The sequence below is a fragment of the Somniosus microcephalus genome, unplaced genomic scaffold (assembly GCF_052327205.1).
Source record: "Somniosus microcephalus isolate GS21.2 unplaced genomic scaffold, FLI_Smic_1.0 scaffold10, whole genome shotgun sequence".
Taxonomy (NCBI): domain Eukaryota; kingdom Metazoa; phylum Chordata; class Chondrichthyes; order Squaliformes; family Somniosidae; genus Somniosus; species Somniosus microcephalus.
Genome location: NW_028225197.1, coordinates 1,479,881 through 1,624,059, shown reverse-complemented (window position 1 = coordinate 1,624,059; position 144,179 = coordinate 1,479,881). Strand labels below are relative to the sequence as shown.

Sequence of the window (144,179 nt, the reverse complement as noted above, 5' to 3'; positions counted from 1 at the left end):
CGTCAACAATACAACGATGATCGAAGGGAATAGAACTAAGACCATGGCAATAGACATTAAGAGAGGCATCAAGCAAGGCGACCCACTCTCACCAATTCTATTCAACATAGCTTTGGACCCACTGATATGCTCCTTGGAGAAGGCCAACTCAGGGGTCTCTTTGCCCCTGGGGGACAGAAGAGTCAACTGTTCTGCTTTGGCCTTCGCAGATGACATTGCCCTTCTGAGTGACTCACATGTTGGGATGGAGCGAAACCTGAAAATACTCCAGGTCTTTTGTGACCATACAGGTCTAACGATTAACATCAACAAGACCAAAGGCTTCCACTTCACGTCGAAAGGGAAGACCTTCCTATACAACCATGGCAAAGCCTGGAGCCTCAGGGACACGCCAATTGCATACATCCCCCCAGGAGAAACCGAGAAATACCTGGGTGCCCGGATCGACCCATGGGCAGGCGTGACAGAAGGAGATTGGGAAGAGAAGCTCAAAACCTGGGTTGAAGGACTCAGGGTAGCGGCTCTTCGACCCATGCAAAGGGTAGAGATACTAAAAACACATGTCATCCCAAGGTTATATTTCCACCTGATCCTTTCCGAAGTGTCGCAGAACACACTTGTAAAACTGGACCACATAATCCGCAACTCCACAAAAGAGTTCCTACACCTCCCACCTCACACCACGGATGGCATCCTGTACTGCAGTAACAGGAATGGCGGGCTCGGTATGCCCAAACTTGAAGTGCAAATCCCATCCGCAATTATTCGAAAACGCAAAGCACTGGACATGTCCGAAGACGTGGTGATAAAGGCATCCTTCCAATACCGGGGCGAGAATAACAGCGAAAAGATCAGAGGATGGCGGCAGCTAAAAATCCTCAAGGAAATCAAGGATTTCCTAAAGAGCAACCCGGTGGAAGGAAACCTTACGGACGGCTTCAGGATGGACATGCCAATATTGGGAAACCGAGCCCCGGGCAGAATAAAACCAGTGAATCGGTATGCAGCATGGAGGGAGTGGGAATTCAAAAAGTGGAGTGAACTGAAAAGTCAAGGTGCCGGTATCACATATTACAAAAATGACAAGATCTCCAGCACCTGGATCAAGCCGACAGTTCAAATCAAATCGGCTCGCCTGATCAATAACCTCCTGTTACGATGCAATTTGTACCCCACACGGTCGACCCTGACAAGAGGTAGACCGAACGCATTAAAAACATGTCGGAGATGCGAGGCTCCAGTAGAAACCCTAGCGCACATTTCTGGCTGGTGCCCATTTGTTAAGAACATGAGAATAAAACGCCACAATAAGATTGCTGACCAACTACGCCTTTATGCTACCAAATACGGGTGGACATCATACCAAGAGCCAAGACTGATATCATCAGATGGCTCATTATGGAAGCCTGATCTCGTATTTAAGAAAGACGGGAAGGTTGCAGTGGTTGGTGTCACCGTACGGTACGAAAACAACGATAAGGCGTTAGAAAAGGCGTGGGTAGAGAAACAAAAGAAATATAAACATCTGGAGGTGGAAATAAAGGAATTGACGGGAGGCCTCGTGCCCACATTCTTTGGCTTTGTAATGGGAGCAAGAGGAAAGTGGCTGGAGCTCAATAATAATCTGATGGACTTCCTCGATATCAAAAGATACAAATCCTTCTCGCAACAAATTTCGAGACTAACGATATCCCTGTCGCTTGAGCTCCTGCAAATATTCAGCGACAGGTGAATCAGACAGTAAGAACAAAGAGCCTAGCTAAGAGCTAGTGACGAGATACCTACCCCGGGCGCCAGGGTAGAGTGTTCCGACCTGTGGTGAAGTGATGGACACAGGGTGAATATGGTGGCGGAAAAAAAAAAAAAAAAAAAAAAAAAAATCCCACACGGGTGGTTCAGTTAAGTGTGCATGGTTATAGTTGGTGACGGTAGACAACAACACATCAAATGATGATTTAAAGTAGATAACCAATGGTACTCGGAACACGATGCAAAAAGTACCAAAAGCAAATATGCTTATCACACGGTGTCCAGTTCACGTTTCCCTCCGCTTGGAACAACACGCTTGGTAACTAGGAAGAGCAGGCCCTAATACAGTTGTGATTCAAATGACCCCAGTCATTCCCCTACCTCTTAATAACACCAGTCTCGAGCCTGCTCTGTCATTCAATGCGATCGTGGCTGATCATCCAAGTTCAGTACCCGGTCCCTGCTTTCTCCCCATACCCCTTGATCTCTTTAGCCTTAAGAAATATATCCAACTCCTTCTTGAATATATTTAATGAATTGGCCTCAACTGTCTTCTGTGGTAGAGAATTCCACAGGTTCACCACTCTCTGGGTGAAGAAATTCCTCCTCATCTCTGTCCTAAATGGCTTACCCCTTATCCTTAGACTGTGACCCCTGGTTCTGGACTCCCCGACCATCAGGAACATCCTCCCTGCATCTAGTGTGTCCAGCCCTGCCAGAATTTTATAAGTTTCAATCAGATTCCCTCTCATTCTTCTAAACTCCAGCAAGTACAAGCCCAATCGACCCAATCTCTCCTCATACGTCATTCCTGCCATCCCAGGTATCAGCCTGGTGAATCTTGGCTGGACTCCTTCCATGGCAAGAACATCCTTCCTCAGATAAGGCGACCAAAACTACACACAATACTCAAGATGTGGTCTCACCAAGGCCCTGCACAACTGCAGCAAGACATCCTTGTTCCTGTACTCAAACCCTCTCGCTATGAAGGCCAACATACCATTTGCCTTCTTAACAGCCTGCTGCAGCTGCATGCTTACCTTCAGCGACTGGTGCACAAGGACACCCAGGTCTCGTTGCACTTCCCCTTCTCCCAATCTATTGCCATTCAGATAATAATCTGCCTTCCTGTTTTTGACACCAAAGTGAATAACCTCGCATTTATCCACATTATATTGCAGCTGCCATGCTTCTGCCCAATCATCCAACCTGTCCAAATCATCCTGTAGTTTCTCGGCATCCTCCTCACAGCACACACGCCCACCCAGCTTTGTGTCCTCTGCAAATTTGGAGATATTACATCTAGTTCCCTTGTCTAGATCATCATGAATATATATTGTGAATAGCTGGGGTCCAAGGACTGATCCCTGCGGTACCCCACTAATCACTGCCTGCCACTCGGAAAAAGACCCGTTTATTCCAACTCTTTGCTTTCTATCTGCCAACCAGTTCTCTATCCAAGTCAATACCTTGCCCCCCAATCCCATGTGCCTTAACTTTACACGCTAATCTCTTATGTGGGACCTTATCGAAAGCCTTCTGAAAGTCCAAATACACCACATCCACTGGTTCGCCCTTATCTATTTTACCAGTTACATCCTCAAAAAATTCCAGTAGATTAGTCAAGCACGATTTACCTTTTGTAAATCCATGTTGACTTTGTCCGATCCTGTCACTGTTTTCCAAGTGCTCTGCTATTACATCTTTTATAATGGACTCTAGCATTTCCCCACTACCGATGTCAGGCTTACCGGTCTGTAATTCCCCGTTTTCTCTCTACCACGTTTTTTGAATAATGGGGTAACATTAGCTACCCTCCAATCCACGGGTACTGTTCCAGATTCCATCGAAAACCCAGCAGCTTCTCCTCCATCTCCACTCCAGCTCAAACTGCTGCAACAAAAAGATCTACACAGGCGGCCAGGGACCGACTTCCGTCACCTGCAATAAAACTCTGCCTGACAGCCGCTGACTAATGGCGGCCGCAGCACCCACAATTCCCCGCGCCCCAGAAACCGCTCTATCCAACGCGCTGATTTACCTGCTGAGAGTGCACATGCTCCCCGGGGCCGCGGGCCATTCTGGGAGCCTGGCTCCTGTCCTTTGTCCCGAGTCTGACTCGGTGGAGCCAGCTGAAGAAACCGGGAAGCGGCGGCTCGGATGGGGGAGGCGCTGCACCCTGGGTTTCCTGGTGCCGGGGCCCTGGCCGCACGTCCGCCGGGCCCGGCCGCTCTGATTCTGATTGAGGTTTTTGATGAGGTAAGAGAGAGGGTTGATGAGGGCAATGCGGTTAACGAGGTATTCGACAGCGTGTAAAGTTAAGGCCCATGGGATTGGGGGCAAGGTATTGACTTGGATAGAGAACTGGTTGGCAGACAGAAAGCCAAGAGTTGGAATAAACGGGTCTTTTTCCGAGCGGCAGGCAATGACTAGTGTGTTACCGCAGGGATCAGTCCTTGGACCCCAGCTATTCACAATATATATTAATGATCTGGACGAGGGAACTGGATGTAATATCTCCAAGTTTGCAGACGACACAAAGCTGGGTGGGCGTGTGTGCTGTGAGGAGAATGCCGAGAAACTCCAGTATGATTTGGACAGGTTGGGTGATTGGGCAGAAGCATGGCAGATGCAATATAATGTGGATAAATGCGAGGTTATCCACTTTGGTGTCAAAAACAGGAAGGCAGATTATTATCTGAATGGCAATAGATTGGGAGATGGGGAAGTGCAACGAAACCTGGGTGTCCTTGTGCACCAGTCGCTGAAGGTAAGCATGCAGGTGCAGCAGGCGGTTCAGAAGGCAAATGGTATGTTGGCCTTCGTAGCGAGAGGGTTTGAGTACAGGAATAAGGATGTCTTGCTGCAGTTGTACAGGGCCTTGGTGAGACCACATCTTGAGTAGTGTGTGCAGTTTTGGTCGCCTTATCTGAGGAAGGATGTTCTTGCCATGAAAGGAGTGCAGCGAAGATTCACCAGGCTGATACCTGGGATGGCAGGAATGATGTATGAGGAGAGATTGGGTCGATTTGGCTTGTACTTGCTGGAGTTTAGAAGAATGAGAGGGGATCTCATTGAAACTTATAAAATTCTGACAGGACTGGACAGACTAGATGCAGGAAGGATGTTCCCGATGGTCGGGGAGTCCAGAACCAGGGGTCACAGTCTTAGGATAAGGGGTAAGCCATTTAGGACAGAGATGAGGAGGAATTTCTTCACCCAGAGTGTGGTGAACCTGTGGAATTCTCTACCACAGAAGGCAGTGGAGGCCAATTCATTAAATATATTCAAGAAGGAGTTGGATATATTTCTTAAGGTTAAAGGGATCAAGGGATATGGAGAGAAGGCAGGGACAGGGTACTGACTTTGGATGATCAGCGATGATCGCATTAAATGGTGGAGCAGGCTCGAGGGGCCGAATGCTCCTATCTTCTATGTTTCTATGTTCAGCCTCAGACAAATGTTAGGGAGAGGGATGGAGTCAGTGGCTGGGGAACGGAGTTTGTGGGGTGTCTGTCCCTTTAACTACAATTCATAGAATTATAGAAATTTACAGCACAGGAGGAGGCCATTCGGCCCATCTTGTCCGTGCCGGCCGACAAAGAGCTCTCCTCCCTAATCCCACTTTCCAGCACTTGGTCCGTAGTCTTGTAGGTTACGGCACTTCAAGTGCATATCCAAGTACTTTTTAAATGTGATGAGGGTTTCTGCCTCTGCCACCCTTTCAGGCAGTGAGTTCCAGACCCCCACCACCCTCTGGGTGAAAACATTTCTCCTCAAATCCCCTCTAAACCTCCAACCAATTACTTTAAATCTGTGCCCCCTGGTTATTGATCTGTCTGCTGAGGGAAATAGGTCCTCCCTATCCACTCTCTCTCTGCCCCTCAATGTTATACACCTCAATCAGGTCTCCCCTCAGCCTCCTCTGTTCCAAAGAAAACAACCCCAGCCTCTCCAATCTTTCCTTGTAGATAAAATTCCCCAGCCCAGGCAACATCCTCGTAAATCTCCCATCTCGAGCAGTCACATCTTTTCTGCAATGGGGTGACCAGAACTGCACACAGCACTCTAGCGGTGGACTAACTGGTGTTTGTACAGTTCAAGCATAACCTCCCTGCTCTTACACGATACAGAAAGAGAGAGGCACTGACGTATGAGGAGAGATTGGGTCGATTGGCCTTATACTCGCTGGAGTTCAGAAGAATGAGAGGGGATCTCATTGAAACTTATAAAATTCTAACAGGACTAGACAGACTAGATGCAGGAAGGATGTTCCCGATGACCGGGGAGTCCAGAACCAGGGGTCACAGTTTAAAGATAAGGGGTAAGCCATTTAGGACTGAGATGAGGAGGAATTTCTTCACCCAGAGAGTGGTGAAACTGTGGAATTCTCTACCACAGAAGGCAGTAGAGGCCAATTCATTAAATATATTCAAGAAGGAGTTGGATATATTTCTTAAGGCTAAAGGGATATGGGGAGAAGGCAGGGACAGGTTACTGAATTTGGATGATCAGCCATGATCGCATTGAATGGCGGAGCAGGCTCGAGGGGCCGAATGGCCTACTCCTGCTCCTATCTTCTATGTTTCTATGTTTCCCTCACTGATCGTGGCTCTTCACCAACACCGACTTTACAAAGAAAGCCCCGTGCGGCAGCCTGGAGCTCAGGGGCCCAGCGCGCAGGCACGGGGGAGGATGATTGACAGGGGCCCAGGGTGTGTGCTGAGCATGCGCGGTGCGGGCCGGGCGCCTGTGGAGCAGGGGAGGGCGGGGCCATGGGGCGCTGCGTGGTGTCAGCCACAACTCAGCGCGGCGGCCAGAGCACTTTCTGCAGCGCGGGGGCTTGTGGGGATTGCCGCCGCCATTACTGTTGATACTTTCAACCAACCTGTGCAGCAGCTGGGGCCTGAAAATCAGCTTCACTGCCCCTGGGCTGGGAAAGGGGGACATGAGACAACATTCTCCCTCTTACCCCTTTCTACACTCCTTTTACAGGGTTTTAGAAATGGAGCATTTACAGACAGGAAGCTCAGACCAAACATCACGTCAGGATCTGACAGAGTCGCTCAATTCATCAGGACCTGAATATCATCGGCCTTTGCACATGGAAGGAGAGAGCAGCGATCGCAGTGCAGACAAACCGCACATGTGTTCCATGTGTGGACTCGGATTCAGCCGATCGCCTGACCTGGCGAGACACGTGCACCGTCACACCGGGGAGAAACCGGGTAAAGGTGGGGACAGCGGGAAGGGATTCAGTTCCCCGTCTACATCAGAAGTTCATCCGCACAGTCACCCTGGGGACAGTCCGTTCACCTGCTCCGTGTGTGGGAAGGGATTCACTTGCACATCCCACCTGCTGAGACACCAGCGAGTTCACACTGATGAGAGACGGTTTCAATGTTCTGAGTGTGGGAAGAGCTTCAAATTCTCCAGGGATCTGAAGGAACACCAGCTTGTCCACACTGATGAAAGACCGTTTACATGTTCCAACTGTGGGAAGAGTTTTAAAAGCTCCAGGGTTCTGACCAGACACCAGCTTGTCCACACCGGGGAGAGGCCATTTCCCTGCTCTGTGTGTGGGAAGGGATTCACTGATTCATCTACCCTGCTGACACACCAGCTTGTTCACACTGATGAGAGAGCCTTTAAATGTTCTGACTGTGGGAAGAGCTTTAAATGCCCCAGGGATCTGAAGGAACACCAGCTTGTCCACACTGATGAAAGACCGTTTACATGTTCCAACTGTGGGAAGAGTTTTAAAAGCTCCAGGGTTCTGACCAAACACCAGCTTGTCCACACCGGGGAGAGGCCATTTCCCTGCTCTGTGTGTGGGAAGGGATTCATTGATTCATCTAACTTGCTGATACACCAGCTTGTTCACACTGATGAGAGAGTGTTTACATGTTCTGACTGTGGGAAGAGCTTTAAAAGATCCAGGGCTCTGACCACACACCAGCTTGTTCACACTGGGGAGAGGCCATTTCCCTGCTCTGTGTGTGGGAAGAGCTTTAAACGTGCCAATGACCTGCTGGCACACCAGCTTGTTCACACTGATGAGAGAGTGTTTACATGTTCTGACTGTGGGAAGAGCTTTAAACGCGCCAATGACCTGCTGAGACACCAGCGAGTTCACACTGTTCTGTAGCGCAGGGCCCTGTAGACAGCTGGGGTGACATGAACGTGTAATGGATGAATGTTTTATAAATTCTTGTACTATTGTTTAATCTTTCAATCTGTTGTGCTGATGATTCCCTTGATTTGACTGTTAATGTTATTTTTGTTTTTCTCCTTATCACAGGCAATTGCCTATTAAAAGTCAACCATCTCAACCAATAAAACCTGTAACATAACAAAAAAATGTTTAAAGGAAACTTAAATGAAATTAAAATTCTATTTTCGGTGGTGATGATGCACGCCAGTCCCTCGGTGCCCACCGGTCACGGGAGGCCTCGAGCGCACCGGTGGACAGTTCATGTTATTACATTGAATGTACAGCACAGAAACAGGCCATTCGGCCCAACTGGTCCATGCCGGGGTTTATGCTCCACGCGAGCCTCCTCCAACATATCCTCCTATGTTTATCTGGCTTCTCCTTAAATACATCTATGTCGTTCACCTCAACTACTCCCTGTGGTAGTGAGTTCCACATTCTCATCACTCTCTGGGTAAAGAAGTTTCTCCTGAATTCCCTCCTGGATTTATTAGTGACTTTTATATTTATGGCCCCATAAATATGATGAGATTCTGTTAAGCTGACCAGTATCTTGTTGTACTTTGTCTTTTTCTGATGAATGAAACGTTACTGAGCCCCTGTACCCATGTTATGGGATGAAGTGCCAAACAGGTAAAGGCACAACGTCTGGGTGTGAATCTAATAATAACCTCACGGACCGTATAGGTGTGATAACCAGACGGGCTTGTGGTTATAGTCTGGTCACAGATGGACTAAATTCCCTGAATTAGCAGGAGTTCAGGAGGCGGTCAACAGACGGGCCCAAACAATCCCATTTCCTGAGCAGTAACCAAGCTTGTGTATAAGAACAGGCCACTTAAGCCGTTGTCAGTTGGAACAGACTCGAGAAGATCGCGTGTGAATCCACTGTACTTCTATTCTCCAGATTGAGGGAATTATCACCCGATCTGTGTTATGCAGCACTCTTAATAAAGTCTGGAGAGACAATTTGTGTTCTTTTGAGCTTGATTATCTGGTATCCGAAACCCTGGGACTCCGGATCATTGAGTCAACCTCAGTGTGTGGAAAGGGATTCCCTGGTGTATCCCACCCGCTGACACACCAGCGTGTCCACATTGTGACTGCGGGGGGTCGATTCCACTGTTTCCGATGCCTTTAATCACATCCAGGGCTGAACCATGTTAATTCAGGCAATTGGGGCTTGTTAATGTTAAGAGCCCCCAATAACTAGGCTGGATTTAAAGATTATTCCCTGTTCTCCCAGGGCTAGTGAGCAGAGAGAAGCTGATGTTATAGAATCATAGGACCTGAATATCATCGACATATGTAAGCGGAAAGCAGCAATCAGAATGCGGGCAAACTGCACACGTGTCTTGTGTGTGGACGTGGATTCAACCGAAGGTGCAGCCTGGGGAGGCACAAGTGTAACCAAAGCAAGGAGAGTCTGTGCAAATGTCGGGAATGCGGGAAGGGATTCAGTTGCCTTTTGGAGCTGGAGACTCATCAACGCAGTCACTCCGTGAAATGGCCGTTCACCTGCTCCGTGTGTGGGAAGGGATTCACTCATTCAGGCTCCCTGCGGGCACACCAGCGAGTTCACACCGGGGAGAGGCAGTTCACCTGCTCCGTGTGTGGGAAGGGATTCAATCATTCATTCCATCTGCAGACACACCAGCAAGTTCACACCGGGGCGAGGCTGTTCACCTTCTCCGAGTGCGGGAAGGGATTCACTCAACAATCCGCCCTGCTGAGACACCGGCGAGTTGACACCGGGGATAAGCCATTCGCCTGCTCTCACTGTGAGAAGAGGTTTAACCAGTCTTGCAACCTATTGATACACGAGAGTATTCACACCAATGAGAGACCTTTTCAGTGCTCTGACTGCGAGAAGGGCTTCAGAAGATCCAGTGACCTGATACTGCACCAGCAAGTTCACACCGGGGAGAGGCCGTTCACCTGCTTCGTGTGTGGGAAGGGATTCACTCTCTCCTCTGCCCTGCTGATACACCAGCTGGGTTACACTGACGAGAAGCCATTCTCCTGCTCTGAGTGCGGGAAAAGATTCACTCGTCTCGCCTATCTGCGGGAACACCAGCTGGTTCACACTGACGAGAGGCCGTTTAAATGTTCCGACTGCGACAAGAGTTTCAAATGCTCCAAGGACCTGAAGAAGCATCGACGCATCCACACCGGGGAGAGGCCATTCAGCTGCTCTCACTGTGGGAAGAGGTTTACGCACTCATCCAGTCTTCGGAACCACCAGTTCACCCCCACTGGGAAGAGGCCGTTCCCCTGCTCAGTGTGTGAAAAGGGATTCACCAGTTCATCTCACCTGCTGAGACACCAGCGAGTTCACACCTGAGCGCACTGGTTCCATTCTGCTGTTAATCACATGAAGGACTACTCTGTGTTAATAATGGCAATTACAGGGTCGGGGAGCGGTGGGACCATTTGAAGATGCTGATAATAACCCCAGTAACTCGGCTGGAGTTTAAGAGGGGTCAGCCTCGGCTCAGTGGGTGACACTCTCACCTCTAGAGTCAGAAGGTCATGGGTTTGAGTCCCACTCTGGAGACTTGAGCACATAATCTAGGCTGACACTCCAGGGCAGTACTGAGGGAGAGCTGCTCTATATATTGTGAATAGCTGGGGTCCTAGCACTGATCCCTGCAGTACCCCACTAGTCACTGCCTGCCATTCGGAAAAAGACCCGTTTATTCCAACTCTTTGCTTCCTGTCTGCCAGCCAGTTCTCTATCCAAGACAGCACCTTACCCCCAATCCCGAGGGCTTTTACATTGCACGCTAATCTCTTATGCGGGACCTTATCGAAAGCCTTCTGAAAGTCCAAATACACCACATCCACTGGTTCTCCCTTATCTATTCTACCAGTTACATCCTCAAAAAATTCCAGCAGATTAGTCAAGCATGATTTACCTTTTGTAAATCCATGTTGACTTTGTCCGATCCTGTCACTGTTTTCCAAGTGCTCTGCTATTACATCTTTTATAATGGACTCTAGCATTTTCCCCACTACCGGTGTCAGACTTACTGGTCTATAATTCCCCATTTTCTCTCTACCACCCTTTTTAAATAGTGGGGTAACATTAGCTACCCTCCGATCCATGGGAACTGTTCCAGAGTCTATCGAATTTTGGAAGATGATCAGCAATGCATCTACTATTTCTCGGGCCACTTCCTTAAGTACCCTAGGATGTAGATTATCAGGCCCTGGGGATTTATCAGCCTTCGATGCCATCAATTTCCCTAACACCATTTCCCTACAAATACTGATTTCATTCAATTCCTCCCTCTCATTAGACCCTATGTTCCCCAACACCTCTGGGAGGTTATTTGTGTTGTCCTTTTTAAGACAGAACCAAAGTATGTATTTAATTGTTCTCCCATTTCTTTGTTCCCCATATTAAATTCCCCTGATTCTGACTGCAAGGGACCTATGCTTTACTTCACCAATCTTTTTCTCTTCACATATCTATAGAAGCTTTTACAGTCAGTTTTTATGTTCCCTGCAAGCTTACTCTCAATCTATTTTCCTCCTCTTAATTAATCCCTTTGTTGTCCTTTGCTGAATCCTAAACTGCTCCCAATCCTCAGGTTTGCTGCTTTTTCTGGCTTAATTATATGTCCTCTCATTGGATCTTATGCTATCCCTAATTTCCCTTGTTAGCCATGGTTGAGTCACCTTTTTTGTTTTATTTTTATCCCAAACAGGGATGAACAAATTCTGTAGATCATCCATGCGATCTTTAAATGTTTGTCATTGCCTATCCACCATCAACCCTTTAAGTAACATTCCACAATACATCCTGGCCAACTCATGCCTCATACCATCATAGTTTCCTTTATTTAAATTCAGGACCCTAGTCTCTGAGTCAACTACTTCACTCTCCATTTTAATGAAGAATTCGATCATATTATGATCGCTCCTCCCCAGGGGGCCTCGTACAACAAGATTGCTAATTAATCCTTTCTCATTACATAATACCCAATCTAAGGTGGCCTGATCTCTAGTTTGTTCCTCGACATACTAGTCCAGGAAACCATCCCGTATACACTCTAGGAATTCCTCCTCCACAGTACTGTTACTAATTTGGTTAGCCCAAACTATATGTAGATTAAAGTCACCCATGATAACTGCTGTGCCCTTATTGCACGCATCTCTAATTTCCCGTTTAATACCATCCCCAACCTCAGCATTACTGTTTGGGGGTCTGTATACAACTCCCACTAACGTTTTCTGCCCCTTGGTATTTCTCAGCTCTGCCCATACAGGTTCCACATCATCAGAGCTAATCTCCTCTTTAACCAGCAACGCCTTCCTGATTATTGAATACCCCTGGATGTTGAATTCCCAGACTTGGTCATCCTGGAGCCATGTCTCCGTAATCCCAATTATATCATAACCGTTTACATCTATTTGTGCAGCTAATTCATCCACCTTATTACGAATGCTCCTCCCATTAAGACACAAAGCCTTCAGGCTTGATTTTTTAACACTCTTAGTCCTTTTAGAATTATTATTTACTGTGGCCCTGTTTGATTTACACCCTTGATTTCTCTGACTTCCACTTTTGCTTTTCTCCTTCCTGTCTTTTGCTTCTATCCTTGCTTCCCTTTCCTCTGTCTCCCTGCACAGGTTCCCAACCCCTACCTCTTTCACCAAGCTTTTGGTCACCTGTCCTAATATCTCTTATATGAGTCAGTGTTAAATTTGGTCTGATGGTGCTCCTGTGAACTGATTGGGACGTTTTTACTATGTTACATTGGATTACATAGGACATACGGCACAGAAACAGGCCATTCGGCCCAACCAGTCCAAGCTCCACTCGAGCCTCCTCCCGTCATTCCTCATCTAAATCTATCAGCATAACCCTCTATTCCATTCTCCCTCATATGCTTGTCCAGCCTCCCCTTAAATTCAATAACAAAATACTGTGGATGCTGGAAATCTGAAATAACATCAGAACTGATCAAGGGTCCCAGACCTGAAACGTTAACTCTGTTTCTCTCTCCACGGATGCTGCCTGGCCTGCTGAGTATTTCCAGCATTTTCTGTTGTAATCCCCTTAAATGCATCGATACTATTCGCTTCAACCACTCCCTGTGGCAGCGAGTTCCACATTCTCACCACTCTCTGGGTAAAGAAGTTCCTTCTGAATTCCCTATTGGATTTCTTGGTGACTATCTTCTATCGATGGCCTCTAGTTATACTCTTCCCCACAAGTGGGAACATTCTCTCACTATCCACCTCTATTAGGTCACCCCTCGGCCTTCTATTTTCAAGAGGAAAGAGATCCAGCCTGTTCATCCTTTCCTGATATGTATACCCTCGCATTTCTGGTATCATCCTTGTAAATATTCTCTGCACCCTCTCCAGTGCCTCTATATCCTTGTTATAATATGGCGACCAGAACTGTACGCAGTACTCTAAGTGTGGTCTAACCAAGGTTTGATACAGGTTTAGCATAACTTCCCTACTTTTCAATTCTATCCCTCTAGAAATAAACCCTAGTGTTTGGTTTGCTTTTTTTATGGCCTTGCTAACTGTTGTGTATTTTGAATGTGGATTGGAATTGTCCCACATGGGATACCGTAGTGGTGATTTGCAATGCACTATGGGAAATGTAGTGCATTGAGTGAAGAAGCACATTTTAAATAAAATGGCGGTTAACTAAACTCTCCACCCCGGAGTCCTTCTTAATTGTTATATAGATAAGGGTATAAAACGCCTTGAGACACAACAAAACTGGCGACGAGGACGACGGACTTGTGCATCACTTTGCACTGGAATCGGCGATGTTTAAAGTAAGAAGTTCCTGTCTTTTCTTAATGGTGCGCCCGCAGTTTAGTGCTGATGCAATCGCCTCGTAAAGGTGGCGGTTCGTGTGTTACACAAATAAGAAGGGGGAGAGTAACGATACAGTGAAACGAAGTGGAGGAAAAGGACTGTAAAATATTTTTTTTTTTTAAATGGCTGTGCGTTTGGACCATTTGATGAAACCGTGGAGCAATGGAGTGCTTATACAGAGTGTTTTGGATTTTTCGTGACTGCAAATGGCATTAAAGATGACGTGAAAGTGGCAACGTTCCTTAGTGTGATCGGAGCAAAAACATTTGGCTTGTTACGGAGTTTGATGCACCCGGATAAACCCGGCGCTAAGACATATGATCAGATTGTGGAAGTTTTGGAAACACATTTCGCACCCAAGCTGCTGCTGATTGCCGAGAGGTTCAGGTTTCACAAACGAAACCAAGGGGAGGGTGAGTCCATAGCCGAATATGTTGCAGTGCTAAAGAAGCTAACTGAGCATTGTGAGTTTGGTGAAACTCTGAATGACACTGTCCGTGATAGGTTTGTGTGTGGATTAAGATGTGAAGCAACACAGAAGCACTTGCTCACGACTGACAAACTGACGCTTAAATCAGCAGTGGAGTTCACTGTGTCTATGGAGTTAGCAGCTAAAGATGCACAGCTGTTGGGGGCTGCAACAAGAGTGCACAGGGTAGCAGCTACACCGGATAAGCATGCAAGGGGCGCCAGAGAGTGTTACAGATGTGGAAGGTCAGGTCATCAGCCATCTGACTGCTGGTGTAAAGACCTGACCTGTCGGAAATGTGAAAAGGACACATTGAACGTGTGTGTAAAGGGCAAAGCAAACAATCCTACACAGAGACACACAAAAACAAACAAGGAAACACATCCAACTGGCATTCTAAAAAGAGAAACCTACACATGGTGAAACAAGAACAGGAAGACAGTGACACAGACTCTGATGGGGAGCTGAATCTCCATGTGTTAACGGTGAATGGAGGCTCATCAGGCTATGGAGTCACTCCACTACTAGAGGGAATACCAGTCAAAATGGAGCTGGATACGGGGGCCGCTGTCTCCTTGATTTCAGAGAAGCTATTCAAAGAAAAACTGAACCACCTATCACTGACGCTTGAAGACCTACACTGGGGAAACAGTCCCAATGCTGGGTAAGCCGGAGGTCAAGGTGGAGCTTAATGGACAAACTGTGATGCTGCCAGTTTACGTGGTCAAGGATGACTACCCATCCCTGCTGGGCAGGCCATGGTTGCAGAAAATTCATCTGGATTGGAAAAAAGTGAATACGGTGTCAGTCGAAGAGGCGGGGCTAGCGGCAGTGTTGATAAAGCATGCGGCTGTCTTTGACGGAGAATTGGGGAGTATGAAGGGGATTACGGTCAAACTCAAGGCGAAGCCGGACAGCCAGCCACGATTCCTGAAGGCCAGGAACGTTCCCTACGCCCTCAGACCAAACGTGGAGGCTGACCTGGAGCGTCTGGTCAAGATAGGGGTCCTGGTGCCGGTTTTGCACAGTGAGTGGGCCACGCCCGTGGTACCAGTGATGAAGAGTGATGGCACGGTTCGCTTATGTGGAGGTTTCAAAGTAACAGTGAATCCTGAGCTCTCAGCTGAACAGTACCCCCTCCCCATCATTGAAGATCTTTCGCGGTTCTAGCAGGCGGTCAGAAGTTTAGCAAGATTGATCTATGCCAAGCCTACTTGCAGATGCATGTAGAAGAGGACTCACAGAAGTACCTCATCATCACCACCCACAAGGGCCTCTACAGGTACTGCCGCCTACCCTTTGGTATAACGTCAGCACCAGCATTGTTTCAGCGGGCTATGGACCAGATCTTAAGCGGCATTCCAGGGGTACAATGTTATCTTGACGATATCCTTGTCACAGGAAAGGATGACAACGAGCATCTGCAGAACCTGACGAAGACACTGGGAAGACATGAAGAGTATGGCTTACGCGTTCGCAAGGAAAAATGCAAATTTTTCCAGCCATCAGTGGAGTACCTAGGCCATGACATCGATGCGGACGGCCTACACACAGCACCGTCGAAAGTGAAAGCCATTGCCGATGCTCCTGCACCTACAAATGTCGGCCAGCTGCGGTCATTCTTAGGTCTCCTGAACTATTACGGAAAGTTTATTCCACAGCTGGCATCACTGTTGAAGCCATTACATGAGTTGCTGTGTCAGGGCAAGGCCTGGGCGTGGACAAAGGAGTGCGAAGCTGCATTCAAGAAAGCCAAAGCAGCTTTGACTGACCCCAGAGTGTTGACGCACTTTGACCCGTCGTTGCAGATTCAGCTGGCCTGTGACGCGTCGCCTTATGGCATCGGCGCACTCGTGTCCCACATCTTTCCCTCAGGTGAAGAGAAGCCGATTGCATTCGCGTCAAGGTCCCTGAGCAAGGCGGAGGTGAAATACCCGCAGATCGAAAAAGAGGCTTTGGGCATCATCTTTGGAATCAAAAAGTTCCATCACTACTTGTTCGGAATGAAATTCAGCTTGCTGATGGATCATCCCCTGACATCGATCTTTGGTCCACACACAGGAATACCCTCCCTGGCAGCGTGCAGGATGCAGCGCTGGGCGCTGATGTTAAGCGCTCACAATTACAACATCAAATACCGGAGGTCAGCAGCACATGGCAATGTGGACGGATTTCAAGACTTCCGCTGCCTGTGCCCTCTGAAGGCTGTGAGCAGAAGATTTTCTACTTTGGCATGGTGAGCAATGCCCCTGTCATGGCCCGGCAGGTCAAGAAAGAGACCAGAGTGGACCCTACACTATCCAAGGTACTGGATCGGGTGATACGAGGAGACAGATCACGGGTGTCAGACGCACCACCTAAGCTCCTACCTTACCTGTCAAGAGGGAAGGAGTTCTCTGTCACGTCAGAATGCCTCCTTTGGGGCATGTGGGTGATCATACCACCAAAGCTGCGGAAACATGTCCTCAACGAGCTGCACTCAGGACATTGTGGTATTGTCCAGGTGAAGGAGCTGGCACGAAGCTACTTCTGGTGGTCCGGTTTGGATCATGAAATTGAAGTTGAAGCGAAATCATGCCCATCATGCGAGACAACCAGGGATACGCCAAGAGCAGCGCCACTGCATCCATGGGAATGGCCGGCGACACCATGGCAACGGATCCATTTGGACTTCGCGGGACCAGTGGAAGGAGTGATGTTCCTGGTCACGGTGGACTCCCATTCCAAATGGCCGGAGGTTGCAGTAATGTCCACTACCACTACGGAGAAAACCTTCGAGACTCAGAGAGATGTTCGGGCAATTTGGTCTGCCGGAGCAGATCGTAACCGACAACGGAACACAGTTCACATCCCAGGAGATGGAGGAGTTCCTCAAGAGCAATGGAATCCAGCACATGTTCTCCGCGCCTTATCATCCATCCACGAATGGATTGGCGAAGAGATTTGTCAGAACGCTGAAATGCGCGTTGAAAGCTGCAAGAAGTGATGCTCCTCTAAAGCAGCGCCTGAATGCTTTCTTGCTGAAATACCGAAACACACCTCATGCTACGACTGGAGCATCTCCTGCTTACCTACTCATGGGAAGGCAGCTACGGACACACCTTGACCTGCTGAGGCCAACGTCCACAGAAGCAGTGGTGCACGCCAATCAGCAGGATCAAGTCAGCAGACGAGCTCAGAGGTCCAAAGAACGACAATTTGTGGTGTTGGGGGGCAAAGTCCTCGCGCATAACTACACCACCCCGGAGTGGTGGGTCCCAGAGACGACCGAACATGGAGACGGCATGTAGACCAGTTACTGCCAAGACAGTCGCCACAGGTAACCCAAGAAACAGAGGATCAAGGACCAGCTGGGGGCTCCAGCAGGGACTGGTCGTCCGACCCTGAGATGGTGGCACCATCCACTCTTGTGCCATCGAGGGAGGAAGCCATGCCTGCAGGGTCATGGGAGAGCCAGCCAGAGCCTGCTCCTGAGACTAGGCGTTACCCCCAAAGAGAAAGGCAGCCTCCAGAGTGCCTTAGTTACAGTTAGTGCTAACCTGTGTGTATGGGGCAGAATAATCCCCAGGGTTAGCGGAATGTAGAGGCAGTCTACCCTCTCTTCCAAAGTTATAGTCATTTTCAGTTACTCTGTTTTGTGGACATTCTATTTTAAGGGGAGGAAATATGTTGTGTATTTTGAATGTGTATTAGAATTGTCTCACATGGGATACCGTAGTGGTGATTTGCAATGCACTATGGGAAATGTAGTGCATAGAGTGAAGAAGCACATTGTAAATAAAATGGCCGTTAACTAAACTCTCCACCCCGGAGTCCTTCTTAATTGTTATATAGATAAGGGTATAAAACCCCTTGAGACACAACACTTGGGCTGATAAGTGGCAGGTAACATTCGCACCACACAAGTGCCAGGCAATGACTAACACCGACAAGCAAGCGTCTAACCACCGCCCCTTGACATACAACGGCATTACCATCGCTGAATCCCCCACCATCAACTTCCTGGGGGTCACCATTGACCAGGAACTTAACTGGACCAGCCACATAAATACTGTGGCAACAAGAGCAGGTCACAGGCTAGGTATTCTGCAGCGAGTGTCTCACCTCCTGACTCCCCAAAGCCTTTCCACCATCTACAAGGCACAAGTCAGGAGTGTGATGGAATACTCTCCACTTTTCTGGATGAGTGCAGCTCCAACAACACTCAAGAAGCTTGACACCACCCAAGACAAAGCAGCCCACTTGATTGGCACCCCATCCACCACCTTAAACATTCACTCCCTCCACCACCGGTGTACCATGGCTGCAGTGTGTACCATCTACAAGATGCACTGCAGCAACTCACCAAGGCTTCTTCGGCAGCACCTCCCAAACCGACAACCTCTTCTACCTGGATGAACAAGGACAGCAGGTGCATGGGAACACCTGATAGAATACATATATATATCCCTGAAGGCAGCAGGACAGGCAGAAAAGGTGGTTAAAAAGGCTTATGGGATACTTGCCTTCATTAGCCGAGGCATAGAATATAAGAGCAGGGAGGTTATGATGGAGGTGTACAAAACGCTAGTTAGGCCACAGCTGGAGTACTGTGTGCAGTTCTGGTCGCCACACTATAGGAAGTATGTGATTGCATTGGAGAGGGTGCAGAGGAGATTCACCAGGATGTTACCTGGGCTGGAGTGCTTCAGCTATGAAGAGAGACTGGACAGGCTGGGGTTGTTTTCCTTAGAGCAGAGAAGGCTGAGGGGGGACCTGATTGAGGTGTACAAAATTATGAGGGGCATAGATAGGGTAGCTAGAAAGGAACTTTTCCCCTTAGTAAAGGGGTCAATAACCAAGGTAAGGGGCAGGAGGTTTAGAGGGGATTTGAGGAAGAACTTTTTCACCCAGCGGGTGGTTGGAATCTGGAACTCACTGCCTGAAAGGGTGGTAGAGGCAGGAACCCTCACAACATTCAAGAAGCATTTGGATGAGCACTTGAACCGCCATTGCATACAAGGCTACGGACCCAGTGCTGGAAAATGGGATTAGAATAGACAGGGCTTGATGGCCAGTGCAGACACGATGGGCCGAAGGGCCTCTTTCTGTGCTGTATAACACACTGGCCTAGAAATTGGGTTGGGGCGCCAAAGTGGCGCAAAAGTCGGCGGAGCGCAGGATTTAGCGCAGCGATCGGAGTGATACCGATCGCCAGCTATTCAGTTTTATTGCCACTCGAGGGACACAGGGCGAGGCTCGAGGCGCTCCGCGTCCCTCTTAGGGCGCTGAAACTGATTATCGCAGCGCAACATGCCGCAGCGCCACATGCTGCGGCACGGCACGCTGCGGTACTGCAGGCCTCCCTCCCACTGTTAAGGGGGAGGTGCCTGCAACAGCGCGATCCCCGCTCGCGAGTGCCGGCAAATGAGCCCGGCACCAAGGAGAAGTGTCGGGCTCTCGGGAAACAGCCGGCAATGCCGCGGGGGGGGGGGGGGTTAGGAGGCCGGGGACAGAGGTGCTGGCAGGCAGCCGCCAAAAAAGCGGCCGCCCCGCACCTCCACCTTAACTTGCGCCGCTGCCGGCACAGTAAGGCCCCGTGAACTGGGCGCGGGTAGTGAGCGGCGCAACTGCGGCGTTCGCTACCAAATATCACGAACGGGGCATGAATGGGGCGCTGCGCACACCGATGACATCATCGGTGGTGGCGCAGCGCAAATGCCTAATGCCCCCATTAGCGCCCCTACTGAATGTCGCCGGAGGCGCAGCCAGTGGCGCTACTCACCCAATTTCTCCCCCACTGACTCTATGACCACCAACTCCAAGTCAAACACCATTCTAACTTGGAAGTATATTGCCATTCCTTCATCGGCGCTGGGTCAAAGTCCTGGAACTCCCTCCCTGACAGCACTGTGGGAGTACCTTCACCACACGGACAGCAGTGGTTCAAGGCGGCGGCTCACCACCACCTTCTCAAGGGCAATTAGGCATGGGCAATAAATGCTGGCCTTGCCAGCGACGCCCACATCCCATGAACGAATAAAAAAAAACTTCATCCCATAACACACGTACAAGGGCTCAGTAATGTTTATCAGAAAAAGACAAAGTACAACAACATACTGGTCAGCTTAACAGAATCTCATCATATTTATGAGGCCACAAACTTAAAATAGTCACTAATAAATCGAGTAATGAATTCAGGAGAAGTGTCTTTACCCAGAGAATGGTGAGAATGGGGAACTCGCTACCACAGGGAGTAGTTGAGGTGAACAGCACAGATGCATTTATGAGGAAGCCACATGAGGGAGAAAGGAATGGGAGGATATGTTGATCGGGTTAATTGAAGTAGGGTGGGTGTGGGGCATAAACACCAGCATGGACCAGTTGGGCCGAATGGCCTGTTTCTGTGCTGTACATTCTATGTAACACCATCAACAGTCAATCGAAGGGAATCATCAGCACAACAGTCTTAAAGATTAAACAGCAGTACAAGAATTTATAAAACATTCATCCATTCCATGCTCATATCACCCCAGCTGTCGACAGGGCCCTGTGCTACAGAACAGTGTGAACTCGCTGGTGTGTGAGCAGGTAGGAAGACCGAGTGAATCCCTTCCCACACACGGAGCAGGTGAATGGCCTCTCCCCGGTGTGAACTCGCTGGTGTCTCTTCAGCTCCCCGGAGCTTTTAAAGCTCTTACCACAGTCAGAACATTTAAATAGTCTCTCATCAGTGTGAACTCGCTGGTGTGTCAGCAGGTTGGATGACTGAGTGAATCCCTTCCCACACATGGAGCAGGTGAACGGCCTCTCCCCAGTGTGAACTCGCTGGTGTTCGTTCAGATTCCTGGAGCTTTTAAAGCTCTTCCCACAGACAGAACATTTAAATGGTCTCTCATTGGTGTGAACTTCCTGGTGTCCCTTCAGATCCCTAGAGGTTTTAAAGCCTTTCCCACAGTCAGAACATTTAAAAGGTCTCTCATCAGTGTGATATCGCTGGTGTGTCCGTAGGTGGGATGACTGAGTGAATCCCTTCCCACACACAGAGCAGGTGAACGCCCTCTCCCCAGTGTGAACTCGCTGGTGTCCCTTCAGATCCCCAGCGGTTTTAAAGCTCTTCCCACAGTCAGAACATTTAAATGGTCTCTCATCGGAGTGAACTCGCTGGTGTCTCACCAGGCTTGATGGCTGAGTGAATCCCTTCCCACACACAGAGCAGGTGAACGGTCTCTTTCCTGCTGTCTCCAGCTGGTGTCCCTTCAGCTCCTGGGACCTTTGAAAGCTTTTCCCACAGTTAGAATGTTTTACCGGCCTCTCCTCAGTGTGAACTCGCTGGTGTGCCAGCAGGTTAGAGGACCGAGTGAATCCCTTCCCACACACGGAGCAGGTGAACGGCTTCTCCCCAGTGTGAACTTGCTGGTGTCTCTCATCGGTGTGGACAAGCTGGTGTCTCAGCAGCACGGATGGTGCAATGAATCCCTTCCCACACACGGAGTGGGTTAAAGGTCTCTCCCTAGTGTGATCTTGCTGGTGTGCCATCGGAGCGGATGACTGAGTGAATCCCTTCCCACACACGGGGCCAGTAAACGGGCTCTCCTCAGTGTGTAGCCACTGGTGTCACTTCAGGTACTTGTAGATTTTGAAGCTCTTCCCACACTCAGAACATTTAAAAGGTCTCTCATTAGTGTGAACTCTCTGGCATGTCAGCAGATTGGAGGAGCGATTGATTCAGGTCCTGATGAATCGAGCGACTCTGTCTGTTCTTGACGTGATGTTCGGTCTGAGCTTCCTGTCTGTAAATGCTCCACTTCTAAAACCCTGTAAAAGGAGTGTAGAAAGGGGTAAGAGGGAGAATGTTGCCTCATGTCCCCCTTTCCCAGCCCAGGGGCAGTGAAGCTGATTTTCAGGCCCCAGCTGCTGCTCAGGTTACATACGAACATACGAATTAGGAGCAGGAGTAGGCCACTCGGCCCCTCGAGCCTGCTCCGCCATTCAATAAGATCATGGCTGATCTGATTACTCCACATTCCCACCTACCCCGATAACCTTTCACCCCTTTGCTTATCAAGAATCTATCTACCTCTGCCTTAAAAATATTCAAAGACTCTGCTTCCACCGCCCTCTGAGGAAGAGAGTTCCAAAGAAGTCCATCAGGACCCGGGGACTTGTCAGCTCGCAGGTCCAACAATTTGCTCAGTACCACTTCCCTGGTGATTGTAATTTTCTTCAGTTCCTCCCTCCCTTCCATTTCCTGATTTACAGCTATTTCTGGGATGTTACTTGAATCCTCTATAGTGAAGACCGATGCAAAATACCTGTTCAATTCAACTGCCATCTCCTTATTTTCCATTATTAATTCCCCAGACTCACTTTCTATAGGACCAACGCTCACTTTGTTAACTCTTTTCTTTTTTAAATATCTATAGAAACTCTTACTATCTGTGTTTATATTTCTAGCTAGCTTTCTCTGGTACTCTCATTTTTCTCTCCTTATTAATCTTTTAGTCATTCTTTGCTGTTTTTTATATTCTGTCCAATCTTCTGACCTGCCAGCCATCTTTGCACAATTATATGCTTTTTCTTTAAGTCTGATACTATCTTTAACTTTTTTAGTTAACCACGGATGGTGGGTCCTCCCCTTGGAATTTTTCTTCCTTGTTGGAATGTATCTATTCTGTGTATTCTGAAATATCCCCTTAAATGTCTGCCACTGCGACTCTATTGACCTCTCCCTTAACCTAATCTGCCAGTTCACTTTAGCTCGCTCTGCTTTCATGCCCTCATAATTGCCCTTATTTAAGTTTAAAATACTAGTCTTGGACCCACTCGTCTCTCCCTCAAACTGAATGTAAAATTCAATCATATTATGATCGCTGCTACCTAGGGGCGCCTTCACTATGAGGTCATTAATTAATCCTATCTCACTGCACAATACCAGGTCTAGTATAGCCTGCTCTCTGGTTGGCTCCAGAACGTGCTGTTCTAAGAAACTATCCCGAAAACATTCTATGAACTCCTCATCTAGGCTACCTTTGCCCATCTGATTTTTCCCGTCTATATGTAGATTAAAATCCCCCATGATTATAGCCATACCTTTCTGACAAGCTCCCATTATTTCTTCCTTTATACTCCATCCTACCGTGTGGTTACTGTCAGGGGGCCTGTACACCACTCCCACAAGCGACTTCTTGCCTTCATCATTTCTCATCTCTACCCAAACCGCTTCTACATCCTGGTTTCCTGAACTTAAGTCATCCCTCTCTATTGTGCTAATACCATCATTAATTATCAGAGCCACCCCTCCACCTTTTCCTAGCTTCCTGTCCTTCCTAAATGTCATGTACCCTTCAATATTCAGGTCCCAATCTACGTCATCCTGTAGCCATGTTTCTGTAATGGCCATCGGATCGTACTTATTTATTTCTATTTGCGCTATCAGTTCATCTGTTTTATTTCGAATGTTACGTGCATTCAGATGCAGCGCCTTTAGTTTTGTCCTTTTATTATTTTTCTAACCTTGAGCCTTATCTGTTGATTTACTCTTAGATTTGTACTCTCTATCCCTTCCTGTCACGGTCTATTTATCATTTCCCATATTAATACCGTTCTCTATTGCTTTGTCTCCACTCTTTGATTTACCACATCTCAACAAATTTGATCCCTTGCCCCCGCTAGTTAGTTTAAAGCCCTCTCTACCGCCCTATTTATATGACTCCGCAGAACACTAGTCCCAGCACGGTTCAGGTGAAGACCGTCCCAACAGTACAGATCCCATTTTCCCCAGTACTGGTGCCAGTGCCCAGGAATCGAAACCCATTTCTCCCACACCAGTCTTTGAGCCACGCATTCATCTCTCTAATTTTATTTACCCCATGCCAATTTGCTCGTGGTTCAGGTAAGAATGCAGACATTATTATCCTTGAGGTTCTACTTTTTAATTTAGCCCCTAGCTGCTCATACTCTCAGCAGAACCTCTTTCCTAGTTCTACCTATGTCGTTGGACCGTGGCGACTGGCTCCTCCCCCTCTCACTGCAAGTTCCTCTCCAGCCCGGAAGAGATGTCTCGGACCCTGGCACCGGGCAGGCAACACAGCAGTCTGGACTCTAACTGGTTGAAAGGATCAACAGTAATGGCGGCTGCAATCCCCACAAGCCACCGCGCTCCAGAAAGCGCGCTGGCCGCCGCGCTGAGTTGTGACTGACCCCGCGCATGCGCCCCATGGCCCCGCCCTCTCCTGCTCCACAGGCGCCCGGCACGCACCGCGCATGCTCAGCACACACCCTGGGCCCCTGTCAATCATCCTCCCCCGCGCCTGTGCGCTGGGCCCGAGCTCCAGGCTGCCGCGCGGGGCTTTCTTTGTAAAGTCGGCGTTGGTGAAGAGCCGCAATCAGTGAGGGAAAGTGAGTTTTCCCCCAGATCTGATTGAGATCAGAGGAGGGGAGAGAATAAAGGGGAATCCAAACCTGAGAGTCCGTGGGCTCCGCAGGCACCGAATGGAGCGAATTCACTTGGGCAGAGCCGGAGAGCACCTCAGGGGCACGTGACCACGGGCAGCATTGATGTGTCCGCCGACCAATAGGGAGAGAGATCACTGGAGCAGTGGGCGGGTGGCTGGTGAGGCGCACTTGGATGTCTTGCTGTCATAAAAGGAGCAGGCGTCATGACATCATGCACAACTTGGTTTTCTGTGTGGTCGAGATCAATGATTTGGGCTTGAATGTACAGGGTATGATTAAGAAGTTTGCAGATGATGCAAAAGTTGGCTGTGTGGTTGATAATGAAGAAGAAAGCTGCAGACTGCAGGAAGATATCAATGGACTGGTCAGGTGGGCAGAACAGTGGCAAATGGAATTCAATCTGGAGAAGTGCGAGGTAATGCATTTGGGGAGGGCTAACAAGGCAAGGAAATACACTATAAATGGTAGGACACTGAGAAGTGCAGAGGATCAGAGGGACCTTGGAGTGCATGTCCACAGATCCCTGAAGGTAGCAGGACAGGTAGATAAGGAGATTAAGACAGCACACGGGATACTTACCTTTATTAGCCGAGGCATAGAATATAAGAGCAGGGAGGTTATGCTTGAACTGTATAAAACACTAGTTAGGCCACAGCTAGAATACTGCGTGCAGTTCTGGTCACCACATTACAGGAAGGATGTGATTGCACTAGAGGGGGTGCAGAGGAGATTTACGAGGATGTTGCCTGGGCTGGGGAATTTTAGCTATGAGGAAAGATTGGATAGGCTGGGGTTGTTTTCTTTGGAACAGAGGAGGCTGAGGGGAGACTTAATTGAGGTGTATAAAATTATGTGGGGCCTAGATAGAGTGGATAGGAAGGACCTATTTCCCTTAGCAGAAGGGTCAATAACCAGAGGGCACAGATTTAAAGTAATTGGTCTGAAGTTTAGAGGGGATTTGAGGAGAATGTTTTCACCCAGAGGGTGGTGGGGGTCTGGAACTCACTGCCTGAAAGGGTGGTAGAGGCAGAAACTCTCATCACATTTAAAAAGTACTTGGATATGTACTTGAAGTGCCGTAACCTACAAGGCTACGGACCAAGTGCTGGAAAGTGGGATTAGGGTGGATAGCTCTTTGTCGGCCGGCACGGACAAGATGGGCCGAATGGCCTCCTTCAGTGCTGTAAATGTCTATGATTCTATCAGTGAGGGAGTCTGGGGGTTAAGGTTGACTGACATTCGGTGCTGACCCTTGACCTCCCTTTCCCCCACTCCCCAGGATAGGTTGCACATTCCAGCTGCACACTGTGGGTGCTCAGCTGATTCTGGCCTGGGATGCAGTTGGGGAGACTGCAGTTAGCCTCAGTGCCCTGGGCTCCTGCTACTGATCACTGTCCAGTCACCCCGGCAGCAAAGGCCGAGTCTGCAAAGGGGGCTTGATTTTGTCTGTGATGCCCCCAAGGTTGAATAGGCTGCCAACAATCCCTGCACACACTCACACATTGGTCACTCGGAGGGGCACTGGAAGGCAACCAGTGACTGTGGGACTGTATCCCAGCGGATACCCACCCTTCACAATAGAGCGAGGGAAACTTGAATGACAGTTTAAAAACCTAAAAAGGGCCAGGGGAGTTCACCCTATGTCCTGGGACCAATATTTATCGCTCACCCAACATCACCAATACAGATTATCTGGTTATTATTGTTAAGTCTGTGTGTTATAGTGAGAATTACTACACAGACCACAAGAGTAAATTTTAACAGGTCTTTACTAGTCGAAGGTCAGGGCGGAACTGCCCAATAAATCATTACACAGCACTTATATACCGGTGTGGTCACCACCGGTATTACAGTATACAGCAGCCAAGATAAAGTAGTGCAACTCTTAAAGTAGTTCTCTTAAAGGTGGAACGGTTACATACACCACAATCCTCCCTTTTTAGCTTAACAGTATATATTCCCCATTAACATAGATACATAGATACATAGAAGATAGGAGCAGGAGTAGGCCATTCGGCCCTTCGTGCCTGCTCCGCCATTCGATGAGATCATGGCTGATCCTTTAATTCAGTATCCCGTCCCCGCCTTCTCTCCGTAACCCTTAACCCCTTTTGCCCGTAGAAATATATCTAATTCCCTCTTAAATATATTTAATGAGCTGGCGTACACTGCCCTCTGTGGCAATGAGTTCCACAGGTTCACCACTCTCTGAGTGAAGAAATTCCCCCTCATCTCTGTCCTAAATGGTTTAGCCCTTATCCTTAAATTATGTCCTCTAGTTCTGTTCTCACCCGCCAAGGGAAACATTCCTTCTGCATCCAGTCTGTCTAGACCTGTCAGAATTTTATACACTTCTATGAGGTCCCCTCTCAATCTTCTAAACTCCAGTGTGTACATCCCTAAACTACATAGTCTCTCCTCATAGGTCATTCCCGCCATTCCTGGTATCAGCCTGGTGAATCGCCGCTGCACCCCCTCCATGGCAAGAACATCCTTCCTCAGATGAGGCGACCAAAACTGTACACAGTACTCGAGGTGTGGTCTCACCAGTGCCCTGTACAGCTGCAGCAAGGTATCCCTGTTCCTGTATTCTAACCCTTTTGCTATGAAGGCCAGCATACCGTTTGCCTTCTTGACCGCCTGTTGCACCTGCATGCTCGCCTTCAGTGACTGGTGTACAAGAACACCCAGGTCTCTCTGTACTTCCCCCTCTCCCAATCTATTGCCATTTAAATAATAATTTGCCCTCCCGTTCCTGCACCCAAGGTGGATATCTTCGCACTTGTCCACATTATAGTGCATCTGCCATTTATCCGCCCAATCGCCCAGTCTGTCCAAATCGCTCTGGAGCTTCCTGGTCTCTTCCTCTGAGCCCACCCCCCCTCCTAGTTTAGTGTCGTCTGCAAATTTGGAAATGCTGCATCCGACTCCCTGATCCAGGTCATTAATGTAAATTGTGAACAGCTGGGGGCCCAGGACAGATCCCTGTGGTACCCCACTTGTTACTGCCTGCCATTCAGAAAATGAGCCGTTTATTCCAACTCTCTGTTTTCTATCTGACAGCCAGTTCCCTATCCACGCCAAAACTTTCCCCTTTATCCCATGAGCCTCAATTTTCCATGCTAATCTTTTATGTGGGACCTTATCGAAGGCCTTTTGGAAGTCCAGGTACACCACATCTACTGGCTCTCCCCCATCTATTCTACCAGTTACTCCCTCAAAAAATTCCAATAGATTAGTCAAGCACGATTTACCCTTTGTAAATCCATGTTGACTCTGTCCTATCCTGTCCCCATTTGCTAAGTGCTCCGCTATTTCATCCTTAATGATGGACTCCAGCATTTTGCCCACAACTGATGTAAGGCTTACAGGTCTGTAATTACCTGCTTTTTCCCTACCCCCCTTTTTGAATAGTGGGGTAACGTTAGCTACCCTCCAATCCATCGGCACTGTTCCCGAGTCTAATGAATTCTGAAAAATCATCCTTAGTGCATCCGCTATCTCTAGGGCCACCTCCTTCAGTACCCTAGGATGCATGTTATCAGGCCCTGGGGATTTGTCCACCTTCAATCCCTTTAGCTTCCTTAACACCATATCCTTAGAGATATTGATTTGCGTCAGTTCCTCCTTTGCCAATGTCCCTATTTTTCCCGATATCCCAGGGAGGTTTTTTGTGTCTTCCTTCGTAAAGACTGACCCAAAGTATGCATTTAGTTGATCTGCCATTTCCTTATTTCCCATTATATATTCCCCCGTATCTGACTGCAATGGACCAACTTTGGTTTTCACCAGTCTTTTCCTTTTGATATACTTATAAAAGCTTTTGGAGTTAGTTTTTATATTTTCCGCCAGCTTGTTTTCGTAAGCTATTTTGCCCCTCTTGATTATGCCCTTTGCCCTCCTTTGCTCTATCTTAAACTGTTCCCAATCTTCCGCTCTGGCGCTTTTTTTGGCTATTTTATACGCCCTATCTTTGGATTTTATGCTGTCTCTAATTTCCCCTGTTATCCACGGTTGAGTCACCTTTTTAGATTTCCTTTTATGCCAGATTGGTATAAACAATTTTTGCAATTTTGTCATTCTATCTTTAAATGTTTGCCATTGTTTATCTACCTCCAGTCCTCCCAGGAACGTTGTCCAATCAGACCTACTCAGTTCCCGTCTCATGGCATCATAATTCCCCTTGTTTAAATTCAGGACCTTAGTCTCTGAGTCAATTTCTTCGCTCTCCATTTCGAGTGAGAAATCGATCATGTTATGATCGCTCTGACCCAAGGGTCCCCGTACAACAAGATTACTGATTAGTCCCTTCTCATTGCACAGTACCCAGTCCAATATAGCCTGTTCCCGAGTTGGTTCCTCGACATATTGATCCAGATAACCATCCCTCAAACACTCAAGGAATTCCTCCTCCTCATTATTTTTACTGATTAGGCTAGTCCAATCTATATGTAAGTTAAAGTCACCTATGATGACAGCTGTGCTCTTATTGCACGCTTCTCTAATTTCCCTCGTGATGCCCTCCCTAACCTCTATTTTACTATTTGGAGGCCTATATACCACTCCTATTAATGTTTTTCGCCCCTCGCTATTTCTTAGCTCCACCCATATAGATTCTGTATTAACTGAGTTAATATCCTTCCTTTCAATTGCATTTATCCCCTCTTTTACTAGCAATGCTACCCCTCCTCCCTTTCTTTTTTGTCGATCCTTCCTAAATACTGAATACCCCTGTATGTTAAGCTCCCAGCCCTGCTCACCCTGCAACCATGTTTCCGTAATCCCAATTAGGTCATAATTATTAACCTCTATTTCCACAGCTAATTCATCTACCTTGTTCCTGATGCTTCTCGCATTAAGGTATAAAACCCTCAGGCTTTTTTTATGCTCACATTTTTTATGAATTAGTTTGGCCCTTTGTTTTTTGTTCCTCACCCTTTTATCATTTATTTCTGTCTGCCTTTCACTTTCCTCTATTTCACTACATAGGTTTCTAGCCCCCTGCCATACTAGTTTAAATGCTCCCGAACTGCTTTATCAAAAATTACCCCGAGAACATCAGTTCCATCTCTGCACAGGTGTAGACCGTCCCTTTTGTATAGGTCACACCTACCACAAAACTGGTTCCAATGCCTCAAAAATTTAAAACCCTCCCTCTTACACCACTGCTCAAGCCACGTATTTAGCCTAACTATCCTGTTCTCTGTACTCTTACTAGCACGTGGCACTGGTAGTAATCCAGAGATTACTACCTTCGAGGTCCTACTTTTTAGCTTGGCTCCTAACTCCCGAAATTCTACTTGTAGGACCTCTTCCCTTTTTTTAGCTACGTCGTTGGTACCAACATGTATCACGACAACTGGCTGTTCCCCCTCCCCCTCCAGAATGTTCTGCACCCGCGCCGAGACATCCTTGACCCTTGCACCAGGGAGGCAACATACCATCCTGGAGTCTCGGTCGCGACCACAGAAACCCCTATCTATTCCCCTTACAATCGAATCCCCTATTACTATAGCCCTGCCACTCTTTTTCCCTCCCTTCTTTGCAACAGAGCCAGTCATGGTGCCATGAGCCTGGCTGCTGGTGCCTTCCCCCGATGTGTCACCCCCCCCGACAACAGTACCTAAGGCGGTGAACCTGTTGCTAAGGGAGACAACCCCAGGGGATTTCTGCACTACCTTCCTGCCCTTGCTCTGCCTTTTGGTCACCCATGTACTGTCTACGCTGGCCTTAACCTGCGGTGTGACCAACTCACTAAATGTGCTATCCACACCCCTCTCAGAATCGTGGATGCTCCAAAGTGAGTCCATCTGCAGCTCAAGGGCCGTCATGCGGTCCCACATGAGCTGCAGCTGGACACACTTCCTGCACACATAGTCGTCAGGGACACAGGAAGCGTCCCTGATTTCCCACATGTTACAGGAGGAGCATGACACAGGTCCGAGCTCTACTGCCATGACTTAACCCTTATATTACTTTTAATTTTCTAGTTTTAGTTTATTTATCGACTTTTGTTTTCCCGAAGCTTACTTAGACCAATGTATACTGTACTCCTCTTATTCCTTTTTAAACTAACCAAATCCCACTAGTTTTGGTTTTACTTCCTAGGAAGGTTTGAGGAAAGTACTTACCAGTTAGTCTTACCTCCCTGGTCTTTCGCTGACTTCCCGGTCTTGTGTCCCCTTGGTCCTACGCCGACTTCCCGCTCCTCCCGGTTCCTGCCCTGCTGAAAAGAAACTGAGACCAAAAAATTTGTGACCTCTGTTTTTAGACAGCTGCTAAAAGACTACTAGGTTAGAGGAGGGGGGCGGTGGGGGTTCCTACTCTGTAGGAACTCGGGTTTAAGCCACCACCCTCCTTAAATACCTTTCACCTGGGTGCTTCCCACCAGGTCCGCTTCTGAAAAAAAGCTCAAGAGCTGGACTTCCGCCTCAGCTGTTTTTTAAATGGCCCCGAGTCTCGCCGACTGCTGCCTCTCCGCTGCTGCTCTCTCCCGACTGGTCTCGGGCCTCGCTGGTCGCCGGGTTTCCTGCCGAGCTCCTCCTCGCTGCTCCCGCTGGTCCCGACTGGTCTCGGGCCTCGCCTCTCTCCGGTTTTTATACCGGTCTCACACTGCTCCCGACTGGTCTCGGGCCTCGCTGGTCGCCGGGTTTCCTGCCGAGCTCCTCCTCGCTGCTCCCGCTGGTCCCGACTGGGACATATAATAACATATGTACACAACTTCATGTAAAAACAGTTCACAGATTCAGTCTCTCTGGAGGCTTCCTGACTCGGTCCGGATAATGCCTCGGTGGTGTAGTAGTTTTCGGTGATGTAGTAGGTTCTTTTGGCAAGGTCGATTCGGCTTGAATGCCAGTGTCGGGTTCATCTGATTCCAGTATCACCGGATCGGAGGTAGATACTATGGGTATCTCTGCTTCATCATTAGGCGTATAGAGTTGTGGAGTAGGTTGTCCCTTTTCGGATGACTCTATGATCTGGTCAACATGGCGCCTTATTATGCTTTCACCAATGTCCACGGTATACATCAGCGGTCCTAGTCGTGTGCAAATAGTTCCAGGCTGCCATTTCTCGGTACGGTAGTCCCGGGCCAAAACTTGTTGACCTATCTGGAAGGTTCTAGTTGGCCTTTCATTCATGCCTTGAAATTGCCGGTTCTCTACGTCCCTTCTGATGTTTGGCTTGATCAAATCCAGCCGGCATCTTAGTCTTCTGTTGAAAAACATCATGGCGGGAGTTTGGTTTGCAACCATATGTGTTGCATTCCTGTACGCCAACAAGAAGTTATCTACCTTATGTTGTAGATTTATGTCTTCATTACCCATGGCCTTTATGGCCTTCTTGAAGGTCTGGACAAACCTTTCAGCTAATCCATTGGTGGCGGGATGGTATGGGGCGGACGTGTAGTGCTTAACCCCATTGTTTTTTAAGAACTTCCTGAATTCTTCGGACACAAATTGCGGTCCATTATCAGAACAGATCTGTTCCGGCAGCCCATTCCTGGCAAATATGGTCCTTAATACTGTGATGGTTTTTTCCGTGGTGGTGGAGGACATCTTTATTACCTCCGGCCACTTGGAGTGTGCATCCACCGCGATTAAGAACATTGAGTCCATAAATGGACCAGCAAAGTCGATATGTACCCTTTGCCATGGAGATGAGGGCCACTCCCATGGATGTAGAGGGGCTTGTGGTGGGGCGTTTTGGACCTTCTGACATCCTAGACAGCGCTTGGTCATTTCTTCGATGTCTCCATCGATACCTGGCCACCACACAAACGCTCTGGCTAAGTTCTTCATTTTCACTCCACCCAGATGCCCCTCGTGAAGCTCCTTTAGCACTTTATGCTGGAGTTTGGGTGGAATCACCACTCTGGATCCACACATCAAAGTTCCTCGGCACACTGACAGCTGTTCTCTTCTTTGCGAGAATGCTGGCAACAGTGGTTCGCCATGTGCTGGCCATCCCTTCACCGTTAAATCGTAGACTCGTGAGAGAGTCGGGTCATTTCTCGTTTCCTTTTCGATGGTAGAATTTGTTACTGGTAGACATTCCACTATGGTTGAGTGGAACATCTCCACTGGGTCCACTGTAGGCGCCTCTTCTACCGTTGGCAACGGTAGGCGCGATAAACCGTCAGCATTCCCATGCTGTTTTGATCCTTTGTATTCTATGTCATATTGGTGTGCCCCGAGGAAAAGGGACCACCTCTGTAGCCTTTGCGCTGTCATAATGGAAACGCCCTTTTTAGGGTTGAATATGGATACCAACGGCTGGTGGTCTGTCAGCAGTGTAAACTTCTTGCCCTGCAGGTAATGATTAAACTTCTTTACTCCCCACACAAGGCTGAGAGCCCCCCTATCAATCTGAGCATAGTTGCGCTCAGCGGAGGTCAATGATCTGGATGCAAATGCGACTGGCCTTTCCGAGCCATTTGGCAACTTGTGTGAGAGTACTGCTCCAATACCATAAGGAGAAGCATCACAAGCTAAACGAATAGGTAGCGTTGGGTTGAAGTGAGCCAACACTTCCGGAGGTGATCAATGCCTTGCTTTTGCGAAAGGCCTTCTTACAGTCCTCGCTCCACTTCCATGGTACTTCTTTCTGCAAAAGAGCATTCAGCGGGTGCAGCACCGTGGATAGATTTGGCAGAAACTTATGGTAATAGTTAATCAACCCTAGGAACGACCTCAACTGGGATACATTTTCCGGAGCGGGAGCCTTCACAACAGCTTCGATCTTGTCAGGTGACTTGTGCAGCCCCTCCTGGTCAATGACATGACCACAGTACGAGATCCGTTTCTGAAAGAACTCACATTTCTGGCGATTAACTCGAAGGCCATATTCCTTCAACCTGGTGAGCACCAGTTTCAAATTTGCAAGGTGTTCCTCATCGTCATCTCCTGTAATCAGGATATCGTCCAAGTAACATTGAGTGCTTGGAATTCCCTGTAATACCTGCTCCATGGCCCTCTGCCAAATTGCCGGAGCCGAAGCCACTCCAAAGACCAGTCTTTTATATCGATACAAGCCTCTGTGCGTGTTGATTGTGAGATACTGGCGCGACTCTTCCTCAACTTCCATCTGTAAGTACGCTTGCGCCAGGTCTATCTTGGTGAAGTGTTTCCCGCCAGACAATGAAGCAAAGATATCCTCAATCCGCGGAAGCGGATATTGCACCGTGTGAAGCACCGGATTAACTGTGATCTTGAAGTCTCCACAGATGCGGACCTTCCCCGGTTCCCCTGGCTTGTTACTCGATGAACGCTTCATGACGGGAACAATGGGCGTGGCCCACTCACTCCAGTCCACCTTAGACAGTACTCCTGAACGTTCAAGCCCTTCCAGCTCAGCTTCCACAGCAGGTCGTATCGCATAAGGTACCGGTCTGGCTTTGAAAAATTTTGGGTTTGCATGTTCTGCAATCTTGATTTTTGCCTTAATTCCTCTCAGTGTTCCCAGTCCCTGTTGGAACACCTCTTTAGCCTCATCCAATATTCTGGACAATCGTTCAGGTTTGACATCTTTTTTTCCGGAATCTACCGTTATTGCTTTTAGGGAGTGCCAGTCCATATTTATTTTCCTGATCCACTCCCGTCCCAGAAGTGGTGGACCTCCCTCAGGTAGTACATATAAGTCCATTCCTTGGTGTTCTTTGCCCTTGTGTATCACCTTGACTTTTATCTTTCCGATGGGGTATACTTTTTGCCCCGTGTATGTCTGCAATACTATCTCCGTATCCCGTAGGGGAATATGTGTGAATAACCTTTTGTAATCTTGCTTATTCATGACCGTCAACGCCGATCCGGTGTCCAATTCCATCTTCACTTGGACTCCTGCTATCTGCAGTGTGACCCAGATAGTTTGTCAGTCAGCTTCCTTACTCACATTGTGAATTCTCAGACTACCCAGTTCCTTGCTGTTGGAGTCTGAATCCGGATTCTGTTCATCCGAACTCTTCTCAGCCACCTTATGTACCTTTCTGCACTTTTCCTGCGGTGACTTTTTGTTGCTGGTCTTCTTTCCTGACCGGCATACTTTAGCTATGTGACCAAGCTTGCCACATTTTCTACATTCCTGGTTTTTAAACCAGCATTGGTTCTGATCGTGTGTTGTCTTTCCACAACGATAACATTTCGTTGTACCCAAAGCCATTTGATCTACGCTGAGTACCGCTGCCTTCAGCTGCATTTCCGCAGTGCCTCTCGCTGCGGCTTCGTGCGATGCTGCAATAGTGACAGCCTTATCAAGTGTAAGATCATTCTCTTCAAGCAGCCGCTTTTGTGTTCCTTCTTTCGACAATCCACACACGAATTTGTCTCTCAGTGCCTCTGTCAGACTTTCCCCAAACTGACAGTATTTCGCTAGCTTACGCAGTTCAATTAAATACTCTGCATTGCTTTCCTCTTTCAGTTGCGTTCTCGCATAAAATTTAAATCGTTCCGCTAACATCAGCGGTGTGGGGTTCAAATGATTTTTCAGGACAGCAACAATATTAGCGAAAGTCTGATCCGCCGGTTTAGCTGGTGATAGAAGATGCTTCAATAGCCCGTATGTCTTCGCACCCATTGAGTTTAGTAAGGTTAGTGCTTTATCTTCATCTGATATTTTATTTGCCTTACAATATATCTCTATGCGTTCTACATACGTGGCCCAATCTTCAACATCGGGATCGAAATCGTTGATGTTACCACGCTTAGGCATCCTCGCAATCTTCTTGAGAAACAAAAAGAAATTTTTCTTTCATTTTTTTTTTCAAAATGGCGGTTTCCCGCGCTTGTCTTCTTCCCCCGCCTACGAAAATGGCGGCTTCCCGCGTTTGCCTTTCTCCCCCGCTGGCTGTAATGGCGATTGCCGTATTGCTGCGTTCGCCCTCCCCAGCGGTTTTCAAATCGTGCCTCCCAGCCCCTCTTGCAGTCCGGTCCTTTCCCCCGGCTGCGGCTGAGTTCTCCGCGGTTTTTTAAAAAAATTCTCCCGCGCCTTACGCTAACCCGGTCGCTGCGCCTCGCGGCCTCGGTAGCTGCCCGGCCTTTTTCACCGGTCGCGGCCGAGCTCTCTCTCGACGCTGTTGCGTCTCCCAGCCCGCTTGCAGCCCGGTCTTTCACACCGGCTGCGTTTGCATTCACCGCGGCTCCCGTGCCTTACGCTGCCCCAGTCTCAGCGCCTCTGGCCCCGACTTCTGTCCGGCTCTTTTCCCCGGCCGTGGTCGAGTTCTCCGCCCTTATATCCTCCGTTTTTCCCTCCCCTACTTCACAGCCAACAAGACTTGCTGCTCGTCGCTGATCGGCTTACCCACCACCGTGATAGAAGGGATGATCACTGCCTGTTGCTGATGGAAGGCTTCGTGTCAGGATTCTTCCTTTGCTCTTCAGACCTGCGTCTTTTCTCAGCAGGATGATGAGGGCGGATGCCTCCTCTCAACGCCCGTCAACTGCCTTGGATGTATCTCTGCCGCAGGGTAAGATCGTACTCGTCGCCACTGTTAAGTCTGTGTGTTATATTGAGAATTACTACACAGACCACAAGAGTAAACTTTAACAGGTCTTTACTAGTCGAAGGTGAGGGCGGAACTGCCCAACAAATCATTACACAGCACTTATATACCGGTGTGGTCACCACCGGTATTACAGTATACAGCAGCCAAGATAAAGTAGTGCAACTCTTAAAATAGTTCTCTTAAAGGTGGAACGGTTACATACATCACAATTATCACATTGCTATCTGTGCGAGCTTGGTGTGAGTGAATTCCACAGGTTCACCACTCTCTGGGTGAAGAAATTCCTCCTCATCTCTGTCCTAAATGGCTTACCCCTTATCTTTAGACTGTGACCCCTGGTTCTTGACTCCCCCATCATCGGGAACATCCTTCCTGCATCTAGTCTGTCTAGTCCTGTTAGAATTTTATAAGTTTCAATGAGATCCCCTCTCATTCTTCTAAACTCCAGCGAGTATAAGCCCAATCGACCCAATCTCTCCTCATACGTCATTCCTGCCATCCCAGGTATCAGTCTGGTGAATCTTCGCTGCACTCCCTCCATGGCAAAACATCCTTCCTCAGAAAAGGTGACCAAAACTGCACACAATACTCAAGATGTGGTCTCCAAGGCCCTGTACAACTGCAGCAAGACATCCTTGTTCCTGTACTCGAACCCTCTCGCTACGAAGGCCAACATACCATTTGCCTTCTTCACCGCCTGCTGCACCTGCATGCTTACCTTCAGCGACTGGTGCACAAGGATGCCCAGGTCTCGTTGCAATTCCCCTTCTCCCAATCTATTGCCATTCAGATAATAATCTGCCTTCCTGTTTTTGACACCAAAGTTGATAACCTCGCATTTATCCACGTTATATTGCATCTGCCAGGTTTCTGCCCAATAACCCAACCTGTCCAAATCATACTGGAGTTTCTCGTAATCCTCCTCACAGCACACACGCCCACCCAGCTTTGTGTCGTCTGCAAACTTGGAGATATTACATCTAGTTCCCTCGTCCAGATCATTAAAATATATTGTGATAGCTGGGGTCCAAGGACCGATCCCTGCGGTACCCCACTAGTCACTGCCTGCCACTCGGAAAAAGAGCCATTTATTCCAACTCTTCGCTTCCTGTCTGCCAACCAGTTCTCTATCCAAGTCAATACCTTGCTCCCAATCCCATTTGCCTTAACTTTACACGCTAATCTCTTATGCGGGACCTTATCGAAAGCCTTTTGAAAATCCAAATACACCACATCCACTGCCCCTCCGACAGTGCGGCACTCCCTCAGTACTGCCCCTCCGACAGTGCATCGCTCCCTCAGTACTGCCCCTCCGACAGTGCGGCACTCCCTCAGTACTGCCCCTCCGACAGTGCGGTGCTCCCTCAGTACTGCCCCTCCGACAGTGCGGAGCTCCCTCAGTACTGACCCTCCGACAGTGCAGCGCTCCCTCAGTACTGCCCCTCCGACAGTGCGGCGCTCCCTCAGTACGGCGCTCCCTCAGTACTGCCCCTCCAACAGTGCGGCGCTCCCTCAGCACCGCACTGGAGTGTCAGCCTCGCTTTATATGCTCAAGTCCCTGGAGCGGGATTTGAACCCACAACCTTCTGACTCTGCTATCCACTGAGCCACAGCTGACTCCAGTCTTTTACACAGTTTCATCATAACTTCCTTGCTTTTTGCACTCTACGCCTCTTCTAAAGCAGGGGAGTTATGATGAATTGTTAAACAGTTTTTTGCAGAGTGACCAAGGCTGTGTGTAGGAAACAACTGTGCATTTGAAAGAATCACAGAATCTACAGTGCAGATGGGAGGCCATTTCGGCCCATCGAGCCTGCACTGACACATATCCCACCCTATCCCCGTAACCCCACGTATTTAATCCCCTAACACAAAGGGTCAATTTATCATAGCCAAATCAACCTAACCTGCACATCTTTGGACTGTGGGAGGAAACCGGAGCACCCGGAGGAAACCCACGCAGGCACAGGGAGAATGTGCAAACTCCACACAGGCAGTCGCCCGAGGCCAGATTTGAACCCGGGTCCCTGGCGCTGTGAGGCAACAGTGCTAACCACTATGCCACCGTGCCCCCCTTGTATTGTGAAGCTTGTGCCCCTTTGCCAGGCCCGCTGCCTGCGGCCCCTCTCCCAGATTCCAGCCCCAGCTCTGTGCTGACTGAACTGCTCTCACCTGGGGCCAGCGCATCACAATCGGCCCCAGCGCACCGGAACTGGAGGAGGCCCCGCCCCCTAGCCGCGCCGCCATTGGTTGGAGGACCAGGCCCGCCCTCGTCCTATTGGTCAGAGCTCCCGTCAGTCACAGGCCGGTGCCGGGCTTCCATCCACCTGAATGGGCCTCTTCCTCTGATGACATCACAATCGGGCTCCAGCCTACCAGCGCCGGGGAGGGAAGGTCCCGCCCCCTAGCCGCGCCGCCATTGGTTGGAGGACCAGGCCGCCCAGCTCAGCCCTCTTCCTATGGGTCAGAGCTCCCGTCAATCAGAATAACATTGCTCCGGCTCACTCCACCACCCCGCGCGGTTCAATCCGCTCCGTTCGGCGTCCGCGGAGGTGCCGCCCGCCTGACTCTCAGGTTTGGTTTTTCTCGTATTTTACTTTATAATCTCGCTCTCCGCTCCCCCTCCCTCACCTCACCTCGATTTAAATCGATCCCCCAACACTTGACTTTACCCCTGCCGCTGATTCCGCCTCTTCCCCGGGCCCAGCCTTCAGTCTGTTACCCGGAGGCCCCGCGCAGGCGCACTGGCAGCCTCGTGTTGCACCTGCCCGCGCTGTGATTGGTGCAGGGGAAGGCAAGTGGGCGTGTCCGGCCCCCGTGCCCACGTGGGGGAGACAAAGGCTGGCTGGAGCGCATGCGCAGCCCGCCTCGCACCGTTGGGAAGCTTTTGAAATATTTTTTATTTCCGAAACAAATTGAAAACACTCATTAATTCCCCCAACCTCCTCCCCTCTAAAGTGCGATTATTATTATTTTTGTTTTTCCTCATTTGTGTGGGGTGTCTTTTTTTTACCTTGCGGTTGCGTGCGCCGATCCAACCGACCCATGGGCGTTGCGTGCTGGCGTCAGCGCGTAATCGGTGGGGGGTGTGATTGACGCGAGGCGCCCGCCAATCAGGAGCGCGGAAAACGCTGGGAGGACCGGGCGGGCTGACGGTCCTCCAACCAATGGCGGCGCGGGAGGGAGGGGGGCGGGACCTCGGTGGGCTGCTGGCCGCTTTCCTGCTTTCATTGTCTGCAGGAGCTGTTAAAGGGAAGGGGGGGAGGAGGGGGTGGAAAAAACCCAGCTTGTGAGTGTTTATTCCTTTGCATTACCTTTATTGCAAGGCTATTCATCAACTGCATTCATTTAAAAATAAGTGAACCTTTTCTCTTTTTGACTTTTATCCAGAACAAAGAGCCCTGGTGCTGTGAACATTTTGGTGGGCAGTCACTTTTAAAGGGACAAAGACCAGCATTCTTCCTCCTCTCTCTCTCTTGTGAGTATTTGTGGTGGGTGAGGGGGTGGGGTGAGTCAAAGGGGACTGCGGCCCCTTTTCAACAAAAACAATTTCTTGGCCATTTAAAGGGGAATGGGTGCCCCCCCAGGTATTTAAAGGGGCAGTGCCTCTCTCTGTGTCATGTACGAGCAGGGAGGTTCTGCTTGAACTGTACAAAACAACAGTTACGCCACCGGCTAGAGTGCTGCGTGCAGTTCTGGTCGCCCCATATTGCAGGAAAGATGTGACTGCTCGACACAGGAGATTTACGAGGATGTTGCCAGGACTAGAGAATTTCAGCTACAAGGAAAGATTGAATACATAGAAACATAGAAGATAATCTACATCCTAGGGTACTTAAGGAAGTGGCCCTAGAAATAGTAGATGCATTGCTGGTCATCTTCCAAAATTCGATAGACTCTGGAACAGTACCCATGGATTGGTGGGTAGCTAATGTTACCCCACTATTCAAAAAAGGTGGTACAGAGAAAACGGGGAATTATAGACCGGTAAGCCTGACATCGGTAGTGGGGAAAATGCTAGAGTCCATTATAAAAGATGTAATAGCAGAGCACTTGGAAAACAGTGACAGGATCGGACAAAGTCAACATGGATTTACAAAAGGTAAATCGTACTTGACTAATCCACTGGAATGTTTTGAGGATGTAACTAGTAAAATAGATAAGGGAGAACCAGTGGATGTGGTGTATTTGGACTTTCAAAAGGCTTTCGATAAGGTCCCGCATAAGAGATTAGCGTGTAAAGTTAAGGCACATGGGATTGGTGGCAAGGTACTGACTTGGATAGAGAACTGGTTGGCAGACAGAAAGCAAAGAGTTGGACTAAACGGCTCTTTTTCCGAGTGGCAGGCAGTGACTAGTGGGGTACCGCAGGGATCAGTCCTTGGACCCCAGCTATTCACAATATATATTAATGATCTGGACGAGGGAACTAGATGTAATATCTCCAAATTTGCAGACGACACAAAGCTGGGTGGGCGTGTGTGCAGTGAGGAGGATGCTGAGAAACTCCAGTATGATTTGGACAGGTTGGGTGATTGGGCAGAAGCATGGCAGATGCAATATAACGTGGATAAATGCGAGGTTATCCACTTTGGTGCCAAACAGGAAGGCAGATTATTATCTGAACGTAGGAAAACGTCCCAAGGCGCTGCACAGGAGTATTGTCAGACGTTGAAAAATGTGACCCCGAGCCACAGAAGGAGAAATTAGGGCAGATGGCCAAAAGCTGGGTCACAGAGGTGGGTTTTGATCAGCCATGATCTCATTGAATGGCGGAGCAGGCTCGAGGGGCCGAATGGCCGACTCCTGCTTCTATTTTCTGTGCAAGAGAGGCGGAGAGGTTCAGGGAGGGAATTCCAGAGCTTAGGGCCGAGGCAACAGAAGACACGGCCACTGATGGTGCAGCGATTATAATCAGGGATGCTCAAGAGGGCAGAATTGGAGGAACGCAGGTGTCTCGGGGGGGGCGGGGGGAGGAGGTTGTTTTCTTTGGAACCGAGGAGGCTGAGGGGAGACTTGATTGAGGTGTATAAAATTCTGAGGGGCCGAGATAGGAAGGACCTATTTCCCTTGGCAGAGTGGTCCACAGCCAGGGGGCGTAGATTTAAAGTAATTGGTCAGAAGTTTAGAGGGGAGTTGAGGAGAAGTGTTTTCACCCAGAGGGTGGTGGGGGTCTGGAACTCACTGCCTGACAGGGTGGTAGAGGCAGAAACTCTCATCACATTTTAAAAGTACTTGGATATGCACTTGAAGTGCCGTAACCTACAAGGCCACAGACCAAGTGCTGGAAAGTGGGATTAGTATGGATAGCTTAATCGGCCGGCACGGACAAGATGGGCTGAATGGCCTCCTTCTGTGCCATAATTTTGCTGTGATTCTATCACAGGGGGCGGGTGGTTGTGAGGCTGAAGGGAATAACTAAGATTGGGAGGGGCGAGGCCATGGAGGGATTTGAAAACAAGGATGAGAATTTTGAAATCGAAACATTGCTTAACCAGGAGCCAATGTGGGTCAGCCAGCACAGGGGAGATGGGTGAACGGGACTTGGCGTTGAGTTATGACACGGGTAGTTTTGGATCACCTCAAGTTTACATAGGGTAGAATGTGGGAGGCCAGCCAGGAGTGCGTTGGAATAGTCGAGTCTAGAGATAACAAAGGGCTGGGGGAGGGTTTCAGCAGCGGATGAGCTGAGGCAAGGGCGGAGACGGGCGATGTTACGGAGGTGGAAGTAGGCGGTCTTAGTTATGCTGCGGATATGTGTTCGGAAGCTCATTTCAGGGTCAAATGTGACAGCAAGGTTGCAAATAGTCTGGTTCAGCCTCAGAGAGATGTTAGGGAGAGGGATGGAGTCAGTGGCTAGGGAACAGTGTTTGTGGCAGGGACCAAAAACAATTGCTTCAGTCTTCCCAATATTTAATTGGAGAAAATTTCTGCTCACCCAGAACTGGATTAGAGATCGTGGAGGGGTCGAGAGAAGTGATGGTGAGGTCGACCTTTGTGTCGTCAGCGTACATGTGGAAACTGATGCTGTGTTTTCAGAAGTCGCCAAGGGGCAGCATTTAGATGAGAAATAGGAGGGGCCCAAGGATAGATCCTTGGGGGACACCAGAGGTAACGATGCGGGAGCGGGAAGAGAAGCCATTGCAGGTGATTCTGTGGCTACGATTAGATAGATAAGAATGGAACCAGGCGAGTGCAGTCCCACCCAGCTGGACGACGGTGGAGAGACATTGGAGAAGGATGGAGTGGTCAACCGTGTCAAAGACTGCAGACAAGTCATGAAGGACGAGGAGAGATAGTTTACCTTAGTCACAGTCACAAAGGATGTCATTTGATGAGACTTGATTTGACTTCAGGGCCAAGTCAGTGAGATTGGGCTGTTTCTGGCCCGCTGGTTATTGTGGGCATGGCTGGACACCAGTGGGACCGGCTCTGCCCTGTTTGTTCTTTGAGGCAAAATTAGCCAAAAGAAATTCCTGCTTTGCCCCTTACCCTTTCTACACTCCTTTTACAGGGTTTTAGAAGTGGAGCATTTACAGACAGAAAGCTCAAACCAAACATCACCTCAAATTCTGACAGAGTTACGTGATTCATCAGGACCTGATTCAGTCGCTCCTTGAATCTGCTGGCACCCCCGTGAGTTCACACTGATGAGAGACCTTTTAAATGTTCTGAAAGAGCTTCAAAATCTACAAATACCTGAAGCGACACCAGTGGCTACACACTGGGGGAAACCCGGGCCCCGTGTGTGGGAAGGGATTCACTCAGCCATCCGCTCCGATGATACAACAGCAAGTTCACACTAGGGAGAGACCTTTAACCCGCTCCATGTGTGGCAGGGATTAATTGCACCCTCCGTGCTGCTGAGACACCAGCTTGTCCACACCGATGAGACCGTTGACCTGCTCCGTGTTTTTGAAGCGATTCTCTCATTCTGCCACCCTCCTGAGGCACCAGCTTGTTCATATTAAATGTTCTGACTGTGGGAAGAGATTTAAAAGGTCCCAGGAGCTGAAGAGACACCAGCTGGAGAGAGCAGGAGAGATTCTGTTCACCTGCTCCGTGTGTGGGAAGAGATTCACTCGGTCTTCGAATCTGCTGGCACACCAGCGAGTCCACACTGGGGAGAGGTCGGTGAAACATTCCGACTGTGGGACAAGCTTTCAAATGTCCCAGGAGCTGAAGGAACACCAGCTGGAGAGAGCAGGAAAGAGACCGTTCACCTGCTCCGTGTGTGGGAAGGGATTCATTCAGTCAGTCCACCTGCTGACACACCAGCAAGTTCACACTGATGAGAGACCATTTAAATGTTCTGACTGTGGGAAGAGCTTTAAAAGCTCCAGGGAGCTGAAGCAACACCAGCGAGTTCACACTGATGAGAGACCATTTACATGTTCTGTTTGTGGGAAGAGCTTTAAAACCTTTGGGGAGCTGAAGAGACACCAGCGAGTTCGCTCCGATCAGAGACCATTTACATGTTCTGTTTGTGGGAAGAGCTTTAAAACCTCTTGGGGGCTGACGGAACACCAGCGAGTTCACACTGATGAGAGACCATTTACATGTTCTGTCTGTGGGATGAGCTTTAAAAGCGCTGGGGATCTGAGCGGACACCAGCGAGTTCACACTGGGGAGAGACCGTTCACCTGCTCCGTGTGTGGGAAGGGGTTCATTCGGTCAGCCCACCTGCTGACACACCAGAAAGTTCACACTGATGAGAGACCATTTAAATGTTCTGACTGTGGGAAGAGCTTTAAAAGCTCCAGGGAGCTGAAGAGACACCAGCTGGAGAGAGAAGGAAAGAGGCCGTTTACCTGCTCTGTGTGTGGCAAAGGATTCACTCGGTCATCCCACCTACTGACACACCAGCGAGTTCACATTGATGAGAGACCATTTAAATGTTCTGACTGTGGGAAGAGCTTTAAAACCTCTGGGGAGCTGAAGCAACACCAGCGAGTTCACACTGATGAGAGACCATTTACATGTTCTGTTTGTGGGACGAGCTTTAAAACCTTTGGGGATCTGAAGAGACACCAGCGAGTTCACTCCGATCAGAGACCATTTACATGTTCTGTCTGTGGGATGAGCTTTACAAGCTCCAGGAATCTGAACGGACACCAGCGAGTTCACACTGGGGAGAGACCGTTCACCTGCTCCGTCTGTGGGAAGGGATTCACTCGGTCATCCCACCTACTGAGACACCAGCGAGTTCACACTGTTCTGTAGCCGCAGGGCCCTGTAGACAGCTGGGGTTACATGAACATGGAACGGATGAATGTTTTATGAATTCTTGTACTATTGTTTAATCTTTAAGACTGTTGTGCTGATGATTCCCTTCGATTCACTGTTCATGGTGTTACATAGAATGTACAGCACAGAAACAGGCCATTCGGCCCAACTGGTCCATGCCAGTGTTTATGCCCCACACCCACCCTACTTCAATTAACCCGATCAACACATCCTCCCATTCCTTTCTCCCTCATGTGGTTTCCTGATAAATCCATCTGTGCTGTTCACCTCAACTACTCCTTGTGATAGCGAGTTCCCCATTCTCACCATTCTCTGGGTAAAGAAGTTTCTCCTGAATTCCCTCCTGGATTTGTTAGTGACTTTTATATTTATAGCCCCATAAATATGATGAGATTCTGTTAAGCTGACCAGTATGTTGTTGTACTTTGTCTTTTTCTGATGAATGAAACATTACTGAGCCCCTGTACCCGTGTTACGGGATGAAGTGCCAGACAAGTGAAGGCACAACATCTGGGTATGAATCTGATAATAACCTCACGGACCGTGTAGGTGTGATAACCAGATGGGCTTGTGGTTATAGTCTGGTCACAGATGGACTAAATTCCCTGAATTAGCAGAAGTTCAGGAGGTGGTCAACAGACGGGTCCAAACAATCCCATTTCCTGAGCGGTAACCAAGCTTGTGTATAAGAACAGGCCACTTAAGCCATTGTCAGTTGGAACAGACTCGAGAAGATCGCGCGTGAATCCACTGTACTTCTATTCTCCAGATTGAGGGAATTATCACCCGATCTGTGTTATGCAGCGCTCTTAATAAAGTCTGGAGAGACGGTTTGTGTTCTTGTGAGCTTGATTATCTGGTATCCGAAACCCTGGGACTCCCAATCATTGGAGTCAACCTCAGTGTGTGGAAAGGGATTCCCTGGTGTATCCCACCCGCTGACACACCAGAGTGTCCACAGTGTGACTGCGGTGGGTCGATTCCACTGTTTCCGATGCCTTTAATCACATCCAGGACTGAACCGTGTTAATTCAGGCAACTGGGGCTTGTTAATGTTAAGAGCTCCCAATAACTGGGCTGGATTTAAAGATTATTCCCTGTTCTCTCCGTACTAGTGAGCAGAGAGAAGCTGATGTTATAGAATCATAGAGCACAGTAGGATGCCTTTCGGCCCATGGTGCTGGCTCTCTGAAAGAGCGATGCAATTAGTCCCACTGCCCTGCTCTTTCCCCACAGCCCTGCAAACTTCTGCTTTTAGTATATATCCAATTCCCTTTTGACAGTTACTATTGAATCTGCTTCCACCTCCCATTCAGGCAGTGCATTCCAGATCATCACAATTTGCTGTGTAAAAAAAGTCTCCTCATTTCCTCTCTCGATTCTTTTGCCAATGATCTGAAATCTGTGTCCTCTCATTACTGACCCTCCTGCCAGTGACAACAGCTTCTCCTTGTTTGCTCGATCAAAGCCCCTCCTAATTTTGAGCACCTCGATCACAGCTCCACTTAACCGTCTCTGCTCCAAGTTGTATTGCCAGTGTTTTGTGAATTGTTGCTGTGATCAAGGTGCTGGATGTCTGTGCCTGGGGAATGGGACATTCTATCCTCATGAGCACCGAGTGTCAGCATCCAGCAATCTCTGGTCAGGGACTGTCTTTTTAAACTGCCTCACCTCAGCTTTTTGACTCCCTGATTTCATTATTAAACATTCCAGAGTTTTTGCAGAGTGACCAAGGCTGAACAGATAAACGTGAGGTATTACATTTTGGTAGGAAGAATGGGGAGGTCACTTATCACTGGGAGGGTGCGAGTCTAGGTGGGGTAGAGGAACAAAGGGATCTCGGAGTACAAATACACAAATCACTAAAAGTTGCGACACAGGTTAGCAAGGCCATAAAAAAAGCAAACCAAGCACTAGGGTTTATTTCTAGAGGGATAGAATTGAAAAGTAGTGAAGTTATGCTAAACTTGTATCGAACCTTGGTTAGACCACACTTAGAGTACTGCGTACAGTTCTGGTCACCATATTATAAAAAGGATATAGAGGCACTGGAGAGGGTGCAGAGAAGATTTACAAGGATGATACCAGAAATGCGAGGGTATACATATCAGGAAAGGATGAACAGGCTGGGTCTCTTTTCTCTTGAAAAAAGAAGGCTGAGGGGTGACCTAATCTGTACATGTAAGGGAACATGTAGGTGAGGTTTTAAATGAATATTTTGCAATTGTATTCACTATGGAGAAGGACGATGTAGGCATAGAAATCAGGCAGGGGGATTGTGTATATGCTTGAACAAATTAGTATTGAGAGGGAGGAGGTACGAGTGGTTTTAGTGGGCTTAAAAGTGGATAAATCCCCAGGCCCAGACAATACGCATCCCAGGCTGCTGTGTGAGGCAAGGGAGGAGATTGCAGGGGCTCTGACACAAATTTTCAGAACCTCTCTGGCCACAGGGGATGTGCCAAAGGACTGTAGGACAGTTAACGTAATACCATTATTCAAGAAGAGCAGTAGGGATAAACCAGGGAATTACAGGTCAGTGAGCTTAACATCAGTGGTAGGGAAATTATTGGAAAAGATTCTGAGGGACAGAATTAGTCTCCACTTGGAGAGGCAAGGATTAATCAAGGATAGTCAGCGAGGCTTTGTCAGGGGGAGATCATGTCTAACCAATTTGATTGAATTTTTCGAGGGGGTGACTAGGTGTGTGGATGAGGGTAGTGCAGTTGATGTGGTCTACATGGACTTCAGTAAAGCTTTTGACAAAGTCCCGCATGGGAGACTGTTCAAGAAGGTAAGAGCCTATGGGATCCAGGGCAATTTGGCACATTGGATCCAAAATTGGCTTAGCGGCAGGAGGCAGGGGGTGATGGGAGGCAGAGAGACAGAGAAAAGGGAAACAAGGATAGAAGCAAAACACAGGAAGGAGAAAAGCAAAAGTGGCAGTCAGAGTAATCAAGGGTTTAAATCAAACACGGCCACAGTACCAATAATTCTAAAAGGTCTAAGAGTGTTAAAAAAACAAGCCTGAAGGCTTTGGGTCTTAATGTGAGGAGCATTCGTAATAAGGTGGATGAATTACCTGTGCAAATAGATGTAAACGGATATGATATGATTGGAATTACGGAAACATGGCTCCAGGGTGACCAGGGCTGGGAACTCAACATCCAGGGGTATTCAATATTCAGGAAAGACAGGCAAAAAGGAAAAGTAGGTGGGGTAGCGTTGCTGGTTAAAGAGGAGATTAACACAATTGTAAGGAAGGATATTAGCTCTGATGATGTAGAATCTGTATGGGTAGAGCTGAGAAATACCAAGAGACAGAAAATGTTAGTGGGAGTTGTATACAGACCCCCAAACAGTAATGTGGAGGATGGGGATGGCATTAAACGGGAAATTAGAGATGCGTGCAATAAGGGCACAGCAGTTATCATGGGTGACTTTAATCTACATATAGATTGGGCTAACCAAATTAGTAACAATACTGTGGAGGAGGAATTCCTGGAGTGTATACGGGATGGTTTCCTGGACCAATATGTCGAGGAACCAACTAGAGATCAGGCCATTTAGACTGGGTATTATGTAATGAGAAAGGATTAATTAGCAATCTTGTTGTGCGAGGCCCCTTGGGGCAGAGCGATCATAATATGATAGAATTCTTCATTAAAATGGAGGGTGAAGTATTTGACTCAGAGACTAGGGTCCTGAATTTAAATAAAGGAAACTATGATGGTATGAAGCACGAGTTGGGTAGGATTGATTGGGGAATGTTACTCAAAGGGTTGACGGTGGATAGGCAATGGCAAACATTTAAAGATCGCATGGATGAACTACAGAATTTGTTCATTCCTGTTTGGCATGAAAATAAAACAAATAAGGTGAATCAACCGTGGCTAACAAGGGAAATTAGGGATAGCATAAGATCCAAGGAGAGGACATATAAATGGGCCAGAAAAAGCAGTAAACCTGAGGATTGGGAGCAGTTTGGGATTCAACAAAGGAGGACAAAGGGATTAATTAAGAGGGGGAAAATAGAGTATGACAGTAAACTTGCAGGGAACATAAAAACTGACTGTAAAAGCTTCTATAGATATGTGAAGAGAAAAAGATTGGTGAAGTCAAGCATAGGTCCCTTGCAGTCAGAATCAGGAGAATTTATAATGGGGAACAATGAAATGGTGGACCAATTAAATACATACTTTGGTTCTGTCTTCACAAAGGAGGACACAAATAACCTCCCAGAGATGTCGGGGAACATAGGGCCTAATGAGAGGGAGGAACTGAAAGAAACCAGTATTTGTAGGGAAATGGTGATCAGGATATTGACAGGATTGAAGGCCGATAAATCCCCAGGCCCTGATAATCTACATACTAGGGTACTTAAGGAAGTGGCCCCAGAAATAGTAGATGCATTGCTGGTCATCTTCCAAAATTCGATAGACTCTGGATTCGAGGGTAGCTAATGTTACCCCACTATTCAAAAAAGGTGGGAGAGATAAAATGGGGAATTACAGACCGGTAAGCCTGACATCGGTAGTGGGGAAAATGCTAGTGTCCATTATAAAAGATGTAATAGCAAAGTACTTGGGAAACAGTGACAGGATCAGACAAAGTCAACATGGATTTACAAAAGGTAAATCGTGCTTGACTAATCTACTGGAATTTTTTGAGGAGGTAACTGGTAAAATAAATAAGGGAGAACCAGTGGATGTGGTGTATTTGGACTTTCAGAAGGCTTTCGATAAAGTCCCGCATAAGAGATTAGCGCATGGGATTGGGGGCAAGGTACTGACTTGGATAGAGAACTGGTTGGCAGACAGGAAGCAAAGAGTTGGAATAAACGGGTCTTTTTCCAAGTGGCAGGCGGTGACTAGTGGGGTAATGCAAGGATTGGTCCTAGGACCCCAGCTATTCACAATATATATTAATGATCCAGACAAGGGAACTAGATATAATATCTCCAAGTTTGCAGACGACACAAAGCTGGGTGGGCGTGTGTGCTCTGAGGAGGATGCTGAGAAACTCCAGTATGATTTGGACATGGGTGATTGGGCAGATGCATGTCAGATGCAGTATAATGTGGATAAATGCGAGGTTATCCACTTTGGTGGCAAAAACAGGAAGGCAGATTATTATCTGAACGGCAATAGATTGGGAGAAGGGGAAGTGCAATGAGACCTGGGTGTCCATGTGCACCAGTCGCTGAAGGTAAGCATGCAGGTACAGCAGGCGGTTAAGAAGGCAAATGGTATGTTGGCCTTCGTAGCAAGAGGGTTCGAGTACAGGAACAAGGATGTCTTGCTGCAGTTGTACAGGGCATTGGTGAGACCACATCTTGAGTATTGTGTGCAGTTTTGGTCGCCTTATCTGAGGAAGGATTTTCTTGCCATGGAGCGAGTGCAGCGAAGATTCACCAGGCTGACACCTGGGATGGCATGAATGATATATGAGGAGAGATTGGGTTGATTGGGCTTATACTTGCTGGAGTTTAGAAGAATGAGAGGGGATCTCATTGAAACTTATGAAATTCTAACAGGACTAGACAGACTAGATGCAGGAAGGATGTTTCCGATGGCAGGGGAGTCCAGAACCAGGGATCACAGTCTAAGGATAAGGGGTAAGCCATTTAGGACTGGGATGAGGAGCAATTTCTTCACCCAGAGAGTGGTGAACCTGTGGAATTCTCTACCACAGAAGGCAGTAGAGGCCAATTCATTAAATATATTCAAGAAGGAGTTGGATAGAGCCTTGTGTCCAATGAGGGGAATAAAGGCCCACAGCCTCCCCTGGCCCCGGGCCCTGAACAAGGGACTGGAGAAACTCGCTGCCCTGCGGATCAGACAATCAGCCGGCGCAAGTCCCGCCCCTCAGGCTCCCTGATTGGTTGGAGCACCTGCCGCCGGCTCGCTCCTCCAGCCCCACCCCGCTCGCTCCCTATTGGTCGGAAGCTCCCGTCAATCAGGCCCTGGGCCCGGATCACGTGTCCCTCACCGACTTTACCAAGAAAACCCCAGGCGGTCACCGGGCAGAGCTGCTGGTCTGCGAGAGCGGGGTCAGGAGATTAATAAACTGCGGGTAGGCCACGCCGCAGTTTTATAAAGTTGGAGAATGACCTCAGGCCCGAATGAGATCCCGCGGCCCGGTCTATTTTCCACCGGACGGCAGCTGTGAGGCTTTTTATCAGTGACATGCCCAGTTTACGCGTGGCCATCTTGGTGGAGGAAAGAAGACCGGTTCCACCTGCAGCACGGCACATGCACGGCCATCTTGGTACAGGAACAAAGGGTGGGCGGGGTTTCAGGGTCCCAGTGACCAGGAGAGACAATCATTGACTCATTGATTTTATTCTCACACTGCACACAGCGGGTGTAGAACTGAACCCAACCAGAGTAAAGGGAGGGGGGAAAACTGGGAGTGGAGGAAAGAAATGTTGGAGATGGTGCGATGGGTTTGGATTTCAGCACAGGGAGGAGGGAGAGTGTGTGGGACGGGGATTTACAGCTTTGGGGGAACAAGAGAGGAAAGAATGTTCCACAGAAACTAGAATTGTCTGTTCTGAATTTCTATCCTGTATTTACAGTGATGACTTTTGTAAACTCCTTTTACAGGGTGTGAGAAGGGCAGGATTTACAGATGGGAAACTCAAACCAAACATCACATCAAGATCTGACAGAGTCACTCCATTCATCAGGACCTGAATATCATTGACCTTTTGTGGTAAACCACTTTTATCGTTCACTATCGTTACACTATGGTTATCACTGTTTATATCGTTACACTATGGTTATCACTGTTTACACTGTTGTATCACTACACAAGGTCACCTCTTGCCACGCTGTTATACCTGGGCTGACCACAGCTGACTCCGCCCATGGCTCCGCCTGCTTGCCCAGGTATAAAGGTGGTCGACTGGCTGGTATTCCTCCTTGTTGGATCCGATCACCCACGAGGGTGGGCTCTGTTATTTAGCCAATAAAAACCTATAGTTACTAACTTAACTCATCGCTTTTCATGAACTGAATTGATAGGTATATCACCTTTGAATATGGAAGGACAAATGTTTGTCCTGTCTGTGGGAAAAGATTTCAAACATCAGTGTGACTGGAAAACACACACCCGAGTGAGAGTGTTCCAGTGCACTGACTGTGGAAAGAGGTTTAACCAGTTACACAGCCTGAAAAATCATCGCACCATTCACAGCGGGGAGAAACCGTACACGTGTTCTGTGTGTGGACGAGGCTTCAACTGATCGTCCAACCTGGAGAAACGCAAGGACACCCGCACCACGGAGAAATGGTGGAAATGTGGGGACTGTGGGAAGAGATTCAATTATCCATCCAAGCTGGAAACTCATCAGCGCACTCACACCAGGGAGAGGCCGTTCACCTGGTCCGTGTGTGGGAAGGGATTTGCAGAGTTATCCAAGCTCCAGACACACCAGCGAGTTCACACTGGGGAGAGGCCGTTCACCTGGTCCGTGTGTGGGAAGGGATTCGCAGAGTTATCCAAGCTCCAGATACACCAGCGAGTTCACACTGGGGAGAGACCGTTCACCTGCTCCGTGTGTGGGAAGGGATTCGCAGAGTTATCCAAGCTCCAGATACACCAGCGAGTTCACACTGGGGAGAGCCGTTCACGCGTATTGAATGTGGGAAGGGATTCACTCAGTTATCCAGCCTCCATAGACACCAGCGAGTTCACACTGGGGAGAAACCGTTCTCCTGCTCCGTGTGTGGGAAGGGATTCGCAGAGTTATCCAAGCTCCAGATACACCAGTGAGTTCACACTGGGGAGAGCCGTTCACGTGTATTGAATGTGGGAAGGGATTCACTCAGTTATCCAGCCTCCATAGACACCAGCGAGTTCACACTGGGGAGAAACCGTTCTCCTGCTCCGTGTGTGGGAAGGGATTTGCAGAGTCATCCAAGCTCCAGATACACCAGTGAGTTCACACTGGGGAGAGGCCACTCACCTGCTCCGTGTGTGGGATGGGATTCACTCATTCCTCAACTCTGCTCGAACACCAGTGAGTTCACACTGGAGAGAGGCCGTTTAAATGTTCTGACTGTGGGAAGAGGTTTAAAAGCACTGGAAATTTGACGACACACCAGCGTACACACACTGGGGAGAAGCTGTTCACCTGCTCCGTGTGTGGGAAGGGATTCACTCTGTCATCCCACTTGGTGAGACACCAGCGAGTTCACACTGATGAGAAACCATGTAAGTGTTCTGACTGTGGTAAGAGCTTTAAATCGCTGAAGGACCTGAAGAGACACCAGCGAGTTCACACTGTTCTGTAGCTGGGGCGACATGAACGTGGAATGGATGAATGTTTTATAAATTCTTGGACTGCTGTTTAATCTTTAAGACTGTTGTGCTGATGATTCCCTTCGATTGACTGTTCATGGTGTTACATAGAATGCAGCACAGAAACAGGCCATTCGGCCCAACTGGTCCATGCCAGTGTTTATGCCCCACACCCACCCTACTTCAATTAACCCGATCAACATCTCCTCCCATTCCTTTCTCCCTCATGTGGCTTCCCCATAAATGCATCTATGCTGTTCACCTCAACTACTCCCTGTGGTAGCGAGTTCCCCATTCTCACCATTCTCTGGGTAAAGACATTTCTCCTGAATTCCCTACTTAATCTATCAGAGACTATTTTATATTGATGGCCCCATAAATATGATGAGATTCTGTTAAGCTGACGTGTATGATGTTGTACTTTGTCTTTGACCCCTACGTAAACCTGAGGTCATCCAAAACTCGGCTGCCCATGTCCTAACTCGCACCAAGTCCCGTTCACCCATCACCCCTGTGCTCGCTGACCTACATTGGCTCCCTGTTAAGCAGCACCTTGATTTCAAAATTCTCATCCTTGTTTTCAAATCCCTCCATGGCCTCGCCCCTCCCTTTCTCTGTAATCTCCTCCAGCCCCACAACCCCCCGAGATATCTGTGCTCTTCCAATTCTGGCCTCTTGTGCATCCCTGATTTTAATCGCTCCACCACTGGTGGCCGTGCCTTCTGTTGCCTCAACCCTAAGCTCTGGAATTCCCTGCCTAAACCTGCCCAGCTCGCTACCTCTCTTTCATAAGAACATAAGAAATAGGAGCAGGAGTGGGCCATACGGCCCCTCGAGCCTGCTCCGCCATTCAATAAGATCATGGCTGATCATCGACCTCAACTCCACTTTCCCGCCCGATCTCCATATCCCTTGATTCCCCTAGAGTCCAAGGATCTATCGATCTCAGCCTTGAATATACTCAACGACTCAACTTTCCTCCTTTAAGACGCTCCTTAAAACCTACCTCTTTGACCAAGCTTTTGGTCACCTGCCCTAATTTATCCTTATGTGGATCGGTGTCAAATTTTGTCTTAAAATACTCCTGTGCAGCGCTTTGGGATGTTTTACTTCATTAAAGGCGCTATATAAATACAAGTTGTTGTTATTTTGATGAATGAAACATTACTGAGCCCCTGTACCCGTGTTATGGGATGAAGTGCCAGACAAGTGAAGGCACAACATCTGGGTGTGAATCTAATAATAACCTCACGGACCGTATAGGTGTGATAACCAGACGGGCTTATGGTTATAGTCTGGTCACAGATGGACTAAATTCCTTGAATTAGCAGGAGTTCAGGAGGCGGTCAACAGACGGGTCCAAACAATCCCATTTCCTGAGCGGTAACCAAGCTTGTGTATAAGAACAGGCCACTTAAGCCGTTGTCAGTTGGAACAGACTCGAGAAGATCGCGCGTGAATCCACTGTACTTCTATTCTCCAGATTGAGGGAATTATCACCCGATCTGTGTTATGCAGCGCTCTTAATAAAGTCTGGAGAGACAATTTGTGTCCTTGTGAGCTTGATTATCTGGTATCCAAAACCCTGGGACTCCCGATCATTAGAGTCAACCTCAGTGTGTGGAAAGGGATTGCCTGGTGTATCCCACCCGCTGACACACCAGAGTGTCCACATTGTGACTGCGGTGGTTTGATTCCACTGTTTCCGATGCCTTTAATCACATCCAGGACTGAACCATTTTAATTCAGGCAACTGGGGCTTGTTAATGTTAAGAGCCCCCAATAACTGGGCTGGATTTAAAGATTATTCCCTGTTCTCTCAGTACTGGTGAGCAGAGAGAAGCTGATGTTATAGAATCATAGAGCACAGTAGGATGCCTTTCGGCCCATCGTGCTGGTGCCGGCTCTCTGAAAGAGCGATGCAATTAGTCCCACTGCCCTGCTCTTTCCCCACAGCCCTGCAAATTTCTGCTTTTAGTATATATCCAATTCCCTTTTGAAAGTTACTATTGAATCTGCTTCCACCTCCCATTCAGGCAGTGCATTCCAGATCATCACAATTCACTGTGTAAAAAAAGTCTCCTCATTTCCTCTCCCAATTCTTTTGCCAATGATCTGAAATCTGTGTCCTCTCGTTACCGACCCTCCTGCCAGTGACAACAGCTTCTCCTTGTTTGCTCGATCAAAACCCCTCATAATTTTGAGCACCTCGATCACAGCTGCACTTAAACGTCTCTGCTCCAAGTTATATTGCCCACGTTTTGTGAATTGTTGCTGTGATCGAGGTGCTGGATGTCCGTGCCTGGGGATTGGGGCATTCTATCCTCCGTAGCCTTGTAGGTTACGGCACTTCAAGTGCATATCCAAGTACTTTTTAAATGTGATGAGGGTCTCTGCCTCGACCACCCTTTCATGCACTGAGTTCCAGACCCCCACCACCCGCTGGGTGAAAAAAAAATCTCCTCAAACCACCTCTAAACTTCTGACAAATTACTTTATATCTGTGCCCCCTGGTTATTGACCCTTCTGCTAAGGGAAATAGGTCCTTCCTATCCACTCTATCGAGGCCCCTCATAATTTTATACACCTCAATTAAATCTCCCCTCAGCCTCCTCTGTACCAAAGAAAACAACCCCAGCCTATCCAATCTTTCCTCATAGCTAAAATTCCCCAGACCAGGCAACATCCTCGTAAATCTCCTCTGCACCCTCTCTAGTACAATCACATCCTTCCTGTAATGTGGTGACCAGAACTGCACGCAGTGTTCTAGCTGCGGCCTAACTAGTGTTTTATACAGTTCAAGCATAACCTCCCTGCTCTTATATTCTATGCCTCGGCTAATAAAGGCAAGTATCCCGTGTGCCTTCTTAACCACCTTATCTACCTGTCCTACTACCTTCAGGGATCTGTGGACATGCACTCCAAGGTCCCTCTGATCTTCTCAGTGTCCTACCATTTACAGTGTATCCCCTTGCCTTGTTAGCCCTCCCCAAATACATTACCTCACACTTCTCCAGATTGAATTCCATTTGCCACTGTTCTGCCCACCTGACCAGTCCATTGATATCTTCCTGCAGTCTGCAGCTTTCTTCTTCATTATCAACCACACGGCCAACTTTTGCATCATCTGCAAACTTCTTAATCATACTTCCTACATTCAAGCCCAAATCATTGATTTATACCACAAAAAGCAAAGGACCCAGTACTGAGCCCTGTGGAACCCCACTGGAAACAACCTTCCAGTCACAAACACCCTTCGACCTTTACCCTTTGTTTCCTGCCTCTGAGCCAATTTTGGATCCAACTTGTCCCTTTGCCTTGGATCCCACGGGCTTTTACTGTCGTGACCAGTCTGTCATGTGGGACCTTATCAAAAGCCTTGCTAAAATCCATATAGACTACATCAAACACACTACCCTCATCGACCCTCCTTCTTACCTCCTCAAAAAATGCAACCAGGTTAGTCAGACACAACCTTCCCTTAACAAATCTATGCTGACTGTCCCTGATTAATCTGCATCTTTCTAAATGAAGATTTATCCTGTCCCTCAGAATTTTTCCCAATAATTTTCCCACCACCAAGGTTAGGCTGACTGGCCTGTAATTACTCAGTCTATCCCTTTCTCCCTTTTTAAACAACGGTACCCCGTTAGCAGACCTCCAGTCCTCCGGCACCACCCCTGTAGCCAGAGAGGATTGGAAAATGATGGTCAGAGCCTCTGCTATTTCCTCTCTTACTTCTCTTAACAGTCTGGGATACATTTCATCCGGGCCTGGGGATTTATCGACTTTCCAAGATGCTAAACCCCTTAATACTTCCTCTCTCACTATGTTTATTTCATCTAATATTTCACACTCCTCCTCCCTGATTGTGATGTCAGCATCGTCCCTCTCTTTTGTGAAAACAGATGTAAAGTATTCATTAGTGTATATATAGGATGTGAGGTTAGTGTCCCCTTACCCCTGTTTATTATTCAATCAGTGATTGCCCCTTTGCCAGGCCCACTGCCTGCGGCCCCTCTCCCAGATTCCAGCCCCAGCTCTGTGCTGACTGAGCTGTTCTCACCTGGGGACAGCACGTCACAATCGGCCCCAGCGCACCTGAGCTGGAGAGGAGGTCCCGCCCCCTTGCCGCGCCGCCATTGGTTGGAGGACCCGCCGCCAGTCGGCTCTGCCCGTGCTCTTCCTATTGGTCAGAGCTCCCGTCAGTCACAGGCTGCGCCGAGCGATCACGTGCTGCGGTTCACTCCGCCCCCTCGCAAAACTCGCTGTCCCTCACTGATTGCGGCTCTTCAACACCGACTTTACAAAGAAAGCCCCACGCGGCAGCCTGGAGCTCAGGGGCCCAGCGCACAGACGCGGGGGAGGATGATTGACAGGGGCCCAGGGTGTGTGCTGAGCATGCGCGGTGCGGGCCGGGCACCTGTGGAGCAGGAGAGGGCGAGGCCATGGGACGCATGCGCGGTGTCAGACACAACTCAGCGGCTGGAGCTGATGAGAGACACAAGAACATAAGGCGTAGGAGCAGGAGTAGGTCATTTGGCCCCTCGAGCCTGCTCCGCCATTCAATAAAATCATGGCTGATCTGATCTTGGCCTCAACTCCACTTCCCTGCCCGCTCCCCATAACCCTTGACTCCCTTATCGTTCAAAAATCTGTCTATCTCCACCTTAAACACATTCAATGACCCAGCCTCCACAGCTCTCTGGGGAAGAGAATTCCAAAGGTCAGAGGCTGGGTATCCTGTGGCAAGTGTCTCACCTCCTGACTCCCCAAAGCCTTTCCACCATTTACAAGGCACAAGTCAGGAGTGTGATAGAATACTCTCCACTTGCCTGGATGAGTGCAGCTCCAACAACACTCAAGAAGCTCGACACCATCCAGGACAAAGCAGCCCGCTTGATTGGCACCCCATCCACCACCTTAAATAGTGACTTGCTGCACCACCAGTGCACTGTGGCTGCAGTGTGTTCCATCTACAAGATGCACTGCAGCAACTCGTCAATACTTCTTCAGCAGCACCTCCCAAACCCACTCGGATCCTGCAGAGATACCTGTACATCGAGAATCCTCCTCGATGGTGTGTGCTGGCGACATATTTCTTCTGTCAGCTGCATGGCCTGAATTACGACACGCAGCTCCTGTTTGTGGAATTGGGTGGTACACATGCCTACCTGCGGGAGCTGCCTGTCTTCTACCAGGAACTGCTATGGGTCTGGAATAGCGTCGCCTCCAGGTGGAGTTCTCCCCCATCAGGAGTGGCGGTTCTCCTTCGGGAGCCGCTGCTCAGGAATCCGCACCTCCGTGACTGCTGGATCGGGTGGCTGGCAGAGAGCAGGGCTGTGCCTGGCAAGGTGACTAGAATCAGGGACCTGCTATATGGTGGAGGAGTGGGCTGGATGGTGCCAGAAGAGCTGGCACAGCGCCTGTCCTTGGCCAACGTCTGGCGCACGGCCAAAGCCATCGAGTTGCTGAAAGCGGCAGTGGGCCCTGACTCCACTAGGTGTATCGAGGAGGCTCAAGCACATGGGGTGATCCCGTCCGAACTGACCCCCGTTCGGACAGAATTCCTCATCGGCGCACGACCCTGAAACCCCTCTCAGGAAATGGCGCCTCACAACTTGAGCCGCCTCGGGGAAATGTCCCCCGTGCCCTTGAGCTCTGCATGGAGGGGTTTCCTGTACGGGCTGCTGCTGCACACTCTCCACTTTGCCATCATCGTCTGCCGTCCGTACACGCCTTGGCGTGGAGGCGGAGGTCCCCAATGGAGGGCTCTCTATGCGGGAGTCCTCCCTTGTTCTATTGGGGACTTGGCCTGGAGGGTGTTGCACGGAGCCGTCCCTTGCAATAAAATGTTAAGTAGGTTCACAGACTCCCAGGCTGCCTGCCTTTTCTGCAGCCTAGAGAAGTCTGTGTTCCATGTTTATGTGGAATGTGAGAGGTTGCAGCCCCTGTTCCATTTTTTGAAGGGGCTGCTCCTCGATTTTTGGTTGCACTTCAGTCCCACGCTCCTGATCTACGGCCACCCGGTGCGAAGGGGAGCAGGCAGATTGGAGGACCTCCTTGTAGGACTGCTCCTGAGCCTGGCCAAAATGGCAATAAACAGGTCCAGGCAGCGGGCAGTCGAGGGGGTCGTTCGGCCCGATTGCTTGCCTCTCTTCCGCGGCCATGTTCATGCCCGGGTGGCCCTGGAGATGGAGCACGCGGTGTCTGCCGGCACACTTGAGACCTTCCGAGACCGGTGGGTGCCGCGAGGACTGGAGTGCATTGTCACCCCGGCTGGGGTGAATTTAATTTAATTTGATAAGTTTCAAAAATGAATTTAAGTTTTTAAGTTTCATTACAGTCCACTTGTTCGGCCGGGAGAGCGAGAGGCTCCGCTCGGCGATGCAGAGAGCCCTGCAGATGGAGAAGAATGTCAACCAGAGTCTGCTGGATCTGCACAAACTCTCCACTGAGAGCGCCGACCCTCATCTGTGTGAATTCCTGGAGACCCATTATCCAGATGAACAAGTGAAGACGACCAAGAAGCTTGTAGAGACTGGGACCCCTGCCTTGTAGGCATGAGGGCTTGTGACTTTGTACAAAGAGCTGAGACCTGAGCTCTGTAAATGTCATTTACTGTAAATAAAATGTTCAATCTTACATTAAAAAAGTTTTTTTAAATAACATTATTTAAAGACAAATTTCCTCCAGTTTCACAGACAGCCTTTGTCACTGCAATAATTTCTTAAATGTTTAATCATTAAATCAAAAGCATCAAAAAGGAAGAGAGTAGCAAAAGTAAAGAAAGACTTGCATTTTTATAGCGCCATTCACGACCACTGGACGTCTCAAAGCACTTTACTTTTTGAAGTGTAGCCACTGTTGTAATGTGGGAAGTGCAGCAGCCAATTTTCACTCAGCAAGCTCCCACAAACAGCAATGTGATAATGACCAGATAATCGGTTTTGTTATGTTGGTTGAGGGATAAATATTGGCAACGGGGATAACTCCCCTGCTCTTCTTCAAAATACTGCCATGGGATCTTTTACATCCACCCGAGAGAGCAGACGGGGCCTCGGTTTAACGTCTCATCTGAAAGATAGGGACCAAAGTGGCAAGCTGTGTGTAGAGCCAGAAGAAGTAGGTGGGGTTTTAAATGAATTTTTTGCCTCCGTGTTCACTGTGGAGAAAGATGATGTAGGCATAGAAATCGGGCAAGGGGACTGTGACATACTTGAACATATTAGCATCGAGAGGGAGGAGGTACTAGCGGTTTTAGCAGGCCAAAAAGTGGATAAATCCCCAGGCCCGGACGAGATGTATCCCAGGCTGTTGTGTGAGGCAAGGGAGGAGATTGCGGGGGCTCTGACACAAATTTTCAGAACCTCTCTGGCCACAGGGGATGTACCAGAGGACTGGAGAACAGCTAATGTAGTACCATTATTCAAGAAGGGTAGCAGGGATAAACCAGGGAATTACAGGCCAGTGAGCCTAACATCTGTGGTAGGGAAATTATTGGAAAAGATTCTGAGGGACAGAATTAGTCTCCACTTGGAGAGGCAAGGATTAATCAGGGATAGTCAGCATGGCTTTGTCAAGGGTAAATCATGTCTGACCAATCTGATTGAATTTTTCGAGGGGGTGACTAGCTGTGTAGATGAGGGAAATGCTGTGGATGTGGTTTACATGGACTTCAGTAAAGCTTTTGACAAAGTCCCGCATAGGAGACTGGTCAAGAAGGTAAGAGCCCATGGGATCCAGGGGGCCTTGGCGCGTTGGATCCTAAACTGGCTGAGTGGCAGGAGGCAGAGGGTGATGGTCGAAGGTTGCTTTTGTGACTGGAAGCCTGTGTCCAGTGGGGTACCTCAGGGATCGGTGCTGGGTCCCTTGCTGTTTGTGATCTACATTAACGATTTGGATGAGAATGTAAAGGGTATGATCAGTAAGTTCGCGGATGACACGAAAATTGGTGGGGTGGTAAATTGCGAGGAGGAAAGTCTCAGGCTACAGGACGATATTAACGGGTTGGTCAGATGGGCGGAAAAGTGGCAAATGGAATTTAACCCGGAAAAATGCGAGGTGATGCATTTTGGACGGTCAAATAAGGCAAGGGAATACACAATGGGTGGTAGGGCCCTAGGAAGTACAGAGGGTCAGAGGGACCTTGGTGTACATGTACATAGATCCCTGAAGGCAGCGGAGCAGGTAGATAAGGTGGTTAAAAAGGCATATGGGATACTTGCCTTCATTAGCAGAGGCATAGAATATAAGAGTAGGGAGGTTATGATGGAGCTGTACAAAACACTGGTGAGGCCACAGCTGGAGTACTGTGTGCAGTTCTGGTCGCCTCACTATAGGAAGGATGTGATTGCTCTGGAGAGGGTGCAGAGAAGATTCACCAGGATGTTACCTGGGATGGAGCGCCTTAGCTATGAAGAGAGACTCTACAGGCTGGGGTTGTTTTCCTTGGAGCAAAGGAGGCTGAGGGGGGACCTGATTGAGGTGTACAAAATGATGAGGGGCATAGATAGGGTAGATAAAGAGGAACTTTTCCCCTTAGTAGGGGGGTCAATAACAAGGGGGCACAGATTCAGGGTAAGGGGCAGGAGATTTAGGGGGGATTTGAGGAGGAACTTTTTCACCCAGAGGGTGGTTGGAAGCTGGAACTCACTGCCTGAAAGGGTGGTAGAGGCAGGAACCCTCACAACATTCAAGAAGCATTTGGATGAGCACTTGAAATGCCATTGCATACAAGGCTATGGACCAAATGCTGGAAAATGGGATTAGACTGGACAGGGATGGATGGGCGGCGCAGACACGATGGGCCGAAGGGCCTCTTTCTGTGCTGTAAAACTCTATGACTCTATGACTCTATGACTCTGACAGTGCCGCACTCCCTCAGCACTGCACTGGAGTGTCAGCCTAGCTTTATGTGCTCGAGTCTCTGGAGTGGGACTTGAACCCACCACCCTTTGACCCAGAGGCGAGTGAGCTGCCCACTGAGCCACAGCTGACAACGTTGGTCCCTTAGAGGTAGAGACAGGAGAAATTATTATGGGGAATAAGGAAATGGCAGAAACGATAAAACAAATATTTTGTATCTCTTCACAGTAGAAGACACAAAAGCAAACCAAAGATGGTGGGGAACCGAGGGTTTAATGAGGGTGAGGAACTTAATGTAAAGTACTAGAGAAACTAATGGGACTAAAAGCCGACAAATCCCCTGGACCTGACGGCCTACGTCCTAGGGTTCTAAAAGAGGTGGCTGAAGAGACAGTGGCTGCATTGGTTTTGATCTTCCAAAATTCCCGAGGTTCTAGAATGGTCCCAGCGGATTGGAAGGTCGCAAATGTAACACCGCTATTCAAGAAAGGAGGGAGAGAAAAAACAGGGAACGACAGGCCAGTTAGCATGACATCAGTCGTTGGGAAAATGCTGGAATCCATTGTTACGGAAGTTGTATCAGGGCACTTAGAAAATCATAACATGGGTCGGCTGAGTCAACATGGTTTTATGAAAGGGAAATCGTGTTTGACAAATTTATTAGAGTTACCTGAGGATGTAACTAGCAGGGTAGATAAAGGGGAACCAGTGGATGTAGTATATTTGGATTTCCAAAAGGCATTCGACAAGGTGCCACATAAAATATTATTACACAAGATTAGGGCTGACGGGGTTGGGGGTAATATAGTAACATGGATAGAGGATTGGTTAACGGACAGAAAACAAAGAGTAGGGATAAATGGATCTTTTTCAGGTTGGCAGGCTGTAACTAGTGGGGTGCCGCAAGGATCAGTGTTGGGGCCTCAGCTATTTACAATCTATATTAATGACCTAGATGAAGGGACCGAGTGTAATGTATCCAAGTTTGCTGATGATACAAAGCTCGGTGGGACAGTAAGCTGTGAGGAGAACACAGAGAGTCTGTAAAGGGATATAGATAGACTGAGTGAGTGGGCAGTAAGGTGGCAGATGGAGTGTAATGTAGGGAAATGTGAGGTTATTCACTTTGGTAGGAAGAATAGAAAAACAGAATCTTTTTTAAATGGTGAGAAACTTTCAAATGTTGGTGTTGAGAGAGATTTGGGTGTCCTCGTGCAAGAAACACAGAAAGCTAGCGTGCAGGTACAGCAAGCAATAAGGAAGGCAAATGGCATGTTGGCCTTTATTACAAGGGGGTTGGAGTATAAGAGTAAGGAAGTCTTGCTCCAATTGTACAGGGCCTTGGTGAGACCACACCTGGAGTACTGGGCACAGTTTTGGTCTCCTTATCTAAGGAAGGATATACTTGCCTTGGAGGCGGTGCAGCGAAGGTTCACTAGATTGATTCCTGGGGTGAGAGAGCTGTCCTGTGATGAGAGATTGTGTAGAATGGGCCGATACTCTCTGGAGTTTAGAAGAATGAGAGGTGATCTCATTGAAACATACAAGATTCTGAAGGGGATTGACAGGGTAGATGCTGAGAGGTTGTTTCCCCCTGGCTGGAGTGTCTAGAACTAGGGGGCATAGTCTCAGGATAAGGGGTCGGCCATTTAAGACTGAGATGAGGAGGAATTTCTTCACACAGAGGGTGGTGAATCTTTGGAATTCTCTGCCCCAGAGGGCTGTGAATGCTGAGCCTTTGAGTATATTCATGGCTGAGATCGATAGATTGTTGGACTCTAGGGGAATCAAGGGATATGGAGATCGGGCGGGAAAGTGGAGTTGAGGTCGATGATCAGCCATGATCTTATTGAATGGTGGAGCTGGCTCGAGGGGCCATATGGCCAACTCCTGCTCTTATTTCTTATGTTCTTATGGACTTTCTAAAGGCATTTGATAAAGTACCACACGAGAGACCTACTCAGAAAAGAGAAGCACATGGTATTAAAGGGCTGATGGTAATTTGGGTATATAATTGGCCGAGGGATAGGAGACAGTGAGCAGTGCTGAGGGATGTTTTTCTGACTGGAGTGAAGTATGCAGTGGGTTCCCCAGGGGTCGGGATTAGGACCATTGCTTTTCTTGTTATATATAACTGACCTGGACTTGGGTATAGGTGTACAAGTTTGAAGTTTGCAGATGATACAAAACTTGGCAACGTAGTAAATAGTGAGCATAGTAGTAGCAGACTTCAGAAGGACAGAGACAGACTGTGAAATGAGCAGACACAAGGCAGATTAAATTAAATGAGGATAAGTGTGAAGTGATGCACTTTGGGAGAAACAACAGGGAGAGGCCGTATAATCTAACTGGGACTATTTTGAGGGGGTGCAAGAGCAGAGGGACCTGGGGGTCCATATTCACAAATCTTTGAAAGTGCCGCGGCAAGTTGGTGAGGCAGTTCAGAAAGTGTGTGGGATACTTGGCTTTGTAAATAGGGCCATTGAAAACAAAAACAAGGAAGTTACACTAAACCTTTACAAATCACTAGTGAGGAACATAGGACAGGAGGAGGCCATTCAGCCCCTCGAGCCTGTTCCGCCATTCAATGAGATCATGGCTGATCTGTGATCTAACTCCATACACCCGCCTTTGGCCCATATCCCTTAATACCTTTGAGTAACAAAAACCTATTAATCTCAGATTTCAAATTAACGATTGATCTCGCATCAATTGCCGTTTGTGGAAGAGAGTTCCAAAGTTCTACCACCCTTTGTGTGTAGAAGTGTTTCCTAATTTCACTCCTGAAAGGTCTGGCTCTAATTTTAGTCTATGCCTCCTAGTCCTAGACTGCCCAACCAGCGGAAACAGTTTCTCTCTATCTACCCTATCTGTTCCCCTTAATATCCTGAAAACTTCGATCAGATCACCCCTTAACTTTCTAAATTCCAGGGAATACAACCCTAATTTGTGTAATCTCTCCTCGTAACTTAACCTTTGGAGTCCGGGTATCATTCTGGTAAACCTACGCTGCACTCCCTCCAAGGCCAATATATCCTTCCTAAGGTGTGGTGCCCAGAACTGCTCACAGTGCTCCAGGTGTGGTTTAACCAGGGTTTTGTGCAGCTGCAGGGTTTTGGCCTCAGCTGGAGTCTTGTGTACAGTTCTGGGCACCACACTTTAGGAAGGATGTCAAGGCCTTGGAGAGAGTACAGAGGAGGTTGACCAGGATTGTACCAGGGACGAGGGAGTTCAGTTATGTGGAGAGATTGGAGAAGCTGGGATTGTTCCCCTTAGAGCAGAGAAGGTTAAGAGGAGGCCAAATAGAGGTGTTCAAAATGATGAGTCGTTTTGATCGAGCAAGTAGGGAGAAACTGTTCACTCTGGCAAGTGGGTCGGTAACCAAAGGTCACAGCTTTAAAATAGTTGCTAAAAGAACTAGAGGGAAATGAGGAGAATTGTTTTCACACAGAGGGTTGTTAAGATCTGGAACGCACCATCTGAAAGGATGCTGGAATCAGGTTCGACAGGAACTTTCAAACGGTAATTGTACACGTACTTGAAGAGGACTAGTTTGCAGAGTTCTGGGGATAAAGCTGGGGTTTGGGACTAAATTGGACAGCTCTTTCAAAGAGCCGGCACAGACAGGATGGGCCAAATCACCTCCTTCTGTGCTGTTAGATTCGATGATCAGTGTGAACACGCTGGTGTCTCTTAAGGCTCGTAGAGCTTTTAAAGCTCTTCCCACAGTCAGAACATTTAAAGGGTCTCTCGTCAGTGTGAACTCGCTGGTGTTCCTTCAGATCCCCGGAGCTTTTAAAGCTCTTCCCACAGTCAGAACACTGAAACGGTCTCTCGTCAGTGTGAACTCGCTGGTGTTCCTTCAGATCCCCGGAGCTTTTGAAGCTCTTCCCACAGTCAGAACACTGAAACGGTCTCTCGTCAGTGTGAACTCGCTGGTGTACCTTCAGATCCCCGGAGCTTTTAAAGCTCTTCCCACAGTCAGAACACTGAAACGGTCTCTCGTCAGTGTGAACTCGCTGGTGTTCCTTCAGATCCCCGGAGCTTTTAAAGCTCTTCCCACAGTCAGAACACTGAAACGGTCTCTCGTCAGTGTGAACTCGCTGGTGTTCCTTCAGATCCCCGGAGCTTTTAAAGCTCTTCCCACAGTCAGAACACTGAAACGGTCTCTCGTCAGTGTGAACTCGCTGGTGTTCCTTCAGATCCCCGGAGCTTTTAAAGCCCTTCCCACAGTCAGAACATTTAAAGGGTCTCTCGTCAGTGTGAACACGCTGGTGTTTCTTCAGCTCCCGGGAGCATTTAAAGCTCTTCCCACAGTCAGAACATTTAAAGGGTCTCTCGTCAGTGTGAACAAGCTGGTGTGACAGGAGGGTGGATGACAGAGTGAATCCCTTCCCACACACGGAGCAGGTGAATGGCCTCTCTCCAGTGTGGAGTGGCCAGTGTCGCTTGAGCTCCGCGGAGCTTTTAAAACTCTTCCCACAGTCAGAACATTTAAAGGGTCTCTCGTCAGTGTGAACAAGCTGGTGTGTCTGCATGGTGGATGAATGAGTGAATCCCTTCCCACACATGGAGCAGGTGAATGGTCTCTCCCCAGTGTGAACTCGCTGGTGTGACAGGAGGTTGGATGAATGAGTGAATCCCTTCCCACACATGGAGCAGGTGAACGGGCTCTCCCCAGTGTGAACTCGCTGGTGTGACAGGAGGTTGAATGACTGAGTGAATCCCTTCCCACATTCGGAGCAGGTGAATGGTCTCTCATCAGTGTGAACAAGCTGGTGTCCCTTCAGACTCCCGGAGCTTTTAAAACTCTTCCCACAGTCAGAACATTTAAATGGCCTCTCATCAGTGTGAACAAGCTGGTGTAGCTTGAGCTCCCGGGGGATTTTAAAGCTCTTCCCACAGTTAGGACACTGAAATGGTCTCTCATCAGTGTGGACAAGTTGGTGTTGCTTCAGTTCCCTGGCGCTTTTAAAGCTCTTCCCACAGTCAGAGCATTGAAATGGTCTCTCATCAGTGTGAACAAGCTGGTGTCGCTTCAGATCCCCAGTGCTTTTAAAGCTCTTCCCACAGTCAGAACACTGAAATGTTCTCTCATCAGTGTGAACAAGCTGGTGTTCCTTCAGTTCCCCGGGGCTTTTAAAGCTCTTCCCACAGTCAGAACACTGAAATGGTCTCTCATCAGTGTGAACAAGCTGGTGTTCCTTCAGTTCCCTGGGGCTTTTAAAGCTCTTCCCACAGTCAGAACATTGAAATGGTCTCTCATCAGTGTGAACAAGCTGGTGTCGCTTCAGATCCCCAGTGCTTTTAAAGCTCTTCCCACAGTCAGAACACTGAAATGGTCTCTCATCAGTGTGAACAAGCTGGTGGTCCTTCAGTTCCCCAGGGCTTTTAAAGCTCTTCCCACAGTCAGAACATTGAAATGGTCTCTCATCAGTGTGAACAAGCTGGTGTCGCTTCAGAACCCCAGTGCTTTTAAAGCTCTTCCCACAGTCAGAACACTGAAATGGTCTCTCATCAGTGTGAAGAAGCTGGTGTTTCTTCAGATGCCTGGGGCTTTTAAAGCTCTTCCCACAGTCAGAACACTGAAATGGTCTCTCATCAGTGTGAACTCGCTGGTGTGTTTGCAGGTGGGATGAACAAACAAATCCCTTTCCACACACGGAGCAGGTGAACGGACTGTCCCTGGTGTGACTGCGCCGTTGAACTTCCAACGTAGACGGGGAACTGAATCCCTTCCCACTGTCCCCACCTTTACCCGGTTTCTCCCTGGTGTGACGGTGTATGTGTCTCGCCAGGTCAGGCGATCGGCTGAATCCTCGTCCACACACCGAACACGTGTGCGGTTTGTCATCGCTGCGATCGCTGCTTTCTCCTTCCATGTGCAAAGGCCGATGATATTCAGGTCCTGATGAATCGAGCGACTCTGTCAGATCCTGACGTGATGTTTGGTCTGAGCTTCCCGCCTGTAACTGCTCCACTTCTATAACCCTGTAAATTGAGATCAGAAAAGGATCAGAGGCAAACTGTTGTTTAATTTTCCCCTTTCTGACCCTAGGGGCAGTGAAGCTGATTTTCAGGCCCCAGCTGCTGCACAGGTTGTTTGAAAGGATCAGCAGTAATGGCGGCTGCAATACCCACAAGCCCCAATGCTCCAGAAAGCGCTCTGTTGACTCTGAGTCCTGCACATGTGCTCATGGCCCCCACGATCTCCCTCCTGCTCCACAATCGCCCGTCCTGATCGGTCTGCAACGTGCATGCTCAGCACACAAAACCCCGCAGTTGGAACATCGGGCGCGCATGTGGAGCCGCAACATCTGGTATGCATGAGCGGCTCAGGTGGGGGCGAGTCGGTGTTTCGCCTCAGCCGCCAGGGAGGTGCGCATGTGCAGGACGACCCAACATTCCTCCTGTCAGCAATCATTCCCTCGTTTCTTTAATAAAAACAGAAAATGCTGGAAATACTCAGCAGGTCAGGCAGCATCTGTGGAGAGAGAAACAGAGTTAACGTTTCAGGTTGATGACCGTTCGTCAGAACTGCTTGTTCTTTAGTGTCAGCCAGTGACTCAGTGCGTAGCACTCTCGCCTCTGAGGCACAAAGTTGTGGGTTCAAGTCTCACTCCAGAAACTTGAACATTGAATGGCGGAGCAGGCTCGAGGGGCCAAATGGCCTACTCCTGCTCCTATCTTCAATGTTTCTATGTAAGTTTAGGGACACTCCATGTTGACTTTGTCCGATCCAGTCACATTTTTCCAAGTGCTCTGCTATTACATCCTTTATAATGGACTCTAGCATTTTCCCCACTACCGATCTGTAATTCCCCGTTTTCTCTCTACCACCTTTTTTGAACAGTGGGGTAACATTAGCTACCTGCCAATCCATGGGTACTGTTCCAGATTCCATCGAATGTTGGAAGATGACCAGCAATGCATCTACTATTTCTAGGGCCAATTTCTTAAGTACCCTAGGATGTAGATTATCAGCCCTGGGGATTTATCGGCCTTCAATCCCGTCAATTTCCCTACAAATACTGATTTCTATCAGTTCCTCCCTTTCATTAGACCCTATGTTCCCTGACATCTCTGGGATGTTATTTGTGTCCTCCTTTGTGAAGACAGAACCAAAATATGTATTTAAGACCAGGACCAGTGCAAGATAGATTAAGGCGATACTTAGTACAACTAAATCAGGAGGTACAAGCACTAAATAAAGTAAGGAACCAACAACAGATTAAAGATCTAGAAAGGCAGAATGCTGGACTTAAACCAGACAACTTGCCCAGAATAGGTCAACAAGTAATGACGCAAGTTATCGGAAGAAAGGGAATGGGGCCCGTTGGATGGGGCCATGTACTGTATTAATGACAAGTGATACGTGTGTTTGTCTACAGGAACCGATGGGTATGTGATGGAAGCAATGGACCCAGGTGAAACCATTTAACACTAAAGACCCCCATTCTACCCTCTCCTCTAGGGGAAAGAGCTCGGAAGATGACCAGACCTCTGTTTAAATTACAGATAAACATGGATCCAGTCGACCCTTTATATCAGCGGGTCCGTCTCGGGGAGAAGCAGCTCTCCCGGTTTACCCTTACACCTGAGAACTCATTTTTAATGTGGAAGCAAGTCATCCTCGGTTCTGAGGGACTGCCTAAGAAGAAAGAAGATATAATTGGAGTAATACTTCTTTACTCCTGTACTCAAATCCTCTTGTAATGAAGGCCAGCATACCATTTGCCTTTTTAACTGCCTTTCAGGACCACCGGACGTCCCAAAGCGCTTTACAGCCAATGAAGTACTTTTGAAGTGTAGTCACTGTTGTAATGTGGGAAACGCGGCAGCCAATTTGCGCACAGCAAGCTCCCACAAACAGCAATGTGATAATGACCAGATAATGTTTTTTCGTCATGTTCATTGAGGGATAAATATTGGGCTCAAAACACCGGGGATAACTTCTTCGAAATAGCACCACGGGATCTTTTACATCCACCTGAGGGGGCAGACAGGGGCCTCGGTTTAACGTCTCATCCGTAGGACGGCACCTCCGACACTGCAGCGCTCCCTCAGCGCTGCCCCTCCGACACTGCAGCGCTCCTTCATTACTGCCCCTCCGACAATGCGGCTCTCCCGCAGCACTGTCCCTCCGACAGTGCGGCGCTCCCGCAGTACTGCCCCTCCGACAGTGCGGCACTCCCTCAGTACTGCCCCTCCAACAGTGCGGCGCTCCCTCAGCAATGCCCCTCCGACAGTGCGGCGCTCCCTCAGTACTGCCCCTCCGACAGTGCGGCGCTCCCTCAGTACTGCCCCTCCGACAGTGCGGCGCTCCCTCAGTACTGACCCTCCGACAGTGCGGCGCTCCCTCAGTACTGACCCTCCAACAGTGCGGCACTCCCTCAGCACCGCACTGGAGTGTCAGCCTCGCTTTATATACTCAAGTCCCTGGAGCGGGATTTGAACCCACAACCTTCTGACTCTGCTATCCACTGAGCCACAGCTGACTCCAGTCTTCTACACAGTTTCATCATAACTTCCTTGCTTTTGCACTCTACGCCTCTCCTAAAGCAGGGGAGTTATGATGAATTGTTAAACAGTTTTTTTTGCAGAGTGACCCAGGCTGTGTGTAGGAAACAATTGTGCATTTGAAAGCAGCTTGTATTGTGAAGCTTGTGCCCCTTTGCCAGGCCTGCGGCCCCTCTCCCAGATTCCAGCCCCAGCTCTGTGCTGACTGAGCTGCTCTCACCTGGGGACAGCGCGTCACAATCGGCCCCAGCGCACCTGAGCTGGAGAGGAGGCCCCGCCCCCTTGCCGCGCCGCCATTGGTTGGAGGACCAGGCCGCCCAGTTCAGTCCTCCCACCTCCGCCCTCGTCCTATTTGTAAGAAGTCACACAACACCAGGTTATAGTCCAACAGCTTTATTTGAAATCACAAGCTTTCGGAGCGCTGCTCCTTCTTCACTTCACCTGAAGAAGGAGCAGCGCTCCGAAAGCTTGTGATTTCAAATAAAGCTGTTGGACTATAACCTGGTGTTGTGTGACTTCTTTCATTTGTCCGCCCCAGTCCAACTCCGGCATCTCCACACCTCGTCCTATTGGTCAGTGCTCCCGTCAGTCAGAATCACATTGCTCCGGCTCAGTCCGCCACCCCGCGCGACTGAATCCGCTCCGCTTGGTGTCCGCGGAGGTCCCGCCCGCCCGACTCTCAGGTTTGGGTTTTCTCGTATTTTACTTTATAATCTCGCTCTCCGCTCCCCCCTCACCTCGATTTAAATCGATTCCCCAACAGATGACTTTACCTCGGCCGCTGATTCCGTCTGCTCCCCGCAGGCCCCGCGCAGGCGCACTGGCAGCCTCGCACCGTTGAGAAGCTTTCCAAAAATGTTTCTTTCCGAAACAAATTGAAAACACTCATTAATTCCCCAACCTCCTCCCCTCTAAAGTGCGATTATTATTATTCTTGTTTTCCCTCATTTGTGTGGGGTGTCTTTTTTTTACCTTGCGGTGTGTGCGCCGATCCAACCGACCCCCTGGGCGTTGCGTGCTGGCGTCAGCGCGTAATCGGAGGGGTGTTTGATTGGCGGGCACCTCGCGTCAATCAGGAGCGCGGAAAACGCTGGGAGGCCCGGGCGGGCTGACGGTCCTCCAACCAATGGCGGCGCGGGAGGGAGGGAGGGGGCGGGACCTCGGTGGGCTGCAGGCCGCTTTCATGCTTTCATTGTCTGCAGGAGCTGTTAAAGGGAAGGGGAGGAGGGGGTGGGAAAAAAAACAAGCTTGTGAGTGTTTATTCCTTTGCATTACCTTTATTGCAAGGCTATTCATCAACTGCATTCATTTAAAAATAAGTGAACCTTTTCTCTCTTTGACTTTTATCCAGAACAAAGAGCCCTGGTGCTGTGAACATTTTGGTGGGCAGCCACTTTTAAAGGGACAAAGACCAGCATTATTCCTCCTCTCTCTCTCTCTCTCTCTCTTGTGAGTATTTGTGGTGGGTGAGGGGAGGGGAAGGGGGGGTGTGAGTCAAAGGGCACTGCTGCCCCTTTTCAACAAAAACAATTGCTTGGCCATTTAAAGGGGAATGGTGGCATACTGGTTCGCACTGTTGCCTCACAGCGCCAGAGACCCGGGTTCGAATCCGGCCTCGGGCGACTGTCTGTGTGGAGTTTGTACATTCTCCCCGTGTTTGCGTGGGTTTTCTCCGGGTGCTCCGGTTTCCTCCCACAGTCCAAAGATGTGCGGGTTAGGTTGATTGGCTATGATAAATTGACCCTTAGTGTTAGGGGGATTAAATATGCGGGGTTACAGGGATAGGGTGGGATATGTGTTGGTGTAGGGGTTACGGGGATCGGGTGGGATATGTGTCGGTGCAGGCTCGATGGGCCGAAATGGCCTCTATCTGCACTGTGGAGTTTCTGTGATTCTGTGGGTGCCCTCCAGGTATATAAAGGGGCAGTGCCTCTTTCTTTCTGTATCATGTAAGAGCAGGGAGGTTCTGCTTGAACTGTACAAAACACCAGTTAGGCCACCGGCTAGAGTGCTGCGCGCAGTTCTGCTCGCCCCATTGCAGGAAAGATGTGACTGCTCGAGACAGGAGACTTACGAGGTTGTTGCCAGGACTAGAGAATTTCAGCTACAAGGAAAGATTGAATACATAGAAACATAGAAGATAATCTACATCCGAGGGTACTCGAGGAAGTGGCCCTAGAAATAGTAGATGCATTGCTGGTCATCTTCCAAAATTCGAAAGACTCTGGAACAGTACCCATGGATTGGAGGGTAGCTAATGTTACCCCACTGTTCAAAAAAGGTGGTAGAGAGAAAACGGGGAATTACAGACCGGTAAGCCTGACATCGGTAGTGGGGGAAATGCTAGAGGCCATTATAAAAGACGTAATAGCAGAGCACTTGGAAAACAGTGATCGGATCGGACAAAGTCAACATGGATTTACAAAAGGTAAATCATGCTTGACTAATCTACTGGAATTTTTTGAGGATGTAACTGGTAAAATAGATAAGGGAGAACCAGTGGATGTGGTGTATTTGGACTTTCAAAAGGCTTTCGATAAGGTCCCGCATAAGAGATAGAAACATAGACGATAGGAGCAGGAGTAGGTCGTTTGGCACCACGAGCCTGCTCCGCCATTCAATGCGATCATGGCTGATATCCAAGTTCAGTACCCGGTCCCTGCTTTCTCCCCATACCCCTTGATCTCTTTAGCCTTAAAAAATATATCCAACTCCTTCTTGAATATATTTAATGAATTGGCCTACACTGCCTTCTGTGGTAGGGAATTCCACAGGTTCACCACTCTCTGGGTGAAGAAATTCCTCCTCATTTCTGTCCAAAAAGGCCTACCCCTTATCCTTAGACTGTGACCCCTGGTTCTGGATTCCCCGACCATCGGGAACATCCTTCCTGCATCTAGTGTGTCCAGTCCTGCCAGAATTTTATAAGTTTCAATGAGATCCCCTCTCATTCTTCTAAACTCCAGCGAAAACAAGTCAAATCGACCCAATCTCTCCTCATACGTCATTTCTGCCATCCCAGGTATCAGCCTGGTAAATCTTCGCTGGACACCTTCCATGGCAAGAACATCCTTCCTCAGATAAGGCGACCAAAACTGCACACAATACACAAGGTGTGGTCTCACCAAGGCCCTGTATAACTGCAGCAAGACATCCTTGTTCCTGTACTCAAACCCTCTCACTACGAAGGCCAACATACCATTTGCCTTCTTTAACCGCCTGCTGCACCTGCATGCTTACCTTCAGCGACTGGTGCACAAGGACACCCAGGTCTCGTTGCACTTCCCCTTCTCCCAATCTATTGCCGTTCAGATAATAATCTGCCTTCCTGTTTTTGACACCAAAGTGAATAACCTCGCATTTATCCACATTATATTGCATCTGCCATGCTTCTGCCCAATCACCCAACCTGTCCAAATCATCCTGGAGTTTCTCGGCATCCTCCTCACAGCACACACACCCACCCAGCTTTGTGTCGTCTGCAAATTTGGAGATATTACATCTAGTTCCCTTGTCTAGATCATTAATATATATTGTGAATAGCTGGGGTCCAAGGACCGATCCCTGCGGTACCCCACTAGTCACTGCCTGCCACTCGGAAAAAGACCCGTTTATTCCAACTCTTTGCTTTCTATCTGCTAACCAGTTCTCTATCCAAGTCAATACCTTACCTCCCAATCCCATGTTCCTTAACTTTACACGCTAATCTCTTATGTGGGACCTTATTGAAAGCCTTCTGAAAGTCCAAATACACCACATCCACTGGTTCACCCTTATCTATTTTACTAGTTACATCCTCAAAAAATTACAGTAGATTAGTCAAGCACGATTTACCTTTTGTAAATCCATGTTGACTTTGTCCGACCCTGTCACTGTTTTCCAAGTGCTCTGCTATTACATCTTTTATAATGGACTCTAGCATTTTCCCCACTACCGATGTCAGGCTTACCGGTCTGTAATTCCCTGTTTTCTCTCTACCACCTTTTTTTAATAATGGGGTAACATTAGCTACCCTCCAATCCATGGGTACTGTTCCAGATTCCATCAAAAACCCAGCAGCTTCTCCTCCATCTCCACTCCAGCTCAAACTGCTGCAACAGGCGGCCAGGGACCGACTTCCATCACCTGCAATAAAACTCTTCCCGACAGCCGCTGACTAATGGCGGCCGCAGCACCCACAATTCCCCGCGCCCCAGAAACCGCTCTATCCAACGCGCTGATTTCCCCGCTGAGAGTGCGCATGCTCCCCGGGGCCACGGGCCATTCTGGGAGCCTTGCTCCTGTCATTTGTCCAGAGTCGGACTCGGTGGAACCGGCTGAGGAAACCGAGAAGCGGCGGCTCGGATGGGGGAGGCGCTGCACCCTGGGTTTCCTGGTGCCGGGGCTGTGGCCGCACGTCCGCCAGGCCCGGCTGCTCTGATTCTGATTGAGGTTTTTGATGAGGTAACAGAGAGGGTTCATGAGGGCAATGCGGTTAACGTGGTGTACATGGATTTCCAAAAGGCGTTCGACAGCGTGTAAAGTTAAGGCACATGGGATTGGGGGCAAGGTATTGACTTGGATAGAGAACTGGTTAGCAGACAGAAAGCAAAGAGTTGGAATAAACGGGTCTTTTTCCGAGTGGCAGGCAGTGACTAGTGGGGTACCGCAGAGATTGGACCTTGGACCCCAGCTATTCACAATATAAATGATCTGGACGAGGGAACTAGATGTAATATCTCCAAGTTTACAGACGACACAAAGCTGGGTGGGCGTGTGTGCTGCGAGGAGGATGCCGAGAAACTCCAGTTTGATTTGGACAGGTTGGGTGATTGGGCAGAAGCATGGCAGATGCAATATAATGTGGATAAATGCGAGGTTATCCACTTTGGTGTCAAAAACAGGAAGGCAGGTTATTATCTGAATGGTAATAGATTGGGAGAAGGGGAAGTGCAACGAGACCTGGGTGTCCTTGTGCACCAGTCGCTGAAGGTAAGCATGCAGGTGCAGCAGGCGGTTAAAGAAGGCAAATGGTATGTTGGCCTTTGTAGCGAGAGGGTTCGAGTACAGGAACAAGGATGTCTTGCTACAGTTGTACGGGGCCTTGGTGAGACCACATCTTGAGTATTGTGTGCAGTTTTGGTCACCTTATCTGAGGAAGGATGTTCTTGCCATGGAAGGAGTGCAGCAAAGATTCAGCAGGCTGATACCTGGGATGGCAGGAATGACGTATGAGGAGAGATTCGATCGATTGGGCTTGTACTTGCTGGAGTTTAGAAGAATGAGAAGGGATCTCATTGAAACTTATAAAATTCTAACAGGACTACACAGACTAGATGCAGGAAGGATGTTCCCGATGGTCAGGGAGTCCAGAACCAGGGATCACAGTCTAAGGATAAGGGGTAAGCCATTTAGGACAGAGATGAGGAGGAATGTCTTCACCCAGAGAGTGGTGAACCTGTGGAATTCTCTACCACAGAAGGCAGTAGAGGCCAATTCATTAAATATATTCAAGAAGGAGTTAGATATATTTCTTAAGGCTAAAGGGATCAAGGGGTATGGGGAGAAAGCAGGGACAGGGTACTGAATTTGGATGATCAGCCATGGTCCCATTGAATGGTGGAGCAGGCTCGAGGGGCTGAATGGCCTACTCCTGCTCCTATCTTCTATGTTTCTATGTTTCTGTCCTATGAATGTGCCTCCTTATTGTTGCTTCTGCATGCTAACTTCTGAAAGTTAGCATGCAGGTACAGCAAGTAATTAGAAAGGCAAATGGAATTGCCTTTATTGTAAGGGGTATGGAGTATAAAAGTAGGGAAGTTTTGATGCAACTTTACACCTGGAGTACTGCGTACAGTTTTGGTCTCCATATTTAGGGAAGGATATACTTGCATTTGATGCAGTGCAGAGAAACATAGAAAAATAGTAGCAGGAGTAGGCCATTCAGCCCTTCGAGCCTGCTCCGCCATTCAATATGATCATGGCTGTTCCTCTATCTCAATACCATATTCCCGCTCTCTCCCCATACCCCTTGATGCCTTTTGTGTCTAGAAATCTATCTATCTCCTTCTTAAATATATTCAGTGACTTGGCCTCCACAGCCTTCTGCGGTAGAGAATTCCACAGGTTCACCACCCTCCGAGTGAAGAAATTTCTCCGCATCTCAGTCCTAAATGTCCTACCCCATATTCTGAGACTGTGACCCCTCGTTCTAGAATCCCCAGCGTGGGGAGACATCCTCCCTGCATCCAGACTGTCTAGCCCTGTCAGAATTTTATACGTTTCAATGAGATCCCCTCTCATTCTTCTAAACTCTAGTGAATACAGGCCTAGTCGCCCCAATCTCTCCTCATGCGACAGTCCTGCCATCCCAGGAATCAGTCTGGTGAGCCTTCGCTGCACTCCCTCTATGGCAAGTATATCCTTTTCTTAGGTAAGGAGACCAAAACTGCACACAGTACTCCAGGTGTGGTCTCACCAAGGCCCTGTATAACTGTAGTAAGACATCCTTGCTCCTGTACTCAAATCCTCTTGCAATGAAGGCCAACATACCATTTGCCTTCCTAACTGCTTGCTGCACCTGCATGTTTGCTTTCAGTGACTGGTGCACAAGGACACCCAGGTCCCTTTGTACATCAACATTTCCCAATCTATCACCATTTAAATAATACTCTGCCTTTCTGTTTTTCCTACTGAAGTGGATAACTTCACATTTATCCACTTTATACTGTATCTGCCATGTATTTGCTCACTCACTCAACTTGTCTAAATCGCCTTGAAGCCTCTTTGCATCCTCCTCACAACCCCACCTAGTTTCGTGTCATCAGCGAACTTGGAAATATTACATTTGGTTCCCTCTTCCAAATCATTGATATATATATTGTGAATAGCTGGGGCCCAAGCACTGATCCCTGCGGTATCCCATTAGTCACCGCCTGCCACCCCGAAAAAGACCCATTTTTTCCTACTCTCTGTTTCTGTCTGTCAACCAATTTTCAATCCATGCCAGTATATTACCCCCAATCCCATTGCCTTAATTTTGCACACTAACCTCTTATGTGGGACTTTATCAAAGGCCTTCTGAAAATCCAAATACACCACATCCACCGGTTCTCCCTTATCTATTCTACCAGTTACATCCTCAAAAGGCTCCAGTAGGTTTGTCAAACACGATTTCCCTTTCATAAATCCGTGCTGACTTTGTCTAATCCCGTTGATATTTTCTAAGTGTCCTGTTATCGCATCCTTTATAATAGACTCTTCAGCATTTTCCCTACTACTGATGGTAGGCTAACCAACTAGTGCAGCAGCTGGGGCCTGAAAATCAGCTTCACTGCCCCTGGGCTGGGAAAGGGGGGCATGAGGCAACATTCTCCCTCTTACCCCTTTCTACACTCCTTTTACAGGGTTTTAGAAGTGGAGCATTTACAGACAGGAAGTTCAGACCAAACATCATGTCAGGATCTGACAGAGTCGCTCGATTCATCAGGACCTGAATATCATCGGCCTTTGCACATGGAAGGAGAGAGCAGCGATCACAGCGCAGACAAACCGCACACGTGTTCCGTGTGTGGACTCGCCTTCAGCCGATCGCCTGACCTGGCGAGACACATGCACCGTCACACCGGGGAGAAACCAGGTAAAGGTGGGGATGGTGGGAATGGATTCAGTTGCCCGTCTACGTCAGAAGTTCAACCGCACAGTCACCCCGGGGACAGTCCGTTCACCTGCTCCGTGTGTGGGAAGGGATTCACTTGCACATCCCACCTGCTGAGACACCAGCTTGTCCACACTGGGGAGAGACCCTTTAAATGTTCCGACTGTGGGAAGCGCTTGAAAAGCTCCAGGGCTCTGACCAGACACCAGCGAGTTCACACTGACGAGAGAGCATTTCAATGTTCCAACTGTGGGAAGAGCTTTAAATGCTCCGGGGATCTGAAGGAACACCAGCTTGTTCACACCGATGAGAGACCGTTTACATGTTCCGACTGTGGGAAGAGCTTTAAAAGCCGCTGGGCTCTGACCACACACCAGCGAATTCACACTGGGGAGAGGTCGTTCACCTGCTCCGTGTGTGGAAAGCGATTCACTGATCCATCCAACCTGCTGAGACACCAGCTTGTTCACACTGATGAGAGACCGTTTCAATGTTCTGACTGTGGGAAGAGCTTTGAAAGCTCCAGGGATCTGAAGGAACACCAGCTTGTTCACACCGATGAGAGACCGTTTACATGTTCCGACTGTGGGAAGAGTTTTAAAAGGTCCAGGGTCCTGACCAGACACCAGCGAGTTCACACCGGGGAGAGGTCGTTCACCTGCTCTGTGTGTGGAAAGGGATTCACTGATTCATCTAACTTGCTGATACACCAGCGAGTTCACACTGATGGAGAGACCCTTTAAATGTTCTGACTGTGGGAAGAGTTTTAAAAGCTTCAAGGTTCTGACCAGACACCAGCGAGTTCACACTGGGGAGAGACCATTTCCCTGCTCTGTGTGTGGAAAGGGATTCACTGATTCATCTAACTTGCTGATACACCAGCGAGTTCACACTGATGAGAGAACCTTTACATGTTCTGACTGTGGGAAGAGCTTTAAATACTCCAATCGCCTGCTGAGACACCAGCGAGTTCACACTGTTCTGTAGCGCAGGGCCCTGCAGACAGCTGGGGTGACATGAACGTGGAATGGATGAATGTTTTATAAATTCCTGTACTATTGTTTAATCTTTCAAACTGTTGTGCTGATGATTCTGTTGATTTGACTGTTCATGTTATTTTTTTTCCCTTATCACAGGCAATTACCTATTAATAGTCAACCATGTGCCCCCTTTTTAAAGGGGCACAACCAATAAAACCTGTAACATTAAAAAAAAGTTTAAAGGAAACTTAAATTAAATTAAAATTCTATTTTCGGTGGTGATGATGCACGCCAGTCCCTCTGGTACCCACCGGTCGCGGAAGGCCTCGAGCGTGCCGGTGGACTGTTCATGTTATCACATAGAATAGGTCGACAAGTAAAGGCACAACGTCTGGGTGTGAATCTAATAATATCCTCACGGACCGTATAGGTGTGATACCCAGACGGGCTTGTGGTTATGGTCTGGTCACAGATGGACTAAATCCCCTTTACTCACCTCTACAACAGGTGATGGAGATTCACAATCTGCACAGGGTGGAGAAGGAACCTCGGAACAGGATGAGGCCATTCAGCCCCTCGAGCCTATTCCACCATTCAATCAGATCACGGCTAATCCGTATCTCACTCCATCTACCCACCTTGGTTCCGTAAGCCTCAATACCCATAACCAACAAATTCTATCAATCTCCATTTTGATATTTTCAGTTGACCCCCAGCCTCAACAGCTTTTTGTGGGAGTGTGATCCAGATTTCCACTACCCTGTGTGTGAAGAAGTGCTTCTTGACATCACCCCTGAACGGTTGAGCTCTAATTTTAAGGTTGTGCCCCCTTGTTCTGGACTCCCCACAGCTCCACCAGAGGAAATAGTTTCTTTCGACCCTATCAACTCCTTTAGTCATCATAAACACCACAATTAGATCACTCCTTAATCTCCTATACTCGAGGGATTACCAGCCCAGTCTGTGCAACCTGTCCTCATAATTTCACCCTGTCAGCTCCGGTATCATTCTGGTGAATCTGTGCTGCGTCCCTCCAAGGCCAGTGTATCCTTCCTGAGGGGTGGGGCCCAGAACGGAACAGGAGGGCAACAGAAAATGCTGGAAATACTCAGCAGGCCAGGCAGCATCTGTGGAGAGAGAAACAGAGTTAACGTTTCAGGTCTGGGACCCTTCATCAGAACTGGAAAAAGCTGGAGATGTAACAGATATTAAGCAGGTGCAGAGACAGGGGGGGGGGGGGCGGTCAGGAGGGGAGGAAGGAATAGAAAGAACATCCTGTACTTTTGTAAGAGGCAGGAAAGATAAAATGTTGCAAATGGGAGTGGCAAAAATCATACTGCATGAAAAATGGGGGCAGGGATAATTATCTGAAATTGTTGAACGTGATGTTGAGTCTGGCAGGCTGTAATTACCCCTGCCCCCGTTTTTCATGCAGTATGATTTTTGCCATTCACATTTGCAACATTTTATCTTTCCTGCCTCTTACAAAAGTACAGGGTGCTCTTTCAATTCCTTCCTCCCCTCCCCCCCCCACCCCGTCTCTGCACCTGCTTAATATCTGTTACATCTCCAGCTTTTTCCAGTTCTGATGAAGGGTCCCAGACCTGAAACATTAACTCTGTTTCTCTCTCCACGATTGCTGCCTGGCCTGCTGAGTATTTCCAGCATTTTCTGTCGTTATTTCAGATTTCCAGCATCCGCAGTATTTTGCTATTATAGACATGGCGGAAGCACTGGTATGGAAGGTGGCATCGTCAGAACAGACACAGCGGAGATGGAGAAGCTGATTTTCAGGCCCCTGTTGCTGCACAGGTTGGTTGAAAGAATCAACAGTAATGGCGGCTGCAAACAAGCCCCCGCGCTCCAGAAAGTGCTCCGGCCGCCGTGCTGAGTTGTGGCTGACCCTGCGCATGCGCCCCATGGCCCCACCCTGTCCTGCTCCACAGGTGCCCGGCCTGCACCGCGCATGCTCAGCACACACCCTGCGACCCTGTCAATCATCCTCCTGCGCGCTGGGCCCCTGAGCTCCAGGCTGCCACACGGGGCTTTCTTTGTAAAGTCGGTGTTGGTGAAGAGCCGCAATCAGTGAGGGAAAGTGAGTTTTCCCCCAGATCCGATTGAAATCAGAGTTGGGGAGAGAATAAAGGGGAATCCAAACCTGAGAGTCCGCGGATCCGGGCCCCGAGCAGAGCTTCTTCAGTTTGGCGGAGCGCGCTCCAGTGACACGTGACTCGTGCCCAGGGCCTGATTGATGGGAGCTTGCGACCAATAGGGAGCGAGTGGGGCGGGGCTGGAGGAGCGAGCCGGCGGCGGGTCCTCCAACCAATTGGGGAGCCTGAGGGGCGGGACTAGCGCCGGCTGATTGTCTGATCCGCAGGGCAGCGAGTTTCTCCAGTCCCTTGTTCAGGGCCCGGGGCCAGGGGAGGCTGTGGGCCTTTATTCCCCTCATTGGACACAAGGCTCTTTGGCTCACAACACACGGGCTCAGATTGCAATACAGACTTTTTAAATTCATGAATCAAAGGGACAGGGTCTCTCATTCTGTTGTGGGACAGTTCTTGGGACAGACTGTATCTCCCCCTCTCCTCCACACAGGGATTTGTGCTGGTTAAAGGGACAGCGATTCTCCTTGTTCTGCGAGTTTGTAATTAACTTTATCCCATATTACAGACTCCAGGAGTTTACCAATAACTCCTCGAGTCTTGGTTATGATCTTCCAGAATTCCCTAGATTCTAGAATGTTCCCCAGGGATCGGAAGGTGTCAAATGTAACCCCGCCATTCAAGAAAGGAGGGCGAGAGAAAACAAGAACCCCTGGGCCAGTTAGCCTGACATCAGTAGTACGTGCAAAAAAGATTCACAAGGATGACACCAGAACTGGGAGGATATACTGATCAGGAAAGGCTGAACAGGCTGGGGGCTCATTTCTCTGGAAAAGAGTAGGCTGAGGGGTGACCAGATAGAGGTCATCAAGATTATGAAAGGGATTGATAGGGTAGATGTGCAGAAAATGTTTCTACTTGTCGGGGGAGACCAGAACTAGCTGTCATAGATATAATAATATATAAGAGAGAGAAATAGCACCAGAGTAAAGAAAAGTTCAGAAATAGGAGGAATCAGACGGGGCAATAGCAAGGCAGACTAAGATGTGTTTGGAGGGCATGTGTGTAAATGTACATAGTCTGGTAAATAAGGTTGGTGAGCTGCAGGCACAAGGTGCCACAGGGGACTCTGATATAGGGGCAATAACAGAGACCAGACTCAAAGAAAGGGAGGATTGGGGTCTTAATATTCCTGGCTACAAGGTATTCAGGAAAGATAGGGAAGGAAAAAGAGAAGGGGTGGCAGTATTGATCAAATAAACTATTACAGCATTGGAGAGGGTGATGTAGTCGAGGGAGCAAAGGCAGGTTTGAATTCAGGAACAATCGAGGAGCGATTACACTGCTGGGTGTTTACTACAGGCCACCAAATAGTGGGGCGGAGATAGAGGAGCAGATTTGCAGGCAAATTACAGAAAGATGCAAGAATTACGGCGGCACGGTGGCATAGTGGTTAGCACTGTTGCCTCACAGCGCCAGAAACCCAGGTTCGAATCCGGCCTCGGGCGACTGTCTGTGTGGAGTTTGCACATTTTCCCCGTGTTTGCGTGGGTTTTCTCCGGATGCTCCGGTTTCCTCCCACAGTCCAAAGATGTGCGGGTTAGGTTGATTGGCTATGATAAATTGACCCTTAGTGTTAGGGGGATTAAATACGTGGGGTTACGGGGATCGGGTGGGATATGTGTCGGTGCAGGCTCGATGGGCCGAAATGGCCTCTATCTGCACTGTGGGGTTTCTGTGATTTCTGTGAATTACAGCGTAGTGATAATGGGGGACTTCAATTATGCGAATATAGATAGTAACAGTGTAAAGGGCAAATTGGGGAGGAATCCCTGAAATGTATACAAGAGAACTTTCTGGATCAGTGTGTTTCCAGCCCAATGAGGAAGGAAGCAGAGCTGGATCTAGTTCTGGGGAATGAAGTGGGGCGAGTGGAGCGTGTTTCAGTGGGAGTGTATTTGGGGGAACAGTGATCATAATATCATCAGGTTTAGAATAGTTATAGAAAAGGACAAAGAACAATCAAGCATAAAAATACTTAACTGGAGGAGGGCTAACTGCAGTGAGAGGAAAAGGGATCTAGCCCAGGTGGATTGGAGTCAAAAATTGGGAGGCAAAACAGAAAATGACCAATGGGAGGCCTTCAAAGAGGAGCTGGTTCGGGTACAGAGCAGACACATACCTATGAGGGGGAAAGGAAGGGCATCCAAAGCTCGAGCTCCCTGGATGACTAAAGATAGAGGTTAAAGTGAGAGAGAAAGAGGAGGTTTATGACAAATGTAAGGTTGATAATACAGTGGGGAATCATGCTGAATATAGAAAGTACAGAGGAGATCTAAACAATGGAATAAGAGGGGCAAAGAGAGAGTATGAGAACAGATTAGCAGCGAACATAAAAGGGAACCCAAAAGTCTTTTATAAAGACTTAACTAGTAAAAGGGCAGTCAAAGGAAGGGAGGGGCTGATTGGGGACCTAAAGGGAGATTGTCTTGTGGAGGCAGAGGGCTGGGCTGAGGGACTAAATGAGAACTTTGCATCTGTCTTCACTGGAGAAGAGGATGCTGCCAGTGTAGCAGTAAAGGAGGAGGCCGGAGCGATACTGGATAGGATACAAATAGATAAAGAGGAGGGACTTCAAAGGTTGGCAGTCCTCAAAGTAGAAAAGTCACCGGTCCGGATGGGATTTGTCCTCGGTTACTGAGGGAAGTAGGGGTGAAAATTGTGGAGGCTCCGGCCACAATCTTCCAATCCTCCTTGGACATGGGGGTGGTGCCAGAGGACTGGAGGATTGCAAATGTTACAGCCCTGTTTAAAATAGGGGAGAGGGATAAACCCGGCAACTACAGGCCAGTCAGCCTAACGTCAGTGGTGGGGAAACTTTTAGAGACAATAATCCGGGACAAAATTCATTGGCCCTTGGAAAAGTCTGGGCTAGTAACTGAAAGTCAGTTTGTTAAAGGCAAATCGTGTCTGACTAACTTGATGGAGTTCTTTGATGAAGTAATGGAGAGGGTTGAGGGTAGAGCGGTTGATGTTGTGTATATGGACTCTCAAAAGGTGTTTGACAAAGTCCCACATAATAGACTTGTTGGCCTTAGTTCATGGGATTAAAGGGACAGTGACAGCATGGATCTAGAATGGGCTCAGGGACAGAAGGCAGAGAGTAGTGGGGAACGGCTGTGTTTCAGACTGGAGGGAGGGATTCAGTGGGGATCCCCAGGGCTCGCAATTAGGACCACTGCTCTTTTTGATCCATATTAATGACCGGGACTTGGGTGTACAGGGCTCAATTTCAAAGTTTGCAGAGGACATGAAACTTGGAAATGTCGTAAACAGTGAGGATAGTAACAGACTTCAGGAGGACACAGACAGACTGGTGAAATGGGCAGAAACGTGAGATGAAATTTAACACAGGAGTGTGAAGTGATACATTTTGGTAGGAAGAATGAGGAGAGGCAATAAAACTAAATGGTCCAGTTTTAAAGAGGGTGCAGGAACAGAGAGGCCTCGGGGTGTATGTACACAAATCTTAGAAGGTGGCAGGACAAGTTGAGAAGGCTGTTAAAAAGCATACAGGATCCTTGACTTTATTAATAGAGGAATAGAGTACAAAAGCAAGCAGGTTATGCTAAGCCTTTATAAAACACTGGTTAGGCCTCAGCTGGAGTATTGTGTTCAATTCAGGGCACCACACTTTAGGAAGGATGTCAAGGCCTTGGAGAGGGTGCAGAGGAGATTTACTGGAATGGTACCAGGGATGAGGGACTTCAGTTATGTGGAGAGACAGGAGAAGCTGGGATTGTTCTCCTTGGAGCAGAGAAGGTTAAGGGGAGATTTACTGGAATGGTACCAGGGATGAGGGACTTCAGTTATGTGGAGAGACTGGAGAAGCTGGGGTTGTTCTCCTTGGAGCAGAGAAGGTTAAGGGGAGATTTACTAGAATGGTACCAGTGATGAGGGACTTCAGTTATGTGGAGAGACTGGAGAAGCTGGGGTTGTTCTCCTTGGAGCAGAGAAGGTTAAGGGGAGATTTACTAGAATGGTACCGGGGATGAGGGACTTCAGTTATGTGGAGAGACTGGAGAAGCTGGGGTTGTTCTCCTTGGAGCAGAGAAGGTTAAGGGGAGATTTGATAGAGGTGTTAAAAATCATGAATAATTTGGATAGAGTAAATAAGGAGAAACTGTTTCCAGTGGAGGAAGGGTCGGTAACCAGAGGACACAGATTTAAGGTGATTGGCAAAAGAACCAGAGGTGACCTGAGGAAACTTTTTTTCCCACAGCGAGTTGTTGTGATGGGGAACGCGCTGCCTGATAGGGCGGTGGAAGCAGATTCAACAGGAGCCTTCAAAAGGGGACGGGATAAATACTTGAACTGAAATAAATTGCAGGGATATAGGGAAAGAGCGGAGGAGTGGGACTAACTGGATTGCTCTTCGAAAGAGCCGGCACAGACTCGATGGGCCGAATGGCCTCCTTCTGTGCTATTTTGTGATTCTATGAATACAGAGAGACAATGTCGCTTTAAATATCGAGGTGTTACGCTGAGGGAAGGAGACACATTGTCCCTTTAGTTACAAAGGAGAAGACAAAAAGATCGCAGACTCTTTAACTGACACCAATACTCCGAGGGAAGAGGATGTGACGGTCGATGTCCCTTTAACTGGGCCGCACATGCCTGTGATTAAAGGCATCGGAAACAGTGGAATCGACCCACCGCAGTCACACTGTGGACACTCTGGTGTGTCAGCGGGTGGGATACACCAGGGAATCCCTTTCCACACACTGAGGTTGTCTCTAATGATCGGGAGTCCCAGGGTTTCGGATACCAGATAATCAAGCTCACAAGAACACAAATTGTGTCTCCAGACTTTATTAAGAGCGCTGCATAACACAGATCGGGTGATAATTCCCTCAATCTGGAGAATAGAAGTACAGTGGATTCGCGCGCGATCTTCTCGAGTCTGTTCCAACTGACAACGGCTTAAGTGGCCTGTTCTTATACACAAGCTTGGTTACTGCTCAGGAAATGGGATTGTTTGGACCCGTCTGTTGACCGCCTCCTGAACTCCTGCTAATTCAGGGAATTTAGTCCATCTGGGACCAGACTATAACCACAAGCCCGTCCAGTTATCACACCTATACGGTCCATGAGGTTATTATTCGATTCACACCCAGACGTTGTGCCTTCACTTGTCTGGCACTTCATCCCATAACACGGGTACAGGGGCTCAGTAATGTTTCATTCATCAGAAAAAGACAAAGTACAACATACTGGTCAGCTTAACAGAATCTCATCATATTTATGTGGCTATAAATATAAAAGGCACTAAGAAATCCAGTAGTGAATTCAGGAGAAAAATCTTTACACAGAGAGTGGTAGAATGGGGAACTTGTTACCACAAGGAGTAGTTGCGGTGAACAGCACAGATGCATTTAACGGGAAGCCACACAAGGGAGAAAGGAATGGGAGGATGTGTTGATCGGGTTAATTGAAGTAGGGTGGGTGTGGGGCATAAACACTGACATGGACCAGTTGGGTCGAATGGCCTGTTTCTGTGCTGTACATTCCATGGAACACCATGAACAGTCAATCGAAGGGAATCATCAGCACAACAGTCTTAAATATTAAACAGCAGTACAAGATTTATAAAACATTCATCCATTCCATGTTCATGTCGCCCCAGCTTACTACAGGGCCCTGCACTACAGATCAGTGTGAACTCGCTGGTGTCCCTTCAGATTCCCGGAGCTTTTAAAGCTCATCCCACAGACAGAACATGTAAATGGTCTCTGATCGGAGTGAACTTGCTGGTGTTGCTTCAGATCCCCAGAGGTTTTAAAGCTCTTCCCACAGTCAGAACAGTTAAATGGTCTCTCATCAGTGTGAACTTGCTGGTGTCTCAACAGGTTGGCTGACAGAGTGAATCCCTTCCCACACACGGAGCAGGTGAATGGCCTCTTCCCAGTGTGAACTCGCTGGTGTCCGTTCAGATTCCTGGAGCTTGTAAAGCTCATCCCACAGACAGAACATGTAAATGGTCTCTGATCGGAGTGAACTTGCTGGTGTTGCTTCAGATCCCCAGAGATTTTAAAGCTCTTACCACAGACAGAACATTTAAATGGTCTCGCATCACTGTGAACAAGCTGGTGTTGCTTCAGATTCCCAGAGCTTTTAAAGCTCTTCCCACAGTCAGAACAGTTAAATGGTCTCTCATCAGTGTGAACTTGCTGGTGTCTGAACAGGTTGGCTGACAGAGTGAATCCCTTCCCACACACGGAGCAGGTGAATGGGCTCTCATCAGTGTGAACCCGCTGGTGTGTCAACAAGTGCGATGACAGAGTGAATCCCTTCCCACACACGGAGCAGGTGAATGGCCTCTTCCCAGTGTGAACTCGCTGGTGTCCGTTCAGATTCCTGGAGCTTGTAAAGCTCATCCCACAGACAGAACATGTAAATGGTCTCTGATCGGAGTGAACTTGCTGGTGTTGCTTCAGATCCCCAGAGGTTTTAAAGCTCTTCCCACAGGCAGAACATTTAAATGGTCTCGCATCACTGTGAACAAGCTGGTGTTGCTTCAGATCCCGAGAGGTTTTAAAGCTCTTCCCACAGGCAGAACATGTAAATGGTCTCTCATCAGTGTGAACTCGCTGGTGTAACGTCAGTTCCGTGGAGCTTTTAAAGCTCTTCCCACAGGCAGAACATGTAAATGGTCTCTCCCCGGTGTGAACTCGCTGGTGTGTCAGTAGGTTGGATGACTGAGTGAATCCCTTCCCACACACGGAGCAGGTGAACGGCCTCTTTCCTGCTCTCTCCAGCTGGTGTCCCTTCAGCTCCTGGGACCTTTTAAAGCTTTTCCCACAGTCAGAGTGCTTCACCGGTCTCTCCCCAGTGTGAACTCGCTGGTGTGCCAGCAGATTCGAGGACCGAGTAAATCTCTTCGCACACACGAAGCAGGTGAACAGAATCTCTCCTGCTCTCTCCAGCTGGTGTCTCTTCAGATCCTGGGACCTTTTAAATCTCTTCCCACAGTCAGAACATTTAATTGGTCTCTCATCACTGTAAACAAGCTGGTGTCTCAGGAGGGTGGCAGAATGAGAGAATCGCTTCAAAAACACGGAGCAGGTCAACGGTCTCACATCGGTGTCGACAAGCTGGTGTCTCAGCAGCACGGAGGGTGCAATTAATCCCATCCCACACACGGAGCGGGTTAAAGGTCTCTCATTGGTGTGGACAAGCTGCTGTCTCAGCAGCACGGAGGGTGCAATTAATCCCTGCCCACACACGGAGCGGGTTAAAGGTCTCTCCCTCGTGTGATCTTGCTGGTGTATCATCGGAGCGGATGGCTGAGTGAATCCCTTCTGGAACACGGGGCCGGTGAACGGGCTCTCCCCAATCTGTAGCCACTGGTGTCGCTTCAGGTGCTTGTAGATCTTGAAGCTCTTCCCACACTCAGAACATTTAAAAGGTCTCTCATCAGTGTGAACTCTGGTTCACTGGTGTGCCAGCAGATTGGAGGACCGATTGCATCAGGTCCTGAGGAATCCTGTAACTCTGTCAGATCTTGACGTGATGTTAGGTCTCAGCCTCCTGTCTGTAAAGGCTCCACTTCTAAAACCCTGTGAAAGGAGTGTAGAAAGGGGTAAGAGGGAGAATGTGGTCTCCATTTTTTTAATATAATCATTCATAGAAACATAGAAGATAGGAGCAGGAGTCGGCCATTCGGCCGCTCGAGCCTGCTCCGCCATTCTATTGATCCCTTTAGCCTTCACGGGATGTGGGCGTCGCTGGCAACACCAGCATTTATTGCCCATCTCTAGTTGCCCTTGAGAAGGTGGTGGCGAGCCACCGCCTTGAACCACTGCAGTCCGTGTGGTGAAGGTGCTCCCACAGTGCAGTTACACTTCTTTGCAGTGGTTTGGTACAACTGAGGGGCTTGCTAGGCCGCTTCAGAGGGCAGTGAAGAGACAACCACATTGCTGTGAGTCTGAAGTCACATATAAGCCAGTCAGATTAGTGAACCAGATGGGTTTTTAACGACGGTTTCATGGTCACCATTACGAGCCTTTTAATTCCAGATTTATTTAATTAACTGAATTTAAGTTCTGCAGCTGCCGTGCTGGGATTACATGGAAACTTAGAATATAGGAGCAGGAGTAGGCCATTCGGCCCCTCGAGCCTGCTCCGCCATTCAATGAGATCATGGCTGATCATCCAAATTCAGTACCCTGTCCCTGCCTTCTCCCCATATCCCTTGATCCCTTTAGCCTTAAGAAATATATCTAAGTCCTTCTTGAATATATTTAATGAATTGTTAAATATATTCAAGAAGGAGTTAGATATAGTTTTCACTTGAACTCAATTCTCCAGATCACTAGTCCAGGCCTCTGGAGAACTAGTCCAGTAACATAACCACTATGGTACGGTACCTGTACTCATGTCCCCCTTTTCCCAGCCCAGGGGCAGTGAAGCTGATTTTCAGGCCCCAGCTGCTGCACAGGTTGGTTGAAAGGATCAACAGTAATGGCAGCTACAATACCCACAAGCCCCCGCGCTCCAGAAAGCACCCTGGCCGCCGCGCTGAGTTGTGGCTGACCCCGCGCATGCGCCACATGGCCCAGCCCTCTCCTGCTCCACAGGCGCCCGGCCCGCACCGCGCATGCTCAGCACACACCCGGGGCCCCTGTCAATCATCCTCCCCCGCGCCTGTGTGCTGGGCCCGAGCTCCAGGCTGCCGCGCGGGGCTTTCTTTGTAAAGTCGGTGTTGGTGAAGAGCCGCAATCAGTGAGGGAAAGTGAGTTTTCCCCCAGATCCGATTGAGATCAGAGGAGTCATAGATAGAGTCATAGAGTTTTACAGCACAGAAAGAGGCCCTTCGGCCCATCGTGTCTGCGCCGCCCATCCATCCCTGTCCAGTCTAATCCCATTTTCCAGCATTTGGTCCATAGCCTTGTATGCAATGGCATTTCAAGTGCTCATCCAAATGCTTCTTGAATGTTGTGAGGGTTCTTGCCTCTACCACCCTTTCAGGCATTGAGTTCCACATTCCAACCACCCTCTGGGTGAAGAAGTTCCTCCTCAAATCCCCTCTAAATCTCCTGCCCCTTACCCTGAATCTATGCCCCCTTGTTATTGACCCCCCTACTAAGGGGAAAAGTTCCTCTTTATCTACCCTATCTATGCCCCTCATCATTTTGTACACCTCAATCAGGTCCCCCTCAGCCTTCTTTGCTCCAAGGAAAACAACCCCAGCCTGTCCAGCCTCTCTTCATAGCTGAGGCGCTCCATCCCAGGTAACATCCTGGTGAATCTTCTCTGCACCCTCTCCAAAGCAATCACATCCTTCCTATAGTGAGGCGACCAGAACTGCACACAGTACTCCAGCTGTGGCCTCACCAGCGTTTTGTACAGCTCCAACATAACCTCCCTGCTCTTATATTCTATGCCTCGGCTAATGAAGGCAAGTATCCCATATGCCTTTTTAACCACCTTATCTACCTGTTCCGCTGCCTTCAGGGATCTATGTACATGTACACCAAGGTCCCCCCAAGGGGAGAGAATAAAGGGGAATCCAAGCCTGAGAGTCCGAGGGCTCCGCAGGCACCGAATGGAGCGACTTCACTCGGGCGGAGCCGGAGAACGCCTCAGGGTCACGTGACAGCAGGCAGCGGGCGTGATTGACGTGTCCGCCAACCATTAGGGAGACAGATCCTGGGATCAATGGGCGGGCGGCAGGTGACGCGCTCTGGGACGTCTTGACGTCATAAAACGTGCAGACGTCATGACGTCAATAGAACGTGTTCTGCTGATTGGTCCATATCAATGAGTTGGTCTTGAATGTAGGAAGTATGATTAAGAAGTTTGCAGATGATGCAAAAATTGGCCATGTGGTTGATAATGAAGAAGAAAGCTGCAGACTGCTTTGGAGGAGGGGACCGAGTGTAACATATCAAAGTTTGCAGATGATACAAAGATGGGATGGAAAGTAGTGAGTGAGGAGGACATAAAAAACCTGCAAAGGGACATAGACAGGCTAAGTAAGTGGGCAGAGATTTGGCAGATGGAATACAATACTGGAAAGTGTGAGGTTATGCACTTTGGCAGGAAAAATCATAGAGCAAGTTATTATCTTAATGGCAAGAAACTGGAAAGTACTGTAGTCCAAAGGGATCTGGGGGGTCCTGGTGCACGAAACTCAAAAAGTTAGTATGCAGGTGCAGCAAGTGATCAAGAAGGCCAATGGAATGTTGGCTTTTATTGCTAGGGGGATGGAATATAAAAACAGGGAGGTATTGCTGCAGTTGTACAAGGTATTGGTGAGACCGCACCTGGAATTCTGCATACAGTTTTGGTGTCCATACTTAAGAAAAGACATACTTGCTCTCGAGTCAGTACAAAGAAGGTTCACTCGGTTAATCCCGGGAATGAGGGGGTGGTCATATGAGGAGAGGTTGGGTAGATTGGGACTCTACTCATTGGAGTTCAGAAGAATGAGAGGCGATCTTATTGAAACATATAAGATTGTGAAGGGGCTTGATCGGGTGGATGCGGTGAGGATGGTCCCAATGAAGGGTGAAACTAGAACTAGGGGGCATAATCTTAAAATAAGGGGCTGCTCTTTCAAAACTGAGATGAGGAGAAACTTCTTCACTCAGAGGGTGGTGGAATTGTGGAATTTGCTGCCCCAGAAGGCTGTGGAAGCTACATCATTAAATAAATTTAAACAGAAATAGATAGTTTCCTAGAAGTAAAGGGAATTAAGGGTTACGGGGAGCGGGCAGGAAATTGGACATGAGTCTAGGTTCGGAATGGTCATGGCCCTGTGGGTAGTGGAGTGGGCCCAGGGGCCGTGTAGCCTGGTTCTGCTCCTACTGTGTTCTAATTCTGTGTTAGATTTCAGGAGATGGTTTTATTCCTGTTCCTGGCTGGGGTGGAGATCGCCTTTACAGAAGGTAAGTAATGTAGAAAACATAGGGACAGAGTGATCTCCTGGAAGAGTTTCGATCGCCTAGATGGGTCGGAGAGGAATTTCCCAGATTTTTTTCTCCCAAATTGGCCATTGGGTTTTTTATCTGGTTTTTCGCCTCTCCCGGGAGATCACATGGGTTCGGGTGGGATGGAGAGTGATAGAAGTTTTGAGGTTAGGATCAGATCAGCCATGATCTTATTGAATGGTGGAGCAGGCTCAAGGGGCCGATTGGCCTACTCCTGCTCCTATTTCTTATGTTCTTATGTTCTCTCCACGGATGTTGCCTGGCCTGCAGAGACCCTCATCACATTTAAAAAGTACTTGGATATGCACTTGAAGTGCCGTAACCTACAAGACTACGGACCAAGTGCTGGAAAGTGGGATTAGGGAGGATAGCTCTTTGTCGGCCGGCACGGACAAGATGGGCCGAATGGCCTCCTCCTGTGCTGTAAATGTCTATGATTCTATCAGTGAGGGAGTCTGGGGGGTCAAGGTTGACTGACATTCGGTGCTGACCTCCCTTTCCCCCACTCCCCAGGATAGGTTGCACATTCCAGCTGCACACTGTGTGGGAGCTCAGCTGATCCCGGCCTGGGATGCAGTTGGGGAGACTGCAGTTAGCCTCAGTGCCCTGGGCTCCTGCTACTGATCACTGTCCAGTCACCCCCCAGCAGCAAAGGCCGAGTCTGCAAAGGTGGTTTGATTTTGTCTGTGATGCCCCCAAGGTTGAATAGGCTGCCAACAATCCCTGCACACCCTCACACATTGGCCACTCGGAGGAGCACTAGAAGGCAATCAGTGACTGTGGGACTGTACCCGCCCTTCACAATAGAGGGAGAGAAACTCGAATGACAGTTTAAAAACCTAAAAAGGGCAGGGGGAGTTCACCCTGTGTCCTGGGACCAATATTTATCGCTCACCCAACATCACCAATACAGATTATCTGGTCATTATCACACTGCTATCTGTGCGAGCTTGGTGAGAGTGAATTCACTGCCACGTTTGGTGCCTGAAACCCTCATCCAAACCTTTGTTACATAGAAACATAGAAGATAGGAGCAGGAGTAGGCCATTTGGCCCTTCGAGCCTGCTCCGCCATTCAATGAGATCATGGCTGATCATCCAAATTCAGTACCCTGTCCCTGCCTTCTCCCCATATCCCTTTAGCCTTAAGAAATATATCCAACTCTTTCTTGAATATATTTAATGAACTGGCCTCCACTGCCCTCTGTGGCAGAGAATTCCACAGGTTCACTGTGGTGTATGTGCCTTTAAGAGCCCCTGTGTACTGTAATGCCGGTAGTGGCCACTCGGGCTATATAAGCCTGTATAATGTCTTGTATCTGTTAGTTCACCTCCAGACTTTGTCCAGTAAACACCTGTAAACCAATTCCTGCATTCCGTGACTTCATTAACACACGGATACAACAGTGGCGACGAATTGGAAACGGACTTACCTGCAATTCGGCAGCACCTCAAGGAGATCGATTCCTCAGACGAAGGAAGAAGAAAGAAGAAAAAAAAACAAAAAACTGTGGTTTCACCAGCTAGCCGGGCTGGTGGCAGGTACTGCAATAATCCTTCCTAGGCGGCGGGCTGGGGCTCGATCGGCTGGCTCTACAGTGGGGCCAAGCAGTGAAGGCGCAGGCAAACAGAGACGAAGGGTGGAGCACTCGGGAGACGTCCAGCTCTGCAAAACAGGTCGGCGTTCGGACCACGCAGGGGGAGGGGGAAGTCCCAGAGAGTCCGGCGGGAATAAGTCTCTGACTATTAAAAATATTTGTATAATTAAAAACCGCGGAGAACAGCGTTGTCAGCAGCAACAGCAGCGGGAAAATGTGGGAGGCGCCATTTTTTTTCAGCGAGGAAGAAAGGAAAGCGCGGGAGGCGCCATTTTTTTTTCAGGATGCCTAAGACTGGCAATATTACTGCTTTCGATGGTGATGTAGAGGATTGGACCACATATGTAGAAAGAGTAGAGGTATATTGCACAGCAAATGAAATAGAGGATGATAAAAAAGCATCGATACTCCTAAATCTAATGGGCGCAAAGACATACGGGCTATTACGAAACTTAATCACTCCAGCCAAACCGATGGACAAGAATTTTAAGGAAATTGTTGATACCCTACAGGAGCACTTAAACCCAACACCGCTGCTGATAGCGGAACGGTTCAAATTCTTCAGGAGGAATCAGCACAAGAATGAAAGTAACGCTGATTACCTCACCGAATTAAGGAAGCTATCAAAGCACTGCCAATTCGGGCAGGACTGGCAGATTCTCTTCGAGACAAATTCGTCTGCGGTCTCCTAAGTGAAGGAACACAGAAAAGGCTACTTTCTGAGAAAGATTTAACACTGGACAAGGCTTTCAGTATGGCTGTATCATACGAAGCAGCAGCAAGAGGAGCTGCAGAGATACAGCACAAGCCACAGGATTTCGGCACCCATGAAATGACACAGGGTTTCAAGAGATGTTATCGGTGTGGCAGATCCACCCATGACCAGAGGGACTGCTGGTACAAGGACAAAGCATGCAGGCAATGCGGAAAGATGGGACACATTGCACGTGTATGCCGATCTGGAAACAAAAAATCCACTGACAAAAAAAAAATCAATAAAGTACAAAAAGGTACAAATGATGACGGACAGTAGCTCCGAAGACCAGAAGAGCAATAGCGACTCTGGAAACAAGAGACTAAGCTGTCTCAAATTACATAATGTAATTGCCAAAGAAGATTACCAGACCATTTGGGTTACCCTCACGATAGCAGGGTCCCCAGTTAAAATGGAGCTAGATACAGGATCAGCTCTGACCGTCATAAGTCGACAGGATTACGAGCGGCTATTTCCGCATATACCCTTGAAAGACACATCCATGATCTTAAAAACATATACGGGGCAGAAAGTATACCCCAGAGGGAAAATAAGGGTGCCTGTTGTATACAACGGCAAGGAAATACAGAAGTTGTATTTATACGTTCTGCAACATGGTGGTCCACCGCTGTTGGGACGTGAATGGATCAGAAAGATACGTTTAGACTGGCACTCCATTCAGGCACTGACGGTGACCAGTAAGAAAAAGAAATGATGACATCATACCTGAACGATTGAAAGACATCTTGGCCAACGCCAAAGAAGTGCTCCACAGGAACTAGGAACCTTGAAAGGCATCACCGCCTCAATAAAGGTGGAAGATGCGGCAATTCCCAAGTATTTTAAGGCAAGGCCGGTGCCATACGCAATTCGTCCAGCAGTCGAGGCAGAGCTGGAGAATTTGGAAAGGACAGGCGTGTTATCCAAGATAGATTGGAGCGAGTGGGCAACACCCATCGTCCCGGTCATGAAGAAAACTCTGAATAATGATAAATCTGAAGAACAGAGAAAAATTCGCATCTGTGGGGACTTCAAGGTGACTGTAAACCCGGTCCTTCACACGGTACAGTATCCTCTTCCGAGGATAGAAGATATTTTCGCCTCACTATCCGGAGGGAAACGTTTCACCAAAATTGACTTGGCACAGGCATATCTACAGGTGGAGGTTGAGGAGGCCTCTAAAAAGTATCTCACAATAAACACACACAAAGGCCTGTACCAGTACAATCGACTGGTTTTCGGAGTAGCATCCGCTCCAGCTATCTGGCAAAGGGCTATGGAACAAGTCCTGCAAGGGATTCCTGGGACTCAATGCTACCTAGACGACATCCTTGTAACAGGAGAAAATGACAACGAGCACCTTGCCAATTTGGAGCAGGTGCTCACTAGACTGAGAGAACGGGGCCTACGAGCAAACCGCCCCAAGTGTGAATTTTTCCAGAAACAAATATCATATTGTGGCCACATAATTAACGAAGAAGGGTTGCATAAGTCCCCAGAAAAAATTGAAGCAGTCATAAAAGCCCCAGCACCTGAAAATGTCTCACAATTAAGGTCGTTCCTGGGATTGATAAATTACTATCATAAATTTTTACCAAACTTGTCAACTGTTCTGCACCCTCTTAACAAACTGCTACAAACGGGAGTAATTTGGGAATGGAGCGAGGACTGTAAACGTGCCTTCCATAAATGTAAAGACTTGATCACGTCCAAGGAAGTTTTGGCTCATTACAACCCATCACTGCCAATCAGACTGGCGTAGTAGCGGTATTATCGCATAGATTCCCTGATGGCTCGGAGCGGCCGATAGCTTTTGCGTCACGCTCATTGAACTCAGCTGAGCGTAACTATGCCCAGATCGACAGGGAAGCACTCAGCCTGGTGTGGGGGGTGAAGAAATTCAACCATTACCTACACGGACAAAAATTTACCTTGTTGACTGACCATCAACCCCTCGTCTCCATATTCAACCCTAAAAAGGGCGTTCCAATTATGACAGCGCAAAGGCTACAGAGGTGGTCCCTTTTCCTAGGGGCACACCAATATGACATAGAATACAAAGGAACAAAACAGCATGGGAATGCTGATGGGTTATCGCGCCTACCGTTGCCAATGGTAGAAGAGGCGCCTACAGTGGACCCAGTGGAGATGTTCCACTCGACCATAGTGGAATGTCTACCGGTGACAAATTCTACCATTGAAAAGGAAACGAGAAATGACCCGACTCTCTCACGAGTCTACGATTTAATGGTGAAGGGATGTCCAGCACATGGCGAACCACTGTTGCCAGCATTCTCGCAAAGGGAACAGCTGTCAGTGTGCTGAGGAACCTTGATGTGTGGATCCAGAGTGGTGATTCCACCCAAACTCAAGGATAAAGTGCTAAAGGAGCTTCACGAGGGGCATCTGGGTGGAGTGAAAATGAAGAACTTAGCCAGAGCGTTTGTGTGGTGGCCAGGTATCGATGGAGACATCGAAGAAATGACCAAGAGCTGTCTAGGATGCCAGAAGGTCCAAAACGCCCCACCACAAGCCCCTCTACATCCATGGGAGTGGCCCTCATCTCCATGGCAAAGGGTACATATCGACTTTGCTGGTCCATTTATGGACTCAATGTTCTTAATCGCGGTGGATGCACACTCCAAGTGGCCGGAGGTAATAAAGATGTCCTCCACCACCACGGAAAAAACCATCACAGTATTAAGGACCATATTCACCAGGAATGGGCTGCCTGAACAGATCTGTTCTGATAATGGACCGCAATTTGTATCCGAAGAATTCAGGAAGTTCTTGAAAAACAATGGGGTTAAGCACTACACGTCCGCCCCATACCATCCCGCCACCAATGGATTAGCTGAAAGGTTTGTCCAGACCTTCAAGAAGGCCATAAAGGCCATGGGTAATGAAGACATAAATCTACAACATAAGGTAGATAACTTTTTGTTTGCGTACAGGAATGCAACACATGTGGTTACAAACCAAACCCCCGCCATGATGTTTTTCAATAGAAGACTAAGATGCCGGCTGGATTTGGTCAAGCCAAACGTCAGAAGGGACGTAGAGAACCGGCAATTTCAAAGCATGAATGAAAGGCCAACTAGAACCTTCCAGATAGGTCAACCAGTTTTGGCCCGGGACTACCGTACCGAGGAATGGCAGTCTGGAACTATTTGCACACGACTAGGACCGCTGATGTATACCGTGGACATTGGAGAAAGCATAATAAGGCGCCATGCTGACCAGATCATAGAGTCATCCGAAAAAGGACAACCTACACCACAACTCTATACACCTAGTGATGAAGCAGAGATACCCATAGTATCTACCTCCGATCCGGTGATACTGGAACCAGATGAACCTGGCACTGGCATTGAATCCGAATCGACCTTGCCAAAAGAACCTACTACACCACCGAAACCTACTACACCACCGAGGCGTTATCCGGACCGAGTCAGGAAGCCTTCAGAGAGACTGAATTTGTAATTGAGTAACTTCAGCAAATGTGTAGATTATTGTTCTTGTAATAATGTTATTTAATGATTACTTAAAATGTTATGTGCTAATTATCTAAAAGGGGAGGAATTGTAGTGTATGTACCTTAAAGAGGAACTATGTTTTTGAAGCCCTTGTGTACTGTAGTACCAGTAGTGACCACTCGGGTATATAAGCCTGTATAGCGTCTTGTGTAGTTAGTTCACCTCCAGACTTTGTTCAGTAAACACTTGTTAAATCAACTCCTGCATTCCGTGTCTCCATTAACACACGGATCTAACACATAACATGGTTGAATTCCAAATTCAGTTGGCGGGTGAGAGAGTTGGATCGCAAACCAGTGTACTAAGCTTAAATAAAGGAGACTATGGAGGTATGAGAGCAGAGTTGACTAAAGTGGACTGGGAAAATAGATTAAGGTGTAAGACGGTACATGAGCAGTGGTGTACATTCAAGGAGATATTTCACAACTTTCAAGAAAAATATATTCCACGGAGGAAAAAGGGGCGTAAAAGAAAAGACAGCCATCCGTGGCTAAGTAAAGTAATAAAGGATAGTATCCGACTGAAAACAAGGGCATATAAAGTAGCCAAATCTAGTGGGAGGATAGAAGATTGGGAAACATTTAACAGCCAGCAAAGAATAACTAAAAGATTAATTAAGAAAGGGAAGATAGATTATGAAAGTAAACTAGCAAAAAACATAAAAACAGACAGCAAGAGTTTCTACAGTTATATAAAAAGAAAAAGGGTGGCTAAAGTGAATGTTGGTCCCTTAGAGGACGAGACTGGGAAATTAGTAGTGGGGAACATGGAGATGGCAAAAACGCTGAACAAATATTTTGTATCAGTCTTTACAGTAGAGGACACTAAAAATATCCCAACACTGGACAAACAGGGGGCTATAGGGGGGAGGAGCTAAACACGATTAAAATCACTAAGGAGATGATACTCGGTAAGATAATGGGACTTAAGGCGGATAAATCCCCTGGTCCTGATGGCTTACATCCTAGGGTCTTGAGAGAGGTAGCGGTGGGGATTGCGGATGCATTGGTGGTAATTATCCAAAACTCCCTGGATTCAGGCAAGGTCCCAGCAGATTGGAAAACTGCTAATGTAACGCCCTTATTTAAAAAGGGAGGTAGACAAAAGGCTGGAAACTATAGACCAGTTCGCCTAACATCTGTGGTTAGTAAAATGTTGGAGTCCATTATTAAGGAAGCAGTAACAGGACATTTGGATAAGCATAATTTAATCGGACAGAGTCAGCATGGTTTTATAAAGGGGAAGTTATGTTTGACAAATTGCTCGAATTGTATGAGGTTGTAACAAACAGGGTGGATAAAGGGGAACCAGTGGATGTGGTGTATTTGGACTTCCAAAAGGCATTTGACAAGGTGCCACACAAAAGATTATTGCACAAGATAAAAAATCACGGGATTGGGGGTAATATACTGGCATGGGTGGAAGACTGGCTATCTAACAGAAAACAGAGAGTTGGGATAAATGGTTCATTCACGGGTTGGCAATCAGTAACTAGTGGTGTTCCGCAGGGGTCAGTGCTGGGACCCCAACTCTTTACAATCTATATTAACGATTTGGAGGAGGGGACCGAGTGCAACATATCCAAGTTTGCCGATGATACAAAGATGGGAGGGAAAGCAGTGAGTGAGGAGGACATAAAAAACCTGCAAAAGGACATAGACAGGCTAAGTGAGTGGGCAGAAATTTGGCAGATGGAATATAATATTGGAAAGTGTGAGGTTATGCACTTTGGCAGAAAAAATCAAAGAGCAAGTTATTATCTAAATGGAGAGAAACTGCAAAGTGCTACAGTACAAAGGGATCTGGGGGTCCTGGTGCATAAAACGCAGAAGGTTAGTATGCAGGTACAGCAGATGATCAGGAAGGCCAATGGAATCTTGGCTTTTATTGCAAAGGGGATGGAGTATAAAAGCAGGGAAGTCTTGCTTCAGTTATACAGGGTACTGGTGAGGCCACACCTGGAATATTGCGTGCAGTTTTGGCTTCCATATTTAAGAAAAGATATACTTGCTCTCGAGGCGGTTCAGAGAAGGTTCACTCGGTTGATTCCGGAGATGAGGGGGTTGACTTATGAGGAAAGGTTGAGTAGGTTGGGCCTCTACTCATTGGAATTCAGAAGAATGAGAGGCGATCTTATCGAAACATATAAGATTGTGAGGGGGCTTGATCTGGTGGATGCGGGGAGAATGTTTCCACTGATGGGTGAGACTAGAACTAGGGGGTATAATCTTAGAATAAGGGGCTGCCGTTTCAAAACTGAGATGAGGAGAAACTTCTTCACTCAGAGGGTGGTAAATCCATGGAATTTGCTACCTCAGATAGCTGTGGAAGCTGCGACATTAAATAAATTTAAAATGGAGATTGACAGTTTCCTAGCTGATAAGGGAATTAAGGGTTATGGGGAGCGGGCAGGGAAGTGGACGTGAGTCTAGGTTCGGATCAGCCATGATCCTATTGAATGGCGGAGCAGGCCCGAGGGGCCATATGGCCTACTTCTGCTCCAACTTATTATGTTCTTATGTGCTTTTTCTCTTCACATATCTATAAAAGCTTTTACAGTCAGTTTTTATGTTCCCTGCAAGCGTACTCTCATATTCTATTTTCCCCTTCTTAATTAATCCCTTTGTCCTCCTTTGTTGAATCCTAAACTGCTCCCAATCCTCAGGTTTACTGCTTTTTCTGGCCAATTTATATGTCCTCTCCTTGGATCTGATGCTATCCCTAATTTGCCTTGTTAGCCATGGTTGAGTCACCTTATTTGTTTTATTATTATGCCAAACTGGGATGAACAAATTCTGTAGTTCATCCATGCGGTCTTTGAATGTTTGCCATTGCCTATCCACCGTCAACCCTTTGAGTGACATTCCCCAATCAATCCTACACAACTCGCTCCTCAGACCATCGTAGTTCCCTTTATTTAAATTTAGGACCCTAGTCTCTGAGTCAACAACTTCATTCTCCATCTTAATGAAGAATTCGATCATATTATGATCACTCTGACCTAAGGGGCCTCGTACAACAAGATTGCTAATTAATCCTTTCTCGTTACATAATACCCGGTCTAAGATGGCCTGATCTCTGGTTGGTTCCTCAACATATTGGTCCAGGAAACCATCCCGTAAACACACCAGGAATTCCTGCTCCACAGCAGAGGACATGAGACGGGGGGAGGGAGTTCCTTTAAATGTGGAGGAGGTAGGTGTCCCTTTAAATGTGGCGGGGGTGGGTGCCCCTTTAAATGTGGAGGGGGTGGGTGTCCCTTTAAATGTGGAGGGGGTGGGTGTCCCTTTAAATGTGGAGGGGGTGGGTGTCGCTTTAAATGTGGAGGGGGTGGGTGTCCCTTTAAATGTGGAGGGGGTGGGTGTCCCTTTAAATGTGCAGGGGGTGGGTGACCCTTTAAATGTGGAGAGGCGGGGCCGCGCATGCTCATTCGGCCCCACCACAAAACGAGGCTGCCAGTGCGCCTGCGCGGGGCCTGTGCAGCGAAGACGGAAGGCCGGGCCCGGGAAAGAGGCGGAATCAGCGGCCGGGGTAAAGTCAAGTGTTGGGGAATCGATTTAAATCGAGGTGACCGGGCGGAGCGGAGAGCGAGGTTATAAAGTAAAAAATACGAGAAAAACCAAACCTGAGAGTCGGGCGGGACCTCCGCGGACGCCGAAAGGAGCGGATTGACCCGCGCGGGGTGGCGGAGTGAGCCGGAGCAATGTGATTCTGACTGACGGGAGCGCTGACCAATAGGAAGAGGGCTAAGCTGGGAGGACTGAACTGGGCGGCCTGGTCCTCCAACCAGTGGCGGCGCGGCAAGGGGGCGGGACCTTCCTCCCCGGCGCTGAGGCTGGGGCCCGATTGTGACGTCATCACAGGAAGAGGCCTAATCAGGTCGATTGAGGCCCGACCCGGGCTTGTGACTGACGGGACCTCTGACCAATAGGAAGAGGGCTGAGATGGGAGGACTGAACTGGGCGGCCTGGTCCTCCAAGCAATGGCGGCGCGGCAAGGGGGCGGGGCCTCCTCTCCAGCTCCGGTGCGCTGGGGCCGATTGTGACGCGCTGTCCCCAGGTGAGAGCAGCTCAGTCAGCACAGAGCTGGGGCTGGAATCTGGGAGAGGGGCCGCAGGCAGCGGCCTGGCAAAGGGGCACAAGCTTTACAATACAAGCTTCTTTCAAATGCACAATACAGACAGCCTTGGTCACTCTGCAAAAAAAACTGTTTAACAATTCATCATAACTCCCCTGCTTTAGGAGAGGCGGAGAGTGCAAAAGCAAGGAAGTTATGATGAAACTGTGTAAAAGACTGGAGTCAGCTGTGGCTCAGTGGACAGCAGAGTCAGAAGGTTGTGGGTTCAAATCCCGCTCCAGGGACTTGAGCATATAAAGCGAGGCTGACACTCCAGTGCGGGGCAGTGCTGAGGGAGCGCCACACTGCCGGAGTGGCAGTGCTGAGGGAGCGCCACACTGTCAGAGGGTCAGTACTGAGGGAGCGCTGCTCCATCGGAGGGGCAGTACTGAGGGAGCGCTGCTCCATCGGAGGGGCAGTACTGCGGGAGCGCCGCACTGTCAGGGGAAGCAATGTTGTGGGAGAGCCGCACTGTCGGAGGGGCAGTAATGAAGGAGCGCTGCAGTGTCGGAGGTGCTGTGCTACGGATGAGACATTAAACCAAGGCCCCCGTCTGCCCCCTCAGGTGGACGTAAAAGATCCCGTGGTGCTATTTCGAAGAAGTTATCCCCGGTGTTTTGAGCCCAATATTTATCCCTCAATCATCATGACGAAAAAACAGATTATCTGGTCATTATCACATTGCTGTTTGTGGGAGCTTGCTGTGTGCAAATTGGCTGCCGCGTTTCCCACATTACAACAGTGACTACACTTCAAAAGTACTTCATTGGCTGTAAAGTGCTTTGGGATGTCCGGTGGTTGTGAAAGGCAGTTAAGAAGGCAAATGGTATGCTGGCCTTCATTACAAGAGGATTTGAATACAGGAGTAAAGAAGTCTTACTCCAATTATATCTTCTTCTTCTTAGGAAGTCCCTCGGAACCGAGGATGACTTGCTTCCACATTAAAAATGAGTTCTCAGGTGCAAGGGTAAACCGGGAGATCTTCTTCTCCCCGAGACGGACCCTCTGATATAAAGGGTCGACTGGATCCATGTTTATCTGTAATTTAAACAGAGGTCTGGTTGTCTTCCGAGCTCTTTCCCCTAGAGGAGAGGGTAGATGGGGGTCTTTAGTGTTAAATGGTTTCACCTGGGTCCATTGCTTCCATCGCATACCCATCGGTTCCTGTAGACAAACACACGTATCACTTGTCATTAATACAGTACATGGCCCCATCCAACGGGCCCCATTCCCTTTCTTCCGATAACTTGCGTCATTACTTGTTGACCTATTCTGGGGAACTCGTCTGGTTTAAGTCCAGCATTCTGCCTTTCTAGATCTTTAATCTGTTGTTGGTTCCTTACTTCTTTATTTAGTGCTTGTACCTCCTGATTTAGTTGTACTAAGTATCGCCTTAATCTATCTTGTTCAAGTCCTGGTTCTCCCACCCCTCCAGCCAAATCCTCTGGTAGTCTCATAGCTCGTCCTGTCATTAGTTCATAGGGGGGTCAGTCCGGTCGTTCGTCCTGGGGTGGACCATGTGTTACACCATGGCATAGCACCATCAGTTGTTGTCTACAACATTCCGGTGCCACCACCTGGTTACGTGAGGCCCATTTCCAAATTCCATCTTGTAATTGCGCGCCAGCTTGTCTCCATTTCTCCTTTTGCTCTTTACTAGTATTTTCTTGTAGCTCCATTATATTCACTTCCTGTACCCCACTGACTATCATGGCCATATTTATTTAGTTTTTGAACGCGTCCTCTGGTTGCATTTCTTCCGCAGCTAGTTTTGCGCCTAGATCTGCATACCTATTCCCCATAGGGGCCTGGTCCTGGGGTTCATAGAAACATATAAGATAGGAGCAGGAGTAGGCCATTCGGCCCCTCGAGCCTGCTCCGCCATTCAATGCGATCATGGCTCATCATCCAAATTCAGTACCCGGTCCCTGCCTTCTCCCCATATCCCTTGATCCCTTTAGCCTTAAGAAATATATCCAACTCCTTCTTGAATATATTTAATGTATTGGCCTCTACTGCCTTCTGTGGTAGAGAATTCCACAGGTTCACCACTCTCTGGGTGAAGAAATTCCTCCTCATTTCTCTCCTAAATGGCCTACCCCTTAGCCTTAGACTGTGACCCCTGGTTCTGGACTCCCCGACCATCGGGAACATCCTTCCTGCATCTAGTCTATCCAGTCCTGTCAGAATTTTATAAGTTTCAATATTCAATACTCAAGGTGTGGTCTCACCAAGGCCCTGTACAACTGCAGCAAGACATCCTTGCTCCTGTACTCGAACCCTCTCGCTATGAAGGCCAACATACCATTTGCCTTCTCAACCGCCTGCTGCACCTGCATGCTTGCCTTCAGCGACTGGTGCACAAGGACACTCCGGTCTCGTTGCACTTCCCCTTCTCCCAATCTATTGCCGTTCAGGTAATAATCTGCCGCCTTGTTTTTGCCACCAAAGTGGATAACCTCGCATTTATCCACATTATACTGCATCTGCCATGCTTCTGCCCAATCACCCAACCTGTCCAAATCATACTGGAGTTTCTCGGCATCCTCCTCACAGCACACACGCCCACCCAGCTTTGTGTCGTCTGCAAACTTGGAGATATTACATCTAGTTCCCTCGTCTAGATCATTTATATATATTGTGAATAGCTGGGGTCCTAGGACCGATCCCTGCGGCACCCCACTAGTCACTGCCTGCCGCTCGGAAAAAGAGCCGTTTATTCCAACTCTTTGCTTCCTGTCTGCCAACCAGTTCTCTATCCAAGTCAGTACTTTGCCCCCAATCCCATGTGCCTTAACTTTACATGCTAATCTCTTCTGCGTGACCTTATTGAAAGCCTTCTGAAATTCCAAATACACCACATCCACTGGTTCTCCCTTATCTATTCTACCAGTTACATCCTCAAAAAATTCCAGTAGATTAGTCAAGCACGATTTACCTTTTGTAAATCCATGTTGACTTTGTCCGATCCTGTCACTGTTTTCCAAGTGCTCTACTATTACCTCTTTTATAATGGACTCCAGCATTTTCCCCACTACCGATGTCAGGCTTACCGGTCTATAATTTCCCGTTTTCTCTCTACCACGTTTTTTGAACAGTGGGGTAACATTAGCTACCCTCCAATCCATGGGAACTGTTCCAGAGTCTATCGAATTTTGGAAGATGTCCAGCAGTTCTGTCCCTCTAGTGCTACTTGTCTCTCCCAGTCCTCTCTTCACCTTGTTTCTCCTCTCTAATGTTTCATCCTGGTGCCCAGCCCCCTGTCAAATTAATTTAAACCCTCCCCTACAGCACTAGTTAACCGTCCCATGAGGACATTGGTCCCAGCTCTGTTGAGGTGCAACCCGTCCACCTTGGACAGGTCCCTCCTGCCCCAGAACTGGTCCCTCCTGCCCCAGGAATCTGAAGTCCTGCAATATTTCTCTTTCAGGTACTTCTCCAATTCCCTTTTGAAAGCGGTGATTGAATCTGCCTCCACCACCCTTTCAGGCAGTGCATTCCAGATCCTAACCACTCGCTGTGTAAAGAAGTTTTTCCTCATGTCGCCTTTGGTTCTTTTGTCGATCACCTTAAATCTGTGTCCTCTGGTTCTCGACCCCTCTGCCAATTGGAAGAGTTTCTCTCTATCTACTCTGTCCAGACCCCTCTTGATTTTGAACACCTCTATCAAATCTCCTCTCAATCTTCTCTGCTCCAAGGAGAACAACACCAGCTTCTCCAGTCTATCAATGTAACTGAAGCCCCTCATCCCTGGAATCATTCTCGTAAATCTGTTCTGCACCCTCTCTAAGGCCTTCACATCCTTCCTAAAGTGCGGTGCCCAGAATTGGACACAATACTCCAGTTGAGGCCGAACTAGTGTTTTATAAAGGTTCATCATAATTTCCACACTTTTGTACTCTATACCTCTATTCATGAAGCCCAGGTTCCCGTAAGATTTTTAACTGCTTTCTCAACCTGCCCTGCCACCTTCAATGATTTGTGCACATATACCCCCAGGTCTCTCTGTTCATGCACCCACTTTAGGATTGTACCCTTTAGTTTATATTTCCTCTCCTCATTCTTTCTACCAAAATGTATCACTTCACATTTTTCTGCATTAAATTTAATCTGCCACGTGTCCGCCCATTCCACCAGCCTGTCTATGTCCACTTGAAGTCTATCACTATCTTCCTCACTGTTCACTATACTTCCAAGTTCTGTGTCATCTGCAAATTTTGAAATTATGCCTCGTACACCCACATCCAAGTCTTTAATATAGATCAAGAAAAGCAGTGGTCCTAGAACCGACCCCTGGGAAACACCACTGTGTACCTTCCTCCAGTCTGAAAAACAACCGTTCACCACTACTCACTGTTTCCTGTCACTTAGCCAATTCCCTATCCGTGCAGCCACTGTCCCTTTTACTCCATGGGCTTCAACTTTGCTGGTAAGCCTATTATGTGGCACTTTGTCGAACGCCTTTTGGAAATCCATGCACACCACGTCAACCGCATTGCCCTCATCAACCCTCTCTGTTACCTCATCAAAAAACTCCATCAAGTTGGTTAAACACGATTTGCCTTTAACAAATCCGTGCTGGCTTTCCTTAATTAATCCACACTGTTAATTTTGTCCCTGATTTTTGTTTCTAAAAGCTTCCCCACTACCGAGGTCAAACTGACTGGCCCGTGGTTGCTGGGTTTGTCCATACACCCTTTTTTGAACAAGGGTGTAACATTTGCAATTCTCCAGTCCTCTGGCACCACCCCAGTTTCTAATGAGGATTTGGAAGGTTATGGCCAGTACCTCCACAATTTCTTCCTTCACTTCCCTCAGCGTACTAGGATGCCTCCCATCCGGTCCTGGTGACTTATTTACTTTAAGTACAGCCAGCCTTTCTAGTACCTTGTCTTTTTCAATTTTCTCCCATCCAGTATCTCCTCTACCTCCTCCTTCACTATGTCTATGGCAGCATCTTCTTCCTTGGTGAAGACAGATGCAAAGTACTGATTTAGTACCTCAGCCTTACCCTCTGCCTCCGTGCGTAGGTCTCCTTTTTGGTCTCTAATCGGCCCCACCCCTCCTCTTACTACCCGTTTACTATTTATCTGCTTATAGAAGACTTTTGGACTACCTTTTATGTTAGCTGCCATTCTATTCTCATACCCTCTCTTTGCCCCTTGTATTTTCTTTTTCACTTCTCCTCTGAACTTTCTATATTTAGCCTGATTCTCAGATGTATTCTCGACCTGACATCTGTCATACATGCTCTTTTTCTGCTTCATCTTACTCTCTATCTCTTTCGTCATCCAGGGAGCTCTGACTTTAGTTGCCCTACATTTCCCCTTAGTGGGAATGTACCTCGACTGTACCCAAATTATTTCCTCTTTAAAGGCAGCCCATTGTTCCTCTACAGTTTTTCCTGCCAATCTTTGATTCCAATTTACCCGGGCCAGATCCATTCTCATCCCACTGAAATTGGCCTTGCCCCACAGTGCAGTGGATGCGCTCTAGACTGCACTCTCCCCCCGAGGTGTCGTCACCCTCACCGGGATTCAGCACTGAAAACCGGTTTGAGAGTGCCGCACTCCCGGGGGATTCCTGCACTGCCTTGCCTCCTCAAACCCTGCTGGGCAGCCACCCAGTTACAATTCCCATGAACTCTCTGTGGCTGTGGGGTGACCACCTCCTGGAACGTGTGCTCCAGGAAACTCTCAGCCTGCCGTCTGCCCGGCAGTGACTCCAGCTGCTCCCCAAGCTCAGAGACCCCGCGCTCGAGTTCCAGCCACGGGAGGCGCTTCCTGCACACGTGGTTCACCAGGACACGTGAAGCATCCTGGAGTTCCCGCATGGCACAGGAATTGCAGCCATCGGTCCCATCGTTTGGCTTAAAATCTATCTACTTAAGCTATAGATATATCTGATGTGAGGTTAGTGTCCCCTTACCCCTGTTTATTATTCAATCAGTGATTGCCCCTTTGCCAGGCCCGCTGCCTGTGGCCCCTCTCCCAGATTCCAGCCCCAGCTCTGTGCTGCCTGCGGCCCCTCTCCCAGATTCCAGCTCCAGCTCTGTGCTGCCTGCTGCCCCTCTCCCAGATTCCAGCCCCAGCCCTGTGCTGCCTGCGGCCCCTCTCCCAGATTCCAGCCCCAGCTCTGTGCTGCCTGCGGCCACTCTCCCAGATTCCAGCCCCAGCTCTGTGCTGCCTGCGGCCCCTCTCCCAGATTCCAGCCCCAGCTCTGTGCTGACTGAGCTGCTCTCACCTGGGGACAGCAACTGGAGCCTGAAAATCAGCTTCACTGCTCCTGGGCTGGGAAAGAGCGACATGAGACAACATTCTCCCTCTTACTACTTTCTACACTCCTTTTACAGGGTTTTAGAAATGGAGCATTTACAGACAGGAAGCTCAGACCAAACATCACATCAAGATCTGACAGAGTCACTCGATTCATCAGGACCTTAATATCATCGGCCTTTGCACATGGAAGGAGAGAGCAGCGATCGCAGCGCAGACAAACCGCACACGTGTTCTGTGTGTGGACTCGCCTTCAGCCGATTGCCTGCCTTGGCGAGACACGTGCACCGTCACACCGGGGAGAAACCGCGTAAAGGTGGGGACAGAGGGAAGAGATTCAGTTCCCCATCTGCGTCAGATGTTCATCGGCGCAGTCACCCTGGGGACAGTCCGTTCACCTGCTCCGTGTGTGGGAAGGGATTTGTTTATCCATCCCACCTGCTGAGACACCAGCTTGTTCACACTGATGAGAAACCATTTAAATGTTCTGACTGTGGGAAGAGCTTCAAACACTCCGGGGATCTGAAGGAACACCAGCTTGTTCACACCGATGAGAGTCCGTTTACATGTTCCGACTGTGGGAAGAGTTTTAAAAGCTCCAGGGTTCTGACCAGACACCAGCGAGTTCACACTGGGGAGAGGCCATTTCCCTGCTTTGTGTGTGGGAAGGGATTCTCTGATTCATCTACCCTGCTGACACACCAGCTTGTTCACACTGATGAGAGAGCCTTTAAATGTTCTGACTGTGGGAAGAGCTTTAAAAGACCCGGAGCTCTGACCACACACCAGCTTGTTCACACTGATGAGAAACCATTTAAATGTTCTGTCTGTCAGAAGAGCTTTAAATACTCTGGGGACCTGAAGCGACACCATCTTGTTCACACTGATGAGAAATCATTTAAATGTTCTGACTGTGGGAAGAGCTTTAAAAGATCCGGGGACCTGAAGCAACACCAGCGAGTTCGCACTGATGCAAGACCGTTTAAATGTTCTGACTGTGGGAAGAGATTTAAACGCTCCAATGACCTGCTGAGACACCAGCGAGTTCACACTGTCTGTAATGCAGGGCCCTGCAGACAGCTGGGGTGACATGAACGTGGAATGGATGAATGTTTTATAAATTCTTGTACTGCTGTTTAATCTTTCAATCTGTTGTGCTGATGATCCCCTTGATTTAACTGTTAATGTTATTTTTGTTTTTCTCCTTATCACAGGCAATTGCCTATTAAAAGTCAACCATCTCAACCAATAAAACCTGTAACATAACAAAAAAAGTTCAAAGGAAACTTAAATTAAATTAAAATTCTATTTTCGGTGGTGATGATACACGCCAGTCCCTCCGGTACCCACCGGTCACGGGAGGCCTCGAGCGCGCCGGTGGACTGTTCATGTTATTACATTGAATGTACAGCACAGAAACAGGCCATTCGGCCCAACTGGTCCATGCCGGGGTTTATGCTCCACACTAGCATCCTCCGACATATCCTCCTATGTTTATCTGGCTTCTCCTTAAATACATCTATGCCATTGGCCTCAACTACTCCCTGTGGTAGCGAGTTCCCCATTCTCACCATTCTCTGGGTAAAAAAGTTTCTCCTGAATTCCCTCCTGGATTTATTGGTGACTTTTATATTTATGGCCCCATAAATATGATGAGATTCTGTTAAGCTGACCAGTATGTTGTTGTACTTTGTCTTTTTCTGATGAATGAAACATTACTGAGCCCCTGTACCCGTGTTATAGGATGAAGTGCCAGACAAGCGAAGGCACAACGTCTGGGTGTGAATCTGATAATAACCTCACGGACCGTATAGGTGTGATAACCAGACGGCTTGTGGTTATAGTCTGGTCACAGATGGACTAAATTCACTGAATTAGCAGGAGTTCAGGAGGCGGTCAACAGACGGGTCCAAACAATCCCATTTCCTGAGCGGTAACCAAGCTTGTGTATAAGAACAGGCCACTTAAGCCGTTGTCAGTTGGAACAGACTCGAGAAGATCGCGCGTGAATCCACTGTACTTCTATTCTCCAGATTGAGGGAATTATCACCCGATCTGTGTTATGCAGCGCTCTTAATAAAGCCTGGAGAGACAATTTGTGTTCTTGTGAGCTTGATTATCTGGTGTCCGAAACCCTGGGACCCCCGATCATTAGAGACAACCTCAGTGTGTGGAAAGGGATTCCCTGGTGTATCCCACCCGCTGACACACCAGAGTGTCCACAGTGTGACTGCGGTGGGTCGATTTCACTGTTTCCGATGCCTTTAATCACATCCAGGACTGAACCATGTTAATTCAGGCAACTGGGGCTTGTTAATGTTCACAGCCCCCAATAACTGGGCTGGATTTAAAGATTATTCCCTGTTCTCTCCGTACTAGTGAGCAGAGAGAAGCTGATGTTATAGAATCATAGAGCACAGTAAGATGCCTTTTGGCCCATTGTGCTGGTGCTGGCTCTCTGAAAGAGCGATGCAATTAGTCCCACTGCCCTGCTCTTTCCCCACAGCCCTGCAAATTTCTCCTTTTAGGATATATCCAATTCCCTTTTGAAAGTTACTATTGAATCTGCTTCCACCTCCCATTCAGGCAGCGCATTCCAGATCATCACAATTCGCTGTGTAAAAAAAGTCTCCTCATTTCCTCTCTAGATTCTTTTGCCAATGATCTGAAATCTGTGTCCTCTCGTTACCGACCCTCCTGCCAGTGACAACAGCTTCTTCTTGTTTGCTCAATCAAAACCCCTCATAATTTTGAGCACCTCGATCACAGCTCCACTTAACCATCTCTGCTCCAAGTTATATTGCCATTGTTTTGTGAATTGTTGCTGTGATCGAGGTGCTGGATGTCCGTGCCTGGGGAATGGGACATTCTATCCTCGTGAGCACCAAGTGTCAGCATCCAGCAATCTCTGGTCAGGGACTGTCTTTTTAAACTGCCTCACCTGAGCTTTTTGACTCCCTGATTTCATTATTAAACAATTCAGAGTTTTTGCAGACTGACCAAGACTGAACAGATAAATGTGAGGTATTACATTTTGGTCGGAAGAATGGGGAGGTCACTTATCACTTGGGGGGTGCGAGTCTAGGTGGGGTAGAGGAACAAAGGGATCTCGGAGTACAAATACACAAATAACTAAAAGTTGCGACACAGGTTAGCAAGGCCATAAAAAAAAGCAAACCAAGCACTAGGGTTTATTTCTAGAGGGATAGAATTGAAAAGTAGTGAAGTTATGCTAAACCTGTATCGAACCTTGGTTAGACCACACTTAGAGTACTGCGTACAGTTCTGGTCGCCATATTATAAAAAGGATATAGAGGCACTGGAGAGGGTGCAGAGAAGATTTACAAGGATGATACCAGAAATGCGAGGGTATACATATCGGGAAAGGATGAACAGGCTGGGTCTCTTTTCTCTTGAAAACAGAAGGCTGAGGGGTGACCTAATAGAGGTCTTTAAAATTATGAAAAATGTTGATAGAGTGGATACAGAGAGAGTGTTTCCACTTGTGGGGAAGAGCATAACTAGAGGCCTCAATATAAGATAGTCACCAAGAAATCCAATAGGGAATTGAGAAGAAACTTCTTTACCCAGAGAGTGGTGAGAATGTGGAACTCGCTGCCACAGGGAGTGGTTGAAGCGAATAGTATCGATGTATTTAAGGGGAGGCTAGACAAGCATATGAGGGAGAAGGGAATCGAGGGTTATGCTGATAGATTTAGATGAGGAAAGATGGGAGGAGGCTCGAGTGGAGCATAAACACCGGCATGGACTGGTTGGGCCGAGTGGCCTGTTTCTGTGCCGTATATCCGATGTAATCCTATGTCAAGTATCCCAGCTGGCTTAGCTCCAGGCACTTTAGCTCAGTGGGCAGCACTCTCACCTCTGAGTCAGAAGGTCGTGGGTTCAAGTCCCAGTCCAGAGACTTGAACATAAAAATCTACGCTGACACTCCAGTACTGAGAGAGTGCTGCGCTGTCAGAGGTGCCGTCTTTCGGATGAGATGTTAAACCGAGGCCCCCGTCTGCTCTTTCAGGTGGATGTAAAAGATCCCATGGCACTACATTGAAGAAGAGCAGGGGAGTTCTCCACGGTGTCCTGGGGCCAATATTTATCCCTCAATCAACATCACTGAAATAGATTATCTGGTCATTGTCACATTGCTGTTTGTGGGAGCTTGCTGTGCGCCAATTGGCTGCTGCGTTTCCTACATTACAACAGTGACTACACTTCAGAAGTTCTTCATTGGCTGTAAAGCGCTCTGGGACGTCCTGAGGTTGTGAAAGGCGCTATATAAATGCAAGTCTTTCTTTCTCAGCAAGAGGGCGAGTGTCAGTGGTTGGAGGGAGGAGCTCAGTGTTGTCACTGGGTGGACACAGACAGATTGAAGCTAAAAGACAGAGAATGCTGAAGTTTGGAATGATAACACCCAAAGTCAGGAGATGAGCCCTTTGCCTCGATAAGGGAGGTGGTTGCTAAGAGACCCACAGACCTAATAACACTGCAAACTGCTCAGGCAGCAGACGTGTTGCAACATGTGAGGTCACGAGTGAGTTGGTGCCCAGACAACAGAGTCTTGGGCATTCCTGAGAGAGACAAACTGGTTCTGTAACCGGGAGAACAGGTTGAGGGAGTCACCCTACGTGAGACGGCTCGTCTGAGGTGTTAACACAGAGTCAGCTTGGGAATGGGATGATCAATGAATCATAGAATCATAGAAATTTACAGCACAGAAGGAGGCCATTCGGCCCATCTTGTCCGTGCCGGCCGACAAAGAGCTATCCACCCTAATCCCACTTTCCAGCACTTGGTCCGCAGCCTTGTAGGTTACGGCACTTCAAGTACATATCTGTTAGGGTGAAAATTATATAGCTTAAAGCAGCAACATAAAGAATTGAAGAATGTATTGCAAGAAGTGAACTTGTAAATAAGAAACAAGACAAAACAAACTCAGCTTAAGAGGGGGCGGCTCAGCTCGGGACACAAACTGTAATTCCCCCTTAGGCTTTACAACATTCGCTGCCCCCATTTTGTGTTAAATTCACAAAGCTTCCATCTTTGTCCCATGAGGATTCCCCATAGTATGTCTAAGTGCTGTTGTGGTGGGCAAGGGGCAGGAATTAACTGTTTGTGTCTGTTCCCATTAAAACCATTGTGCTTGACATTAATTGAATTGAGGAATAGTCGACATTTTTAAGTAGTTTCTTGCCAGATTGAGGGTAGGCAAGATAATTGATAGAAGGCCTCCAATCAAATTACATCAGTGCCCTTCAGCCAGTCAGATTAATGTGTTCAAATGTGGCAAAATAAAATGAACAGTTATTGAATGTGGGAAACACTAAATATTTCACATTTATTCAGTGGTGCAGCCTTCTGTAAACTATTTCCTGGAAGCCCTTTGGATGTATTAATGTAATTCTACTATTCTATAATGCAAAGTCGATGAATCAGAATTGTGAGTATTGATGAGTTACAGTAATTGGTAGCTGCAAAACTGCCCATTTTGTAATTAACCATTAAAAAGTGCCCAAAGTTCTGGAAGGTTCCATATCATTTTATGTTGCTAAACTAGTATCCTGTGAGGACCGGGGAGTTGTTGCTGGGGGAGCGAGATTGGTTGAAGACACCTGTGTGTAATATTTTGCGAGGATGTATAAAAGAAGTTTCAATACCTTGTTGCTAAGGGAACGTGATTGGGTGAGGACAAGAGAATTGTTGCTGGGGGAGAATGTTGTCAATTTCTGTCCTGGACTCTCGGTGATGGCTTTTGGAAACTCCTTTCACCGGCTGTGAGAAGGGCAGGATTGACAGACGGGGAAACTCAAACCAAACTTCACATCAAGATCTCAGAGAGTCACTCCATTCATCGGGACCTGAAATTCATCGGCCTTTTGAGTGCGGAAGGAGAAATGTTTGGGAGGTAAGTAGCATGGAGTCCAGTTCTACGGAGTACGGCTTCTACAGAGTACTTAACTCGGGAATTGGGTGAGTGAGGGAATTCGATGAGGTGGGGGTAAGAGGGGCTGCTTGATACGTGAAAAAATATAAACAACTAGGGTTTAATTAGGACTGTGGGCTAAGTTACAGTAAAGACCTAAAGCATATAGCTAAATGTAATAAATTAAACAAGGTTATTACCTAGATTAAAAACTATTAATAGACAATTGGGTATTTCAAAACTTGAAAACCTAATTAGTTAAATAAAATACAATAGAGATGGCCGGGCAGGTGATGTGTTGCAGCTGTAGCATGTGGGAGCTGGTGGACCCCAGTGTGATCCACAGCAACCACATAGAGTCATAGAGGCACAGAAGGAGGCCATTCGGCCCATCGAGTCTGAGCCGGCTCTCTGTAGAGCAATCCAGTCAGTCCCATTCCCCCGCTCTATCCCCGTAGCCCTGCAAGTTTATTTCCCCCAAGTGCCTATCCAGTCTCCCCTTGAAAACATTGAGTGTCTCCACTTCCACCACTTCCGTCGGCAGCGAGTTCCAGGTCCTCACCAGTGGCTGCGTAAAAAAGTTTTTCCTCACATCCCCCCTGTATCTCTTGCCCAAAACCTTAAATCTGTGTCCCCCGGTCCTTGTACCATCAACTAGTGGGAACAGCCTTTCCCCGCCTAGCCTATCCAAACCCGTCATAATCTTGTACACCTCTGTCAAATCACCCCTCAACCTCCTTTGCCCTAATGAAAACAAATCCAGCTTCTCCAACCTGTCCTTGGAGCTAAGATCCCCCATCCCCGGAACCATTCTGGTAAATCTCCTCTGCACCCTCTCAAGGGCCTTCACATCCTTCCTAAAGTGTGGCGACCAGAAGTGTCTGCAACTCGAGGAACTTCGGCTCAGAGTTAGTCATAGAGTTATACAGCACAGAAAGAGGCCCTTCGGCCCATCGTGTCCGCGCCGGCCATCAAGCCCTGTCTATTCTAATCCCATTTTCCAGCACTTGGTCCGTAGCCTTGTATGCTATGGCGTTTCAAGTGCTCATCTAAATGCTTCTTGAATGTTGAGAGGGTTCCTGCCTCTACCACCCTTTCAGGCAGTGAGTTCCAGATTCCAACCACCCTCTGGGTGAAAAAGATTTTCCTCAAATCCCCTCTAAGCCTCCTGCCCCTTACCTTGAATCTATGCCCCCTGGTTATTGACCCCTCTACTAAGGGGAAAAGTTCCTTTCTATCTACCCTATCTATGCCCCTCATAATTTTGTACACCTGAATCAGGTCCCCCCTCAGCCTTCTCTGCTCCAAGGAAAACAACCCCAGCCTGTCCAGTCTCTCTTCATAGCTGAAGTACTCCAGCCCAGGTAACATCCTGGTGAATCTCCTCTGCACCCTCTCCAATGCAATCACATCCTTCCTATATTGTGGCTACCAGAACTGCACACAGTATTCCAGCTGTGGCCTAACTAGCATTTTGTACAGCCCTATCATAACCTCCCTGCTCTTATATTCTATGCCTCGGCTATTGAAACCAAGTATCCCATATGTCTTTTTAACCACCTTATCTACCTGTCCTGCTGCCTTCAGGGATCTATGTACATGCACACCAAGGTCCCTCTGATCCTCTGTCCTTCCTGGGGTCCTACCATTCATTGTGTATTCCCTTGCCTTGTTAGACTTCCCAAAATGCATCACCTCACACTTTTCAGGGTTAAATTCCATTTGCCAATTTTCTGCCCATCTGACCAATCCGTCTATATCGTCCTGTAGCCTGAGGCTTCACTCCACCAGTTTTCATGTCATCTGCGAACTTACTGATCATACCTCCTACATTCATATCTAAATCATTAATGTACACTACAAACAGCAAAGGACCCAGCACTGATCACTACGGTACACCACTGGACACAGGCTTCCAGTCACAAAAACAACCTTTGACCATCACCCTCTGCCTCCTGCCACTAAGCCAATTTTGGATCCAATGTACCAAATTGCCCTGGATCCCATGGGTTCTTACCTTCTTGACCAATCTCCCATGTGGGACTTTGTCAAAAGCCTTACTGAAGTCCATGTAGACCACATCAACTGCACTACCCTCATCCACACACCTAGTCACCCCCTTGAAAAATTCAATCAAATTGGTTAGACATGATCTCCCCCTGACAAAGCCATGCTGACTATCCTTGATTAATCCTTGCCTCTCCAAGTGGAGACTAATTCTGTCCCTCAGAAATTTTTCCAATAATTTCCCTACCACTGATGTTAGGCTCACTGGCCTGTAATTTCCTGGTTTATCCCTACTACCCTTGTTGAATAATGGTACTACGCTAGCTCTCCTCCAGTCCTCCGGCACCTCCCCTGTGGCCAGAGAGGTTCTGAAAATTTGTGTCAGAGCCTCTGCAATCTCCTCCCTTGCCTCACACAGCAGCCTGGGATACATCTTGTCTGGGCCTGGGGATTTATCCACTTTTAAGGCCACTAAAACCACTAGTACCTCCTCCCTCGCAATACTAATTTGTTTAAGTATATCACAATCCCCCTGCCTGATTTCTATGCCTACATCATCCTTCTCCATAGTGAACACAGATGCAAAATATTCATTTAAAACCTCACCCACATCTTCTGGCTCTACACACAGATTGCCACTTTGGTCCCTAATGGGCCCGACTCTTTCCCTGGTTATCCTCTTGCCCTTAATATACTTATACTTTATTTTGCCCGCCAGTGATTTTTCATGCCCCCTCTTCGCTCTCCTAATTGCTTTTTTAAGTACCCCCCTGCACTTTCTATACTCCTCTAGGGCTTCCACTGTTTTTAGTCCTTTGTATCTGCCAAAAGCCTCCCTTTTTTTCCTAATCCATTCTTGTATGTCCCTTGACATCCAGGGTTCCCTGGGCTTGTTGGTCCCACCCTTGACCTTTACGGGAACATTTTGCCATTGTACTCTCTCTATTTTCTTTCTGAAAGATTCCCATTGCTCCGATGTGGATTTTCCTACAAGTAGCTGATCCCAGTCCACTTTGGCCAGATCCTGCCTTATCATATTAAAATCGGCCTTCCCCCATTTAGAACCTTTATTTCTGGTCCATCTTTGTCCTTTTCCATGACTACCTTAAATCTCACCGAATTATGGTCACTGTCACCAAAATGCTCTCCTACTGACACTTCTACCACTTGCCCAGCTACATTCCCCAGGATTAGGTCCAGTACCGCCCCCTCTCTTGTAGGACTTTCTACATGCTGGCTCAAAAAGCTCTCCTGGATGCACTTTAAGAATTCTGCACCCTCTGAGCCTTTCACACAGATGAATGCTGGAGGAGGGGTGTGTCTGAAGTAAAAAGGCGGAGGTTGTGAATATTTATTTTATATTTAATCATATTTTCTAAAGTATTGTCTTACTTTAAATTAAATTGAAAAGGGTTTATTTTTTGCTTTGAGGTGCCTGCTGTACATGTTCCATGTCTCTGAGGCATACAGGAGGGCGGGTATCACTACTGCTCTGTAGACCATGAGCTTGGTGCCGGGTTTGAGGTCCTGGTCTTCAAACACTCTCTTCCTCAGGCGACCGAAGGCTGCACTGGCACACTGAAGGCGGTGTTGGACTTTGTCGTCTATGTCTGCCCTTGTTGACAGTAGGCTCCCGAGGTATGGAAAGTGGTCCACGTTGTCCAAGGCCTTGTTGTGGATTTTGATAATCGGGGGGCAGCACTGCGCGGCGGGGGCAGGTTGGTAGAGGACCTTTGTCTTACGAGTGCCCTCCGCCAAATTGAAGAAGCTCCGCTCGGGGCCCGGATCCGCGGACTCTCAGGTTTGGATTCCCCTTTATTCTCTCCCCTCCTCTGATCTCAATCGGATCTGGGGGAAAACTCACTTTCCCTCACTGATTGCGGCTCTTCACCAACACCGACTTTACAAAGAAAGCCCCGCGCGGCAGCCTGGAGCTCAGGGGCCCAGCACGCAGGCATGGGGAGGATGATTGACAGGGGCCCAGGGTGTGTGCTGAGTATGCGCGGTGCGGGCCGGGCGCCTGTGGAGCAGGAGAGGGCGGGGCCATGGGGCGCATGCGTGGGGTCAGCCACAACTCAGTGCGGCGGCCGGAGCGCTTTCTGGAGCGCGGGGGCTTGTGGGGATTGCAGCTGCCATTACTGTTGATCCTTTCAACCAACCTGTGCAGCAGCTGGGGCCTGAAAATCAGCTTCACTGCCACTGGGCTGGGAAAAGGGGGACATGAGTACAGGTACCGTACCATAGTGGTTATGTTATCTCAGAGGCCTGGACTAGTGATCTGGAGAAGTGAGTTCAAGTGAGAACTATATCTAACTCCTTCTTGAATATATTTAACAATTCATTAAATATATTCAAGAAGGACTTAGATATATTTTTTAAGGCTAAAGGGATCAAGGGATATGGGGAGAAAGCAGGGACAGGGTACTGAATTTGGATGATCAGCCATGATCTCATTGAATGGTGGAGCAGGCTCGAGGGGCCGAATGGCCTACTCCAGCTCCTATCTTCTATGTTTCTATGTAATCCCAGCACGGCAGCTGCAGAACTTGAATTCAGTTAACTAAATAAATCTGGAATTAAAAGGCTAGTAATGGTGACCATGAAACCGTCGTTAAAAACCCATCTGGTTCACTAATCTGACTGGCTTAGATGTGACTTCAGACTCACAGCAATGTGGTTGTCTCTTCACTGCCCTCTGAAGTGGCCTAGCAAGCCCCTCAGTTGTACCAAACCACTGTAAAGAAGTGTAACCGCACTGTGGGAGCACCTTCACCACACGGACTGCAGCGGTTCAAGGCGGCGGCTCGTCACCACCTTCTCAAGGGCAACTAGAGATGGGCAATAAATGCTGGTGTTGCCAGCGATGCCCACATTCCGTGAAGGCTAATGGGATCAATTGAATGGCAGAGCAGGCTCGAGGGGCCGAATGGCCGACTCCTGGTCCTATCTTTTATGTTTCTATGAATGATTATATAAAAAAAATTGAGACCACATTCTCCCTCTTACCCCTTTCTACACTCCTTTCACAGGGTTTTGAAGTTGAGCCTTTACGGACAGGAAGCTCAGACCGAACATCACGTCAAGATCTGACAGAGTTACAGGATTCCTCAGGACCTGATGCAATCGGTCCTCCAATCTGCTGGCACACCAGTGAACCAGAGAGTTCACACTGATGAGAGACCTTTGAAATGTTCTGAGTGTGGGAAGAGCTTCAAGATCTACAAGCACCTGAAGCGACACCAGTGGCTACACATTGGGGAGAGCCCGTTCACCGGCCCCATGTTCCAGAAGGGATTCACTCAGTCATCTGCTCCGATGATACACCAGCAAGATCACACTGGGGAGAGACCTTTAACCCGCTCCGTGTGTGGGAAGGGATTAATTGCACCCTCCATGCTGCTGAGACACCAGCTTGTCCACACCGATGTGAGACCGTTGACCTGCTCCGTGTTTTTGAAGCGATTCTCTCATTCTGCCACCCTCCTGAGACACCAGCTTGTTCACAGTGATGAGAGACCGATTAAATGTTCTGACTGTGGGAAGAGATTTAAAAGGTCCCAGGATCTGAAGAGACACCAGCTGGAGAGAGCAGGAGAGATTCTGTTCACCTGCTCCATGTGTGGGAAGAGATTCATTTGGTCCTCGAATCTGCTGGCACACCAGCGAGTTCACACTGGGGAGAGACCGGTGAAACACTCCGACTGTGGGACAAGCTTTAAAAGGTCCCAGGAGCTGAAGGGACACCAGCTGGAGAGAGCAGGAAAGAAGCCATTAACCTGCTCCGTGTGTGGGAAGGGATTCACTCAGTCATCCAACCTACTGACACACCAGCAAGTTCACACTGATGAGAGACCATTTACATGTCCTGTCTGTGGGAAGAGCTTTAAAAGCTCCGCGGAACTGAAGTTACACCAGCGAGTTCACACTGATGAGAGACCATTTAAATGTTCGGACTGTGGGAAGAGCTTTAAAACCTCTGGGGATCTGAAGCAACACCAGCGAGTTCACTCCGATCAGAGACCATTTACATGTTCTGTCTGTGGGAAGAGCTTTAAAAGCTCCAGGAATCTGAATGGACACCAGCGAGTTCACACTGGGAAGAGGCCATTCACCTGCTCAGTGTGTGGGAAGGGATTCACTCAGTCATCCAACCTGTTGAAACACCAGCAAGTTCACACTGATGAGAGACCGTTCACCTGCTCCGTGTGTGGGAAGGGATTCACTCAGTCAGCCCACCTGGTGAAACACCAGCAAGTTCACACTGATGAGAGACCATTTAACTGTTCTGTCTGTGGGAAGAGCTTTAAAACCTCTGGGGATCTGAAGGGACACCAGCGAGTTCACTCCGATCAGAGACCATTTAACTGTTCTGACTGTGGGAAGAGCTTTAAAACCTCTGCAGATCTGAAGGGACACCAGCGAGTTCACTCCGATCAGAGACCATTTACATGTTCTGACTGTGGGAAGAGCTTTAAAAGCTCCGGGAATCTGAAGGGACACCAGCGAGTTCACACTGGAGAGGTCATTCACCTGCTCTGTGTGTGGGAAGGGATTCACTCTGTCCTCGAATCTGCTGAGACACCAGCGAGTTCACACTGTTCTGTAGCTCAGGGCCCTGTAGAAAGCTGGGGTGACATGAACATGGAATGGATGAATGTTTTATAAATTCTTGGACTGCTGTTTAATCTTTAAGACTGTTGTGCTGATGATTCCCTTCGATTGACTGTTCATGGTGTTACATAGAATGTACAGCACAGAAACAGGCCATTCGGCCCAACTGGTCCATGCCAGTGTTTATGCCCCACACCCACCCTACTTCAATTAACCCGATCAACATCTCCTCCCATTCCTTTCTCCCTCATATGGCTTCCCCTTAAATGCATCTGTGCTGTTCACCTCAACTACTCCCTGTGGTAGTGAGTTCCCCATTCTACCACTCTCTGGGTAAAGAAGTTTCTCCTGAATTCACTACTGGATTAAATAGTAACAGTTTTATATTTATGGCCCCATAACTATGATGAGATTCTGTTAAGCTGCCCAGTATGTTGTTGTACTTTGTCTTTTTCTGATGAATGAAACATTACTGAGCCCCTGTACCCGTGTTATGGGATGAAGTGCCAGACAAGTGAAGGCACAACCTCTGGGTGTGAATCTGATAATAACCTCACGGACCGTATAGGTGTGATAACCAGACAGGCTTGTGGTTATAGTCTGGTCACAGATGGACTAAATTCCCTGAGTTAGCAGGAGTTCAGGAGGCGGTCAACAGACGGGTCCAAACAATCCCATTTCCTGAGCGGTAACCAAGCTTGTGTATAAGAACAGGCCACTTAAGCCGTTGTCAGTTGGAACAGACTCGAGAAGGTCGCACGTGAATCCACTGTACTTCTATTCTCCAGATTGAGGGAATTATCACCCGATCTGTGTTATGCAGCGCGCTTAATAAAGCCTGGAGAGACAACTTGTGTTCTTGTGAGCTTGATTATCTGGTATCCGAAACCCTGGGACTCCCGATCATTAGAGTCAACCTCAGTGTGTGGAAAGGGATTCCCTGGTGTATCCCACCCGCTGACACACCAGAGTGTCCACAGTGTGACTGCGGTGGGTCGATTCCACTGTTTCCGATGCCTTTAATCACATCCAGGAGTGAACCATGTTAATTTAGGCAACTGGGGCTTCTTAATGTTAAAACCCCAATAACTGGACTGGATTTTTATATTCTGTATCAATAAATCAGTTTCGTTAGAAACACAGTCGATTGAGTCCTTGTTTCTAAGATAAGTCGAGAGCCAATTGATGACTTGTTACAGACATTCACTGTCCTCAATAACTGTGTCCAGGAGAGAAGCTGAGGGGCTTCTGCTACTTTTGTGGGGTGAATTTTTGTGCTCATCGAGGTTCTGGATGTCCTTATGGGGAAAGGAACATTTTAACATTCTCAGCACCTGGTGTCAACATCAAACACTCCGAGGGCAGGTACAGCACGGGTTAGATACAGAGTAAAGCTCCCTCTACACTGTCCGATTAAACACTCCCAGGGCAGGTACAGCACGTGTTAGATACAGAGTAAAGCTCCCTCTACACTGTCCCATTAAACATTCCCAGGGCAGGTACAGCACAGGTTAGACACAGAGTAAAGCTTCCTCTACACTGTCCCATTAAACACTCCCAGGGCAGGTACAGCACGTGTTAGATACAGAGTAAAGCTCCCTCTACACTGTCCCATTACACACTCCCAGGGCAGGTACAGCACAGGTTAGACACCGAGTAAAGCTCCCTCTACACTGTCCCATTAAACGCTCCCAGGGTAGGTACAGCATGGGTTAGATACAGAGTAAAGCTCCCTCTACACTGTCCCATCAAACACTCCCAGGGCAGGTACAGCACGGGTTAGATACAGGGTAAAGCTCCCTCTACACTGTCCCATTAAACACTTCCAGGGCAGGTACAGCACGGGTTAGATACAGAGTAAAGCCCCCTCTACACTGTCCCATCAAACAATCTCAGGACAGGTACAGCACAGGTTAGATACAGAGTAAATCTCCCTCTACACTGTCCCATCAAACACTCCCAGGGTAGATACAGCACGGGTTAGATACAGAGGAAGGGGCCGACGAGGTTGATGTGGACGTGGTTGAACCTTCTTTCTGGCATGGTGAACTCCTCGAGTGGGGCTTTGACATGTTGGTGGATTTTGGCACGCTGGCAAGCTATGCAGGATCTGGCCCAGACACGCACATCTTTGCGCAGGCCGCGCCAGACAAATCGGTTGGCCACCAGTCTAATGGACGCGCGGGTGCCGGGGTGTGAGAGGCCGTGGACGATGTCGAACACCCATTTTCGCCAGGACGCCGGGACTACGGGGCGCGGTTGCGCCAAGGAGGTGTCACATTTGACTGTGACGGCAGACGGACCGCAGGTGACGTCGGTCAGTCGCAGCCCTGGGAGGGTTGTGGGCGCGGAGAGCAGATCGGGGTCGGTGCGTTGCTCCGCTGCCAGTTGAGCATAGTCCACTGCCAGGTGGGCGCCGTGGACGGTGGGGCGGGATAGGCAGTCGGCCACCACGTTGTCTCGACCGGAGACGTGCCGGATGTCCGTGGTGAATTCGGACACCGCGGCAAGCTGGCGGGCAGGGGAATGGCTCCGTCCTGCGTGATGTGGTGGCCGAGGAATTCGATCCTGCTGAGGCCGAATTGGCACTTGGCTGGGCTGATGATGAGCCCGTGCTCACTGAGCCGCTGGAACAGGGTGCGGAGGTGCTCGATGTGTTCCTGCTTGGAGGAACTAGCTACCAGGATGTCATCCAGGTAGACAAAGAGGAACTTCAGGTCCCGGAGGACCGAGTCCATGAGCCGCTGGAAGGCCTGGGCCGCGTTTTTGAGGCCGAAGGGCATTCGGAGGAACTCAAATAGCCCAAAAGGGGTGATTATGGCCATCTTGGGAACGTCCGTGGGGTGGACTGACACCTGATGGTAACCGCGCACCAGGTCGACTTTGGAGAAGACTGAGCGGCCGGCCAGTCTAGCCGAGAAGTCTTGAATGTGCGGTATGGGGTACCGATCCGGCGTGGTGGCGTTGTTTAGCCGCCGGTAGTCCCCGCAGGGGCGCCATCCCCCGTCGGGTTTGGTGACGATGTGGAGTGGGGAGGCCCAGGGGCTGTTGGAGCGGCGGATGATGCCGAGGTGTTCCATTGTGGTGAACTCGGCCCGCGCGATCTCCAGCTTGGCCGGGTCCAGCCTGCGGGCGTGGGCATACACCGGTGGGCCTGTGGTGGGGATGAAGTGTTCTACCCCGTGCTTAGCAACCTTCGTGGAGAAGGTCGGGTTGGTGAGGGCTGGGAACTCAGCCAGGAGTGCTGAGTAGTCGTCCATTGAGCGGGCGCGGCACTGCCACGCCATTTCGGCGGGTTGGGGGGGGCCATGGCGCCCGGGACAGGTGACATGGTGTTCATGTCCACGAGGCGGCGCCGAGGCATGTCGACCAACAGGCCATGGGCGCACAGGAAATCCGCACCGAGGAGCGGGGAGAGCACCTTGGCGGTGATAAACTCCCAGTGGTAGCAGCGGCCTGCGAGGTCGATGGTGACGGTGCGGGTGCCGTACGTCTGGATGTTGGTGCCGTTGGTGGCAGCCAGCGCAGGGCCGCGGCCGCCTCACTGGATCTCGAGGGCGGACGCGGGGATGATGCTGCGCTGCGCGTCCGTGTCGCACAGGAAACGGTGTCCGGAGGCGCTGTCCGTAACGTACAGCAGCGCGCCTACTTGCCCCACGGCCATTGTGTAGGCCGGTGTGGGGGCGGTTGGAAACGTACAGGGATGGCTGCAGCGGCGTGCCCATGCGCCGAACCGGGTATGGAAGTAGCAGTAGCCCTGGGTCGGAGGGCTTGGGGGACGTGGGGGCCTGGGGGGCCTCGTGGCCGAGCTGTGTGGCCACGCGATAGAGAGTGGAGCGCGCGCTGACGCTGCGGAGGCCAGGTTGGGGGTGACGGCGTGGTTGGAGCTGGCGGACAGGAGCTTATCGGCTTCGTCGGCCAGGGCCTCGAGGTCCGTGAGGCTGGACGCCACGATCGCCGGGCGGATGCTGGGAGGTAGTTGGCGGATAAAGAGCGTGCGGAAGAGGGAGCCGGGCGGTTTCTCGTCAGTCAGAGCAAGCATGTGTGAGAGCAATTCTGACGGCGTGGAGTCACCGAGGCCCGGGAGGTCGAGGAGGTGGCAGTTGCGCACGAATTGGGAGGCTGTGAATTTTTTAAGGAGCGTGGCCTTGAGATGTGCGTACTTGCCTTCCTCCGGAGGGTTTTGTAGTGTTGTCCAGACTTTTGTGATTGTGGAGCTGCCCAGGGAGACGAGGAGGTAGTCGTACATCATTGCGTCGGCTGTGATGCTGCGGAGTCGGAATTGCGATTCGGCTTCAAGGAACCAGGCGGTGGCCAGGTTCTCCCAGAACTCCGGCAGCTTCACAGAAACTGCGTTTGTGTCAGCCATGGTTACGCTTAGGAGTCGTCCTGAGCGTCGGGGTCACCAATGTAGGAGTCTACGTATGCTGAACACAAAATGGAGTCAGAGACTACACAAAGTACAACTCTCTTTCATCAGTGCACAGCTTCGACTGCTCCTCCCCCGCTCTGGGCTTAACTATGTTGCAGATCGAGTTTCTTAAAGGTGTGATCCTTCTTAAAGGCATGACGCCTGATTTATAGTCTACGGACCAGAAAGCGGATTGTGTCCGTTCTGTGATCGGTACGCCACAATACAATCAAGCAGAGTCAACATGGTTTTATGAAAGGGAAATCGTGTTTGACAAATTTATTAGAATTCTTTGAGGAAAGGTTGAGTAGGTTGGGCCTCTACTCATTGGAATTCAGAAGAATGAAAGGCGATCTTATCGAAACATATAAGATTGTGAGGGGGCTTGATCGGGTGGATGCGGTGAGGATGTTTCCACTGATGGTTGAGACTAGAACTAGGGGGCATAATCTTAGAATAAGGGGCTGCCCTTTCAAAACTGAGATGAGGAGAAACTTCTTCACTCAGAGGGTAGTAAATCTATGGAATTTGCTACCTCAGATAGCTGTGGAAGCTGCGACATTAAATACATTTAAAACGGAGATAGACAGTTTCCTAACTGATAAGGGAATTAGGGGTTACGGGGAGTGGGCAGGAAACTGGACGTGAGTCTAGGTTCAGATCAGCCACGATCCTGTTGAATGGCGGAGCAGGCCCGAGGGGCCGTATGGCCTACTTCTGCTCCTACTTCTTATGTTCTTATGTTATGTAACGAGCAGGGTGGATAAAGGGGAACCAGTAGATGTAGTTTAGTCCGTTCTATTTCCCTCACTTCTGCTCTCACCCCTTCCCCTCCCTCCCAGAACCACGATAGGGTTCCCCTTGTGCTCACCTTTCACCCCACCAGCCTCCACATTCAATGGATCATCCTCCGCCATTTCCGCCACCTCCAGCGTGATCCCATCACCAAACGCATCTTCCCCTCACCTCCCCTTTCAGCATTCCGAAGGGACCGCTCCCTCTGCGACACCCTGGTCCACTCCTCTATCACCCCCAACACCCCTTCCCCTTCACCCGGCACCTTCCCGTGCAAGCGCAGGAGATGCAACACCTGCCCTTTTACCTCCCCCCTTCCCACTGTCCAGGGCCCCAAACACTCCTTCCAGGTGAAACAGCGATTTACTTGTACTTCTTGCAATTTAGTAAACTGTGTTCGCTGCTCACGATGCGGTCTCCTCTCAGAGTCATAACGGCACAGAAGGAGGCCATTCGGCCCATCGAGTCCGTGCCGGCTCTCTGTAGAGCAGTCCCATTCCCCCGCTCTATCCCCGTAGCCTTGCAAGTTTATTTTCCTCAAGTGCCTATCCAGTCTTGAAAACAGTCTCTGCTTCCACCACTTCCGTCGGCAGCAAGTTCCAGGTCCTCACCACTCGCTGCATAAAAAAGATTTTCCTCACGTCCCCCCTGTATCTCTTGCCCAAAACCTTAAATCTGTGTCCCCTAGTCCTTGTACCATCAACTAGTGGGAACAGCCTTTCCCCGTCCAGCCTATCCAAACCCGTCATAATCTTGTACACCTCTATCAAATCACCCCTCAACCTCCTTTGCTCTAATAAAAACAAATCCAGCTTCTCCAACCTGTCCTTGTAGCTAAGATCCCCCATCCCCGGAACCACTCTGGTAAATCTCCTCTGCACCCTCTCAAGGGCCTTCACATCCTTCCTAAAGTGTGGTGACCAGAACTGGACGCAATACTCCAGTTGTGGCCTAACCAGCGCTTTATAAAGGTTCAGCATAACTTCTCTACTTTTGTACTCAATGCCTCTATTTATGAAGCCCAAGATCCCATATGCTTTGCTAACCACTCTCTCAATATGTCCCGCCACCTTCAGGGACCTACGCACAGTAACTCCCAGGTCCCTCTGTCCCTGCACACTCTTTAAAACTGTGCCATTAAGTGTACATAGATACATAGATACATAGAAGATAGGAGCAGGAGTAGGCCATTCGGCCCTTCGTGCCTGCTCCGCCATTTAATGAGATCATGGCTGATCCTTTAATTCAGTATCCCGTCCCCGCCTTCTCTCCGTAACCCTTAACCCCTTTTGCCCGTAGAAATATATCTAATTCCCTCTTAAATATATTTAATGAGCTGGCGTACACTGCCCTCTGTGGCAATGAGTTCCACAGGTTCACCACTCTCTGAGTGAAGAAATTCCCCCTCATCTCTGTCCTAAATGGTTTAGCCCTTATCCTTAAATTATGTCCTCTAGTTCTGTTCTCACCCGCCAAGGGAAACATTCCTTCTGCATCCAGTCTGTCTAGACCTGTCAGAATTTTATACACTTCTATGAGGTCCCCTCTCAATCTTCTAAACTCCAGTGTGTACATCCCTAAACTACATAGTCTCTCCTCATAGGTCATTCCCGCCATTCCTGGTATCAGCCTGGTGAATCGCCGCTGCACCCCCTCCATGGCAAGAACATCCTTCCTCAGATGAGGCGACCAAAACTGTACACAGTACTCGAGGTGTGGTCTCACCAGTGCCCTGTACAGCTGCAGCAAGGTATCCCTGTTCCTGTATTCTAACCCTTTTGCTATGAAGGCCAGCATACCGTTTGCCTTCTTGACCGCCTGTTGCACCTGCATGCTCGCCTTCAGTGACTGGTGTACAAGAACACCCAGGTCTCTCTGTACTTCCCCCTCTCCCAATCTATTGCCATTTAAATAATAATTTGCCCTCCCGTTCCTGCACCCAAGGTGGATAACTTCGCACTTGTCCACATTATAGTGCATCTGCCATTTATCCGCCCAATCGCCCAGTCTGTCCAAATCGCTCTGGAGCTTCCTGGTCTCTTCCTCTGAGCCCACCCCACCTCCTAGTTTAGTGTCGTCTGCAAATTTGGAAATGCTGCATCCGACTCCCTGATCCAGGTCATTAATGTAAATTGTGAACAGCTGGGGGCCCAGGACAGATCCCTGTGGTACCCCACTTGTTACTGCCTGCCATTCAGAAAATGAGCCGTTTATTCCAACTCTCTGTTTTCTATCTGACAGCCAGTTCCCTATCCACGCCAAAACTTTCCCCTTTATCCCATGAGCCTCAATTTTCCATGCTAATCTTTTATGTGGGACCTTATCGAAGGCCTTTTGGAAGTCCAGGTACACCACATCTACTGGCTCTCCCCCATCTATTCTACCAGTTACTCCCTCAAAAAATTCCAATAGATTAGTCAAGCACGATTTACCCTTTGTAAATCCATGTTGACTCTGTCCTATCCTGTCCCCATTTGCTAAGTGCTCCGCTATTTCATCCTTAATGATGGACTCCAGCATTTTGCCCACAACTGATGTAAGGCTTACAGGTCTGTAATTACCTGCTTTTTCCCTACCCCCCTTTTTGAATAGTGGGGTAACGTTAGCTACCCTCCAATCCATCGGCACTGTTCCCGAGTCTAATGAATTCTGAAAAATCATCCTTAGTGCATCCGCTATCTCTAGGGCCACCTCCTTCAGTACCCTAGGATGCATGTTATCAGGCCCTGGGGATTTGTCCACCTTCAATCCCTTTAGCTTCCTTAACACCATATCCTTAGAGATATTGATTTGCGTCAGTTCCTCCTTTGCCAATGTCCCTATTTTTCCCGATATCCCAGGGAGGTTTTTTGTGTCTTCCTTCGTAAAGACTGACCCAAAGTATGCATTTAGTTGATCTGCCATTTCCTTATTTCCCATTATATATTCCCCCGTATCTGACTGCAATGGACCAACTTTGGTTTTCACCAGTCTTTTCCTTTTGATATATTTATAAAAGCTTTTGGAGTTAGTTTTTATATTTTCCGCCAGCTTGTTTTCGTAAGCTATTTTGCCCCTCTTGATCATGCCCTTTGCCCTCCTTTGCTCTATCTTAAACTGTTCCCAATCTTCCGCTCTGGCGCTTTTTTTGGCTATTTTATACGCCCTATCTTTGGATTTTATGCTGTCTCTAATTTCCCCTGTTATCCACGGTTGAGTCACCTTTTTAGATTTCCTTTTATGCCAGATTGGTATAAACAATTTTTGCAATTTTGTCATTCTATCTTTAAATGTTTGCCATTGTTTATCTACCTCCAGTCCTCTCAGGAACGTTGTCCAATCAGACCTACTCAGTTCCCGTCTCATGGCATCATAATTCCCCTTGTTTAAATTCAGGACCTTAGTCTCTGAGTCAATTTCTTCGCTCTCCATTTCGAGTGAGAAATCGATCATGTTATGATCGCTCTGACCCAAGGGTCCCCGTACAACAAGATTACTGATTAGTCCCTTCTCATTGCACAGTACCCAGTCCAATATAGCCTGTTCCCGAGTTGGTTCCTCGACATATTGATCCAGATAACCATCCCTTAAACACTCAAGGAATTCCTCCTCCTCATTATTTTTACTGATTAGGCTAGTCCAATCTATATGTAAGTTAAAGTCACCTATGATGACAGCTGTGCTCTTATTGCACGCTTCTCTAATTTCCCTCGTGATGCCCTCCCTAACCTCTATTTTACTATTTGGAGGCCTATATACCACTCCTATTAATGTTTTTCGCCCCTCGCTATTTCTTAGCTCCACCCATATAGATTCTGTATTAACTGAGTTAATATCCTTCCTTTCAATTGCATTTATCCCCTCTTTTACTAGCAATGCTACCCCTCCTCCCTTTCTTTTTTGTCGATCCTTCCTAAATACTGAATACCCCTGTATGTTAAGCTCCCAGCCCTGCTCACCCTGCAACCATGTTTCCGTAATCCCAATTAGATCATAATTATTAACCTCTATTTCACAGCTAATGTATATTGCCTCTCCCTGTTCCTTCTGCCAAAATGCATCACCTCACACTTCTCTGTATTAAATTCCATCTGCCACTTGTCTGCCCATTCTATTAGCCTTTCTATGTCCTGTTGCAGTCGACTGGTACCATCCTCACTGTTTGCCACACCCCCAAGTTTGGTGTCATTGGCATATTTCGAAATTCTACTCTGTATTCCAATATTCAGGTCATTTTTATATATATCAAAAAAAGCAGTGGCCCCAGCACTGACCCTTGGGGAACACCACTGTCTACCATCCTCCAGTCTGAAAAACAGCCATTTACCACAACTTGCTGTTTTCTGTCCTTAAGCCAATTCCTTATCCAAGCTGCCACTGACCCACCTATTCCATGAGCCTCAATTTTGTTACCCAGCCTTCTATGTGGTACTTTGTCAAACGCCTTCCTAAAATCCATGTGGACAACATCCATTGCATTCCCTTCATCAATCCTCCCTGTTACTTCATCAAAAAATTCAATTAGATTAGTCTGTCACTTTAATTCTCCTCTACATTGGGGAGACCAACCGCAGATTGGGCGACCGCTTTGCAGATCACCTCCGTTCAGTCGGTAAGGGTGACCCCGAGCTTCCGGTCGCCTGTCACTAATTCTCCGCTCCACTCCCACTCTGACCTCTCTGTCCTCGGCCTCTTCCACTGTTCCAATGAAGCTCAATGTAAGCTCGAGGAACAGCACCTCATCTTTCGATTAGGCACTTTACAGCTTTCTGGGCTCAACATCGAGTTCAACAATTTCAGACCATAACCTCGGCCCCGATCTCTTTCTTTCATTTTTTGTCTCTCTCACATGGCAGCTGCCATTTCCGTTTACACTTCATCTAGTGTCATCTTTTGTTTCTTAACTTGTCCCATTAAGGAAGTGATAGCAGGGCATTTAGAAAATCATAATATAGTCAAGCAGAGTCAGCATGGTTTTATGAAAGGGAAATCATGTTTGACAAATTTGTTAGAGTTCTTTGAGGATGTAACGAGGGTGGATAAAGGGGAACCAGTGGATGTGGTGTATTTGGATTTCCGGAAGGCATTTGAGAAGGTAAACATAGAAGATAGGAGCAGGAGTCGGCCATTCGGCCCCTCGAGCCTGCTCCGCCATTCAATGCGATCATGGCTGATCATCCAAATTCAGTACCCTGTCCCTGCCTTCTCCCCATATCCCTTGATCCCTTTAGCCTTAAGAAATATATCTAAGTCCTTCTTGAATATATTTAATGAATTGGCCTCCACTGCCTTCTGTGGTAGAGAATTCCACAGGTTCACCACTCTCTCGGTGAAGAAATTCCTCCTCATTTCTGTCCTAAATGGCTTACCCCTTATCCTTAAGACTGTGACCCCTGGTTCTGGACTCCCCGACCATCGGGAACATCCTTCCTCAAATAAGGCGACCAAAACTGCACACAATACTCAAGATGTGGTCTCACCAAGGCCCTGTACTACTGCAGCAAGACATCCTTGTTCCTGTACTCAAACCCCCTCGCTATGAAGGCCAACATGCCATTTGCCTTCTTAACCGCCTGCTGCACCTGCATGCTTACCTTCAGCGACTGGTGCACAAGAACACCCAGGTCTCGTTGCACTTCCCCTTCTCCCAATCTATTGCCATTCAGATAATAATCTGCCTTTCTGTTTTTGCCACCAAAGTGGATAACCTCGCATTTATCCACGTTATATTGCATCTGCCATGCTTTTGCCCAATCACCCAACCTGTCCAAATCATCCTGGAGTTTCTCAGCATCCTCCTCACAGCACACACGCCCACCCAGCTTTGTGTCGTCTGCAAACTTGGAGATATTACATCTAGTTCCCTTGTCTAGATCATTAATATATATTGTGAATAGCTGGGGCCCAAGGACCAATCCCTGCGATACCCCACTAGTCACTGCCTGCCACTCGGAAAAAGACCCGCTTATTCCAACTCTTTGCTTTCTGTCCGCCAACCAGTTCTCTATCCAAGTCAATACCTTGCCCCCAATCCCACGTGCCTTAACTTTACACGCTAATCTCTTATGCGGGACCTTATCGAAAGCCTTCTGAAAGTCCAAATACACCACATCCACTGGTTCTCCCTTATCTATTTTACCAGTTACATCCTCAAAAAAAAGGTGCCACATAAAAGGTTACTGCACAAGGTAAGAGCTCACAAGGTTGGGGTTAATACATTAGCATGGATAGAGGATTGGCTAACTTACAGAAAACAGAGAGTCGGGATAAATGGGTCATTTTCAGGTTGGCAAACTGTAACTAGTGGGGTGCCACAGGGATCAGTGCCGGGGCCTCAACTATTTACAATCTATATCAATGACTTGGATGAAGGGACCGAGTGCACTGTAGCCAAATTTGCTAACAATACAAAGATAGGTGGGAAAGTAAGTTGTGAGGAGGACACAGAGTCTGCAAAGGGATATCGATCGGTTAAGTGAGTGGGCAAAACATTGGCAGATGGAGTATAATGTGGGAAAATGTGAGGTTATCCACTTTGGTAGGAAAAATAGGAAAGCAAATTGTTATTAAATGGAGAGAGACTACAGAACGCTGCGGTACAGAGGGATCTGGGGGTCCTCGTACATGAAACACAAACAGTTAACATGCAGGTACAGCAAGTAATTAGGAAGGGAAATGGAACGTTGGCCTTTATTGCCAGGGGGGGTATTAAAAGTAGGGAAGTCCTGCTACAACTGTACAGGGCGTTGGTGAGACCACACCTGGAGTACTGCGTACAGTTTTGGTCTCCTTATTTAAGGAGGGATATACTTACATTGGAGGCAGTTCAGAGAAGGTTCACGAGGTTGATTCCTGGGGTGAAGGGGTTGTCTTATGAGGAAAGGTTGGGCAGGTTGGGCCGATACTCACTGGGGTTTAGAAGAATGAGAGGTGATCTTATTGAAACATAAGATTCTGAGGGGGCTCGACAGGGTGGATGCTGAGAGGATGTTTCCCCTCGTGGGGGAATCTAGAACTCGGGGCATAGTTTCAGAATAAGGGGACGCCCATTTAAGACGGAGATGAGGAGGAATTTCTTCTCAGAGGGTCGTGAATCTTTGGAATTCTCTGCCCCAGAGAGCTGTGGAGGCGGAGTCACTGAATATATTCAAGGCCGAGACAGACAGATGTTTGAACTACAGGGGGGTCGAGGGTCATGGGGAACAGGCAGAAAAGTGGAGGTGAGGCCAAGATCAGATCAGCCATGATCTTATTGAATGGTGGAGCACGGGTTAGATACAGAGTAAAGCTCCCTCTACACTGTCCCATCAAACACTCCCAGGGTGGCTACAGCACGGGTTAGATACAGAGTAAAGCTCCCTCTACACTGTCCCATCAAACACTCCCAGGGCAGGTACAGCACAGGTTAGATACAGAGTAAAGCTCCCTCTACACTGTCCCATCAAACACTCCCAGGGCAGGTACAGCACGGGTTAGATACAGAGTAAAGCTCCCTCTACACTGTCCCATCAAACACTTCCAGGGCAGGTACAGCACGGGTTAGATACAGAGTAAAGCTCCCTCTACACTGTCCCATCAAACACTCCCAGGGCAGGTACAGCACGGGTTAGATACAGAGTAAAGCTCCCTCTACACTGTCCCATCAAACACTCCCAGGGCAGGTACAGCACGGGTTAGATACAGAGTAAAGCTCCCTCTACACTGTCCCATCAAACACTTCCAGGGCAGGTACAGCACGGGTTAGATACAGAGTAAAGCTCCCTCTACACTGTCCCATCAAACACTCCCAGGGCAGGTACAGCACGGGTTAGATACAGAGTAAAGCTCCCTCTACACTGTCCCATCAAACACTCCCAGGGCAGGTACAGCACGGGATAGGTACAGAGTAAAGCTCCCTCTACACTGTCCCATCAAACACTCCCAGGGCAGGTACAGCACGGGTTAGATACAGAGTAAAGCTTCCTCCACACTGTCCAATCAAATACTCCCAGGGCAGGTACAGCACGGGTTAGATACAGAGTAAAGCTCCCTCCACACTGTCCCATCAAACACTCCCAGGGCAGGTACAGCACGGGTTAGATACAGAGTAAAGCTCCCTCTGCACTGTCCCATCAAACACTCCCAGGGCAGGTACAGCACGGGGTTAGATACAGAGTAAAGCTCCCTCTGCACTGTCCCATCAAACACTCTCAGGGCAGGTACAGCACGGGTTAGATACAGAGTAAAGCTCCCGCTACACTGTCCCATCAAACACTCCCAGGGCAGGTACGGCACGGGTTAGACACAGCGTAAAGCACCCTCTGCACTATCCCATCAAACACTCCCAAAGCAGGTACAGCACGGGTTAGATACAGAGTAAAGCTCCCTCTACACTGTCCCATCAAACACTCCCAGGGCGGCTACAGCACGGGTTAGATACAGGGTAAAGCTCCCACTACACTGTCCCATCAAACACTCCCAGGGCAGGTACAGCACGGGGTTAGATACAGAGTAAAGCTCCCTCTACACTGTCCCAGCAAACAATCCTAGGGCAGTTACAGCACGGGTTAGATACAGAGTAAAGCTCCCTCTACACTATCCCATCAAACAATCCTAGGGCAGTTACAGCACGGGTTAGATACAGAGTAAAGCTCCCTCTACACTGTCCCATCAAACACTCCCAGGGCAGGTACAGCACGGGTTAGATACACAATAAATCTCCCTCTACACGGTCCCATCAAACACTCCCAGGGCAGTTACAGCATGAGTTAGATACAAAGTAATGCTCCCTCTACACTGTCCCATCAGACACTCCCAGGGCAGGTACAGCACGGGTTAGATACAGAGTGTCAGACGTGGCTCAGGTGGCAGCACTCTCCCCTCTGAGTCAGAAGGTTGTGGGTTGAAGTCCCACTCCAGAGACTCGAGTCTAAAACTCTGTGCTGCCCCTGCAGTGCAGTGCTGAGGGAGTAAAGCCCAGTGCAGAGTAAAGTTCCCTCTGCACTGCTCCACTAACAGGCCTGAGCCCCAAACTCAGAAGAGCGCCCTCTGCTGCATTCCACTTGTCTCAGCAGTGGGAGAAGCGGGTGGCGGAGGTCCCGCCCCTCGGACACTCCGATTGGTTGGAGGACCCGCTGCCATCTCAGTGCTCCGAGCTCCGCCCACTCTCTCCCTATTGGTCGGAGCTCCCGTCAGTCACCGCCGTGGAGTTGATGACGTGCCCCAGTCCGGCTCCCTGCAGAAGACAAGGGGCTGCGGCCGCTCAATCCGGTCCGCTCGGTGCCGGGAGGGTGCGGTTTGTATTTTCTTTTTATTCATCTCCCCGCCCGCGCTTCTCTCTGCTGTATAAAAAAAACCCTGATAAAACTCACTTTCCGCCGGTGACCCCGGGCCTTCCCCAGAATGCGAGGCCCTGCGCAGGCGCGGTAGCGACTCATCCTCGGGAGCGGGGCCCAGCGGCGCATGCGGAGTAGGGGGAGGGGGCGGGGTCTGTTCAGAGCCCGCGCTCACCTTGGAGCGGCGCATGCGGAGTCGGGGGAGGGGGAGGGGGGGGGCCTGTTCAGAGCCCGCGCTCACCTTGGAGCGGCGCATGCGGAGTAGGGGAGGGGGCGGGGCCTGTTCAGAGCTCACATCCAACAATGAGAACAACAACAACTTGTATTTCTATAGCGCCTTTAACGTAGGAAAACATCCCAAGGCGCTGCACAGGAGTATTGTAAGACATTGAAAAATGTGACCCCGAGCCACAAGGAGAAATGAGGGCAGATGGCCAAAAGCTTGGTCACAGAGGTGGGTTTTAAGGAGCGTCTCGGCAGGAATGATGTATGAGGAGAGATTGGGTCGATTGGGCTTATACATAGTCATAGAGTTATACAGCACGGATAGAGGCCCTTTGGCCCATCGTGTCCGCGCCGGCCATCAAGCCCTGTCTAATCTAATCCCATATTCCAGCATTTGGTCCGTAGCCTTGTATGCTGTGGCATTTCAAGTGCTCATCCAAATGCTTCTTAAATGTTGTGAGGGTTCCTGCCTCCACAACCCTTTCAGGCAGTGAGTTCCAGACTCCAACCACCCTCTGGGTGAAAAAGTTCTTTCTCAAATCCCCTCTAAACCTCCCGCCCTTTACCTTGAATCTATGCCCCCTAGTTATTGACCCCTCTACTAAGGGAAAAAGCTCCTCAGCATCCATCCTATCTATGCCCCTCATAATTTTGTACACCTCAATCATGTCCCCCCTCAGCCTCCTCTGCTCCAAGGAAAACAAACCCAATCTGCCCAGTCTCTCTTCATAGCTGAAGCGCTCCAGCCCTGGTAACATCCTGGTGAACCTCCTCTGCACCCTCTCCAACGCGATCACATCCTTCCTGTAGTGTGGCGACCAGAACTGCACACAGTATTCCAGCTGGAGTTTAGAAGAATGAGAGGGAATCTCATTGAAACTTATAAAATTCTAACAGGACTAGATGCAGGAAGGATGTTCCCGATGGTTGGGGAGTCCAGAACCAGGGGTCACAGTCTAAGGATAAGGGGTAAGCCATTTAGGACAGAGATGAGGAGGAATTTCTTCACCCAGAGAGTGGTTAAACTGTGGAATTCTCTACCACACAAGGCAGTTGAGGCCAGTTCATTAAATATATTTAAGAAGGAGTTAGATATATTTCTTAAGGCTAAAGGGATATGGGGAGAAGACAGGGACAGGGTACTGAATTTGGATGATCAGCCATGATCGCATTGAATGGCGGAGCAGGCTCGAGGGGCCGAATGGCCTACTCCTGCTCCTATCTTCTATGTTTCTAGAACCAGGGGTCACAGTTTTACATCTCCACCTTTCCCAGCCCAGGGGCAGTGAAGCTGATTTTCAGGCCCCAGCTGCTGCACAGGTTGGTTGAAAGGATCAGCAATAATGGCGGCTGCAATCCCCACAAGCCCCCGCGCTCCAGCAAGCGGTCTGGCCGCCGCGCTGAGTTGTGGCTGACCCCGCGCATGCGCCCCATGGCCCCGCCCTCTCCTGCTCCACAGGCGCCGGGCCCGCACCGCGCATGCTCAGCACACACCCTGGACCACTGTCAATCATCCTCCCCCGCGCCTGCGCACTGGGCCCAAGCTCCAGGCTGCCGCGCGGGGCTTTCTTTGTAAAGTCGGTGTTGGTGAAGAGCTGCAATCAGTGAGGGAAAGTGAGTTTTCCCCCAGATCCGATTGAGATCAGAGGAGGGGAGAGAATAAAGGGGAATCCAAACCTGAGAGTCCGCGGATCCGGGCCCCGAGCGGAGCTGCTTCAATTTGGCGGAGCGCGCTCCAGGGACACGTGACCCGGGCCCAGGGCTTGATTGACGGGAACTTCTGACCAATAGGGAGCGAGCGGGGTGGGGCTGGAGGAGCGAGCCGGCGCCCCGCGCGCCCACCCCGCTCTTCGCCCAACCAGTCACGTCAAGACGTCGCCGTCGTACAATGATAGACGTGAGCTCTCCACCAATGAGCGAGGGGAGGCTGAGCCTGGAGGACTGACCGAGGTGCGTTGGTCCTCCAACCAATCGCGGCGAAGGAGGAGGCGGGACCTGGAACCGGCTGATTGGACGGATCGGCCCGCCGCCATGTTGTAAAGTGGCTCAGGATCTGTGAGCCCGGAAAAGTTTATTTTTAATGTTCCTTTCACATTTTACAGCTCAAACTAATTTTGTTTTGCAGAAGATACTTTTTATTAAGTAAAAGAAGTTCGCTTTTAAATTGATGAAATAACAAACCCTGTGGAACAAATACTTGTGAGTAAAAATATTTCTTCTCCCTGAATTCATTTTCTTAATATTAATTTTCAGCATTTTTAATTATTAATTTCAAGCACTTTAAGAGAAATATGGGAGTGGTGGGGGTTCTCTTAAAGGGACAGGCGCTCTCTTCTATATGATTTTCATTAAAGGGACCGCGTCCCCGTGGATGACTGATTTTAAAGGGACAGCGTCTCCCTTTTTTTTAATGTATATTTAAGAGACTGACATTTAAAGTAGGGCTAATCCCCTGCTCCAGTGAGTGCTTGGTGAGAAATCAGGTGCTGTTTGCTCTCGCCCCCTCCCAATTTTCTGCCAAGGGACAGAAAGCAGAGAGTAGTGGTGAACGGTTTCTTTTCAGACTGGAGGGAGGTAAACAGTGATGTTCCCCAGGGGTCGGTATTAGGATCAATGTTCCCTCTTTTTTTGAGGTGCGTGACCCCTTTAACGGGCTGCACGGCCCATTCAAATTTCCGCACATGCGCGTTTATTCCATTTATAGGGCGGTGAGCCGGCTGTGCGGGACCTCCAGACCGCTGCGTGGCCGCGCAACTTAACGTGAACATTGATTCGGACCACTGCTTTTTTTGATATATATCAATGACCTGGACTTGGGGATCCAGGGCAAAATTTCAAAATTTACAGATGACATGAAACTCGGAAATGTAGCAAACAATGAGGATAGTAACAGACTTCAGGAGGATGTAGCCAGACTGGTGAAATGGGCAGAAACGTGGCAGATTAAATTTAATGTAGAGAAGTGTGAAGTGATTCATTTTGGTAGGAAGAATGAGGAGAGGCAATATAAACTAAATGGTCCAGTTTTAAAGAGGGTGCAGGAACAGAGAGGCCTCGGGGTGTATGTACACAAATCTTAGAAGGTGGCAGGACAAGTTGAGAAGGCTGTTAAAAAAGCATACAGGATCCTTGACTTTATTAATAGAGGAATAGAGTACAAAAGCAAGCAGGTTATGCTAAGCCTTTATAAAACACTGGCTCGGCTTCCGCTGGGCACCACACTTTAGGAAGGATGTCAAGGCCTTAGAGAGGGTGCAGAAGAAATTTACTAGAATGGGACCAGGGATGAGGGACTTGAGTTACGTGGAGAGACGGGAGAAGCTGGGGTTGTTCTCCTTAAGCAAAGAAGATTAAGAGGAGATTTGATAGAGTTGTTCAAAATCAGGATGGATTTTGAGAGAGTAAATAAGGAGAAACCGTTTCCAATGGCTGAAGGGACAGAAACCAGATTTAAGGCGATTGGCAAAAGAACCAGAGGTGACATGAGGAAACAGATTTTTACACCGAGTTGTTGTGATCTGGAATGCGCTGCCTGAAAGGGCGGTGGAAGCAGATTCAATATTATAATTCAAAAGAGATTGAGATAAATACTTGAAGGGAAAACATTTACAGGACTTTGGGGAAAGAGCAGGGGGAGTGGGATTAATTGGATCGCTCTTTCAAAGAGCCGGCACAGGCACGATGGGCCGAATGGCCTTCTTCTGTGCTGTATCATTCCATGATGCTATTCTACACAGACACACACACATACAGTCAGACAGACACACAGACACAGATACTCACTAAAATACAGTCAGACACACACACATTTTTTCTGCATTAACTTTTATTATTAATTTCAAAGACTTTAAGAAAAAGGTGGGAGTGGTGGGCGGAGGGCTCTTAAAGGGACAGGGACTCTTCTTTTCAAAGTGGTATTCATTAAAGGGTCCGAGTCCCTCCTTGCCTGTGGAGGACCAATTTTAAAAGGACAGCGTCTCGAAATCAGGTGCTGTCTGCGTGTGAACCACCTCCTCCCAATTTCCTACCAAGCGATCCCTGCGGGCACCACTCCACTCTAGGAGTGGCTCCTAGAATCAGACAGCACAGAAGGAGGCCATTCAGCCCATCGTGCCTGTGCCGGCTCTTTGAACGAGCTCTCCATTTAGTCCCACTCCCCTGCTCTTTCCCCATAGCCCTGAAAATGTTTCCCCTTCAAGTATTTATCCAATTCCCCAGTGAACGTTATTATTGACTCTGCTTCCACCGCCCTTTCAGGCAGCGCATTCCAGATCACAACAACTCGCTGCGTCAATAAAATTCTCCTCACCTCGCCTCTGGTTCTTTTGTCAATGACCTTATATCTGTGTCCTCTGGTTACCGACCCTCCTGCCACTGGAAACAGTTTCTGCTTATAAGCTACAGCTATACAAAGCCCTGGTTAGACCCCAAGAGAGTCATAACGGCACAACAGGAGGCCATTCGGCCTGTGGAAATGTGAATAAAATGGACGATGAACTGGCTTACAAAAATGGCTTCGCACAAGGAAAGTCTAGATTAGATTAAAGAGCAGCCCCAACTTTGCAAAGTGCAAAGCTAGCAGAAAAGAGAGACACCTGCCCCAGCCTGCGGCCAAGTGTTAACGAGCAATAAAGGTCACTGAAAGGGCTTAACTGCTAGCTAGAAGATGATTGACTAGCTATTGTGCGGTGCCCAATCACGATCCGCTACTTCAGGAAGGCATATGCAGCAGTGAGACAAGTCAGGACTTGCCCGCCAGACTGAAGACCAGATCATGGCCAAACAGAAAGGGCTTAAGTGATCCCCATTGGAGAACGCTTGTTGCCAGGGAAGTGATGTAATGACCCTTGTCCCACTGTATAAAAGGGGCTTCCCTACCGGCATTCGCTCTTAGCCAGAAGACGTGTGGATCATCAAGAGAGTCAGACACCTCCCGGGGACGTAAATGCTGGCAACACGTGCCTAACCCGGTGTGACTCTCGGGACACGAATGTACTGTAAAAGACCTCAATATACTGTGTGACCACTGCGAACAGTTGGAAGTAATAAAATGTTGTTTTAACTCTCCGAACCCTCAAGCCTGAAATCATTCTTCGTACTACGGAACTCAAGACGAGGACCAGGAAAACCCGGTTCTAACAGGCCCATCGAGTCCGTGCTGGCTCTCTGTAGAACAATCCAGTCAGTCCCACTCCCCCGCTCTATCCCCGTAGCCCTGCAAGTTTATTTCCCTCAAGTGCCTATCCAGTCTCCCCTTGAAAACATTGAGTGTCTCCACTTCCACCACTTCTGTCGGCAGCGAGTTCCAGGTCCTCATCACTCGCTGCGTAAAAAAGTTTTTCCTCACTTCCCCCCTGTATCTCTTGCCCAAAACCTTAAATCTGTGTCCCCTAGTCCTTGTACCATCAACTAGTGGGAACAGCCTTTCCCCGTCTAGCCCATCCACACCTGTCATAATCTTGTACACCTCTGTCAAATCACCCCTCAACCGCCTTTGCTCTAATGAAAGCAAATCCAGCTTCTCCAACCTGTCCTTGGAGCTAAGATCCCCCATCCCCAGAACCATTCTGGTAAATCTCCTCTGCACCCTCTCAAGGGCCTTCACATCCTTCCTAAAGTGTGGTGACCAGAACTGGACGCAATACTCCAGTTGTGGCCTAACCAGCGCTTTATAAAGGTTCAGCATAACTTCTCTACTTTTGTACTCAATACCTCTATTTATGAAGCCCAAGATCCCATATGCTTTGTTAACCACTCTCTCAATATGTCCTGCCACCTTCAGGGACCTACGCACATTAACTCTCAGGAACTCCCTGGAGCACTGTGTACAGTTCTGGGCACCGCACCTCAGAAAGGATATACTGGCCTTGGAAGGAGTGCAGCACAGATTCACCAGAATGTTACCCGGGCTCCAAGGGTTAGATTATGAGGGAGAGATTACATAAACTAGGCTTGTGTTCCCTGGAATCTAGAAGGTTAAGGAGTGATTGAGGATTTTAGGATTTTGAAAGGAATTGGTAGAGTAGATAGAGAGAAACTTTTTCCGCCGGTGGGGGAGTCGAGGACAAGGGGACATCACCTTAAAATCAGAGCCAGGCCATTCAGGAGAGAAGTTGGGAAACACTTCTTCACACAAAGGGTGGTAGAAGTGTGGAACCCTCTCCCGCAGAAAGCAGTCGATGCCAGCTCAATTAATCATTTTAAATCCGAGAGCCATAGATTTTTGCTAGACGAGGGAGCAAAGGGATATGGAGCCAAGGCAGGTGGGTGGAGTTAAGACACAGATCAGCCATGATCTCATTGAATGGTGGAACAGGCTGGAGGGGCTGAATGGCCTCCTCCTGTTCCCATGCTCCTATTTACTCTATCAAAACCCTTCATGTTTTGAACACCTCTATTAAATCTCCGCTGCACCTTCTCTGCTCCAAGGAGAACAATCCCAGCTTCTCCAGTCTCTCCACATAACTGAAATCCTCTGTGTATTTGTCGTGGGGCAGCAGCCTATAGCAAATAGCTTTCTTAAGAACATAAGAAATAGGAGCAGGAGCAGGCCATTCGGCCCTTCGAGCCTGCTCCGCCATTCAATAAGATCATGGCTGATCTTCTACCTCATCTCCACCTTCCTGCCCAATCCCCATATCCCTTGATTCCCCATGAGTCCCAAAATCTATCGATCTCAGCCTTGATTATTCTCAATGACTGAGCCTCCACAGCCCTCTGGGGCAGAGAATTCCAAAGATTCACCACCCTCTGAGTGAAGAAATTTCTCCTCATCTCAGTCCTAAATGGCCGACCCCTTATTCTGAGACTGTGACCCCTGGTTCGAGACTTCCCAGCCAGGGGAAACCGTCTCCCAGCATCTACCCTGTCAAACCCTGTAAGAATTGTAGATGTTTCAATGAGATCACCTCTCATTCTTCAAAATTCCTGGGAATATAGGCCCAGTCTCCTCAATCTCTCCTCACAGGACAATCCCCCCATCCCAGGAATCAGTCTGGTGAACCTTCGTTGCACTCCCTCTAAGGCAAGTATATCCTTCCTTAGGTAAGGAGACCAAAACTGTACACAATACTCCAGGTGTGGTCTCACCAAGGCCCTATATAATTGCAGTAATACTTTACTCTTATACTCCAATCATAAGAAGTAGGAGCAGGAGTAGGCCATACGGCCCCTTGGGCCTGCTCCGCCATTCAATAAGATTATGGCTGATCCGAATCGAGACTCACGTCCACTTCCCTGCCTTCTCCCCGTAACCCCTAATTCCCTTATCTGCTAGGAAACTGTCTATCTCCATTTTAAATTTATTTAATGTTGCAGCTTCCGCAGCTCTCTGGGGTAGCAAATTCCATAGATTTACTACCCTCCTGAGTGAAGAAGTTTCTCCTCATCTCAGTTTTGAAAGGGCAGCCCCTTATTCTTAGATTATGCCCCCTAGTTCTAATCTCACCCATCAGTGGAAACATCCTCACCGCATCCACCCGATCAAGCCCCCTCACAATCTTATATGTTTCGATAAGATCGCCTCTCATTCTTCTGAACTCCAATGAGTAGAGTCCCAACCTACTCAACCTTTCCTCATACGTCAACCCCCTCATCTCCGGAATCAACCGAGTGAACCTTCTCTGAACCACCTCGAGAGCAAGTATATCTTTTCTTAAATATGGAAACCAAAACTGCACGCAGTATTCCAGGTGTGGCCTCACCAGTACCCTGTATAACTGCAGCAAGACCTCCCTGTTTTTATACTCCATCCCCCTTGCAATAAAAGCCAAGATTCCATTGGCCTTCCTGATCACCTGCTGCACCTGCATACTAACTTTTTGTGTTTCATGCACCAGGACCCCCAGATCCCTTTGTACTGTAGCACTTTGCAGTTTCTCTCCATTTAGATAATAACTTGCTCTTTGATTTTTTCTGCCAAAGTGCATAACCTCACACTTTCCAACATTATGTTGCATCTGCCAAATCTCTGCCCACTCACTTAGCCTGTCTATGTCCTTTTGCAGGTTTTTTATCTCATCCTCACTCATTGCTTTCCCTCCCATCTTTGTATTGTCGGCAAACTTGGATATGTTGCACTCGGTCCCTTCCTCCAAATCGTTAATATAGATTGTAAAGAGTTGGAGTCCCAGCACTGACCCCTGCGGAACACCACTAGTTACTGATTGCCAGCCCGAGAATGAACCATTTATCTCAACTCTTTGTTATCTGTTAGATAGCCAATCTTCCACCCATGCCAGTATATTGCCCCCAATCCCGTGATTTCTTATCTTGATCAGTAATCTTTTGTGTGGAACCTTGTCAAATGCCTTTTGGAAGTCCAAATACAACACATCCACTGGTTCCCCTTTATCCACCCTGTATGTTACACCCTCAAAGAATTCAAGCAAATTTGTCAAACATGACTTCCCCTTCATAAAACCATGCTGACTCTGTCCTATTAAATTATGTTTATCCAAATGCTCTGTTACTGTTTCCTTAATAATGGACTCCAACATTTTGCCAACCACAGATGTTAGGCGAACTGGTCTATAGTTTCCAGCTTTTTGTCTACTTCCCTTCTTAAATAAGGGTGTTACATTAGCAGTTTTCCAATCTGCCGGGACCTTTCCTGAGTCCAGGGAGTTCTGGAAAATAATCACCAATGCATCCACAATCCCTACCGCCACTTCTCTCAAGACCCTAGGATGTAGGCCATCAGGTCCGGGGGATTTATCCGCCTTAAGTCCCTACAATCCTTTTGTAATAAAGACT

General features: G+C 48.5%; 1 protein-coding gene across 1 annotated transcript; it reads right to left on the bottom strand.

The window, feature by feature from the left end:
- Positions 1–65,175: 65,175 nt before the first annotated feature.
- On the bottom strand, positions 65,176–137,323 carry LOC147083979 (uncharacterized). The gene is made up of 4 exons (XM_085979992.1): positions 137,103–137,323; positions 124,550–125,128; positions 70,932–71,019; positions 65,176–66,512 (listed from the first exon to the last, which is right to left on the bottom strand). The coding sequence occupies exons 2-4, from the start codon at positions 125,068–125,070 to the stop codon at positions 65,295–65,297; spliced, it is 1,827 nt and encodes a 608-aa protein (XP_085836118.1). The 5' UTR covers positions 125,071–125,128; positions 137,103–137,323; the 3' UTR covers positions 65,176–65,294.
- Between the last annotated feature and the right edge of the window lie 6,856 nt (positions 137,324–144,179).

What these genes read in the sequence shown, in the direction of transcription:
- LOC147083979 (XM_085979992.1), bottom strand. Translation starts at nt 125,070, where the DNA reads ATGGCTGACACAAACGCAGTTTCTGTGAAGCTGCCGGAGTTCTGGGAG. An exon ending in CCCAACCTGGCCTCCGCAGC is followed by an intron (nt 71,020 to 124,549) that starts GTCAGCGCGCGC and finishes TGTTTCGGAAAG; the next exon opens with AAACATTTTTGGAAAGCTTC. An exon ending in AGACGGAATCAGCGGCCGAG is followed by an intron (nt 66,513 to 70,931) that starts GTAAAGTCATCT and finishes ATCCCCCGGGAG; the next exon opens with CTCAAGCTACACCAGCTTGT.